The following is a 144,179-nucleotide window of genomic DNA, read 5'->3' on the forward strand; positions in this document are numbered from 1 at the left end:
ATAAAAACATGATTATGGATGTGAAAACATTGTTAAAAAAAGGAAGGTTATGGGCTACAGTGGCCATTAGATTGTGACTCAACTCTGCAAATATCAAGATTTTTAAAAACACGATTCTGATAGTTACACATAAATTAAGAAAAATATTATTTCCTGATGATAATTGGATTGGGTTTGAGCTGATGAATTACTTACGAAAAAAAGGAAAAACAGGATATCACAAAACAAGATATGAGAAGTGATAGAAAGTATACTAGGGACACTGTGGAATTAATTGACTGGAACACACAAGTTCTGATCGAAATCTTAGGACTGCAGAAAAAAGTTAATAGATAGTAAATAATACATTTACTGTTTATTATACCCCTACTCCAGCGATAATAACTGTCATCAAAGGTATATATGAATTAACAATTTTGGAGTTTGTTTTGAGACAAGCATACATATTGTTGAATTTTTTTTAAAAATATGCTAAAATTAGAGTACTCTCTCTCTCTCTCTCTCTCTCTCTCTCTCTCTCTCTCTCTCTCTCTCTCTCTCTCTCTCGTGTATATGTAGCTTATGTAAATCGTTTTACAATTAAAATTTGTAGATTACATTATAAAATACAAATTTGAGTTTTTGTAACAACTTTACTTATTTAAATCGATTTAATTGTTTTACTTGGTTAAAACAGCAATTTATTAATAACTCAACAAATCATAAATGCTTCTGAACACATGATGGATAATGATTTTATTTTTATAAGCTCATGTACATTTTAAACTTTAAATATACTTTTCTCCATAACAACCATATTGCACGAAAGTCAATGAGCAAGGATAAACCTCTTCTTGCTATTTACAACTCCAAAAATCTCGGTAACTCGTCTGTTAATTCCTATTAATTAATGAAGTTATGTGAAAACTGCAGGACAAAGGTTCGTTTCACTAAAAGGCGTAACTTTAATTTGTACCCGCCTTTGGTAAAGCTTAAAATCTACGACTGACTAGTGATGGTAGTAACATCTTAGTCTTAAACATAAAAAAGATTTTTGTGCTATTGTTTCGCAATATCGTACTTAGCTTTATGTTTAGTTTAAACTTTATTTCATTTGAATTGTACATCAGTATAAACAATAAATAATACAAACAGGATTCGGAAACAAGTTGTTACAACTTATATTAATCCGTTTCCTTAAAGCTTTATGTTTACAGGTTTGCATTATACAATGCACATAATTATTGTTTTTTAATACTTCTTGCCATCAATTTATGCACTCTTTTGATTAAAACTTTTCATTTCGATATTGGTGTAATTTAAATACGTCGTGTTCGACAAATAAACAAAATTATCTCTCTATTTATCTCTCTATTTAGCATTTTGTGGATATTTCTAAATATGTTGTTTTTCGATGTCAAAAGACAATACACTTCAATTGTTGTTTTCGTTTTAAAATCCTAGAAATAAAACATTAAGGTTCCATGATAAAATAATATGTTGTAGCATTAAATCTTGTACATGTATATAATGTTATAGTGAATACATGTTGAACGGAGTCAGGGTGTCAGTATCGCGTTTATTACTGTAATTTTGATTTAATAAGCATTTAAAGAAAAAGAATTATATTTAGGAGAACCTTCATATTTGATAATGCCCTAAAAATAATATCGGATATATATACGTATGTTTATGGTCACATACCACTATTTTTACCCCGTGCTCATTGACCACGCAATTAGTTCCATTCTAAAATATGTATGTATTATTTTAAAAATTCCTAGGGGAACTAAATGGCCGAATTTGGTTCCTTTTATGGCATGGATGGAAAGAAGAAGGTTTGAAAAAAAATACAGGCAGGAAAATTTTTAGAAAAATTATCTTTACAGGCGCAATAGAAAGGGTGTAAAGAGGCCAATGTTTACACAAATTCCAAAGTGAAAGTGAATTTTTCATGGTAGGGGTTATTTTAGGGGCCATATCTCAGTTCCCTCTTGATTGATTTTCCTGTAGTTTGGATATGTTGTTGGACTAGTGTCATTCTATAGGTATGCTGTATATGAACTCATTTGAGCCGGTGGAATTTTTTATATGATTTATTTTTGTATAAAGGAATAAGAGGGAAAAATAATTGTGGTCTGTGTCCTTATACATAATTACATGCAAGTTAGAACAGGAACGATAACTCCAAGACCATTTATTAAGCAATCGGCAACCTCGGCTGATTCCGCTACGCTCCATACAAATTGTCGAGTGCGCGAGACACCCGAGTAGTTCCGAGTGTTTATTAAGTACTTTCGTTTTAAATTCTTCGTAAAGGAAAACTACCATCATGGCGACAGCAAGTGACGAAGACAGCTGTTTGACTACTGATGTAATGCTGTGTTCTATTTGCTTAGAACAATATAAACAACCTATGAGTTTACCGTGCTCCCACTCCTTCTGTCTGACTTGTCTGTCTGCACACATTATCACATCATGTGTAAACTGTGACCCGCCCCTTGGCTTTCCGTGTCCTCTGTGTCGCAAATTCATTCCCGCACCTGGTAAAATTAAGGAATATTCTGTTGACCAGTGGGCAAAACTATTTCCAGAGAATAAATTTCTTGCCTCAGTTGCGGTTGGGACTAAGCCAATTTATTGTAAACCGTGCCAAGAAGATGAAGAAGAATCGAAAGCAAGTAGTTGGTGCAGGGATTGTTCCGAGGTACTGTGTGACGATTGTGTGAAATGTCACAAGAAATTTCGACCAACTCGAAGTCATGTTGTAGTTACTTTAACCGAGTGTTCTGCGAATTTTCCTCAACCTGTTGATCTGCATAAATGTGCGGCTCATGATGATCGAAAATTGGAGCTAATATGTAAAGAGCATATCATCCCATGTTGCTCTATTTGTGTTATTAAAGAACACGTCGGCTGTAAACAGTTTTGTCAGCTAGAGGATGTTGATGAAAACATCGTAGGACCTAACAATGTCAAGAACTTGCAAACTGGGGTGGAAACGATGTGTTTAAATCTTCAAAAAATTATCACAGACGAAAAAAATAATATGAACAGCCTTGATGATACATCCGACGCATTCGCCAAAGAACTGTCGGAAATAACCACAGCTATCATAGACAATGTTAAAATGCTGAAGGTAAAGCATTTAAATGAACTTGCAAAATTATCCAAAGAATCCAAATCTAAACTTGAGAAGTCGGTGCACTCTACTGAGCATAGACTTCTCTATCTTCAATATTGGAAAAAACAGTTATTGACCAATATGTCAACCGAGACAAATCTTAAAACAAACGATGTCTTATCATACATCAAAATGAAGGATTTTTATGAAAACATCAGAAAATTAAATTATTCAAAGTTAGAAATTTCCATTCAAACCGAAATTTTTGACAGTGTTCGGAAGCTAACAAGTTTGTCGTGTCTAGCAAAGACATTCGTTTGTGAGAATAGTAATCCACAGGCGTTCGATCTAAGGAAAATTGATTTAAAAAGCGCTGATGTAGTCAACATTTCCGAATTTAAAATTGAAAATTGTGATATCACTGACGGGGTTTTTCTAAGACTAAATAAATTGTTAGTCGCAGATCGTACAAATAAAAGATGCGTGCTGTGTAACACTGATGGTGTAGTTTTAGAGGAAATATCTTTACCGGGGAAGCCATGGGGAATGTGTGTCCACGGGGAGAATGAAGTCCTCGTAACACTACCTGATAACAAGAAGGTCGTAGTACTTGATGCCAATTCACTTGAAACAAAACAATCAGTTTCTATTGATTGTGATTGCCGTGGAATATCAACGTCTGGTAACACTGCAGTGATTGATGCACGCGACTCTGTCGTAATGTATGATAACTTTCTTGATGAAAATATTTGTAAAACATTGACAATAAACACAAGGTCTACTGATGATGTAGCACTTGGAGGAGATGGAAATATTATTTTCAGCAATTACTCTAAACATTTTTTCAAAACTGTTGACAAAAAGGGGAAGATATTATTTCAGTACAGCCACGAAGAATTAAAGGATCCGCATGGATTAACAGTGGACGGGCATGGAAATATATTTGTAAACGGAAGTGTCAGTAATAATATCCATATAGTGTCAAATGATGGAAAGACTTTAAGAATCTTAAAAGGAGTGCAGAGCCCTCGATGTATAAAATTCTTAAATGGAACTTACCGATTTCTTGTTGGTCAGGCAGGTGGCCGCGTTAAAGTTTTTGAACTTCAGAATAGTTAAATACCATCAATATTATGAAATTTTATGAAACGGTAACAATTTTGTACTATCACATAGTCTTTTCTAAATAAATGAATGAACTTAAATGGATCGGGTTTGTTATATGTTTCCAATTGTGATGGAGAATCATACATGTAGATTTGCCTTTCAGTGAAGTAAATGTACTTAATGGATGTCAAAGAATGCAGAAAAAGACTTTTTTAAATTTAAACATTTTCTATGTGGCACTAAAAACAGTCGTCAGGGGAACATGATTTTCCAATATGAAGCGAGGTACCGAGGATTCAACTGCAGTATTTAAGGTCCTTTTTGACTTATAATACTCTATTACCCAACTACCTTTTTAATGCTAACATTGTGTCAAACTTTCTTGTTAATAACTGCAAATTGGTTTTTTTTCAAAACTGTAATACATTTATGACATGAACAATTAAATCAATATATTATGTATTTAACATGTTTAAAATACTAAAAATCAATATTTTATGTATTTGAAATACAAATTTATAAATTTATATAAAGTATATATATAAGTTCTACAACTTCGATTGGTTCAATGTTTTTTTACAACAAATAACAGCAAATAAATTAACAAATCATAAATGTTTATAAACACCGAGGCTAGATAGGAGGTTTCTCTATCACCGATTCCAACATGGTGGAACTGTTGATGATTGCAGTGGTTGCTATTACAAATATGTAGCCTGAAAATGAAAGAAAACAATAAAGTCAATTTACTTAACATTTTTGAAAAGTTGTTGTTCTCAATAAAAATTTTAATAAGATAGGGTCACACTTAAAAATTAATGTAGATTTGATCTGTGTTAAAAAAAACATACATACAGTTTACAAATTAATGCATATGCAAGTTTAACTTTTTAAAAAAATCAATATTAATAGTATTCTTCATGCATTTCAATCTTATCATAAATATTCAATTACCCCTAAAGAAAGTATCACGTAAATGGATCAAGTTCTTCTAATATTTGTAAAAATGTTGTAAATCATTATAGTAATATTGATTCTAATATATTTTATAAAGTGTTTTCTCAAATATCTATGTTTCAAAGTTCTGACCTTTTTTAAAACTATTAGATTTATATAAACATATGCTAGCCTATTACATATGGTAAACTCTCAATATTTTCCAAATCAACCATTGTAAGATAAAAGCCAATGACTCATATTAAACTCGATCCATTTTCAAGCATTGAATGTTACCGATGAATAAAAAATAAAACGAATTATTACAAAATATCAAACGTGTTCTGCAATCTTTGGGATTCCCTACCTTTTAGTTTGCCCAGGAATCGTAGAGCGGTAATTTCCGAGTAGGTGCATCCTCCCAGGAAATAGACGAGTACTACTTTACTGACGGGTCGATCCTGTCGAGCCGATTTACCTGTAACAAAAAATTTAACTTTTAAGAAAATAGTTCATAATTTATCTATCGACAATACGTTATGCTTTTCATAACGGTTAATATGTGTATTATGAGTCAACATCCTTTTTCTTTGATGAGATAAAAGCATGATTATGGAGACATGTTTTTAAAAGGATAAGCGGTCAATATTAATGAAAATTTTGTTTGCTGAATGCATATATTGCTTTGTGAAAATTGGATTGGGAACATGCATTAGTTGTTAATAATGGTAATATATACATATATAGTGGTTCATGCCGAAATATGTTTGGCTCCTGGTATCAAATCATATGGAGCCCAGGAACTTAAAATGGGGTTCTTAATTGTAAAGTACTTCCTTACTTCTTTTAATGATTATACATGTAAACAGTGTTTAGACAAGAAGTTTTCATTTCTTATCAGTTTTTCGTCAGAAATATCCTATCAATGTACCATTAAGCAGAAAGCAGACATGATAGTGTGTCGTTTTAGCCTGTTATTGTCTTACCCGCTCAATTACATAAGTACATGTACAATGTAAGACAATTCAAATTAAGTACTAATGAATGCATGTTTAGTACTTTATTTAAGTGTACATTGTTATTGGTGTGCTCAAAAACGCCGAGTCTGATAAACAAACAAAATTAACTGCCTTCTCAGAATTTTGTAAAAACTTTATTTTTCGAAATATAACTTCTGAATATAGTAGTGTCAAGCTCACAAGATAATACAGTTGCATTGGTTTTTTTTTCAAATTTGTTTCTATATTTTAGAATACCATTAGGATAAAGTGTTTAAGAAGGTGAACGTATAAAATTGTTATTCATTGATTAAGATTACTAATTATGTCACGTTGTAAATTTTGAAATTACCGGGTGGCAGTAAATTCAAAATTTACCATATGACTTACTAAAGTCTTTCCAAAAAGATATCATAAAATAAAGAACATTTCAAGTACAAAACAGTGTTTTTTGTGTATTTATTGTAACGTTAAATGTTGACAGAAACAAATGTTTATAATTTCGTAAAACGAAACGAGGATCAATAAATCTTATTTTGCTATACTATTAATATTTATATCAATTAATTATACCCGTTACATACATACAGCATTGTTGTTCATTGTTGTTTTATTTTGATACCGTTCACATGAAGCCAAACACTCTTATTATTTCTTGAGTCAAATTTTGGCAATATTTGCAATTACTATTTGCAAGGTTATTTGTGATTGATCTTCTATATACATGTATATCATGATAATCTTTCAAGAAAACAAATGCAATTGCAAGTTGAGATTAATCTTACAAGTTATGAAAAATAACGCCCCCCCCCCCCCAAAAAAAAGAGAAACAAGAGGCCCATGGGCCACATCGCTCACCTGAACAGCAGTTCCTTGTAACGTTACATTTCGTAGCATATGCTTTTTCTATTTTAAACATTGAACCCCTTTCTGGGGACCCAGTTATGGTCCGAGGTTTATGGTTGGCTTGAACAACATAAATAGTAACATAGGAATGAAAATGTGTAGCACTGCGGTGGGACCGCACGTACACAACCTGAAAAACTGAACGTAGAAGAGTTCCACTTCAAGAGGAATAACTCTCAGACTGTACAGAACATCAAGAAAGATAACTCTTGGTTCCACTACATTAGAGTTTACACAATTTGAGGATCCTTGCATTGTAATCTCACAAACTGTAGCATTATAGTTCTCGAGAAAAACTTTTTAAAAACATTTTCAATATATCTTTCTATGTTAAACTTTGAACCCCTCTTGGGACAACAGTATTAGTCCAGTGCTAAAGTTTTAATTATTTGGAATCTACACTATTTAAGGATGCTTGCATAGTTATCTCACAAGCTGAAGCATTATAGTTCCCTAGAAAAAGATTTTTCAACATTTTCCCTCTATATTTCTATGCTAAACTTTGAACACCTCTTGGGGCCCCAGTATTAGATTGAGGTCACGGCTTTTATAATTTCGAATCTACACTATTTGAGGGTGCTTACATAGTTATCTGACAAATTGATGCATTGTAGTTTTCGAAAAGAAGATTTTTAAACATTTTCCATATATACCCGGTACTTCTACATTTAACTTTTAACCCATCTTGGGTCCCTAGTATTAGTCCAGGGGTCATTATTTTAAAACTGTCGAACCTTCATTATCCAAGGTTGTATGCATGATAGTAATCTCACAAATTGAAGCATTGTAGTTCTTGAGAAGAAGATTCTTTAACATGTTACCTTTATATTTCTATAATAAACTTTGACCCCATCTTGGGGCCCCAGTATTGGTCCGGGGGTCACGATTTTACCAATTAGGAATCTACATAAGCGAAAGATGCATGCATAGAAATTCCACAAACTAAAACATTGTAGTTCTTGAGAAGAAAATTTTTAAACTTTACCTTTATGTTTTTTAAAATGTTTAAAATTTGAACCCCTCTTGGTGCGCATCAATTGTCCGGGAGTTACAATTTTTTGAATCTACATTATTTAAGGATGAACATGTATGCATAATAATATCCCAAACAGTTGCACTATAGTTCTGGAGAAGAAGATTTTAAAACATTTTCCTATATATGTTAAAATCTAAACCCCTACTGGGGCCCCACTTTTTGTTCGGGGGTCACGATTTTTACAATCTTCACTATATATACAAGCTTTTGTGTAAATATTGGCATTTCTGGTGCAGTGGTTCTTGAGAAGAAGATTTTTAAAACATTTTCCTATGTATTTCTATGTTAAACTTTGAACCCCGCCTGGGGCCCCAGTTTTGGTCCGAGGGTCACAATTTTTACAATTTAGAATCTTCACTATATATACAAGCTTTTGTGTAAATATTGGCATTTCTGGTGCAGTGGTTCTTGAGAAGAAGATTTTTAAAACATTTTCCTATGTATTTCTATGTTAAACTTTGAACTCCGCTTGGGGCCCCAGTTTTGGTCCGAGGGTCACGATTTTTACAATTTAGAATCTTCACTATATATACAAGCTTTTGTGTAAATATTGGCATTTCTGGTGCAGTGGTTCTTGAGAAGAAGATTTTTAAAGACATGCACCCTATACTTACTGTTTTGCAATTATCTCCCTTTTGAAAAGGGCTGTGCCCTTTATTTTAACAATTTATAATTCCCTTTCCATAAGGATGCTTTGTACCAAATTTGGTTAAATTTGGCCCAGTGGTTTTTGAGAAGAAGTTGAAAATGTGAAAAGTTTACAGACGGACGGACAGACAGACGGACGGACGGACGGACGGACGGACGGACGGACGGACGGACGGACGACGGACAACGGGTGATCAGAAAAGCTCACTTGAACCTTCGGTTCAGGTGAGCTAAAAAAGCAATGACAATGCTGTGAACCAGACTCGACCTTTTCAAGTGTGAGTTTTGAGTACAATACATTGTCTGATTATACATGAATATCCCATCTTATAATAGACATCCATACCTGATTTGTCCTTGAGTGGTGTACTGTGGTCTGAATGAAGCAAAATTTATAAACAAAATGTATAATATATGATAAAGGATACCAAAGGACCATATCTCATTTGATGGCAAATCATTTCAAATACATGTACATGAAAGAAGCTGAACTTCTAGTTGTGGGTTGAAAACTTAATATAAGTTAGCTTTTTTTTTTTTTTTTTTTACAGCTGTTTAATATCAGTTGAGGGCAGATTTGCCTATCTACAAATCATACACATGATATTACCCATCACTTATTGTTTGTGGGGGAGGCAAACATAAAGAAATATTATAAAAAAGATAATAGGATTTTTTTTTAATTCAAAAGACTCATGCTGACCACATATTTACATTCTATTTTCAGGAACCATAGAAAATTTTTATTTGTCAACAGAAATTATGATTGTTTTGGGTATCTAATTCTGACAACATTCACATCCAAGAAAACCTAACATTAATATACTAATACATCTCAAAAACTTGTACAGTTAATCATTCTTGTTAAGAAATGTATGCAGGTACGATAAATCATAATATCTGCTATAATCTTAAGTAAATAAGATCTACAATTATTCAAAGCAGCTCTTGAATATGGCAACACCACATTCACGAATGGATTGATTTTACAACTGACAAAAAAAAGTCCAATTTGTTTCAGATCGATAATCATTTTGAAGTTGAATAACACAGATGGACGATTTTTGATCGTCACTGTTGCCATGGTTACATTTGGATGCTTTGACATGGTTCTCACTGTGCACCCCTGCAGGGAGGTATTTTGTGATCTCTTCCATTCCAGTAAAACCCCCTCTAGTTAGAACCTGGCAAAAAATAAAATAAATATTATACATGTAATAATAACACTAGACCCATTTTGTGAAATACATCATGTGGTAACATACTGTAGATTCCTTATTTTACACAAGTACTTAATTCCGCGATTCAACGGTTTTCCATAAAATCGCGAGAACATAATATCATGAATGCCGAAATTTTATCATTGTTTCATGTAGGTAATCAACATATGTCCGAATTTTAAAAGCAAGATTTTGAAATTCGTTATATGGGCTTCTTGCGATTTTACACGAATATTAATTCCTTGAGTTTAATAAGGAATTTACAGCAATAAGTACAGAATAAGTTTTCTTAATATTACAGTATTTGTTATCCCTAATCAAACTTATGAATTAAACATGCTCATGTAAAGGTGAAGTGATACCGGTAACTAAAAGTATCTTTATTTTACATCAATAAAAAAAAATGTAATAAAAAATCTTTCACTTGTAATAATCTGTCATCATTTAATTAAGAGCCCCTGCTCCTACAAGAATCCAGTTTTTCCCTACCTGTTCCACAAGCTTACAGGACAATGGGGCATAAGCACAACTGAACACATATGACATGTCAGTGGGGTTCTTCAGATCTATGTCGTCTGACTTTGGTATCTACATGTAAAATGAACAAATAATAAAAGGCATTATCAAACATTACATTAACAAGAATTGAAAACGTCTCGAGTATCTAGGAATTCAATTAAACTTTGAGTCATAGGATTTTAAACATTTATCCACAGGGTAATAACTGCTCATCAAACATAAAATTTGGGTTTTATCCTAAAAAAATTACCAGTACCAAATTTATGTGCTGAAGGTAGTGTCATGTTAAATTATTACTGTGAGTTCTAGTAACATAGGTGCTTTCCAATCTTTTCCAATCTTTCCAATCAGATCAGGCACGTAACATTCGGGGGCCGCAGCAAAGAGCAGTAAAACATTTTTTTCTTAAATTTACATACACAAAATTGAATTTTCGAATTTTGACCCCCCCCCCCATGTATTATATTGAATTGAAAATAAGGAAATAAACAGTGAAATTGAACATGGAACTGAAGTTAAGGTGGAAGGCTACATCGTCAAAACATGTCTGACTTCCGTTCGAAACGCCATTGTGTTCCGGATTGATAACATTATGTCGTGGTACAAAATAGCTATACACCGTTTAATTGAACTCTTCTAACTAAGGAGGTGAGATAGGAATGAAATCACCAAAACGCTTAGAAAATATGTCAATTTTCTTCCTGTTTAAAGCTTTTAACTAACATTGATTATCAGCTGTTTTGTACGAAAAACGTGGAATCTAAATAATATACCATTTCCCTGCTCTGCTGCTATTGGCAACACATTTTTGTCATGTCATCTGCAACAGACGATCATACATATGTGGCGGATTATCGATATAGGTAAGCAGATGTCAAATTTTCATTTAAACTATATATGTATGATGAATATAAAACGAAAGTACCGTAGTGCGATCTCTTGAATTGATCCTAACTTCCCAAATTAAAAAAAAACATTTTCAGTAAAAGACTTTCACTGAAACTTTGACATTAAACTAATGTATTTTGATTAAAATAGATACAACTAGGTAGCAATAGCAGTGGAAGCCCGGATTTGCAAGCCAAATGAGGGAAAGACATAATTCTGAAAAGGAGCATGTTTTTCATTTCCACACATGCATGTGTATCACTATGGACATCTAATGTATGTATTGATATGCGTATGGTTGTTGTTTATAATTGCTATTGTATATAAGAAAGTAAAAGTATAAAGAAATATAAATATAAGTATAATATAATTAACTACTAATATTTTGTTCTGAGGAGTTAAATATATATATAAATGCATTCATCAATAATATGATTTTTCAGCTTCAAACATTATCATAAGCACTACTTATCTTATATCTACATATTTAGCATAAACTTGTTCCTTTTTTAATTTTTTCTTCGTAATTTTTATTAATTAAAAAATTGATCCCAAGACATTTGAGACCATGTAAAATAAAGAAAGACAACTTTTAAACAGGATCTTTCATACCAAGATTTTTGCAATAATTAAGTATTTCCTTTAATTTTTCAATTTCATTCAATTTCTTTTCTTCATCCCATTCACCAACGAATATTGTTTATATTTTCAGGTTTTTGTGGGATTTTGTCCAGCAGTTTGCCTTAAAAGAATTTTTTTATATTATAGTTTCATATTTATGTGGATTCCAATAAAAATCATACAAACTTCATTCATGATTTTTTTGTTTTTCATTTCTAAACTTAATAACATTTCACTTTCATAAGAATTCTAAAACAGGAATGTTTAAAAATTTGATTAATAAGGGGTTATCTGGAACCAGACTGATATTTTAAAAATTCTCTAGAAAATAGTGTATTGTATTTTGAGGTATATTATTGTTGAATACTGTGCCTAGTATTGGTAACAAATGCATGCAACAAAAATCTCCTACACTTATTTGGTGTAGAGATCCACCTTAATTAAAGGTCAACCCCAGGATTTTGGAAAGTAACTATTTTCCTCTTTATTTTATTTTACTTTTTTTTTTGGTTTTTTGTTTGTTTGTTTGTTTGGTTTTTTTTTGGTTTAGTTTTTGCTTGTAAAAATTATTTTAATGAGTCTAATAAACATATGTAGTTACAGAACCGGAATTTTCTCAGGTTTTAAATGTTAACCGCTCCTAAACGTTTGCTAGCTTTTGAAGTTTTTTGTCTGTAAACGTACCGAAACAAAAAAGGCAGAGAAGTTCCGCAAGGGGTGTGATACGGATCCGTGATAAACTTTATCAGCCCCGGATGCCGATACGAGTTTTTGTCATCTGTACATGTAACATATAATTAGAAAAAAATAACTGTATCTATTTTTATAAAATATATGTACTATGTAATAAATGTTTATACATTTAGATATTAGTTGAAATTGGTGACAGGAACGATAACTCTTAGCCCTCATTTATAGTAGATATCTACTTTCGTTTTAAATTCTCTTTGTAAAGGAAAACTGCCATCATGGCGACTGCTGGTGACGAGGAAAGTAGTTTGACTACTGATTTAATGCTGTGTTCGATTTGCTTAGAACAATATAAACAACCTGTGAGTTTACCGTGCTCCCACTCCTTCTGTCTGACTTGTCTACCCAAACACATAATAACTTCATGTGTGAACTGTGACCCACCCCTTGGATTTCCGTGTCCTCTGTGTCGCAAATTCATTCCTGCACCTGGGAAATTTAAGGAACATTCTGCTGACAAGTGGGCAAAACTATTTCCAGAAAACAAACTCTTTGCTTTGGTGGCTTCTGTTGAAAAGTCAGTTTGTTGTAAACCATGCCAAGAAAATGACGAGGAATCGAAAGCAAGTAGTTTGTGCATGGATTGTTCCGAGGTATTGTGTGACGATTGTGTGAAATATCATAAGAAATTTCGACCGACTCGAGGTCATGTTATAGTTTCTCTTACCGGATGTTCTGCGAATTTTTGTCAACCTCTCGTTCTGGATAAATGTGAGGCTCACGATGGCCGCAAATTGGAGCTAATCTGTAAAGAGCATCTCTTCCCATGTTGCTCTGTCTGTGTAACTTAAGATCATGACGGCTGTAAGAAGTTTTGTCATCTAGAGGATATTGATGAAAATATCGTAGGGCTCACAATCTAAAGAATCTTCAAGCTAAGGTCGAAATGATGTGCTCAAATCTTGAACGAATTATCACTGAGGAAAAAAACAATATGAACCGCCTTGATGATGCATCGGACAAATTTGCCAAAGAATTGTCGGAAATAACCACATCTATCATAGCCACTATCAAAAAGCTAGAGGAAAAACACTTAGATGAAATTGCAAAATTAATCAAAGAATCGAAATCAAAACTTGAAAATTTGGTACAATCATTAGAGCATAGACTTATCTATCTTCAGTACTGGAAAGATATGTTAATGAAGAATATGTCAAACGAGACAATTCTTAAAACAAACGAAATATTGTCATACATCAAAATGAAGCATATTTACGAAAGCATGGGAAAATTGGATTATTCAAAGCTAGAAATCTCCATTCAAACTGAAGTACTCGACAGTGCTCAGAAGCTTACAAGTTTGTCATGTCTTGCAAAGACGACCTCGCGTGAACATCTTAATAAATTCGCATTAAATTTTGGTCGAAGAAGACTTGATTTAAAATGCGCCGATATGATCAAAATTTCAGAATTTAAAATTGAAAACTGCGATCCCAATGACGGTGAGTTTTTAAATCATGGTAAATTGTTACTGACAGACCATACACATAAAAGATGCGTGCTGTGTGACACTGATGGAGTAGTTCTACAGAAAATATCTTTACCGGGGAAGCCAAGGGGAATGTGTATCCACGGGGAGAAAGAAGTCCTCGTAACACTACCTGATAACAAGAAGGTCGTAGTACTTGATGCCAACTCGCTTGAAATAAAACAATCAGTGACTATTGACCGTTATTGCTTTGGAATATCAATGTCTGGCAACACTGGAGTGATCGGTGCACGCGACTCTGTCGTAAAGTTTCATAACTTTCTTGAAACAAATGTTTGTAGACCATTGGCAAAAGAGACAGGGTATACTGATAATGTAGCACTGGGAGGAGATGGGAATATTATTTACAGCAATTACTCTAAACATTTTTTCAAAAATGTAGACAAAAGTGGGAAGACATTATTCAAGTACAGCCACGAAGAATTAAAGACTCCATATGGATTAACAGTGGACGGGCATGGAAATATATTTGTAAACGGAAGTGCCAGTAATAATATCCATATAGTGTCAAATGATGGAAAGACTGTAAGAATCTTAAAAGAAGTGCAGAACCCTCTGTGTATAAAATTCTTACGTGGAACTTTCCGATTTCTTGTTGGTGAGGGAGGTGGCCGCGTTAAAGTTTTTGAACTTCAGAATAGTTAAATACCATCAATGTTATGAAGTGTTATGAAACAGTAGCAATTTCAGTACTATTATACAGTATTTCCTAAATAAATGAACAAAAATCGATCGGGTTTGTTACATGGATATGCTGACTTAAGAGTTTTTACAATTGTGATGTAGAACATTAGCGTTGCCTTTCAGTACAGTTACTATGTACATATTATGTACTTACTGGGTGTCAAAGAATGCAGAAAAAATGCATTTAAATTTATACATTTTCTATGTAGCATCAAAAACAGTCGCCAGGAGGAGATGATTTTGCAATATGAAGCGAGGTACCAAGGATTCAAAGGCGGTTTGTTAGTTCTCTTTCACTTATAATACTTTATAACCCAACTACCTAACATTGCGTCATAATTTCCTGTTAATACCTGCAAATCGGTTGTTTTCATTACTGTAATACATGTATGACATGAACAATTCAATATTTTATGTATTTAAAAATACAAATTTATATAAAGTATATATAAAGTTATAAGTTCTACAACTTCAAATGTTTCAATGTTCTTTTCTACAACAAATAACAGCAAATAAATTAACAAATCATAAAAGTTTATAAACGCCACGTCTAGATAGGAGGTTTCTCCATCACCGATTCCAACATGGTGGAACTGTTGATGATTGCAGTGGTTGCTATTACAAATATGTAGCCTGCAAATGAAAAAAAACAATAAAGTCAATCGATTTACAATTTACTTCACATTTTTGAAAAGTTATTGTTCTCAATAAAAATCTACATACGATAGGTTCACACATAAAAATTAATGTAGATTTGATCTCTGATACAAAATAGACGTACATACAGTTTACAAATTAATGCACATGCAAGTTACATTGAACTTGAAACAAAAAACGTTGACAATAGAAAGTATGGTGTTTCGAGTTTTCAATTTTTTTTTTTATAAAATCAATGTAGTATTCTCCCTGCATTTCAATCTTATCATAGACATTCAATTTTCCCTGAAGCATCACGTAAATGGAGTTCTTCTGATATATGTAAAAATGATAAATCATTTTTAGTAAGATTGATACTAATTTTTTTGTAACGTGTTTCTGAATTATTTATGTTTCAAAATTCTGATTTTTTAAAACCATTAGAAATCTATATAAACATATGCTAGCCTATTACATATGTTAAACTCTCAATATTTTCGAAATCAACCATTGTAAGATAAAAGCCTATGATTCGTGTCAAAACTCGATCCATTTTCAAGCATTGAATTTTTACCGATTAAAAAAATACAACGAATTATTACAAAATATTAAACGTGTTCTGCAATCTTTGTATTCCCTACCTTTGAGTTTGCCCAGGAATCGTAGAGCGGTAATTTCCGAGTACGTGCATCCTCCCAGGAAATAGACGAGTACTACTTTACTGACCGGTCGGTCCTGTCGAGCCGATTTACCTGTTACAAAAAATTTAACTTAAAAGAAAATAGTTCATAAATACGTTCCTAACTGTTAATATGTGTATTATGAGTCAAAATTCTTTTCTTTGATGAGATAAAGGATGATTATGGAGACATATTTAAGGATAAGCGGTCAATATTACTGAAAATTTTGCTTGCTGAATGCATGTATTGCTTTGTGAAAATTGGATTGGGAACATGCATTAGTTGTTAATAATGGCAATATATACATATATAGTGGTTCATGTCGAAATATGTTTGGCTCTGGGTATCAAATCATGTGGAGCCCAGGAACTTAAAGAATGGGGTTCTTAATGGTAAAGTAGAAATGCATACATTGTACATGCATTTAAGTGGATAGGAATATCTGATCGAAACAATGCACAAAATTATAGAAATGTTTTACTTCTCTTTACGAATATACTTTTAAACATTGTTCAGACAAGAAGTTTTCATTTCTTATCAACTTTTCGTCAGAAATATCCTATCAATGTACCATTAAGCAAACATGTTAGTATGCCGTTTTAGCCTGTAATTTCCTTGCCTGCTCAGTTACATAGGTACGGGTAGAGTGTAAGACAACTAAAATAAAGTATTAATGAATACAGGTTTAGTACTTTATTGAAGTGTACATTGTTAATGGTGTGCTCAAAAACGTCGTGTCTGATTAACAAACAAAATTAACTGCCTTCTCAGAATTTTACAAAAACTTTTTTTTGGAATATATATTTACTTCTGAATATAGTAATATCAAGGTAATAAGATAATACAGTTGCATTGTTTTTTTTCCAAATTTGTTTCAATATTTTAGAAGAACATTAGGTGTGTAAGAAAGTGAAAGTATAAAATTGTTATGCATTGATTAAGATTAATAATTATGTCATGTTGTAAATTTTGAATTTACCGGGTGGCAGTAAATACAAAATTTACAACAGTTACAAAGTCTTACCAAAAAGATATCATAAAATAAAGAACATTTCAAGTACAAAACAGTATTTTTCATAATTTTTTTGTATTTATTGAAACGTTAAACATTGACAGAAGCAAAATTTAATGTTTATATTTTCTTAAAACGAAACGTGGATCAATAAATCTTATTTTGCTACCATTTCAAATGCAATTGCAAGTTGAGATTAATCTTACAGGTTATGAAAAATACCCCCCCCCCCAAAAAAAAAAAAATAAAAAATAAAAAATAAAAATCAAAAGCAATGACAATGCTGTGAACCAGACTCGACCTTCTCAAGTGTGAGTTTTGAGTACAATACATTGTCTGATTATACATGAATATGCCATATTGCACCAGACATCCATACCTGATTTGTCTTTGAGTGGTGTACTGTGGTCTGAATGAAGCAACATTTATAAACAAAATGCATAATATATGATAAAGGCTACCATATCTCGTTTGATGGCAAATCATACATGAAAGAAGCATTAAACTTAATATTAGCCAGTTTATTTACAGCTGTTTAATATCCATTGAGGGCAGATTTGCCTACCTACAAATCATACACATGATATTACCCATCACTTATTGTTTGTGGGGGAGGCAAACATAAAGAAATGTTTTTAAAAAGATAATAGGATTTTTTTTAATTCAAAAGACTCATGCTGCCCACACATCCACATTCTATTTTCAGGAACCATAGAAAATTTTTATTTGTCAACAAAAATAATGATTGTTTTTGGTATTTAATTCTAACAACATTCACATCCAAGAAAACCTAACATAAATATACATCCCAAAAACTTGTACAGTAAATCATTGTTGTTAAGAAATGTATGCAGGTATGATAAATTAAAGTATCTAATATAATATTGAATAAATAAAACCCATATGTATGCAAAGCAGCTCTTGAATATGGTAACATTACATTCACGAATGGATTGATTTCACAACTGATAAAAAAAGTCCAATTTGTTTCAGATTGATAATCATTTATAAATTTTTGAATCGTCTTTGGCACCTGCTGAAAATTGGGTTAGTGTAATTAAAAATAAACTTTTTGAAATAGGTCTAGGACATATATGGTATGAGCAGCAATATATACATTGTGCAACCTATTTTCCTTTAATTAAGCAAAGAATCATTGATCACTTTACTCAACAACTTGTAGAACAGATTAATTCCTCATCTCGATGTTATTTTTACAAGCATATTATTGATCAGTTTTCATTACAATATTATTTAACAAAATCAATACCTTCTACATATAAGAAACACATTGCAAGAATTAGATTGTCATCTCATAGACTTGCAATTGAAAGTGGACGACACACTAATTTACCAAAGTAAAGACGCTTATGTAAATTTTGTTCAGATATTGAAGATGAACTCCATTTTGTTTTGAAATGCCAACAGAATAGAAAAATCCGAGTAAAATATATTAAGAAATATTATTGGAAAAAACCTTCTGTATACAATACAATTATTAAGTGTTCAAAATTTTAAAGAACTGTGGAATTTGGGGAAGTATCTCCATCTAGCTTTCAATATTTATGATAATTAAGAAAAATTCTCGGGGTTTTTTTTTCTCACCTGTTAGTAAAATTTTATTTTATATACATTGTCAATGTACTTTACATGTACCATACCATTAATTCAATATTGTTATTAAGCATATTAATAACTTATGCCATAAGATGTATGTCTTGTGCAAATAAAGAATATAAAAATTGAATAACACAGATGGACGATTTTTTATCGTCACTGTTGTCATGGTTACCTTTCGATGCTTTGACATGGTTCTCACTGTGCACCCCTCCTGGGAGGTATTTTGTGATCTCCTCCATTCCAGTAAATCCCCCTCTAGTTAGAACCTGGCAAAAGAAAAAATAATAATACTAGGCCCATTTTGTGAAATACATCATGTGGTAACAAACTGTAGATTCCTTATTTTTCACGAATACTTAAGTCCGCGATTCAATGGTTTTCCATCAAATCGTGAGAACATAAAATCACGAATGCCGAAATTTTATCAGAGTTTCATGTAGTTATTTAACATATGTCTGAAAATGAAAAGCGAGATTTTGAAATTTGATTGACGCAATTTTATGCGATTATTAATTCCTCGTGTTCAATTTGGAATTTACAGTAATAAGTACAGAGTAAACTTTCTTTAAATATTATTACAGTAATAAGCTTTCTTGATATTACAGTATTTGTTGTCCCTAATCAAAATTATAAATGAAACATGCTCTATATCATGTAAACAATAGGTATCTTTATTTCACATTAATAACAAAAAAGTAAAACGAAATTTTTCACTTGTAATAATCTGTGATCATTTAATTAAGAGTCCCAGTCTGCTCATACAAGAATCCAACTCTTCCCTACCTGTTCCACTAGCTTACAGGACAATGGGGTATAGGCACCACTGAACACATAGGACATGTCGGTGGGGTTCTTCAGATCAATGTCATCTGACTTGGGTATCTACATGTAAAATGAACAAATGATTATAGGCATTACTAAGTATCAAAAACTACATTGAAAACGTCTCGAGTATTTAGGAATTCAATTTAACTTTGAGTCATAGGATTTTAAACATTTATTTACAGGGAAATAAGTGCTCACCACACATGATTTTTAGGGTTTATCCTAAAAAATTACCAGTAATAAATTTATGTGCTAAAGGTAGTGTCATGTGAGTTCCAGTATCATACGAGCTTTCCGAAACGGAAATCTTTCTTGCTTAAATTGTGGAATGGTCAAAATTTTGTATAGTAGATTTTTGTACGTTACCTCTGTGATTTCCTGTCTTAAAGATGCTTACCAAAGAGAGTTTTTTACACAGACTCTGGAATGTGCTGCGGCGTGTCATGGCGGCCATACCGGACGCGACCTTATTTAGTGGTGTGCCCGCCTGACTGCCGGTCTCCTGTTCTGTGACGATCCCCAGGGACTTCAGATTGGAAAATGTGACCAGTTGCTCGAAGCCATGACTCTGTAAATTATAGAAACTTGACGGATCAATAGAAAGTGAACAAATATAAATTCAATGAACCTTAATATTAATATTTCTGCCTCTGAAACTTTTTAAGATAAAAGGAATATTATAAAATTAAAAAACATTAATTTAGCTACATGCATCCATGGGAAATTTAACAGTCTCATATAGAGTCAAATCAGATCCATACACAATCACAGGTGTGAGCCTGGATTTAATAATTGTTTAACATGTGCAATCACATACTCAATATCACTGGTTCAGGTACTATTTATATCACATTCTGCCAGATTGGTCAAGGAGTTAAACTATCATGCAGTACAAGATACCTGATCAGGTTTACTATTTACCATTTACAAACACTTACCTGTAGATATTGGGTCTTGAGAGACTTGTACGTTTGTGGAGAAATCCCATTTTGGGTTAAAGACAGAAGACATATCAATTTTAATGTCTTTAACATGTTGTCCTGTTGAATGTAAAATAAAACATATTCCCCATTATATTGCAAGGAAAAAAATCGTGTATGGATTTACAAGTACAATAAACATTCAACTTTAAAACATAACTATTTCAATGAAACATTTATATGAAACAGTACCTGCTTAAATATCAGTTCTTCTATGAAGTTTACATTATCTCCTAGACCTGACCCTTCCAAAAGACCTAATGTGAAGAAAAAAAGGCAGGAAAATAATATTACAGTATTTCTATTTTATTGATAAGAGATTTCACATTTGAGACATTCATTGCGTATCAAACAAAGTGTGGAATGAATTACCTCCCCTTACTTACTATGCTCTGTCTGCAGATAGTCCTCAAATCCTCCTTTTGTTTTCTTTCCCAAAATTTGCTCGCATACTCCTATGTCTACATAACAGACAATTAAACTGTTTTTGCTATGATGCCACATAGAATGAAATCAGAGTTATTCTAATCAAGTCATGTGTGCACATTGAACTTTAGCAGATGAGAAGTGTGTATATAGGAAATGAGATTACTTACATGAAAATGCATTTCTACTCCTTACTTTCATATATTATATCTATTTACATGTATTTTCCTTTTCATGGCCTCAGAAATAAAAAAAAAACTTTTACTCACGGTTCGCTAAAACCGATTTTTGTTCCTTAAGTCTGCGAAGTTCATTGGCTACGAAGTCTTTCATGTCACCCACAGACTTCAAACCGTGTCTTTTTTAAAACAGAGACAGGGACAAAAATATACAGTTTCTGAAGCCTTGCAATTAAATAGCCTGCAAGTTATCTTTTAGCTATTTATTTTTATTGTAAGTACATGTATATACATATATTAACTACCAAAAATAATTGGCTATAGATGGCTGGATCAGAGAGTACTTGTACAAATGAATAACCAACTTTTATCTCCTCATCCTGTTAACATAAAAGAACAAATCATTTTGATGGACAAAAATAACAATATTTTAATAATCATTTCTCCCCTATACAACTTACATCAATGTTTTGTTGTAGTGATTTAGCTTTTGAACTCAGGTAACCCAATACATTGGGAAAATGGCGGTTCGTGACATCTTCAAAGATCTGACATGTAAAAAAGAAAAATTATCAAGTTTTAAACAGTAAAATATCATAGTTACAGGGAATACATTTTTTATGAATTTATGTTAACATCATAGCTAGTTAGTTTCACTATCGCATTTATTACTGTAACTTTGCTTTACTAAGCATTTAATTAACTTAAAGAAAATCAGGAGAACCTTTATAATTAGAAATGCAATACAAATATATCGGACATATATGTACATACCCTTTTCCATATCACAGCCAGTATCAGATGATATTGGTCGAGGGGTGTTCATGATATGGAAAAGGGGTATCTAATTTATTTCATTTATTACATATTAATTAATAAAATTAAAAAAAAAACATCAACTTGAACAAATTGATTTTTAAGAATATTTGAAGGTAGTCTAGCTCAGGCACGTAACATTCGGGGGCCGCAGTAAAGAGCAGCAAAATAGATTTTTCTTAAATTTACATACAAAAAAATTGAATTTTTGAATTTTGAACCCCCTATGTATAATATTGAATTGAAAATAAGGAAATAAACAGTGAAATTGAACATTGAACTGAAGTTAAAGGTCAACCCTAGGATTTTGGAAAGTAACCATTTTCCTCTTTATTTTATTTTACTTTTTTTTTTGTTTTGTTTTTTTTTTTTGTTTTTTTTAGTTTTTGCTTGTCAAAATATTTTTCAAGTTAATGAGTCTAACAAACATATAATTACAGAACTGGAATTTCCTCAGATTTTAAATGTTAACCGCTCCTAAACATTTGCTAGCTTTTGAAGTTTTCAACTGCACTTAAAAGAATGTTTTATTTTTGTCTGTAAAGGTACCGAAACAAAAAAAGGCAGAGAAGTTCCGCAAGGGGTGTGATACGGATCCATGATAACCTTTATCAGCCCCGGATGCCGATTCGAGTTTTGTGTTGAATCTATTTCAATAAAAAATAAGTCTGTAATAAATGTTTATACATTTAGATATATATTAGTTGAAACTGGTGACAGGAACGATAACTCTTAGCCCTCATTTATAGTAGATATCTACTTTCGTTTTAAATTCTTTGTAAAGGAAAACTCCCATCATGGCGACTGCTGGTGACGAGGAAAGTAGTTTGACTACTGATTTAACGCTGTGTTCTATTTGCTTAGAGCAATATAAATTACCTGTGAGTTTACCGTGCTCCCACTCCTTCTGTCTGACTTGCCTGTCTAAACACATTATTACATCATGTGTTAAGTGTGACCCACCCCTTGGATTTCCGTGTCCTCTGTGTCGCAAATTCATTCCTGCACCTGGTAAAATTAACGAACATTCTGTTGATCGGTGGGCAAAACTGTTTCCAGAGAACAAACTCCTTGCTTTGATTGCGACTGGCACAAACTCGATTTATTGTAAATCATGCCAAGAAGACGACGAAGAATCGAAAGCAAGTAGCTGGTGCATGGATTGCTCCGAGGTGCTGTGTGACAATTGTGTGAAATGTCACAAAAAGGTTCGCCTTACCCGAAATCATGTTGTAGTTGCTATTACCGAGTGCTCTGCGAGTTTCCATCAATCTTTATCTCTGGATAAATGCGAGACACATGAAGGTCGAAAACTTGAGATAATTTGTAAAGAGCATCTCTTACCATGTTGCTCTGTTTGTGTAACTAAAGAACATGATGGGTGTAAAACGTTTTGTCAGCTAGAGGACGTTGATGCAAATATTGTAGGGCCTCATAATGTGAAAAATCTGCAAGCTAAAGTGGAAACTATGTGTTCAAATCTTGAACAGATTATCACAAATGAAAAAACTAATATGAACTGCCTCGATAATGCATCAGATAAATTTGCCAAAGAACTGTCGAGAATAACCACATCTATCATAGCCACTATCAAAAAGCTGGAGGAAAAACACTTAGATGAAATTGCAAAATTAATCAAAGAATCTAAATCGAAACTTGAAAATTCGGTACAATCATTAGGGCAAAGACTTAACTATCTTCAGTATTGGAAAGAAAAGTTATTGAAGAATGTGTCAAACGAGACAGTTCTTAAAACAAACGAGGTCTTATCATACATCAAAATGAAGCATATTTACGAAAGCATGGGAAAATTAGATTATCCAAAGTTAGAAATCTCAATTCAAACTGAAATACTCGACAGTGTTCAGAAGCTTACAAGTTTGTCATGTCTTGCAAAGACGACATCACGTGAGCATCTTAATAAATTCGCATTTGGTCAAAGAAGACTTGATTTAAAATGCGCCGTTATGATCAAAATTTCAGAATTTCAAATTGAAAACTGCGATCTCACTGACGGTGAGTTTTTAAATCATGATAAATTGTTACTGACAGACCGTACACATAAAGGATGCGTACTGTGTAACACAGATGGTGTAGTTCTACAGGAAATAGCTTTACCGGGGAACCCGTGGGGAATGTGTGTCCACGGGGAGAATGAAGTCCTCGTAACACTACCTGATAACAAGAAGGTCGTAGTACTTGATGCCTGTTCACTTAAAATAAAACAATCAGTGTCTGTCGATTGTTGTTGCCGAGGAATATCAATGTCTGGTAACACTGCAGCGATTGGTACACATGGCTCTGTCGAAATGTTTGATAACTTTTTTGAAAAAAATGTTTGTAGACAATTGGCAACAGATATAGGGTATACTGATGATGTAGCACTGGGAGGAGATGGAAATATTATTTACAGCAATTACTCTAAACATTTTTTTAAAACTGTTGACAAAAAGGGGAAGATGTTATTTCAGTACAGCCACAAAGAATTAAAGAATCCGTTTGGATTAACCGTGGACGAGCATGGAAATATATTTGTAAACGGATTTGGCAGCAATAATATCCATATTGTTTCAAATGATGGAAATACTTTAAGAATCTTAAAAGGAGTGCAGAGACCTCAGTGTATAAAATTCTTACATGGAACTTACCGATTTCTTGTTATTGAGGCAGGTGGCCGCGTTAAAGTTTTTGAACTTCAGAATAGTTAAAAACCATTAATGTTATGAAGTGTTATGAAAAAGTAGCAATTTCAGTACTATTATACAGTATTTCCTTAATAAATGAACAAAAATCGATCGGGTTTGTTACATGTATAATTATGCTGACTTAAAGAGTTTTTACAATTGTGATGTAGAACATTAGCGTTGCATTTCAGTACAGTTACTGTGTACATATTATGTACTTACTGGATGTCAAAGAATGCAGAAAAAAGGCTTTTAAATTTATACATTTTCTATGTAGCATCAAAAAAAGTCGCTATGTGGACATGATTTTGCAATATAAAGCGAGGTACCAGGAATTCAAAGGCTGTTTGTTAGTTCTCGTTCACTTATAATACTTTATATTCCAACTACCTAACATTGCGTCATAATTTCCTGTTAATACCTGCAAATCGGTTGTTCTCATAACTGTATGACATGAACAATTAAATCAATATTTTATGTATTTAACATGTTTAAAATACAAATTTATATAAAGTATATATATAAAGTTATAAATTCTACAACTTCAATTGTTTCAATGTTTTTTAAAACACAAACATTGTAACAGCAAATAAATTAACAAATCATAAATGTTTATAAACGCCACGGCTAGATAGGAGGTTTCTCCATCACCGATTCCAACATGGTGGAACTGTTGATGATTGCAGTGGTTGCTATTACAAATATGTAACCTGCAAATAAAAGAAAACAATGAAGTCTAACATATTTTACTTCACATTTTTAAAAAGTGATTGTTCTCAATAAAAATCTAAATACGATAGGACCACACATAAAAATCAATGTAGAGTTGATCTTTGTTAAAAAATAAACATACATACAGTTTACAAATTATTGCACATGCAAGTTACATTGAACATGAAACAAAAAACGTTGACCAGAGAGTATGGTATTTCGAGTTTCCTAAAAAAAATTTTATAAAAACAATATACATGTAGTATTCTCCATGCATTTCAATCTTGTAATAAATATTCAATTACCCCTGAAGAAAGCACCACGTAAATGGAGTTCTTCTGATATTTGTAAAAATGATAGATCATTTAGTAAGATTGATTCTAATTTCTTTTATAATGTGTTTTTTTCAAATATCTATGTTTCAAACTTCTGACCTTTTTTAAACCATTAGAAATTTATACAAACATATGCTAGCCTATTACATATGTTAAGCTCTCAATTTTTTCCAAATCAACCATTGTAAGATAAAAGCCTACGATTCGTGTCAAAACTCGATCCATTTTCAAGCACTGAATTTTTACCGATTAAAAAAATAAAACGAGTTATTACAAAATATTAAACGTGTTCTGCAATCTTTGGGATTCCCTACCTTTTAGTTTGCCCAGGAATCGTAGAGCGGTAATTTCCGAGTACGTGCATCCTCCCAGGAAATAGACGAGTACTACTTTACTGACGGGTCGGTCTTGTCGAGCCGATTTACCTGTTACAAAAAATTTAATTTTAAAGAAAAAAGTTCATAACTTATCTATCGAGAATACGTTATACTTTTCCAAACTGTTAATATGTGTATTATGTATTAAGTCAAAATCCTTTTTTCTTTGATGAGATAAAAGCATGATTATGGAGACATATTTAAGGGATAAGCGGTCAATATTACTGAAAATTTTGCTTGCTGAATGCATGTATTGCTTTGTGAAAATTGGATTGGGACCATGCATTAGTTGTTAATAATGGCAATATATACATATATAGTGGTTCATGTCGAAATATGTTTGGCTCTGGGTATCAAATCATGTGGAGCCCAGGAACTTAAAGAATGGGGTTCTTAATGGTAAAGTAAAAATGCATACATTGTACATGCATTTAAGTGGATAGCAATATCTGATCGAAACAATGCACAAAATTATGGACGTGTATTTACTTCTTACGTGTAAACATTGCTTAGACAAAAAGTTTTCATTTCTTATCAATTTTTCATCAGAAATATCCCATTAATGTACCGTTAAGCAGAAAGCAGACAGACATGTTAGTGTGCCGTTTTAGCCTGAGTGTAATTTCCTTGCCTGCTCAGTTACATAGGTACGGGTAGAGTGTAAGGCAACTCAAATAAAGTATTAATGAATACAGGTTTAGTACTTTATTGAAGTGTACATTGTTATTGGTGTGCTCAAAAACGCCGAGTCTGATAAACAAACAAAATTAACTGCCTTCTCAGAATTTTGAGAAAAAAACCCCGTTTATTTTCGGAATACATATTTACTTCTGAATATAGTAATGCAAGGTAATAAGATAATACAGTTGCATTGTTTTTTTTTCAAATTTGTTTCAATATTTTAGAAGAACATTAGGTGTTTAAGAAAGTGAAAGTATAAAATTGTTATGCATTGATTAAGATTAAAAATTATGTCATGTTGTAAATTTTGAATTTACCGGGTGGCAGTAAATACAAAATTTACAACATTTACAAAGTCTTACCAAAAAGATATCATAAAATAAAGAGCATTTCAAGTACAAAACAGTGTTTTTCATAATTCTTTTGTATTTATTGTAACGTTAAACATCGACAGAAGCAAAATTTAATGTTTATATTTTCTTAAAACGAAACGAGGATCAATAAATCTTATTTTGCTACCATTTTAAATGCAATTGCAAGTTGAGATTAATCTTACAGGTTATGAAAAATAACCCCCCCCCCCCCCAAAAAAAAAATCAAAAGCAATGACAATGCTGTGAACCAGACTCGACCTTCTCAAGTGTGAGTTTTGAGTACAATACATTGTCTGATTATACATGAATATGCCATATTGCACCAGACATCCATACCTGATTTGTCTTTGAGTGGTGTACTGTGGTCTGAATGAAGCAACATTTATAAACAAAATGCATAATATATGATAAAGGCTACCATATCTCGTTTGATGGCAAATCATTTCAAACTACATGTACATGAAAGAAGCATTAAACTTAATATTAGCCAGTTTATTTACAGCTGTTTAATATCAATTGAGGGCAGATTTGCCTACCTACAAATCATACACATGATATTACCCATCACTTATTGTTTGTGGGGGAGGCAAACATAAAGAAATGTTTTTAAAAAGATAATAGGATTTTTTTTAATTCAAAAGACTCATGCTGCCCACACATTCACATTCTATTTTCAGGAGCCATAGAAAATTTTTATTTGTCAACAAACATTATGATTGTTTTTGGTATTTAATTCTAACAACATTCACATCCAAGAAAACCTAACATAAATATACATCCCAAAAACTTGTGCAACCTATTTTCCTTTAATTAAGCAAAGAATCATTGATCACTTTATTCAACAACTTGTAGAACAGATTAATTCCTCATCTCGATGTTATTTTTACAAGCATATTATTGATCAGTTTTCATTACAATATTATTTAACAAAATCAATACCTTCTACATATAAGAAACAAATTGCAAGAATTAGATTGTCATCTCATAGACTTGCAATTGAAAGTGGATGACACACTAATTTACCAAAGAAAAGACGCTTATGTAAATTTTATTCAGATATTGAAGATGAACTCCATTTTGTTTTGAAATGCCGATAGTATAGAGAAATCCGAGTAAAATATATTAAGAAATATTATTGGAAAAAACCTTCTGTATACAATACAATTACTAAGTGCTCAAAATTTTAAAGAACTGTGGAATTTGGGGAAGTATCTCCATCTAGCTTTCAATATTTATGATAATTAAGAAAAATTCTCGGGTTTTTTTCTCTCACCTGTTAGTAAAATTTTATTTTATATACATTGTCAATGTACTTTACATGTACCATACCATTATTTCAATATTGTTATTAAGCATATTAATAACTTTTGCCATAAGATGTATGTCTTGTGCAAATAAAGAATATAAAAATTGAATAACACAGATGGACGATTTTTTATCGTCACTGTTGTCATGGTTACCTTTCGATGCTTTGACATGGTTCTCACTGTGCACCCCTCCTGGGAGGTATTTTGTGATCTCCTCCATTCCAGTAAATCCCCCTCTAGTTAGAACCTGGCAAAAGAAAAAATAAAAATAATAACACTAGGCCCATTTTGTGAAATACATCATGTGGTAACAAACTGTAGATTCCTTATTTTTCACGAATACTTAATTCCGCGATTCAATGGTTTTCCATCAAATCGTGAGAACATAAAATCACGAATGCCGAAATTTTATCAGAGTTTCATGTAGTTATTTAACATATGTCTGAAAATGAAAAGCGAGATTTTGAAATTTGCTAGACGCAATTTTATACGAATATTAATTCCTCGTGTTCAATTTGGAATTTACAGTAATAAGTACAGAGTAAACTTTCTTTAGATATTATTACAGTATTTGTTGTCCCTAATCAAAGTTATAAATAAAGCATGCTCTATATCATGTAAAGGTGAAGTGATAACCACAAGTATTTCACATTAATACCGAGCGCAGCGAGAGGCGGGCGAAGCCCGCCTCGCGAAGCGAGGATTAATGGTAACACGTATATATAAGAAAATCATTGAAAAATGAAAGTTGAATCAGGGGTACTAAGGCCAAAAAAATTTTCTTCCAGCCCTGGGCGCCGCCATATTGGCAGCCATTTTGTTTTTAAAAAGTTAGTTCGATCATCGATTGACTGGTACTTATCGATGTTTATTGCCCCTAAACTCGATTTAATAAGTTCCAGTGTTTCAATAGAAGGTAATTTGAATTAAAAGAAATTAAAAAGGAAACCAGATAAGTTTCAATAGTGCTTCAATCAAGAAACACGACTTGTTCTATGTATGTCTTATCAAATTATCAGATGGAAAATAAAAACATTAACGTCAAGGAACTGATCTTTAAGATTCTGAATAAAGTATTCAATTTTATTACATTGGCATTCAAATAAATTAAATTGATGAACAATGAAAAAAGAAATAAAAAAAAATTCGGAATCACGTAAGTCTCTTCGGCTATTTCCGAAGACGTTTTACGTCTGAAATATGACGTCATAATGTAGACTGAGCACGCGACGTTTTGTTTAACTTTGACGAATGGTATGAGTATGCAACCATGCAGGCGGATCCTACTGTGTGTGTTTTAAATAGATTTATTATACTCTGTCCCAAGATATTTTGGATTCACGTTTGGCTTAATTGTTTGATATTTATAAATACCTCAGGATCCAAACGATGTTCATTCAAAAGTATGAAACATTTCCAAGATTTCTCAGTCAAAACGCCCCTGTTAGCTTATCAGGTTTCTATACAATGCTAAAAAATGTGATGTCTACGGAGATTTTGCATTGCAGCAAGCCCGGATGATAACGTTGAAATATTGCGCGATGTATTCCGAGTGTATTCCGAATGGAGAAAAGATGTAAACATTCCCCATTATAAATCTCCGTAAGGAATCTGTTTTCGTTCCTGTGAATTTTTCCGAGTGAAAGATGATAATGTGTCAATGAAATTATCTTGGAAAATATCCCTTTCAACTATTTCAATTGCACTTCTTTCACAGGTAAGTGTATTTTTATCAAAAATCGTCCAAACGTGAATCCAAAATATCTTGGGACAGAGTATATACAAAAATCAAACTGCACTGTGTTAAATCTGCGCTAGGTCCAACGGTCACACCGTTTACATATTAACACAAAGTTAAAACAAAATCTTTCACTTGAAATAATCTGTGATCATTTAGTTAAGAGTCCCAGTCTGCTCATACAAGAATCCAACTCTTCCCTACCTGTTCCACTAGCTTACAGGACAATGGAGTATAGGCACCACTGAACACATAGGACATGTCGGTGGGGTTCTTCAGATCAATGTCATCTGACTTGGGTATCTACATGTAAAATGAACAAATGATTATAGGCATTACTAAGTATCAAAAACTACATTGAAAAGAATTGAAAACGTCTCGAGTATTTAGGAATTCAATTAAACTTCGAGTCATAGGATTTTAAACATTTATTTACAGGGAAATAAGTGCTCACCAAACATGATTTTTGGGGTTTATCCTAAAAAATTACCAGTAATAAATTTATGTGCTAAAGGTAGTGTCATGTGAGTTCCAGTATCATACGAGCTTTCCAAAACGGAAATCTTTCTTGCTTTACTTGTCGAATGGTCAATATTTTGTATACTAGATTTTTGTACGTTACCTCTGTGATTTCCTGTCTTAAAGATGCTTACCAAAGAGAGTTTTTTACACAGACTCTGGAATGTGCTGCGGCGTGTCATGGCGGCCATACCGGACGCGACCTTATTTAGTGGCGTGCCCGCCTGACTGCCGGTCTCCTGTTCTGTGACGATCCCCAGGGACTTCAGATTGGAAAATGTGACCAGTTGCTCGAAGCCATGACTCTGTAAATTATAGAAACTTGATGGATCAATAGAAAGTGAACAAATATAAATTCAATGAACCTTAATATTAATATTTCTGCCTCTGAAACTTTTTAAGATAAAAGGAATATTATAAAATTAAAAAACATTAATTTAGCTACATGCATCCATGGGAAATTTAACAGTCTCATATAGAGTCAGATCAGATCCACACACAATCACAGGTGTGAGCCTGGATTTAATAATTGTTACATGTGCAATCACATACTCAATATCACTGGTTCAGGTACTATTTATATCACATTCTGCCAGATTGGTCAAGGAGTTAAACTATCATGCAGTACAAGATACCTGATCAGGTTTACTATTTACCATTTACAGACACTTACCTGTAGATATTGGGTCTTAAGAGACTTGTACGTTTGTGGTGAAATCCCATTTTGGGTTAAAGACAGAAGACAGATCAATTTTAATGTCTTTAACATGTTGTCCTGTTGAATGTAAAATATGAAACATTTTTTCCCAATTATATTGCAAGGGAAAAAAATTGTGTATGAATTTGCAAGCACAATAAACATTCAACTTTAAAACATGACTATTTCAGTGAAACATTTATATAAAACAGTACCTGCTTAAATAGCAGTTCTTCTATGAAGTTTACATTTTCTCTTAGACCCGACCCCTCCAACAGACCTAAAGAGAAGAAATAAAATAAGCAGGCAAATTATATATACAGTACACCATTCATTTAATTAAATAGATCTTTAACAATAATTGTTAGTATCGAACAAAGTGTGGGATGAATTACCTCCCCTTACTTACTGTGCTCTGTCTGCAGATAGTCCTCAAATCCTCCTTTTGTTTTCTTTCCCAAAATTTGCTCACATGCTCCTATGTCTACATAACAGACAATTCAAACAATTTTTGTTATGTTGCCACAAAGAAAGAAATCAGAGTTATCCTTATCAAGTCATGTGTGCACATAATATAAATAGTGCCTGTTTTGGAGGGTAAGAGTTAAAATTGACACCCCGAGAAAACCATTGTCAACCGACGCGAAGCGGAGGTTGACAATAGTTTTTGAGGGGTGTTAACTCTTACCCTCCAAAACAGGCACTATTTAATTCATTATACTGAATGTCTTAATTTTAAAGAAAATTTTAATGCGTTGATATAGGAATGACGTGAATTCTGTGGCAAACCGTATGCGCATAATTTACGCACATGGAACAACTCATTGTGTTACCTGTTGCTTAGTGTGTTGCTAATGCTGAGGGTAATAGAACGGATTATCAACTGTGTCTAAACCAATCAGATATCAGTATTTAACATGAAAGTATAATAATGAACTTTAGCAGATGAGAAGTGTGTATATAGGAAATGAGATTACTAACATGAAAATGCATTTCTACTCCTTACTTGCATATGTTATATCTATTTATTTTCCTTTTCATGGTCTCAGAAATAAAAAACTTTTACTCACGGTTTGCTAAAACAGATTTTTGTTCCTTAAGCCTGCGCAGTTCATTGGCTACAAAGTCTTTCATGTCACCCACAGACTTCAAACCGTGCCTTTTCTAAAACAGGGACAGGGACAAAAATATACAGTTTCTGAAGCCTTTCATTTAAATAGCCTGCAAGTTATCTTTCAGCTTTTTATTTTTACTGTAAGTACATGTATTATACATATATTAACTACCAAAAATTATTGCCTGGATGGCTAGATCAGTAAGTACTTGTACAAATGAATAACCAACTTTTATCTCCTCCTTAACATAGAAGAACAAATCATTTTGATGGACAAAAACAACAAAATTTTAATTATTATTTCTCCCCTATACAACTTACATCAAAGTCTTGTTGTAGTGATTTAGCTTTTGAACTCAGGTACCCCAATACGTTGGAAAAATGGCGGTTCCTGACATCTTCAAAGATCTGACATGAAAAAAAAGAAAAAATTATCAAGTCTTAAACAGCAAAACATAGTTAAAGAGAGCACATTTTTTTTATGAAATCATGATTACAGCAAAGTCAATTTTATTTGTTTTTATCTTAAATCTTATTGCACACTTATTAGACATGGCCAATTGGCACTTTGCTTTATCTGTGTTTTACTGCACATGTCAATTTAACTTAAAGTCTACATATTATACAAGCTTATATATTCAAAACAATGTCAATGAGTTTAACAAATCCTTGAAAAAAACCTCTGAGACTCTAAGATATAATTTCTGACTCACAGCATCATCCGAATTGAGTAGTAGTTTAGCACTCTGTTGTTTTCCTGTAACTTCTGGTCCAAATTCAATTGTTCCTTTCAATGCATATAGTATCATGATACATTCATGAAAAATACAAGACAAATTAAAGTACCGGTACAATAATTCAAGAATTTTGACATTCCAAATGCATCTACCAGTATGCGAAACTGCAATACTTTTTTTTATCTTTCTTGATATACACTAAATTTTTTAATAATTTGAAACTTAGTCTGGCTGTGCGAGGCTTGGGTTTAGAGTTGTTCCTACCACATTTAATCCCAAACGTTTCATCAAGAAGTCCTTCGTAGGTCAGCTGGGAACACAGTGGTGTGACATAATCCACATCTACAAAGGAAAGACAATTTTAGAATGATCCTGCTTTTAATTACAAATAAAAGTAGCCTTATTCTCCTTTTTCCTATCAAAAAACTCTTTAAATTTGGAGTATTAATTGCCTGTGCTTTAGTCATATTTTGGTGAAATACTCCCCGCTTTTCTTGCAACCTCTATGTAATAGTTTTGGAAAGTCTGATACATGTATCAACATCTCAACTTGTAAAATGTCTCATTTGCAGTACATGCCTCTGTCGATCAAAATGAGGCTGCCTATCTCATGTCTACTGAAGTCCTGCTCTGAGGAGTTCCTTTTCATTAAAAAATTCATCAGATCATTCACCATCTACAAAACATGGAAAATGAGTGATGTTTGTAAAAACTGCATTTATACACATCAGGAACAGAAAATTTAAACTATTAAAAACTTTTTAACATTCATTGTTTAATATACATGTACATGAAGCTGGAAAAAATACATGTAAATTAAAACTCAGAAGAGTTTTAAGAAAACATACAATTATCAATGAATTTATTTGCTATTATTTATGTTAAAAATTGGTTTTCCTATGGAAAGAAAGTCCATCGTACTTTGGCTCCTCTCCCTATACAGTAGACGTGACCGATTTCACCACTCAGTGCTTGTAATCTGACTAGGGACTTTGCTACTGTGTGTATCCATGTTTGGTCATTTTCCTAGTGCAAAATAAATACAAATGCTTATTCATAATACATTTAAGAAATAAATACAACACATCCATTGCAAAATATTGTTATTATACACAAACTTTTAAAAGTATGCAACTGTACAAAACTTTTCTCCCCTATTTTTTATACACATGTACGTGCAATTTTCAATTCTTTTTTTTTTCTTTTCTCTGATAATGATTCTATAACACTGAAATTTTAAACATGTAAAATGTCTAATCTGACAGACATCAGCTTTGACAAATGATTGTTAGAGTTGATCAGCATAACTAGACTGTTGTGCTTGAGAAAATCAAATAAAAGTGTGACGTCAATTGCGAATCAAGTGTTTTCTTGATAAAACAAAACGGGTTTAACTGTCATGGATCATTTATCAATTTATGTACAAGCAAGTTTTTATCAGCACTATAATCATTTTCAAATTATAGTGAATGAGTGTATAGATGTATATGTACATGTATATTGACTTACAAGATATAAAGATTTCAGGAACTCCGGCAGCTCTAGAGAGAGGACATCTTTGTCCAACGGCACAAAATCCAGTTGGAATTCACTAACTGTAACATAGCCCATCACTCCTTCATACTCCAGAACAGAGAGACAAGTGTGTAACTGCAAATTGTTAAAATCATGGCTAAAATTGTGTAAGGTACATGCATAAAGAACACTGCAAGAAAACAAAATATGACAAATCTTATCTACCAGGTATTCATAATATCTAGCTTACTGGTTTACTTTCCTTTTTCATTTTAACGAGAGAGAGAGAGAGAGAGAGAGAGAGAGAGAGATGGAATGCATGGTTATTTTAAACTATAAACAGCAAGTTATGAAATGTACAGGATATAATAATCAAGTTTCTGAGTGTTCAAACTTTTTTAAAAATTTTAAAAATTAAAAATTTTAAAAATTCCTTGGTCTGAAAACGACTTTTAACTGTCCTGAAGCAAAGAAATATTCTGGAAGTTTCACTTCTTATCCTTTTATCAAACAACCAGAGGTACCTGTTAAACTTTTCTCTTAATGAAAAAATTATTTCATAGTAAGTACAAGGGATTATTCTTTTCATTAGTGTTGAAAATCTTCTGGATTTTCTGACAATAAGATGGTATCATCTGCATACAATAAGACAAAAAGGTTTAAATAAAGATTAAGATCTTTCTTAATGTAATCAGACAAGCGTTACAAACCTCTGACATTGTTTGTATAAAGATACTCTTCAAGATCATTTAAATATAGTGAAAATAAAAGAGGCGATAAATTTTCCCCTTGTCTTACTCCAACTATACACTCGAAAAATTCAGAACTTAATCCATTAACCAGAACTTTTGACTTAATACCTTTGTACATATTAGTAATAATTTTAAAACGTTTTGCTTGTTTATAATGGGGGTATAACAGTTTTCTGCGGTCGTTGATTTCCTTTGGGAACTGTTCATTAATTCCAAATGGTGTTCCAACAAGTTTGGATGGAGCAGCTTTCTGACTTTTTCTCTCTCTTTGAATAGAATGAATTTCGCTATAATTGGCCGGTGACGTCCCTGCACTCTTTTCCCCATTCTATGCACTCATTGGAATTGTGGCTCTTCCGTTACGTCCATTTCTGATTTTAAGAATTCTCTTAAGACCTCCTCTGTGTTTTCCTCTTGCGTTTTGACGATTCCTTCAAAGATAAGATTATCTCTCATCGAACGTGTTTGAAGGTCTAAGTGGCGTTTGTTTAAATTCTCGAACTCCGATTTCACAAAGCTCAGCTCTTTGAGGATGTTTTCGTTAACATTTGTTATTTCACAGACAGATTTTTTGACAGCCAAGACTTCTTTTGTTTGATCTTCGTACTGCTTGTTGATAAATACCACACTTTCTTTGACTCCGTTGACCTTGGCCTTCATGTCTTTCAATTCTGTGTTTACGTTTCCGACATTCCTTTCCAGTTCACTGAATCTGTGTTCAATAAGGTCCAGTTTGTTTAGCTTTGTAGAAACTTGCTCTATAATCCTTGACATGACTCTCACAGCTTCCATGATATCAGTGTGTTGCGGTTGGGGATGTTGTTGTGGTTGACTATGTTGTTGGTTTGGTATGGGGATAATATAACCAGCGAATTGACTTTGTGGTCCCTGGGGTCCAGGAGGGGTGAACAGGTTTCCTTGGCAATTGTTTACGGGGGTCACCGGTGTGGAATGCTGTGCATTTTGGGAACTTGCACGATTATGACAGATGCCATTGCTACTATTGCTGTTAATCGTTTGTGTTTCCATACCGTGTAAACTTGGAACTATTGAGAGTTGAGAATTACACACATGAACCTTTTGTGTCCTTTCCCCGCTAACATTCGATGACTTACTTTTCCTGTTACGTGTGTGTGCCATTTTACACTATTACACCAAGGAAACACATCCACGAACACATAACAAATTCCGAATAGTATTATTGGTATAAATTGAGAAAAACATAGAAAAATTCTCTCTCTTAAAAATCAAAGCTGCCACCCTTTCTCACGCATGCACACATGTCCGAAAAAAGTTTAAAACATCAGGTCCCTATGCAAACAATATTTATACACAAGTTCAGACAAAAACAATATTCTTTTTTTCTCCAAATGAAATATTTGCCTACCTTTCTCGGAACAAAAATAATGGAATATTTGCGTTTAAAGTTAATATTTCTATCTGAGTTAATGTGGTCAGCAATGGCCTTCATAGTGGTCATTCTTGGGCGCACCAAGTAAATTCTCCTGAAATGTAGATTTCGCAAAGTACATGTAGTTATTGGAAAACAACACTTTCTGTAATCATGCAGAATGTTATATTCTTCTCACTGAAAACTGTTACATGAGTTTGATTTAGATTTGAGGTTGCTGTAAAACTTACTGTTCACATCCATGCATTGATTTCAAAGAACTGTCAAACTTGAAGATTTTGTCAACCCCTCTTTGCTGGAATTCAATTGGAAAATAATTTTAAAAAGATGAATTAAATATTGGAAGTTGTTGCCAAGACACTTCTTTAAATATACTGATCCTCAGCTATTTTCTCTCCTTTTTACATGTATAAATATACATATTGGCCTCAATAAATATTTTTATGAAATATAGTACATGTACATGTAAGTAGCTGGTCTAGATATTAATTATCATTGACAAACTTGACAATTAATAATTCAAAAGAAAAATCTAATGAAAAACTTCAGCTGAAGTGACCACATTAAAAAGAGGGAAAATCATAAATGTACATGGCATTTTTAAACAAAATTTTCAAATTTGAATCAATGACCTTAATCAAGTTGATGAACTTAGGTTACACATTGTACATGTAAGGTGAATTTCATACTTTACCTTCAGTAATGAGACACTAGCAATTCTATCGAGTGGTTTCATTAATTCACCATCAATAACCAAGTCTTTTCTTCCAGGCATCTGAAAAAGAATAAAATATACATTTATGATTTTTTTTCTTTTCTCTCACTCAAAAAAAGAGAGATACACAAAAAATACGAGAGATTGCACAACAAAGGCCTAAAATTAATTTCTGCCGTGGAACACACACCTTATGAAATGGAAATGTAGGCCTACATGTATAAAAACTTGATAATTAACCACGCCCACTTTTGCTTTTTGTGATCTTGAACTAATTATTTGTTTCAAACATAAAAAGTCAACTATATATAATATATACACTTTTATAATTATATTAAAGCATTTGAGCTTAACAGTGTTTCACGTAACAGGTGCATAACATTGTTTTGAGTTTTCATCGACAAGGAACATTTCTGTAATGCAGTGGTGATCACTTGCAAGCTTGCAAGTCATACATTATCTTTACCAAACAAAATTATTTTCATTATTGTTAAATACTTACTTGATCGAGCAAGCTTGTAAACTCATCTTTGGCGAGGATTTTCAATCGTTGGAAATCTGGAAACCCCTTCACACTGGGTGCTGCCATCTTAACATTAAACTGGTCGTTTAGAAAATGAAAGTAGAACGAACCAGTTTGTAAATAGTAACACGAGGGGCGGATCAAACCAAGGATCATGACGTGATTTTAAAAACTATACTATTTCATAAATAGAAATATTTGTACGCATTCAATTTTTTGGTTCATGTATCATGAAACAAGGGAAAAAAACCAGGCACGTGGCACCGGGGGGGGGGGGGGGGGGAGGGGAGGACGGGCTTTCCCTTTTTTCTTACATCATAATTTTTCTTTGAAGTAGCCGCTTGCCATTATTTTTTTAGGGGGGGGGGCGGGTTAACAAAATAATGGTGAATTAACAAGATAACGTAATACTAGAATTTGTTATAAATTTTAAGGTTCCCCCGTCAACGCCCACCTCCCTTCCCAATTGAATTAGGATTTTAAGATCAAAATTTCCCTTTCCCTTTTTTCTTACATCATAATTTTTCTTTGAAGTAGCCGCTTGCCATTATTTTTTTAGGGGGGGGGGGGGCGGGTTAACAAAATAATGGTGAATTAACAAGATAACGTAATACTAGAATTTGTTATAAATTTTAAGGTTCCCCCGTCAACGCCCACCTCCCTTCCCAATTGAATTAGGATTTTAAGATCAAAATTTTTTTCAGATTCCATATATTATCGAAAGGAACAGTGAAATAGTAAAAGATTGTCACATACTGAAACGGTGAATAGCGAATAATACTCCAACTTCTGATTACTCGGGGCAACTCGTCTTTAACTGTTGCACATAATTTCTTAAAATTTAGGACATAATGTGCAAATATGTGTATCATAATTTTGTCCATACATTAATATTGATATGAAAATATACAGTTTGTGAGCGCATTTTCTTTTAGGGGTGGGAAGCATTTTATTAGTTTATGAGACAAAACTTCTGTGATCGACCAAATCGCCTTTTTATTTAATGGGTTTATTTAAAAAATAATACCATATTTTTTATGCAGGTTAAGCCATTAAAAGTCACAAAGTTTGCACAGAAATATTAACTAATTTAATTTATATTATTAATAAGGCAAGATAGTTTATTTCACTTCCCGTATTTAAAATCAATACCGGCAATCAGTCTAATATATTTGGTTTTTTTTATGTTATGTATATCTTTTAAATATTTACATTGAATTATATGAGCTACAAAATGCTTGTTTCAAAATTCAATATTTTGAGGTATTAAATCATTCATAATGAATTTTCTTAAAGCTGTGTATTCTGCACTTTTATAGGTTCACTTATTTTATTTCATTCCCAAATTAACTACACTTTCACATATTTTTTATATTTGTTTTGAATAAAAAAAAAATCATAGGCAAATACTCACTTTTTAAAATTTGCATTATTTTTATAGGAAATGTCATTCCACGAGCTATTTATAAATAAACTTTCCTCGACGTCTATAGTCTGTCCCAAGAAATTTATGCCGTACATTTGGACGATTTTTCGGAAAAAAATACACGTACCTGTGAAAGAGGTGCAAATGAAATCGATGAAAGGGATCGAACATATCCAAAATATCTTCATTGACACATAATCGTCTTTTACTCGGAAATATTCACGGAAACGAAAACCAATTTCTTATGGAGATGTTAAACATCACTTGAAATACCTCGCACAATTTTTCAACGTTATCATCCGGGTACCTTTATCTCTTTTGTAATGAAAACCCCCGTATACTTTATATTTTTAACTCTGTGCCGGATAATTATGCCAGTGCCAAGGTGGCATTTTTGCACCGGTCTAAGCTGCATATATCGAAAAATTCAATTATGCCATATGATAGACCATTGCTTGAAGAGTTAACAACCACCTTTGTTATCACTGTATCTCACCTGTCAGGTGAGATATTTACCTTTCAAAAATAATTCCTTTATGAAAATGAGTTTTCCCATAGGAAAAACAATATTCCTATAGATATAATTTGAAATTTCCTATCGGAATAAAAAGAACTTCCTATAGGAATTTCAATTCCGATAGGATTTGATAAGAAAGTGTGCGACATCATTTATAATATCTTGGGACAGGCTAAAGCTATTTACCTAGCTGACACTGTGATTAAAAATCGAAAGCAATAATACACATTGTGTCGAAAGCACGACAAAGTATGAAATATATATGTTCACATAAATTAATTTGTTAAGAGTTTATTTTATTTAAAGCTGCTTGGTCCAATTTTATATCAAATTTTATGCATGCTTTTAAACGATTGCTATGCTTAGTATATGTATAATAATAGACATTGCAGTAGTTTTACCCGTCAATTATGCCAAATTTCAATGAAGAAAAATACGTACAAAATTTGCTAACAAAACAAACGACATTAAAAGGTATCGCGTTATTTCGCCTCATGTTAAATTCCACCCCTGGCGACTAGACGGGTATGGTTGTATTACGAATTTGACATCGCTTTAAATAAAAGTCGAAATTATCAGACAAATTACAAATAAACATGTGTACGTTTTGTTCGCTAATATTTCTGAAGTCTGCTTTCTTTATAATCGATGCATAGCATGCGGGTTGAATAACCCCAATCATTTGGGGGACGAAACCAAGCGGTTTCATTTTCTAAACATTCCCGTGATGCATTTTGGTTTGTTTTTTCGTTTGCCCCCCCCCCCCCCAAAAAAAAATAGTTTTATTTACTTTGAATATTTCTAACTTTGAAAGGAGACTGATTCTCCTGGTGTAAATAGGAGAAAGTCCATAACTTTCTAAGATAAATGATTTGTATGGAAAAAATTTTGATACTGTAATAACAAAAAAATCGGACCAAGCAGCTTTAAGAGACACTAATTTGGAAATTCATCGATTAAATCATTCACATCTCGGTAAATGTTATTCGAGTCCGCTGGCTAGGAAGTAAAAGAATGCGAACCTGTTAATATTCTTTGCTATTATGTGTTTATGCCTTCAAAGGAACCTGCAATTTAGACACGATTTGAGATTTAAAAAAAAAAGAAAAGAAAAAAAAGACTTAGTATGAATGGAGGTCGCCATTTTCAAAATGGCGCCGGCTTTTACCTGACCCCAAAACGAAGTGAAAACGCAGTGGCGGGGGCGGGTACCAGACTAAGCGGAATCAGCCGAGGATTGCCGATTGATCAAAGGCCAGGGTAGCGCGACAATCTCTCACCAGAGGGCGCGTTCCGCAAGCTTCACTAACAGCGTAATACGCCCTCTGGTGAGAGATTGGGTAGCACGATTGGTGTGTCAGGACCGTTGATAAACCGAAAGTTGATTTTGAGTCCGTTTCTTATTTTGTTCGAGAGTGATTTTCTTTAACTTTGGAAGTTATGTTCCTGATGTGAGGTAATACTTTAAACTAGACTGGTGTACATGTATTAAGACAAAATCATGTAAAATGAAAGTTGCGATGAAAATGACCCATATATCACTGGCATACAGGTTGTGTGATATTATATTTAATAAAATTAATGTATCGCATAGCCTCCTAACTCCGTCACTACCCTAACTCCGTCACTTTCGGGAAACTCCTCGCCGTTTGAAATCAAGTACGATTAAGACGTCATTTTTTACATGTCAAAAATCTTTAATCAAATGTCAACAATTTGCAACGGTTAGATTTAATAATGTGTCAAAAAACAACAGAATTAAACTTTGTTCATTTTATGCACCATTAATTGTGTGAAATCAGCTAAAACTTTTTCACGGGTGCACTAAAATATCGATATTTCTGACATGCAGGCCCATTCGACCATTTACGGTGGTCAGCCATTTTTAGAGAGGTCAAGATGAAACAATTCACATGTAATACATTTTTGATTAAGGTAATTAATACATTTTTTTCAGTCCGCAATAGCCTATATGCACTACTCTTGATGATAACGTCAAATCGCTCATGCCGATATTTTTGCCTTATACAGGGTATAGATATCTCCGGTATATCGCTATTTAGAATATGCTACACATCTAAAAATGTAATAAATAATATAATAAGTAATATATTAATTAATGATATAAAATATTTGAAATATGTAAGGACATAAATCAAACGGCATCCATACATTCTGAAAAGGCCATTTTGATTGTTGAACACATGGACCCATTTTTTATTCTGGCGATCATTTTATTTCGATGAAATTAAATACAATTTGAATTGTATGCACCATTCTAACATATTATAACTTGGCCTAAATACAAATGGAGTTTTAACTAAATTGTTAATGTGTTTTCATTCCCTGCCATATCATCGATCATGTGGGTGACGGAGTTAGGTTCATAAGATATAATAGGCACGCGTGATAAACGTCGTATTCAGAGAGCTTATTTGAATAAAAATAAAAATGTTTTTGTTAATATTTTTATAATGATATTGTTTCAATTTATATTTAGTGATTGCAAATGATAAAAACCACAAAAAATAATTTACAGAAAAACGCGGGAGGTTTTCTGCTTATGGTGACGGAGTTTGGGTACTCGGGGATACATATAAATACGGTGTATTAAAAAATAGAAGTTTCTTTTTGAAAATGGTTAAAGATTGATTGAAACGATTTTAATACTAAATTTGTAACATGGCATGACGTGAGTTCACCTGGCCCCGAGGTTACATGTATAAAACTTTTTTCATACTCGTACTCATACTCATACTCCGTACTCCGAGTATGTGCTCCACTGAGTACGACTTTAAAACCGAGGTTATAAAAGTTTTGGAGTACGTTCTCCGCTGAGTACTATTTGGAGTATGCTCCAAAAGCCGATCGATGAAATTTTACGTCTCTGAAGAAAGACAGAGAACGGTAATTCATGTAAATAGTCCTGGCATGTAGGCAAACTGTACATGTATTCAGATTAATTATTTATCAACAAAATGTAACACATTATTTACATCTACATATTACCTTCTCCATCTGCAAGCATGGAGATGTGTCTGCATCTATAACTTATGCATTTTTGAGCAACAAAGACGATACATCCAGTGTAATTGGTAAAATTATCAACAAATTGTGTTTATGTCAAATTCTCTCTCTCTCTCTCTCTCTCTCTCTCTCTCTCATGAGACTCAGATAGTGATTCATGCATGTGATGATTAAGTATAATTATGTTGTAAGGAACGATATGAATATAAAAGAAAGAAGTAAGAATTTACACGGATATGAAGAGAGTATTTCAACATAGAATTTAGTTCGATATATCTTAAGCTTTCCTGGCTTTTATACGATTTTGATATTTTACATGCCAGGAAAAGGTCAGAAACGACGCCAATACAAAACTGGAAAGTCACTGCCCCCAAGTGGATATCTCTTAAGATATTTAGTGAGCAGTTCCTGTATTAGGGAAAACAGGGAAGAGTTTAATTCAAAAATAGAAACATATACTTGGGAAAATCACAAAAATACTGAGAAATCCGTTTATTTTTACACTCATATAGTATACACTAAGGAAATTATATGGGTATTCCAATTTAATTGCAACATACTAAGTACTATATTTGCCTTTTAAAATTCTTGTGAGAAAAAAAACATCTAATATCTTGAAGGGGTGGGGTGGGGGTGGGTGTTGGAATTGCATCAATGAACATATGCCAAAAGCCAAGGACACACGTAAAGTTTCTCATTTTAATATTTTTGGGAATGTGCACGAGAGTTTAAGAAAATTCACTAATTGAAATATTTTTGAAATTTCCAATTTGAGGACCACGTTAAACCGAAACAACGTGTTCAAGGAAATTGTGTACTAAAGTTGCTTTACCCCTTTTTGTGGGGTTTTATTTATGGTTCAAGTTTTTCTCACTTAGTCAAGGCTTGAAAATGTGTGTTTAGAATTTATATATACATACTGTGTCATTTTTTATCTTAAGTAACGTCCATTGATATTTTTGAGCAAACCTTTTCCTATTCATCTTTAAAATTCGAAATACATGTGTTAATTTTGATGCATTTGACATAGATATTTGGTTACTTTAGATAAAAAAGGAATAGCTATATGAATTATCTAAATAGTTACTTGCTAATAAAATTAAACAATTTAAGAGATGAATATACCCACAGCTAAGCTATATAGAGAAAAATCTCTCACATGAAAATGCGAAGAAGCTATTTTAAGTAGTACATGTATTTTCAATCGATTGCATAGAATAACAATAATCCCCTTGAAATCTCTCTCTCTCTCTCTCTCTCTCTCTCTCTCTCTCTCTCTCTCTCTCTCTCTCTCATAAATTCTAGCTTTTATCATGCGGGTTATGATTAATTTAAGTGTTATCTTTTTTTTCTTTTTCTTTTTCTTACATAAACAAGCTTTTAATTAACTTTAAATTACCCGAATTCTCAAGCAGAATATATACGTCGATCATACTTAATGTTTTTCCATAACTGTGTATTTAAGAATAAAATTTGATGGCATAACACCAAATTTTATTTGTAGAAAGATACTAATATAATACTTAAGACTATGGGGTCACCGGGACCCACCATCCTTATATTCGAGCGTTTATAATCAAATGTTAAACCAAACAATGCATTTCACCTTACGTATACTTAGACATGTCTATGCTCTCGATGTTTTAATTCGAAATAAATAATAAAGATCGTAAGGTAGGTGATGTTCCATGGTAAAATTTCTTTAATATTTGGAAAATAAAAATCAATTACTGGTAGATGGTTCGGAATGGATACTCTACCTTCCCGCAGTAAAATTAAAAAGAAGTTGCGGTCTATATTAGACAAAGAACACATCTGGATCTCTGCAGCTACATGTAGTATATGGTCACCTAGGAAGCCAAATATGTACGTCATAATTTTAAAAATATTGCCAATACAAAACTTAAAAATTCGAAATATTATCTTTATGTTTACATCTAACGCCCTTTAACCTGCGTTTTAATTACTTACTGCTGATTCTTGATTACTTTCTATATTTCCAAGTAAGATTGCTTTTTGTTAACTTTCAAAATAGGTTTTTATTATCGATATTTCGAGATAAAAAGAAATGAACCTTGTTCAAAATTACTCTAAATTTCACAGCGTTTTTGACACTACAGAGGAAAGGCGATTTATAAGCCAATATTTTCCACATGCAGACAGTAACTGTTTTATGAAAATAAAAAAACCCAACAACAATCGTATAGATAAACCATAGGAAGTAGGATTCGCCGCCCCCCCCCCCCCCCCCCCCACTCACACACACCAACACCAACTCCTCTTAAAAATATTTAGTTCCAGGGGTAGATCCAGAATGTGAAGTTAGAGGGGACGTCAGTATAAGACAGGGAGTCTGGAGAGGCCGCTTTGTGGCCTCCAGATGGTCCAGGGCAAAGTCCTGTTGGTGACCCAGGGGGCAAAGCCGGCCCCGGAAGCTCCAGGATTCTAGAGATTTTGTAGGGTAAAAAGGAAGTCTTAAAATAGACGTTTGAGATATTTCTTCTCGTGATTACCGGTATACTTAAAGTAATAAAATTATTTACAATTTTTAAAGGTTTGTAGATTTAAGACCTACAGTCATCAAATTCCTCTGTCTTGTAGAAATCCAAGAAACATATCCTTTTATTTTTTTTCTTTCGAATGACTGTAAATTAATCAGTTTAAAAACCAAGTTCAATGGGACAATGTAAATTAATGAAGTTTTAATAAAAGATACATGTAACTATATATACCAGCAGCAGCTTATATTATAATAACAATGGAAGAGTCGTTAAAACACTAGTTAGTATAACCAATGGGTATATGGGTGACTGGTCATATTTGAACCCAAGGACAGCGTAACCAAAATGTTTTTTCCTGGGGTTTTTTAGTTACACCATTGAACACACGCGTTTTCTTCATATTGCACCATTGAAACAGTCTAATGTAGAGAAATCCCCCAAGTTAAAAAAAAAGATAATTAAGACTCGCAAGTTGTACATTTTCTTTGCCAGAAGGAGTATGATTTAACTTTATTTGGACAATTTTTTAGGGCTGTGGGGGGGGGGGGGGGACGCTGGGTGCGACCTCCTTTACTCCGCCACTGATTTACCGCTTATTCTATAAAATGTTTCCCTTTCCAAGTTTTGTGGCATGCAACATAAATGTTAATTGATTAATAAGTAAGTAATAGAAAGCGTTAGACTTTTATGCATCCCCCATCCTTTGTAATGTTTAGAACTAACCTACATTTTCACTATAATCAAAAAATGGACCCAGCAAGTACATCTGATTGAAATTGATTAATAACGATACATGTACATTGATTTCTTTGTTTTAAATGATGGGGTGTATGGGTCGTATTTGACAAAAAACAGAATTCTTAAAAAGTCGAGCTATTCAACGGTAGTATTTTGTACGTAGTTATACATGTATATGTACATTAATTAATGAAGCAAACATGCGCATGTATAGATCTGAGTTGTAACCTTTGTCCCGCTGACACCGTTAAGGTATCTGGTGTGTTCTAAGCTATGTAAAGTACATGTATAAAATTATGATCTCTCAGATATGATCACGTGAACAGAATTTTCAATATAATTGTGTACGGAATCATGGACCCTTTAATGACAAAGCATCAATACAAAAACATAATTTGTAAACACTGTGACGTTAGACTTCAATGTAATGCAGGTACATTGTATATCCTGGCGAAGTAGTTACCGGTAATAAACCGGAGTTATCTCCCGCACACCATAAATTGCATTACTCATCACTTTCAAAATATAAAATACTCCGGCCTTTCTTGCCTTGCTTTATTAAAGATTTATACCATGCATTAATTGAGATATTGGTTGCAACCAAAACAATTTATCAAAATTATATTTGAAAAAAGCATAATTATTAAATAAATAATTGTCTCTTTTTTGGATTTTTTTCATTAAGAAAATGATATATTAAACGTATTTTCATCCACCTTAAATGATATTAAGTATTTAACAATTACTAGACCATTATGCTTTCATTATCAATCTACAGAAATGTCATATGACGGCGCTGTAAGATAATGCATGTAATTGTTGCTCTCTCTCTCTCTCTCTCTCTCTCTCTCTCTCTCTCTCTCTCTCTCTCTCTCTCTCTCTCTCTCTCTCTCTCTCTCTCTCGTTGCACCCAAAATTTGTGAAGCCTCAACCACACAGTGTAGAAACGGACTAGAGTAACGCACTTTACCCTAGTCCAAGATGGCGATAAGAAGCTCGCTTCGATTATTTTACTCTAAATTGTCGGGGTAGTATAACGAAATAAATAAGTACAATTTTGAATGATAGGAAAATCAGCAACAACAAATAAATAATGAAAAATATTCTGTTTATATTATGAGATGCAAGGAAATCATAAAACGATGATGCACTGCGGAAACTTCATTTTTATTTCTTTATGTGTATCTTCTAGTAATTTTAATTTTTTTCTGGTTTGTTGTACGGAGAATGTTCTTCAACGCGGTTAGTATGATCAAATAAAAAAATATATGTGCAGTGGTCTATGGATTTCTTAACAATAGCTGATAAAAGTCCTTAAGTCATGTATCTAATTATCAGTCCAGGTAATGACTCACAAGCGCGGCGTCCGGTGATCTGCTGGTCTGTCTCCTTAAAGACGATCAGTCCAAAGTCGTCCGATACAGCAGTACCGGTACCGTGCTCCAGGAAATCCGGTACGACTCGCAGTGTCAACCTCTGTACAAAAACGCGGTTTACATCACTGAGAATGTCAACGGGGACATCATTGTAACTGACTGGAAGAAAAAAGCAGTCATTGCTGTCGATAGATTGGGCATATTCCGGTACTCGTACTCGGATAAGGACACTAAATTTGGCGTTTCTTCAGTAACCACTGATTCTGTCGGTCATGTCGTCGTTACAGATTTTAGCGGTAACAAGATTCATATGCTGGACAGAGACGGGCGATTCCTGAGGTACATAATTCCTGAAGGAGGAATAAATAATCCACGCGCCGTGTGTATCCTTGGTCACGGTGAGATGATGGTGGGAGAGTGTCTGCCGGGAATCGCCAAAAGAATCAAATACTTAGAAGAATAAAGATACATCAGTTGTATTAATCATTGTTAAAATGGAAATGGTTATTGGATACTTACAAACAAATAGAGACAAATCGTTTAATGTTTTAAAGTGGCTTTGAAATCAACCATAATCAACTGGCTGTAAGATGTCAGAAAGTACCTACTGTCTGTACGCGGTATATCTTTTAGATTGAAATGTTGTGTGATTTAATATTCCTTTTCCTATGTTACCTTTTATTATTTTTGCATACAAATTTTGCTTACAATAACCCAATCTGAGTCAGTAAAAATGTCTTCTTAATACTATACATGTAAATCAGCATTTATTGTTATACTAATTTAAATGATTAACGCCTATCTACTTACGTTATTAAATATTGTTATACTTTCATGTTAAATACTGAAATCTGATTGGTTAAGACGCAGTTAATAATATTTACTATTACCCTCAGCGTTAGCAACGCACTTGGCAACGGGTAACATTAAAAAATATTACATGCGCGAAAATTATGCGCGTACGGTTCGCTGTAGAATTCACGTTATTCCTATATAAAAGCAGTAAAATTTTCTTAAAAATTTTAAAAAAGACATTCAGTATAACAAAATAAATAGTGCCTGTTTGGGAGGATAACAGTTGAAATTGACACCCCTCGAAAACCATTGTCAACCTCCGCTTCGCGTCGGTTGACAATGGTTTTCTCGGGGTGTCAATTTCAACTGTTACCCTCCCAAACAGGCACTATTTATATACTATCGTTTGTGCGGAAATTTTTGGTCATTTTTTAACGTATTCCAATATTTTTGTTTCAGATAGTTGCAAATGAGAAAATCTTAATTGCCTTCTTTTGTAGAGATACTTAGTAAATGGTACATGTATTTTATTTTTAAATATTTATTGAATTTTAAGTAATCTTGTATACATTATATGCACAGGTGCTCGATTATCGGATATTGTAGTTTTTAATTATTTGCTTGGGGACAAAAATTAAAATTGGTAATAATATATTATATATATGTTTCTATGTATGGCAATGCTATAGTATAATTTAGCCTTTAAAAACATAAGAGTGTCATTATACTTTAGCGACTATTTAGATTGGACTATTTATAAATAACGAGCGTCGAAGGGACCCACGGGTGATGGAGACAGGAACGACGCGTAATCAACCGTGGGTTTCTGATGATGCACATGGTATTAAAAAAGCTGTTATTGTAAACAGATATGAAGATTGTGTAATGAAAATGGTAAATCTAATGTCTTCATATAACCTCTTAGAAATTATTTTGGATAAGATACGTCATGTTTACAGATAGAAGGGATAAAACATTCTATTTCAAAATTCAATTTCAATAAATTAAATTTATAAACTATGGAATTGAATACATTCCTTTTTTTCTTTAAGCAGTAAAAACCTTTTTTGGAAAATCGTTTCAGGTCTATTAAGTCCATAACTGTACTGAGCGGTCTGATGTTGCTGCCGATTCGCCCATGTGTTAAAACCCATATAAATATTGATGGTAACCCCTTCTTTAATAAAACAAATATCATTGATAAAGTTTTGAACATTTTTATGATGTTTGTGTTAGAATATGGTTTTTTTTTTTCGAATATACATGTAATGGTATTATCCAAGCTATAAATGCCTAGAAAACAAGATGCCCTTGGACCACATCGCTCATCTAAATATAGGCCCTATAGTAGTACTTTTATCATTATATTTCGAAATGTATAGATATGAAACTCTCTCTTCAAAATATAGTAAAACTCTCATCATATTTGACAATACATTAAACAATGCATAAAAAGAAAAGACTTTTTGGACACCATATCCTAAGATCTAAGATACATCAACTGACTAATCATTATTTGACAAGACGGCATGATATCTGACAAGTCGACATCATTATATGACAAGTCGATTTATAATATGAATGATAATTTTAATTTCTTCATTTTAATTTTTTCTGTCAAATAATTATGTTAACCAGATCATTATGTCGACTTGTCAGATATTATAATGACAAGTTAATGACCAGTTAGTGGCACAAACACGCTTTGACAACAAAATATTGAGTTTCTAGTCAATATGATAATTTTTTGACAAGTCAACATAAAGATCTGACAAGTTGACATAAATATCTGACAAGTCGACATAATCATTTGACAAATCAGCATAATTATCTGACAAGTGGTGGCAGATCCATGCCACCATAATTATCGAAAGGAACAGTGAAATAGTAAAAGATTGTCACATACTTAAATGGTGAATAGTGAATAGGGAATAATACTCCAACTTCTGATTACTCAGCGAAACTCCTCTTTAACTGTTGCACAGAATTTCGTAAAATTTTGCTTGTAATTAGGACATAATGTGCAGATATGCGTATCATAATTTTGTCCATACATTAATATTGATATGAAAATATACAGTTTGTGAGCGCAACTTCTTTTAGGGGTGGGAAGCATTTTATTAGTTTATGAGACAAAACTTCTGTGATCGACCAAATCGCCTATTTATTTAATGGGTTTATTTTAAAAAATACCATATTTTTATGAAGGTTAAGCCATTAAAAGTCACACAGTTTGCACAGAAATATTATGATTTACAAGTAACTAATTTAATTTATATTATTAATAAGGCAAGAAAGTTTATTTCACTTCCCATCTTTAAAATCAATACTGGCAATCAGTTGAATATATTTGGGTTTTTTTATGTTATGTGTCTCTTTTAAATATTTACATTGTATTATATGAGCTACAAAATGGTTGTTTCAAAATTCAATATTTTGAGGTACTTAAATCAATCATAATGAATTTTCTTAAAGCTGTGTATTCTGCACTTTTATAGGTTCACTTATTTTTTTCATTCCAAATTAACTACATGCAGTTTCACACATGAACCCCCCTTTCCCATTTTTATATTTGTTTTGGATAAAAAAAAAATCATAGGCAAAATACTCACCTTTAAAAATTTGCATTCTTTTATAGAAAATGTCATTCTACAAGCTATTTATAAATAAACTTTCCTCGACGTCTATAGTCTGTCCCAAGATATTTATGTCGCACATTTGGACGATTTTTAGAAAAAAAAATACACGTACCTGTGAAAGAAGTGCAATTGAAATCGATGAAAGGGAACAAATCCAAGATATCTTCATCGACACATTATTGTTTCTCACTCGGAAAAATTCACAGAAACGAAAACCAATTTCTGATGGAGATGTTAAACATCTTTTCTCTATTCGGAAGTCACTTGCATTGAAATACATGTACTTTGCACAATTTTTCAACGTTATCATCCGGGTACCTTTATCTCTTTTGTAATGAAAACCTCCCGGCGTAGACTTTTTATTTTTAGTCGTGTATTGAAATCTGACAAGCTAGAGGGGGCGTTTCAAAGGGAAAATCTTGGGATTTTTTAATGCTATTGAATCAACATCGTTTGAACCCAATGGTATTGGTGAATATTAAAACAATTTAAGAAAGTGTGCGACATTAATATCTTGTGACAGACTATAGCTATTTACCTAGCTGACATTTAATTCCTGTGATTAAAAATCGAAAGCAATAATACACCTTGTGTCGAAACCACGGCAAGGTATGAAATATATATGTTCACATCAATTACTTTGTTAGAGTTTATTCTTTTTAAGAGACACTGATTTGGAAATGCATCGATTAAATCACTCACATCTCGGTAAATGCTATTTGAGTCAGCTGGCTAGGAAGTAAAAGAACGCTAACCTGTTAATATTCTTTGCTATGTGTTTATGCCTTCAAATGAACCTGCAATGTAGACACGATTTGAGATAATAAAAAAAAAGACTTAGTATGAATTGGTGTACTCGTTCACTTAGAATGACTGACCATTTGAACGTTAGAAGTCAATTTAAAGGGGGCAAGGTCATGCTTTTGGTTAATTTAAAAATTAGTCCAAAATTTGATTTTCAGTCGTCAATTTTAAGTTAACAAGTGGAATACAGAGCTCACAATTCTAATCTTTGTTACAAATGAATACAAATAAAGCTCAGGCCATGTTTTTTTTTCTTAATTGTTTACATTTTGAATTTCCAAGTAAGACCAAAAATAAACATTACAAACTTAGGAACAGTCACTGTTTATTTATATTTAAAGCGGATTAGCAGATAGAGAAACCAGCTAATTAAAAGGAACTTTTACTGGTATACTAAAGCAATGTGAACATAATTTAAAACATGACACGAACCTTGTTTACATAACAAAGAATTGTAAGCTCTGTATCTTGCTAAAAAACTCTTCGACTGACACTCAAATTTTAGTTGATCATTAGAAATGCATTGCTCAAACAATAAAAATAGAAAAATAAAATTTGACCAAAATCGATCGTGACCACGCCCCTTTAAGTTACAGGCGAGACCCAGAGTCAATAATTCATTGTTATGTGAACAAAGCTCAAATTCTATATTTGTTTACAGATAGTGTAAAGTAGACATACTGCCATTTCTAGGGCAAACTGACTTTCAAATGGAAAACAAAGTAAACCGACTGAATGTGTTCATAAGCATTATAATGAACAAAAAAGATTTGATTGAAAAAAACATTTGATTGACACTTATACCATTACAACACATATGTTAATTAACAATAACAAGAATCGAGCTTTGTTTACATAACAAAAAAAATCCTACTCTGTTTTCTAGCTTGTAGCTTGATATCTGACTTCCTTAAGTTCTGACAGAAGAAAAAAAACTATATAGTTTGTCCCAAGTTATTGCTTCCATCACTTTTTAAAGATTTTTATTAAAATTCATGTACCTGTGAAAGAAATACAGTTGAAATCGATAAAATGGAATATATCAAAGATATCTTCATTGAACAATTATCATTTTTCATTCAAAAAAGTTCACAGGAACGAAAACGAATTTCTCATGGAGATTTATAATGGGAAATGTTTACATCTTTTCTCCATTCGGAAGTACTCAAGATACTTCGAACAATTTTTCAGCGATATCATCCGGGGGGGGGGGGGGGGGGGGGAGTATACCTATACTTCCAAAAAAAATTTTACCTACCAATATTTTTCCCCAACTCATGAAATTCCTAATCCGGGGGAGGGGGGGGGGGTAGTAGTATGCCTATTACTCCAACTTTCTCAATCTTTCATGGTTAATTTAGGAACAATTTTATTTCCGGCTATAAAAAGTGGGGGGGGGGGGGGGGCTAAACCCTCTATGATGCTATGTGCCTAATGGTTAGGTCTCACTTTGCAAAAATAGTGGGGGGGGGGTGGCTAAGCCCCCCCCCCCCAGCCCCCCCCCCCCCCCCGGTTCTGACGCCTATGGAGATATACGCTAGACTTCATTAAAGTAAATGATATTCCCTAAAATATAATAGAGAAGCGACTTATAAGGCTGTCTAGCAGATACTTATTTTAATGGGAAGCGATATTCCCTAGTAGTATGCCTATTACTCCAACTTTCTCAATCTTTCATGGTTAATTAAGGAACAATTATATTTCCGGCTATAAAAAGTGTGTGTGTGTGGGGGGGGGGGGGGGGGGGGCTAAACCCTCTATGATGCTATGTGCCTCATGGTTAGGTCTCACTTTGCAAAAATAGATATACATACCCTTTTCCATATCACAGCTTGTATCAGCCCGAGACTCTAATATCAGCCCGAGGGCCGAAGGCCCGAGGGATGATATTGGTCGAGGGCTGATACAAGCTGTGATATGGAAAAGTGTATCTATTATTATATACAAAAAACATCAACTTGAACAAATTGATTATTCATATTATTTGAAAAAAGTCTGCACATGTATATGTATTTAATAAAAATATTAGTTCTTGATTCATGATTCTACAGAACGGAATTTCATCAGGTTTTAAAAGTTGACTGCTTTAAACATTAGCTAGCATTTTTGGAAGTTTTCAACTGCACTTAAAAATGTCGACAGTAACTGAAAATATTTTATTTTTCGTCTGTAAACATGCAAAAATGCCGTAGTGAAAAAAGGCAGAGGAGTTCCGAAAGGGGTGTGATACGGATCCGTATCAGCCCTCGAGGGCTGATAACCTGTATCAGCCCCGGAGGCCGATACGGATTTTGTGATGCCATCTGTATCACATATGCCAAAAACCTGTATTTATTACTCAGTATGTAATAAAATAGAGAAGCGACTTATAAGGCTGTCTGGCAGATACTTATTTTAATGGGAAGCGACTCCATTTTGTATCAAATTCTAACATCCGGTAATGTTAATACATTCGAGGTGTTTTTCCGAGCTTGCCGGAAAGGCCCGAGAAGTTGCGATTGAACTTCTATCAAAGGCCAGGGTAGCGCGATTGGTGTGTCAGGACCGTTGATAAACCCAAAGTTGATTTTGAGTCCGTTTCTTATTTTGTTCCAGAGGGATTTTCTTTTACTTTGGAAGTTATGTTCCTGATGTGAGGTAATACTTTAACCTAGACTGGTGTACATGTATTAAGACAAAATCTGACATGTAAAATGAAAGTTGCGATGAAAATGACTCATATATCTGGTGAATGCACCTGTGATTGCGCATGTTGTAACCTTTGTCCCACTGACACCGTGCTATAATCTGGCGTGTTCTATGTAAAGTGCATTTATATAATCTCTCAGATATGATCCTGTGGACAGAATTTTCAATATAACTAGAACTTTTTTTTGTCTTCAACAAAAAGTAAGGGCTTTTCGACAGCCCCATTATCCCCTTTTAATTAAATGTTTAAAAAAATATTCTCTAGTTTATTTCCAAGTGTTCTAAACGCCTTGGTATCCCAAGTTAAGTTGCTTAGATAGCAACTTAGGAGTAGTGCAATGTGAAAAGAAAGATAACTCTAGAACTTTACAGGTAGCTACACTTTTAATTTCCAGAAAAATATTTTCAAAAAATCATATTGAAGTAAATATTTATTCCCTGGACACCAAATTTAGTATGCCTACAGTATTAATGCTCCTTATTCTTACAACAAAGCGAGACAACTCTTTCTAAAAAAAAATTTTGAAATTTGAACAAATTCTGATCTTTAGGTCCTTCAAACCCCTATAAGGACTCAAAAAGTGGCCCCTCGGACCATAATTTTAAAATTGTACTCTTTATTCTAAACAATAAACTGAAAAGATTTTTAAAATCGGATGAAATGTAAAAAAGTTACAGCTAAAAGGCTGTTTTGCACGTTGGCCCCTGCAGATCCCTAATTTTTTCGAGTTGTCTACCCAAAACTTTTTCAGGTCTGCGGATTGTGTGTGTCATTATAAAGATGAAATATTGTAGCAATTACTTGAAAACCTTTTGAGAAAACGAACCACGCGTGATTTTTGTTTAACATTGAAACTCCCATAGGCGATTTTCATTGACCTATAAAACCGGAAGTAGTCAATATATTTTAATGAAACTTAGAATACATGTTAATTCCATCTATGTTAATAATATTTAGGCGTTAAATAATTTTTTAAAGGTCATTTAAATTGTTTTGCTTTCTCATCCCCCCTTTTCTAAAGTTTAGGACTTTATATCTCAAAAACGGTAAGATATAGAAAGATGTCTACGCTGACAATTTTGTACAAAAAGACAAGATGCATCTAATTCTAAAACTTGAACATTCAAATATAAAAACTAAACAAAGTATTGCGTTTTAATCAATTTTTACATTTTTCCTTGTATAAACCGGAAGTACCGGAACCGGAAATTAAAAACCTTACATTCCATAGATTGATAGATTTGCTGTAAGACCGTCCAAAAATTGTATCAATATACCTTCCAGTTTTCAAAAAATCGCTGACAGAAATCTGTCGAGAAAAATAATAATAACTAGAACTTTTTTTTGTCTTCAACAAAAAGTAAGGGCTTTTCGACAGCCCCATTATCCCCTTTTAATAAAATGTTTAAAAAAATATTCTCTAGTTTATTTCCAAGTGTTCTAAACGCCTTGGTATCCCAAGTTGCTTAGATAGCAACTTATGAGTAGTGCAATGTGAAAAGAAAGATGACTCCAGAACTTTACAGGTAGCTATATTTCTAATTTCCAGAAAAATATTTTCAAAAAATCATATTGAAGTAAGTATTCATTCCCCGGACACCAAATTTGGTATGCCTACAGTATTCATGCTCCTTATTCTTACAACAAAGCGAGACAACTCTTTCTAAAAAAAAATTTGAAATTTGAACAAGTTCTGATCTTTAGGAACTTCAAACCCCTATAAGAACTCAAAAAGTGGCCCCTCGGACCATAATTTTAAAATTGTACCCTTTATTCTAAGCAATAAACTGAAAAAAAATTTAAAATCGGATGAAAGGTAAAAAAGTTACAGCTAAAAGGCTGTTTTGCACGTTGGCCCCTGCAGATCCCTAATTTTTTTGAGTTGTCTACCCAGAACTTTTTCAGGTCTGCGGATTGTGTGTGTCATTATAAAGATGAAATATTGTAGCAATTACTTGAAAACCTTTTGAGAAAACGAACCACGCGTGATTTTTGTTTAACATTGCAACTCCCATAGGCGATTTCATTGACCTATAAAACCGGAAGTAGTCATAATATTTTAATGAAACTTAGAATATATGTTTATTATATCTATGTTAGTAATATTTAGGCGTTAAATAATTTTTAGAGGTCATTTGAATTTTTTTGTTTTCTCATCCCCCCTTTTTCAAAGTTTAGGACTCTATATCTCAAAAACGGTAAGATATAGAAAGTTGTGTGCGCTTACAATTTTGTACAGCAAGACAAGATGCATCTAATTCTAAAAGTTGAACATTCTAATATAAACCCTAAACAAAGCATCGCGTTTTAATCAATTTTTACATTTTTCGGTGTAAAAACCGGAAGTACCGGAACCGGAAATCAAAAACCTTACATTCCATGGAATAAGAGATTTGCTGTAAGACCGTTCCAAAATTGTATCAATATTGCTTCCAGTTTTCAAAATATCGTTGACAAAATTCTGTCGAGAAAAATAATAATAATAACTAGAACTTTTTTTGTCTTCAACAAAAAGTAAGGGCTTTTCGACAGCCCCAGTTTCCCTTTTTTATTTAAAGTGTCCAAAAAAATATCTCTATTCTATTTCCAAATTTTCTAAACGCCTCGGTATAACCAGTTGCTTAGATAGGAATCTATGAGTACTGCAGTGTGAAAAGAAAGATAACTCCAGAATTTAACAAGAAGCTACACCTGTAATATTCAGAAGAATATTTTCAAAAAGTCATTCCAAAGTAAGTATTCATTCATTGCACGAAAAACTTGGTATGCTAAGAGTATTTGTTCTCTACATTCTTAGAGCAAAGCGAGATAACTCTTCCAAGAAAAAATTTTGAAATTTAAACAAGTTGTGATCTTTAGGCCCTTCAAACCCCTATAAGGAGTCAAAAAGTGGCCCCTCGGGCCATAATTTTTAAATTGTACTCTTTATTCTGAACTGTTAACCGAAATGATTTTGAAAATCGGATGAATAATAAAAAAGATACAGCTAAAGGGCTGTTTTTAATACTGATCCCTACAGATCCCTTATTTTTCAGAAGTTCTTTTCCAGGACCTTTTCCGGTCTGCGCATTAGGTCCCTTATTGCAAATACAAAATATAAAAATATTTGCTTGATAACTGTTTGAGAAAACGTTACACGCGTGATTTCAATTTAACATAGAAACTCCCATAGACAATTTTCATCGGCTCATCAAACCGGAAGTACTCAATACTTTTCAATGAAACTCTGACTATATATTAATTACTTCTATCCTATTTACATTTAGGCGTCAAATAATTTTTTAATGGTCATTTGTATTTTTTTTGTTTTTTCATCCCCCCTTTTCTAAAATTTAGGACTTAATATCTCAAAAACGGTTAGAGATAGAAAGTTGCCTACGCTTACAATTTTGTACAACTATTTATGATAAAGGTAATTCTAAAATTTGAGTGCTCTACATTAAAGAATAAACAAAAAATTGAGTTTCAAACATTTTTTGCAATTTTCCTTGTAAAAACCGTAAGTACCGGAACCGGAAATCGAAAACCTTACATTTCATAAATTGATATATTTGCTTTAAGACCAATGTGTATCAGTATTTCTTCCAGTTTTCAAAAAATCGCTGACAGAAATTTGTCTTAAAATAATAATAATAACTAGACCTGTTTTTGTCTCCAACAAAAAAGAAGGGCTTTTCGACAGCCCTTTAAATCCCTTGTTTAAATTTTAAATATTTTTCTCAAAATCTGTATATTATAAAATGAGACTAAATATCAGGAACATATATCCAGACGTTAACATTTAAGAAATAAAATGCCCAAAGAAAGACAACTCCAGAATTTTATATCCAACTACATCGTTTGTTTCTAAAAGAAAAGTTCTAAAAATTCATATGTAAGAAAGAACTCAACTATGATTCATGACTTTTGGTAGGCCAATAGCTCTAATGCCAATCATTCGTTAAGCAAAGCGAGATAACTCTTGAAATTTCATTTTTTTTGAATTGTGATAAAGTTATCATTTTTAGGCCCTTAAAACCCTTATAAGGAGACAAAAAGTGCCCCCTCGGACCATATTTTTTAAATTGTACTCTTTATTGTAAACAATAAACTGAAAAGATTTCTAAATTCGGATGAAAGGTAAAAAAGTTACGGCTAAAGGGCTGTTTTGAACGTTGGCCCCTGCAGATCCCTTATTTTTTCGAATTTTCCACCCAAAACCTTTTCCGGTCTGCGCATTATATGTGTCATTACACAGATAAAAAATTGTAATATTTAACTGAAGACTTTTTGAGAAAACGAATGACGCGTGATTTTAGTTTAACATTAAAACTCCCATAGTCGAGTTTCATCGACCTATAAAACCGGAAGTAGTAAACAGATTTTAATGAAACTCGGAATGTATATTAATTACTTCTATCTTAATAATGTTCACGCATCAAATAAATTTTTAAAGGTCATTTGAATGTTTTCGTTTTTTCATCCCCCCTTTTTTAAATTTGTGGGCTTTATATTTCAAAAACGGTAAGATAAAGATACTTGTCAACGCTTACAATTTTGTATAGCTAGACAAGATAGATCTAATTGTAAAATTTGAACGTTCAAACTTAAAAAATATACAAAATATTGGGATTTTTTAATTTTTAGAATTGTCTCTGTAGGTTCCGGAAGTACCGGAACCGGAAGTTCAAAACCTTACATTCCATACTTTGAAAGGATGGCTTTATAACAGTTGCATTATTGATTCAATATATCTGACAGCTTTTAAAAAATCGCTGTCAGAAAACTGTCTAGTATAATAATAAAAAAAGACGAAAACAATAGGTCTTTTCGACCGAAAGTCGAAAAGCCCTAATAATAAAAAAAGACAAAAACAATAGGTCTTTTCGACCGAAAGTCGAAAAGCCCTAATTATGTAGGGAATCATAGACCCATGAATGACATAGCATCAATTCAACAAACAAAATTTGTAAACTTACATCCTGGCGAAGTAGTTACCGGTAATAAACCGGAGTTATCTCCCGTACACCATAAATTGCATATCATTAACGCTATTACACATCACTTTCAAAATAATATGTATTACGGTGCGTTGGGGCGAGCGCAGCAGGTGATCAAAAAATTAATTATGATAAATCAATAAAACTAAAAGTATAGTGACGTAAAGTAAATGAATCTGTATGCAAAATAAAATAAACATACCTATTTTTTCGAGTAAATTTTCATTATTCATAATTCATAAGATTTTTTTATTTATTTACATACTGGTCGCACGCCAGTATAGAATTTATCTCAGATAAAATGTTGTTGAATAATAAAGATTTTAACATATTGTACATTGCAGTTTATTTCCTCTTTTCTTGCAGGAGATTTTTTTCTTAAACTTACATATAAAAATTGACTTATCACAGAGTCCCCTCTCCCCCGCTTAAAAAAAAACAAATTTACGTATTAAAAAATTTCTTGATCATATATAAGGAAAATGGATCACCCGGGAGCATGTAATAAATAGTAGTGAAAATAAAGACACTTTTGAGCAGCTAAAGAGCTAAAGGCATACTACGCACTCCCCATTCCTTACCCCGATTAGAATTTTCCTGATTTTGAGAATTTATTTTTTCTTTTTGCTTGTGAAGATTTTTTGAATGATGTTGCCACGCCCCCTTTTAAAAAACGTTCCTGGAAATTACCGTAAATATACTGAATACAATAAATTTGAACATTCATCCAAATGAGAGCAAGTTACAGCTGTTTCCTATCTTCGAAGAAATTTCCCGATTCGTTAGCTCTGCAAGATTTTGAGAAGATTTTGGTATTTATACTTCAGCAGATTTACAATAACTACTTAGAGAGTAATTTCCCCTTATTGTGACGTCAAAGTTCACGTCGGTCAAGTGTCGTCTGTCTCTTTGAAAACACATCGGAAAAAAAACTACGTGAAAAATACTGTCTTGTTTACTTAAAAAGCATGATGTTCTGGAAATTACACAATTTATCTGTTTCTCAAAAGTTTTACATTGATTCTCGCGAGATGGTATCCAGTCTAGTGCAAAGTGAGATCGACCGACATTGAGGAATTGCATTGTGGGTCGAAATTTACTGACGCCGAAACATTCTGTCGGAAATGTGTAACAAATCAATTGTGACGTCACTCGAAAGGGCGATAACTCCGTTAGTCTTTGCGTTGTGTCAGCAGTAACAATGCATGTACTTGTTCTCGTGAGAGTGTGAAAATGGAAAACCATAATTACAGGGAACTACTGGGGCGATTAAAACAAGGCATTACTGGTCCGATTTACTGACGCCAAAAAAATCTGTTGAATGAATGTGCAAATAGTCCGAATTTTCTATTCACAAACGCCTTGCCGGTAGAGCTTGCTTCGCGCCGGCGCTGCACGCCGGCGAGCTGCGCTCGCTATAAAATACTCCGGCCTTTCTTGCCTTGCTTTATTATTATTAAAGATTTATACCATGCATTAATTGAGATCTTGGTTGTAGCCAAAACAATTTATCAATCTAATTAAAATTAGATCCTTCACGCTCTCGTATTTGATATGTCGCTGTGACATATCAAATACGAGAGCGTGAAGGATCTAATTTTAATTAGATTGAACAATTTATCAAAAATATATTTGAAAAAAGCATAATTATTAAATAAATAATTGTCTCTTTTTGGAATTTTTTCATTAAGAAAATGATATATTAAACGTATTTTCATCCACCTTAAATGATATGAAGTATTTAACAATTACTAGACCATTATGCTTTTATTATCAACATATGACGATGCTATAAGATAATGCATGTAATTGTGGGTCTCTCTCTCTCTCTCTCTCTCTCTCTCTCTCTCGTTGGACCCAAAATTTGTGAAGCCTCAATTAACCACACTGTGTAGAAACGGACTAGAGTAACGCACTTTACCCTAGTTCAAGGTGGCGATAAGATACTCGCTTCGATTATTTTACTCTAAATTGTCGGGGTAGTATAACGAAATAAATACAGTACAATTTTGAATGATAGGAAAATCAGCAACAACAAATAAATAATGAAAAATATTCTGTTTATATTATGAGATGCAAGGAAATCATAAAACGATGATGCACTGCGGAAACTTCATTTTTATTTCTTTATGTGTATCTTCTAGTAATTTTAATTTTTTTCTGGTTTTATGTACGGAGAATGTTCTTCAACGCGGTTAGTATGATAAAAAAAATATATATGTGCAGTGGTCTTTGGATTTCTAAACAATAGCTGATAAAAGTCCTTAAGTCATGTACTAGTATCTAATTATCAGTCCAGGTAATGTCTCATCTGTAAATTAAACTATGTATGATATTATTGATATTTCTAAAAACAAATTTCACAGGGTCCACAGCTAGAGTCTTTTCATGATGGCATCTAGAGATGAAGCCCAGCATGTGGTGGAATGTGACCTGTGTCAGCAACCAGTCTCGTTTTTCTGCAGACGATGCGGGGTCAATCTCTGCGACCCATGCGCCCTCATACATCTACGAGTGAAATCTAAGAACGGTCATGACGTTGTACATTACGCCAGCAAGGATGATGACGACACATGCCACTGTGATTCCCATCCCCAAAACGATTGTTCCGCATACTGCAAAACTTGCGAAACTCCAATATGCATGCTTTGCGTTACTATTAAACACAAATCGCACGAAATATCCGAGCTGTCCGACAAAATTGAGGAACTTTTGAAAGTGATTGCTACGGAAAATGACCGACTTCAGTCATTCAAACATGAATTTGAAAGAATTTTGGATCACACGACGAAGCTGTTGACCTCGATATCCTCGATTTACAAACTTAGGAAAGATGAAGTTACAGCCCGGGGAGAAGAGTGGCACAGACAGATAGAAAAGATTGTGAAGAAACTTCACCAGGAACTGGATGACATGCAAAAGGAACACGAGGCTCTACTACAGAAACAAAAGAGAAAGTTTGAAGAAATGATTAGAAGAGTGGATGATATGAACGGGAAAACCGTAAAATTACAGAAATCAAAGAATGTCACAGAAATGCAGAGTTTTGTACCAGTGATTGAGAAACAGGAAAGTTTAAGTGACGTCTCACAGTATTCGTTTCCGAAATTATACGAATATAAAATAGATGAATATTTGGAAAATCAATTAAAAGAAAATAATTTATCGGGTTTAAGAATATCAGAGGTACCAACTGTTAATTCTGTTATAGACACTGGGTTCCCTGCTAATAAAAATAATAACCGTCTGTTTGACATGGCCGTTACCGACGATAACAAAGTGTGGATGGGAGGAGAGAGCAGAGAACTGAAGTTATTTGATCTCCAGGGACACCTCCACCACACCGTCAGCATTACTTACAAAGGCATGTACATATGTATGTTCAACAAACAAGTGGTATACAGTGAACCATTAAATAAAGCCGTAAGAATGATATCTGACACCGACACTGTGGTGACGATGTTCACTACCGGGGACTGGAAGTCATACGGCGTCACAAGCGCTGCGTCCGGTGATCTACTGGTCTGTCTCCGTAAAGACGATCAGTCCAAAGTCGTCCGATACAGCAGTACCGGCACCGTGCTCCAGGAAATCCAGTACGACTCGCAGTGTCAACCTCTGTACAACGACGCGACTTACATCACTGAGAATGTCGACGGGGACATCATTGTAACTGACTGGGAGAAAAAAGCAGTCATTGCCGTCGATAGGTTGGGCATATTCCGGTACTCTTACTCGGGGAAGGACAGTGATTTTATGGCTATATCAGTCGCCACTGATTCTGTCGGTCATGTCATCGTTATTGACATTAACGGTGACAAGATTCACATGTTGGACAGAGACGGACGTTTCCTGAGGTACATCATTCCTGAAGGAGGAATAAGGTATCCACGCGGCGTGTGTATCCTTGGTCACGGTGAGATGATGGTGGGAGAGGAAATGACTGGAATCGCCAAAAGAATCAAATACTTAAAAGAATGAAGATACATCAGTTGTATCAATCACTGTTAAAATGGAAATGGTTATTGGATACTTACAAACAAATAGAGACAAATCGTTTAATGTTTTAAAGTGGCGCTGAAATAAACCACAATCAGCTGGCTGTAAGATGTCAGAATGTACCTACTGTCTGTACGCGGTATATCTTTTAGATTGAAATGTTTTGTGATTCAGTATTCCTTTATCTATGTTACTTTTTTTTTTTAAATTTTCTGCATACAAATTTTCCTTACAATAACCCAATCTGAGTCAGTAAAAATGTCTTCTTACTACTATACATGTAAATCAGCATTTATTAGGGTCTTCCGTCTTCAGCGGAAGACCCTTCTATTATTCTTCGGTTTCTTTTTCAATTCTATTATTATTAGGGTCTTCCGTCTTCAGCGGAAGACCCTTCTATTATTCTTCGGTTTCTTTTTCAATTCTATTATTATTAGGGTCTTCCGTTTCCAACGGAAGACCCTCTTGTTTTTCTTCGGTTTCTTTTTATTATTATTTTATTTTTTTTCTGACTCCTTCTCGGCTTTATATCTCAAAAAGTTTTCATCCGATTTCAATGAAATTTTCAGAGCTTTTGTAAAGTTACCGTGCCTCAAAGATGTTAAAGTTTCAGCATTTACGTCACTTCCGTTCAAATTTGACGGACATTTTTAAATTTTAAAAAAGTGATTTTGTCCGGAAGAAATCTCCGTAAACTTTAAAGATATCGCTTTGAAATTTTCACTGATGATAGATGTATCAATTCTATAATGTACTGGGGGGTTTAAAATTTTGTTCATCAATTTTGCTCAAAACCGTCACAATCGGACGATGCATTAAAGAGATATCGGGGTTTAAAAATTGATTTTTCCGGAAATTTTGATTCCGCGTCCTTGGTTTAAAAATTAGCGTAATGTTCAAAGTAAAATTAACTCGTAATAAAAATAATTGTTAAGTCGTACTGTAACACATTCGGATTTTTTTGTTAAGTCTTTCTTGAAATCGGAAAAGTTTTTGTTAAGTCGTACTTAAAATCATTCGTATTTTGTTAAGTCGTACCAGGAATAATTCGATTTTTTTTTTAGTTACTCCTCTTGTTGGTTTAAGAGATCTGCTTCTTACAGGAACTTCCAGCTTTACCTCGGACATTAACGGAAGACCCACTCGTTGCTTTGCAACGAGCTTTGCTCTAGTTATTATTCTTTTTTTCCTTACACATTTTGTTCAGGCGATTTCTCGGTAATGGTTGATTCGATTTCCTTCAAATTTTCACTGATGATGCCTCGCCATCTGATGTTTGTACCCCCGTGACAATTTTTCCATAATCACTTCCGGTCGGAGGTTATCGTCTAAAACGATTTTTTAAAGTCAATTTTGTCTGTCAGGTTTCTCAAAAACGAGTAAAGATATAGGGCTGAAACTTTCAGAGATGATAGATCTATCATATTTCTGGCGCACCTCGGTCAAGAGAATGTCAGCCGTCACTTCCGGTCGTCACCGGAAGGAATTTTGAAAAATTGAATTTTTCGACTTTTTTATTTTTTAATATTTTTCTTTGAAATTTTTACACCTTATAGTGACTCTCTTACTGATTCAGAATATGTATTTTGTTTTAAAATCGATCAAGGCATTCTCGAGAAATCAAGCGTCAAAGTTCTGAAGCGAGAGTCCGAGTAGCTCAGTCGATACAGTCGTGGACATGGCCAAGGCGACCCGGGTTCAAGCCTCGAGTGCCGCAAATTTTTTTTTCACTTTTTTTATCTTAGATCTACGGTTTTATCTTTGAATTGATCAGTTTGATCTAATCTATTCAGAAATCGTACGGAAGACCCACTCGTTGCTCGCAACGAGATCGTGTCTAGTTATTGTTCTTTTTTTCCTTACACATTTTGTGCAGGCGATTCCTCGGAAATGGCTGGATCGATTTCCTTCAAATTTTCACTGATAATGCCTCGTTATATGAAGTTTGTACCCCCGTGACATTTTTTTCAAAATTCACTTCCGGTCGGAAGTTATCGTCAATAAACGATTTTTAAAAGTCAATTTTGTCTGTCAGGTTTCTCAAAAACGAGTAAAGATATAGAGCTGAAATTTTCAGAGATGATAGAACTACCGTTTTTCTGGTGCACCTCGGTCAAAGGAATGTCCGTTGTCACTTCCGGTCGTCACCGGAAGCAAATTTAAAAAAAATGAAATTTTCGACTTTTTTATTTTTTAATATTTTTTTCTAAAATTTTTACACCTTATAGTGACCTATTTTCTGATTCAGAATATGTAATTTGTTTTAAAATCGATTAAGGCATTCTCGAGAAATTAAGCGTCAAAGTTCTGAAGCGAGAGTCCGAGTAGCTCAGTCGATAGAGTCGTGGACCTGGCCCAGGCGACCCGGGTTCAAGCCTCGAGTGCCGCAATTTTTTTTTTTACTATTTTTCGCTTAGATCTACGTTTTTATCTTTGAATTGATAAGCTTGATCTAATCTATTTAAAAATCGGACGGAAGACCCACTCGTTGCTCGCAACGAGATCGAATCTAGTTGTTATACTAATTGAAATGATTAGCGCCTATCTACTTACGTAATTAAATACCATCGTATATGAGGAGAGTTTTGGCCATTTTTTAACGTACTGCAATATTTTTGTTTCAGATAGTTGCAAATGAGAAAATATTGCCTTCTTTTGTAGAGATACTTAGTAAAGAGTAGATGTATTTTTTTTTAAAAATATTTTTAAATATTTATTAAATTTTGAGTAATCTTGTATACATTATATGCACAGGTGCTCGATTATAGGATATTGTAGTTTTTAATTATTTGCTTGGGGACAAAAATTAAAATTGGTAATCATATCTTATATTTATTGGCAATGCTACAGTAATGTAGCCTTTAAAAACATCAGAGTGTCATTATACTTTACCGACTAATTAGATTGGACTATATTTATAAATAACGAGCGTCGAAGGGACCCACGGTTGTTGGAGACAGGAACGACGCGTAATCAACCGTGGGTTTCTGATGCAGGCACGTAGCATCGTTTTTGAAAGTGGGGGGCCAGACCCATCCAAAAAATCTTGACAAGCAAAAAAAAAAAAAAAAAAAAAAAAAATTTAAAAGTTTCCAAAAATCTTCAAAATCCTAATCCGTGTGTGTGTGTGTGGGGGGGGGGGGTGTAGACTGAACTATACTTCCAAAAAAAAATTCTTCCCTACCAAACAATTTTTCCCTCCAAATCATAAAATTCCTAATCCGGGGGGGGGGGGGGGGGGGGGGTACCTTCAATTTGACTACTCATTTCCTAATTCTCATATCAATTTTTTACTAACTTCCAAAAAAGTGGGGGGGGGGGGCCAACTCCATTTTAATTCATTTTTTTATATGTACATTTTAAAAAATTTGTTGCTGCGAGAAAAAGTGGGGGGCCAGGCCCCCCCTGCCCCCCCCCCCCTGATGCTACGTGCCTGCGATGATGCTCATAGGATTAAAAAAGCTGTTGTTAACAAATATGAAGATTGTGGAATGAAAATGGTAAATCTAATGTCTTCATATAACCTCTTACAAATTATTTTGGATAAGAAAATAATATAAAATTAAATTCATAAACTATGGAATTGAATACATCACTTTTTTCTTAAAGCAGTAATAACCTTTTTTGGAAAATCATTTCAGGTCTATTAAATCCATAATGGTATTGAGCGGTCTGATGTTGCTGCCGATTACCCCTTGTGTTATAACCCATATAAATACTGATAGTAACCCCTTCTTTAATAAACAAATATCATTGATAAAGTTTTGAACATTTTTATGATATTTATGTTAGAATATGTTTTTTTTTCGAATATACATGTAATGGTATTATCCAAGCTGTAAATGCCTAGAAAACAAGATGCCCTTGGACCACATCGCTCATCTAAATATAGGCCCTATAGTAGTACTTTTTATCATTGTATAAAGATGAAACTCTTCAAAATATAGTAAAACTCTCATCATATTTGACAATACATTAAACAATGCATAAAAAGAAAAACTTAATTACTTTTTGGACACCATATCCTAAAATCTAAGATACATCAACTGACTAATCTTATTATTCTAGGCCTCAACGTATTTTAATTAAAGATAAAAAAAAAATTGTTAAATGAACTTTAAATAATCATAAATAGTGGAAGGAGGTCACTATGGAATCCGGATAAGGCCATGTAGTTCACTATCGCATCATCGCTACATCGACGTTTGAGTCGATGGTGCGATAGTGTGATGATGATGCGATGGCGCGATAATGCGATGACGATGGCACGATAAAGCGATAGCGCGATGACACGATGGCGATAACGCAATGGCGCAATAGCGTCATCATTAGTTCTTTATCGCGTCATCGTCATCGTATCATTGCATTATCGCTCGATCGACTTTCTTTAAGAAATAAGAGGATAACATTCCCTCCAGCCATTGCACAACATGGCGTTTGATGACGAAGAGATGCTAGAAAATATTATTAATGGATAGGAATTAAGATGAAATAAATTTATTACGGACACAGTAACGTGCAGATGTTTGTGTTTGTTGATGTATGAATATAAACCCTGCAAATATATCATAAGAAAATTAACTAATATGTAATTAACTTGTACATAATTTCCATCTAAATCTAAATTAAAGTATATAATACTATTGCAATTTATATCATAATTCATATTATGTACACAAGACATTTAAATATTTAAAGGGAGGTAACTCTGACAATTACAATGAATATAGATTACGTACTTTTCCCTTATAGTACTTGTACTTGTTTAAAATATTAAAAACACACTATTAATCAAATCTTATAGCTTACTAGTATACTGGAATTGAATCTTATTTCGCTTAATATATGGAGCATATGTGTTTGTTTTTAATTAATTTAAATCCATGCCTTGATCATGTGGTCTTCTTTAATTGCATTGTTTTCTTTGTTTATTTACCTATGATTTAAATATTTATATTGTTAGCTAGAAGGACGAGGCTTATTTGTAATACCTAATTATTAATAGAGAGTCAAGTTTATCACCCTAGTAAGATCAATTTCTCATATGAAATCCGTTCATATATTCACCGCCTGGTGCGTTTTCTCTTTTCAATGGCGCATGCGCAAAACAGTCGATAACGCGATGGCATGATGACGCGATAAAGAACTAACGAAGACGTGATAAAGCATCGCATCATCGCCATCGCACTATCGCACCATCGCACTATCGACTCAAACGACGATGGTGCGATGATGCGATAGTGAACTACATGGCCCTATCCGGATTCCATAGATCACTGTGATATCAAGCTTGATATGAGGATATGAGAATGCTTATACTGTAAAGTTACAAAGAGTAGCATTTTATTTCTTGAGAAAGAGGATTTTAAAACATTTCCTCTATAATTATATATTTCTTTGTTCAACTTTTAACCCATTTCAGAGGCCCCAGTTTTGGTCTGGGGTCACATGCACTTTGAACGATTTAGAATCTACACTATTTGAGGATGCTTGCATAGAATCTCATTTATTGTAGCACTGGAGTTATTGAGTAAAATTTATTAATCATTCTCGTTATATTTAAATTTTGAACTTTGAACCCCTCTTTGGCCACCAGTATTGGGGATCACGGTTCTAACAATTTAAAATCTACAATATTTGAGGATGATTGCATAGCAATTTTACAAATTAAAACATTGTAGTTGATTAAAAGAAGATTTTTAAACATTTTTAACAATATCTTTTTGTGTTGAACTTTGAAGCCCTATTGGTTTGGGGTTCATGGTGTAACAATTCAGAATAAATTTTTTTAAAAAATCCGTATACATTTCGATGTTAAACTCTAAACCCCTCTTGGGGCCCTAATATTGGCCCTGCGATCTGGTTTTAGCAATTTAGAATCTACACTGTTTGAGAATGCTTGAATAGTAATCACACATATTGCAGCAATGTAATTCTTGAAATGAAGATTATTTTTCACTGTAAAGAATCTGGGGGAATAAGCCGAGGCAAATGCCCACGACCTTCTCATACCTCTAATAAGAAGTAATAAACGTACGAGTTAACTGGGCATTTAAACGGTGGACAGTATTGTCCAAATGAAAATGTCCAAAAAGGCGTAACTGTGCTTAAATTTTATAGTATTTACATATACTTTAAACTGGCACATTTGAAATGACAATCACGTACTCATTTAAAGAGTTTAAATACAAAAATGTTGATTACTTTCTAAAAATATTTTATTTACTAATTTACCTCAGTCATCATATACAACCCCTAACGCATGGGAGTCGACAAAGAGTATGGGGGACTCGATTCCACCATTTGTAGTAGTCGATTTTTTCCGCTACGGAAACAGGAGGAAATTAGGTAACACCTTTTGTAGGTATTTAAAACAAGTTTTTCCAACAAAAAAAGGAGTGGCGTCGGAATCAAATTGAAAGTGGGGGGGGGGGGGGGGGCAGACTTATACAAAATATCGACAAGCAAAAAAAGGTCTTTGGAATGTATATATTTGCAAAAAAAATATAAGCCCCCCTCCTCCGGTTCCGACGCCTATGATATATACCACACGGAAGACAACGGTAGTCAAACCACTAACGTAAAACAAGGGGACTTGTTATTCGTCACTGGTCATACTTTGTGTTGGTCATTGGTCCGAGTGGTCTATGTGTCTTCTGGTACAACTACTATGCTTTTTCTTTCACAAGAAAACACGCATTTGTAATGTGATTTTCCTGCCGATACAATTAGAAGTGAAATACATGCCTAGTTAATCGTTGAATTTTCATTAGGCGCACACTGTACGTTTGACTTGGCTTGTATTCTGCATTTTGAGCACAACTACATGCTTTTGTCCAGCGTACATGTATGTCCCTGTTGTGTTAACAAGACTCTCAAGGATTCAGAGATGGAACGTTTTATCTTGCCATTTAATAGTTTCTTGCATGCACAACAACCATCTGTTTACAATATGAAATCGTGCAATCTTAAAGAGAATAAGATACATTTCATATTTTATAAAAGTAGTAGAAAACGCATATCAAATAATTTCAAGTTGTTATTAGCAAATTTTTAATTATTAAGAAAAAAAAGAAAAATACATTTTAACAATGTATATTATTAAGTGTAAAAAGAAAATTACATTTTAACAATGTAAACAAAAAGATAAAAAAAAAAAACACCAAAAGGCGTAGAATTCGAACACCCGCTTTTACAGTGACATTTGTTCAAAGAACTCCTCGCTTACCACTAAACCACCGATTCGCTTGTTTAGAGAGTATAATATAGCTGATTCTTTTGTTATCAGTATTACGCAAACAACTGGACTTAGCCATTTAAAGACCAATCTTTAAATTAAAAGAAGAAAACTTACTTGTTTAGAGAGTATAATATAGCTGATTCTATTGTTATCAGTATTACGCAAACAACTGGACTTAGCCATTTAAAGACCAATCTTTAAATTAAAAGAAGAAAACTTACTTTTTACCATAGAGTGGGTTTTCGTACCAGTTTTTGGAAAATCGAAAAAGATAGACGTTAATATGTGTTATCAATATTCGTTCTTTAAAAAATGGTACGATGACCCACTCTATGAAAAAATATAATTTGAACATCCGATTTCTGTATCATTTTGTTGCCAAATTAGCATATAACTATTTTGTTGTCTTAATAACAATTAAATGTGAAGTTACTTTTTGTGGGTTATGGCAGCACTGAATGTATATGATTACATATCTTTAATAAATGTAACAAAAGTGAAATTTGTTAGAAAAAAAATGTTAGTTTTTTTAATGGACCTATGTGGTTTTTTGCCTCGGCTTAATCCCCCAGATTCTTTTCATAACTTTTAACCCCTCCTGGGATTCTTATATTTGCCTTTGGCTCAAGGCTTTAAAAATTACATGCATAGTAATCTTACAAATAAAAGCATTCTAGTTCCTGAGAAAATGAGTTTTAATTATTTTCCCTATTATTTCTATATTAAACTTCGAACCTCTCCTAAAGACCCCAGAATTGTTCTTGGGCGTGGGGTCACATTTTGATCAATTACACTATCTGAGGATTATTGCATAGTAATATTACAAATTGTAGTATTGTAATTCAAGAGAAGATTCTTAAAAATTTCTCTATATTTTTTTGTTTAACTTTGAACCCCTTCTGGGGTCCCAATATTGGTCTTGGATACCAGTATTGATCCGGAGGTCACATTTTTTTCAATTAAGGATTTTCAATATATATGTATACAAGCTTTAATGTAAATATTGAAATGTCTGGTGCAGTCGTTCTTTAGAAGAAGATTTTTTTATGACACACACCCTATTTTCACTGTTATGTTATTATCCCCTTTTAAGAGTTTTGCCCTTCATTTTAACGATTTAAAAGATTGGTTAAATTGTCCCAGTGGTTCTAGAGAAGAAGTAAAAGATGTGAAATGAATGGACAAACGGACGGACAAACGGCTAATCAGAAAGGCTTACTTGAACCTTCGATGAAAAGTTTCAATGGTTTTAATGTTTATGTAGAATTATAAGCAAAACTTTAAATACTAATTCATATTTATATAAAAATAAAAAGAACTCATTCTAAACAAATGACACATTTTATCACCCTGAGGGGGAAACAATAGACCACGTTTCTGGGGTTAGAGTGATTTTTTTTTTCAAATATTTTTGCAAAACTTTGAGAATAACTTGGAAAACAAGACAGAGCTTTATGTAAATGTGTCATGTTGTAAATTTTGAATTTACTGCGTGAATGTAATTACAAAATTTTAACATTAGTTGTCATGTTGTGAATTTTGTATTTACATACGTACATGTATATATACACTCATCCAGGGAACTCAATATTAAAAGAGGAGAAACCGTACCCTGGAGAAATCGTAACCTGGAGAAAACGAACCTTTGAGCTGATGGGAACGTTGTTTTGTGCGGATACAGAATTTTTACAGTCATCGCACAAAACTACCTAACACATTTACATTTTTTTTTTAAATCAGGCTCTCTATGATCTATAGAGATCTGATATTAAAAAAAAATGTTTGTTTTAGGTAATTTTGTTCGATGAATGGATAATTTAGATTACAGATAAGTTGTTAAAGGAAAAAGAAGTAAAGACCCGGGGGTTCTATAGACTATACTTTGGGTATACTTTTAACGTCAATTGCACTGTTTATTCCCTATACATGTACGTCCCTGTTATTTTCAATTCAATATTTTAAATGGTCCTATAAAGGTGGGGGCACCTCCATGTTAAATGAATTCAATTCTTTGTATGTAACTTTTAGAAAAATATTTGCTGCGCAAAACAAGGCGGGATCGACCCCACCCCGCCCCCTAATGCTACGTGCCTGACCAGTAACGAATCAACGCAGAATATTTACTTCAAGTTTGTGTCGGGCTCGAGATACTTAAAATGACTCAATAGGTGGCGCAGCGTTCTTGACTTCCTACAAACAAGCATGATCGGGGGATCCTCACCTATCATCGTTCTTAGTAAGTTTCATTTCTTTTAGTGATTAAAATCGATGTGTAATTGTAAATTCTGTTTTTAAATGTTTCTTTCAATTGTAGACCAGAACACAAAGCGGGAATCTGGCCGCAAAGTCCAGATAGGAAACATTGCAGCAGGCAAGGTAGGGAAACATGTTTTCACATGGCCGTCTCCATGGTGGAATGTTCCAGATCGAAATAATAACTTTACAATAACTTTGCATAATCAAAACAATTGTTAATTCATTGTTTGCTTTTGAATACGATAAATCCTCTAAAAATTCCAAAACCGGTGTACGAAATATGTTTAAATAAAAAGAACATTTTTGTCATGCTTTGCTATATCAAGAGAAAATTCGAGTTAAGTATTTTTTTTTTTAATTTATTCACAGGCTATTGCAGATATTATTAGAACATGTCTTGGACCAAGATCCATGTTAAAGGTTCGTTGTGTGTATTCTTTATTCAAATAATGTAAAATTTCAGTGAATTGAAATGTTTATTTCTTGAAGTTAAAAAAACCCACCAACCTTTAATCAAATTAAAAAGTGCTATCAATTCATCATGCACTTTACAAATGTTGCTGAAAAAAAAGTGAACTTAAATGTGACAAGTCACTAAATTATTTACAATTACACATATATAGTTTAATATAGGAAGATTAAAAGACTACACAGTGATTTATTTTTTTATAACTTTCTATATTTATGATAATTAGATGTTGATGGATCCCATGGGAGGGATTGTGATGACCAATGATGGAAATGCTATTCTAAGAGAGGTAATGGAAACTGATATAGTACTGTTTTATTTACCCCTATTGTATTAGGAATCAATTTTTTTAAACCCAGAAGGAGCTGTGTATTTTGAGAAAGAGCAGTTACAGTTTTAAATTCACAGTTCCATTTTTTATTTTTGATGGAAAGAATTGTGAAACAAAATTAAAGCTGTAAATGATATCTTTCCTTAAGTTTATGTGCAATTACTTATCTTGTCCTTCACTCAGATAAATGTACAGCACCCAGCTGCTAAGTCTATGATTGAGGTTGCCCGCACCCAAGACGAGGAAGTTGGAGATGGAACCACCTCTGTCATTATCCTGGGTAAGAGATTCAATGTTAACAACCACCAATTATCTCTGACAGAGAATAACAACTTTCCTTTGCATTTATGGTTAGTCTACGAAAAACTGGAGAGGTGAAAAGAGAAGAGATCTTATTAGAAAGTGGATTTGTTGCTTTCAGTGAAATTCAGTCAGAGATTATATTTAAACATGGTTTAGTTAGATCATTTATACCATATCTAGAGAAAAGGGTTTAAAAGTCAAGTTTTAGTATGGTTGATTAGAATTCTCAATTCTTTGTCATACTTTTTATGACTTATATTCCTACTTTTTCACCTTGAAGCTACTTGAATGCTTATATACATGAAATGTTTGCTATCATACTAATGTCCTGACATCACTTTCTAGGTGGAGAGATGCTCGCTGTGGCTGAACCCTTCCTCCAGCAGCAGATGCACCCGACAGTGATCATCAGTGCTTTTAGACAGGCCTTAGAAGACCTTGTGGAAATCCTCAGGGATAAAATCAGGTACAAATATGGGACAGTTAGTCCATGTATGTTTGTCTTTTCAATATCCTTTCTTTTTCTCTTTTTTAAATTTCATTTTGTTAACTCTAATATCATGAATACTTTTTCTTTATAAAAAAAACTATACAGAGATGTAATGTAGTGGGCAACTTTCACAAACCTGAAAAGTAAAACCTGTAACAATTTTGTCGATGAAGATTTCTCTTACATGGCTGAATTGTTGTTTAAATTTACACAGTGTCCCAGTGGATATTACCAACCATGAAGAGATGAAGAAAATTGTCAATAGCTGTGTAGGAACAAAATTTATCAGCAAATGGTAAGTTACTGATAAATGATAATAATTTCATATATATATTATCATTCCACAAAATAATAAATTGGTCAAAGATTAGAGCTAAAACTCTATCTCTGACGTAAATAAACTTTGTCCTTATGGAAAATGGGATCTAAATTGATTACAGGGCCAATTTAGCCTGTGAGATTGCATTGAAAGCAACTTCCACTGTCTTCTTGGAGGAAAATGGAAGAAGAGAAATAGATATAAAGAGATATGCCAAAGTAGAAAAGGTATTCTTTCACGTCACTGATAGCAGAAAAATACAACACTTACATGTAAACTCTAACTGTAATGTTTTAAAGAAAAAAAAAATTTCTGGTTCTGTACTAGTTCAAAAATTAACACCTTTTGTTTTTTTCTGCAGTTTTCTAATATTTCTTGTTCTATTTAGATTCCTGGGGGCACAATGGAAGAATCCAAAGTATTGACAGGAGTAATGCTTAACAAAGACATTGTCCACCCTAAAATGAAGAGGTATGGCTTGTGTTAATTACTGTAAATCAACTTTTATTCGTGTGCGAGAAATTTTCGCGGGTTCGTGAGAGCCTTGTTGTCGCGAATATTTCTCGTCGCAAATCAGCCCTTGTCGTTTGATTCTTATCACAACATGAGTCTGGATAAGGCTTGGTTGCGAAAATTAGACGTCACAGTCCAGTTTATCTCCAGGAAATCGCGAAATAAAGTTGCCGCGAATAAAAGTTGGTTTACGGTGTTCAATCTGGCTAGATCTTTCTTCAATAGTCCAACTATAATATGAGTAATTAAAAATGTATGTGGGATGAGTTTGCTTCTTTTCAAATTGATTTTTGTGAATTTACAGGAGAATAGAAAACCCGAGAATATTATTATTGGATTGCAACTTGGAGTACAAGAAAGGAGAAAGTCAGGTAAATTTGCTTCTAGTGTTTATGAGGTGTCTAATAGCTTTTAAATTATTTTTTGAACTTTTTTTTTTGATAATTTTAAGTTCTGTTTAAGCATATCTAAGAGGCAAAAATTTTCTTTCTTTCCAGACAAACATTGAAATCACAGATGAGGCAGATTTTTCGTAAGTAGTTCTATTTGTTTTTCTTCTCAAACTGAACACTAAATATGTTTATGGAGCACGATTTACTTGATAGTAACAATATATTACCATTTAAAGAGTTTGTAAAATGTTTGTAAAGAGTAAGTTGCAATTTTGCAGCAAGATTTTGCAAATGGAGGAGGAATACGTCAAAAAGATCTGCAATGAAGTGATCGCTGTCAAACCAGACCTCGTGATCACTGAGAAAGGTGTGTCAGATCTCGCTCAACACTTCCTGGTCAAGGCTGGAATCAGCTGTATACGTCGTGTCAGGAAGTCGGACAACAATAGGATAGCAAGGCAAGTGAAGGGAATTGTTTTAGCAACATTTAACAGCTTTTGGGAGAATAAATTACGGGAATCAAGTTTTTTCATGCAAGAATTGAAAATTGCAAATTTTGATCTGACATTTATACTATGTGTCATTTAGATTCATTTTGATTTGTGGTGGTTCAATTTTTAATTTTGGATTTCATTGGTCTACTTCAAAAATTTATAGGAATGAATAAATTTTTATTTGATTATGGAATATAAAAACATTAATTCAATTATTCTATTGGAAAGTCCATGATATTATGTACCCCTGTACCTTTGAAAGTTGACAATCAATGAAAAATGGCCTTTTTGAAATACATGTATAAAGATTCCACTATATCCTAGTTGTTGAAGAAGTGAGAACCTTGTGAGCCATTTAAGTGACAGTTTTATTTTCTCTGTTTACTACAGGGCCTGTGGTGCCACTATTGTCAACAGAACCGATGAAATACGAGAGGAAGATGTAGGAACAGAATGTGGTCTCTTCTATATTGAGAAGTTCGGAGATGAGTAAGTTGCAATCTTAAAGCATTTCAAAATTATGATACCTCAGTTCATCAAACAAAAGTAGTTTCTGCCATTGTAGTCAAAGTAGACAAATGTGATATGTACTGAAAATAAGGACTTAATTTAGCAAACATATTTTCTGGAATAAAAGGGATTATTATGTTATACCTACTATTTTGTTATTTTCAGGTACTTTACATTTTTGGTAGAGTGCAAAAACCCCAAAGCTTGCACAATCCTGCTGCGCGGCGCCAGCAAGGACATTCTGAATGAAGTGGAGCGTAACCTCCAGGACGCCATGAACGTGACTAGGAATGTGATGCTGGAGCCCTACCTTGTCCCAGGGGGAGGGGCGGCCGAAATGGCACTGTCTCAGGTATAAACCTAGGGCTACCACATATAAAGATATGCATATCTGACACTAAAATTACTGGTTTTGGATTAACTTTTTCATGAAAAATTCATGTCATATTCTGATTAACTTTTTCACACTTTCTCAACAGCAAGACTATGAATGTTTTTCATCGGCTTTCTATTATGGAGATGGAGTTAAATTAATTCAAATCTTTTCTTACTTAATATATAAAAGTATGGGGAAAAAAAACATGTTGTTTAGAATTTTTTATGCAACGAAAATTTTGAAAGCATCTTACTTAGTTAAGAATATTCTTAAAAAAGTTAAGCATAAACAAAAGAAAATTCTTAGATTATTTATGCATACAACCCCAGAACTGCAACTCCTATCACAGCTTTAAAATGTAGCATGAAACAAATATTAAATGTTCTTTTTAAGGCTTTGAATGAGAAGGCCAAGAGTATTACAGGGATACACCAGTGGCCGTACCGTGCAGTCAGCAGAGCTCTAGAAGTGGTTCCTAAAACTCTGATCCAGAACTGTGGAGCCAGCACAATCAGAACTCTAACAGCCCTCAGGGTAGGTACACAGGGTAGAACCAAGTAAAGTTCAGGAGAGGGAGGGATAGGGGCCATCAAAAGATGTCCAGCTCTCCTCCAAAAAATACACATATAAAATGCTTGGTCTGTTTTGTTTGTGTAAATATTATGTATGAAATTCTCCTTCAGGCTAAGCATGCGACTGCCAATAACACCAGTTGGGGTGTGGATGGGGAGACAGGGAAAGTGGTGGATATGAAGGACTATGGAATCTGGGAACCATTTGCTGTCAAAGTTCAAACCTACAAAACAGCAATCGAGGTATGGAATTAAAAGTTGATCACTTTTATATTAACTTGGGCTAATTCTGACATGTATGTGAATATTTGAGTCATACACAGTAGTTATTTGATTTCATGACTCAGACCACTGTTAAGGGAGGATGTGGTCCATGTTAGGGTAAATGATATAGACATTGTACGTAGACTTTTACTTTAAAGAATGTTATTGCAGATAATTGTTCTTGTGTAACATGAATGAATGTAGTTCAATTTTTCTCTTCAGACTGCAGTGTTACTCCTGAGAATTGACGACATCGTGTCTGGAGTCAAGAAGCAGGGAGACTTGGCAGCAGCCTCAGGGGGTGCCCCCAGTGCCCCGCCCCAGGCATCTGAGGGACCAGAACCAGAGTAAAAATGAAAAAAATGGAACCCTCGCAGTGGCAATCTGATGTCTGTATGACACTGTGTTCATCTCGCTTGAATCAGTCCCCTCAATTCGTGAACAAATATTTTGGATGCTTGCAAATGTAAACTGTGACTTAGTTTTTGCCTATTTCATGGGGCAATTTGATGTATTTTGTATTTCATATTTATCAAATAAAACCACTTTGTGAAAATGGAAATAAAATTCCTGTAATATCTTTTTTGGAGTTTTTTTTTATCTTTGAAAATGATTTAAAATTTTTGAAAAATTTGAAAAGTTCTGATTTGAATGTTTCAAAAGAGTGGAGTAGGAAAAATTGAAGTTATCAGAAAAAATACAGCAAGAAAGATTTTCATTTGTTGTTTGGATTATTTCCGAGAAAGTTTTCAGTTATCATGAATTTTGAACTAGGGAGTCAAATTCTTCTATAAGCTTTTGTCCAAATACATAATTGGTAAGAGTTTAAAAGCACAGCTTGTTAATTGGACACCATATCTTCTTATTAACTGTTGATCCACATAAGCAGTAACGTCACTGCTTTTGATGCTAGAACATTCTTTGAAGTGGTAACAAAAATAACGTGTAGAATGTAATGTAAAAGTAAATGAATTGATTTTTAAATTTTGAAACTATCAGCATTTTTTCAGGTTCAGGTTTTCAGTAAGCTGAATGCTGGCTAGCTTTGTTCAAATCAAGCCTTATTGTGGCGATACTCTGTGCTGGTTTTAAATCAAAACGGCAAGCGACATCATTTAAAATTTGGTCAAAGTGAAATAGGGGTTGGTTTAGTCCGAGGCTGATAAAATGTCGATGGTCGGACGACAGACATAGACTGTAGTTGATCAGCCGAAAAATACAGTCAAATTACATTAAAGATGACTGACATGGAACAGTCTGTCAATTTAGTTGGTTTATAAGACCAATGACCTTTAGCAACATAAAAATGTCCATCGTCATTCGGAAAGATATTTAGCCTTAATCACATTGATTTTACGTCTGCAACTTGAATTTTCACTCCAACGTTCAAAATGTGAACAAAAACATGTACGCAAGCGTTGTTTTAACTCGGTTTTTGAAATAAATTTTTGTAATCAAACCTCATTTTGAAAGTGTTTTTATTGTGACAATTATGTCTGAATACATGTAAGATAGTATATTAACACCCACCGAGTATGACTCCCTCTGTTTCTTTCTGAAACTTCTTGTTAATTCACATTCTATAGAAATTAAAAGGACTGAAATATGCACGCTCCGCGTATCCATTGGCCAATACCCACAGCGATCTAAGAAAAATCGCGGACTGCAGGAATAATTATGATGATGTCAAACTCAGACTCCCATAGAAGTTTACATATACGTTTAGCTAATTAACGAACTGATCTACGTTAACTGTCATTCATTAAATTTTACTTACCTTTTATTAATTTGTTAAAAGAAAGATGTAAATTTAAATAATAAAACGCTCACACTTGACTAAGCCAACCGAGTAAAATTGACATCCCTAATAACAATCAATAGTTTGCACTAAGGATTTACCGGTACCAAATAATTTTAAACACAATAATTTTGCATGTGCTGTCTAGATAAGTATTAGAGAGTGAAAATAAGCGTGGATTATGTTTATTTTTGTTACAATGAGTATCTAATGGTTACAAAGACCAGGATCTGATAAATAATATAAACGCATTTGCAAATGGAACTATAAATTTTTATTTTTCAATACTTTATAAAGCTTAATAAATGGAATTTTAAAGCTTCAGGGATGCTTTCTTCATTCAGACAATGACAGGGTTTTCGTTTGGTTAACGGAACCCGAAAATTCTCTTGATACGGCTCTTCAAAGTGAGTTTTGCCTTTGTCCCTTTCTGTTAAAAAAAACAAAATGTATTAAACATAAAAATTGCAATTCAATTGTATGCACTTAAGATGATTTAAGAGAGTTTTTCTTAAACCAAATTGATATTAACCTTCGGCTGTGACTGTGGCTGGGGTTGATCTTCGTAGGAAAAACTGGCTGACGGTCCATCTTTTCTCTCATTCACATCTCTAGGTGCATCATCGAGCTTAAAAGAGGAAGAATCAATTGATGAGTACATACTAGTACAGTCACGCTAGTTTTTTTTAACTGTATCCATGAATACACACTAGTACTATTTGTTAACTCTACATTAACAAAGATTTAAAGAAACACCAGCTATATATATTGATTTATTTTACTAACTTCGCTGTGTGTGTTATTACGTTATAGGCGTGCTTGCAGTAACCATGTTTTACTGTACATGGTTTATATTGTCAATTATACTGTATATGTAATATAGACTTGTACCTCTGGGACGGTCTTGAAGGTTTCTACACCGGTCAAGAATAACTTCCGAGGAATAAAGAGCGTATCTTCTTCGACAGTTCTCTCAAAGTGGTAGCTCTAAAAATGCAGTAGTTTTTAAAATATGCAAGATTTTTCACATTTCTTCTAAAAATGCAAGATTTTCACATTTCTTCTAAAAACAGCCAAAAATATCAAGTCAATTATGTTTAATAACTTCCTTAGTGTGATTTCATACCATCAATTCCATCTGGAGCATTTTTCGTCTTTTTGTCATTTCCTCTTTCCTGTTTATTTCCATCTTAAAAATAGATATTAATTGATGCATAGATTCATTATGTAATTTTCATTAGAATGTATTTTCACATACTCATATTTTATGGAGTGTTTTCACCTACCAACAACTCTTCTTCAATGATTTTCTTTGCTTGACGAATTTTTTCTCTTTCATTTACCCTTTTCTGCAAAAACAAAAAAACCATTACATACGAGGATATTTTCTACATAGAAAAGGAATGAAAGATGTAGGTTTCATAAAATCTCGTAAATGAAGTAATAAAAGTTCAATAAATTCGATGGTTGTAAGTAAGACTACCATAAGTTCCTCCTGAAGATTTTTCAGATCTAAGTGGCGGTCTTGAAGTTTTTTCTGAAAACAGCCACAAATAAAACCATGAATATATTCTATTAAAATGCTCGAAGATAGTAGGAATATGTGTTCGATACCTTTTTAATGCACAATAGGATATTTTTTTTATATAAATAATCTCACCATCATTTTCCCTGCCATTTGTGGGCATCTTCTTGTCCTCATTTTCCTCTAAAAAACAGGTAATGTATCAGAATATCAATGCATGTAATCTTAAACAAGATATCTGTCAGTTATAAGACGTTTAGTTTTTGTTTAAAATTTGATGATTCTGTTCATAATGTATTTCTTACCACTTGGTCTACAAGAATGAAGAATACAATCTGATTTCTCTTCTCTTTGTCCTGTAAAAAATGAACGACAGATGTCATATATTATTTTTTGTAAATCATACTTGTACATCACGTATGTTATTAAAATACTTACCCATGATTTATCATATATTACGTATGTAGTTAAGATACTTACCCAGGCATCTAATGTAGCGTTCCATTTGTTTTGGTTAAGGTTCTGCAAATAATTATAAAAACAACTTGGTAAATATTAACCCAATTTTAAATTTGCTCTCATTATGACAACTTTTAGTCTTTTTTGTGACTTTGTTTCAACGCGTTTTACATAATAATAAGAATTATTTTTTAAAGAATTGACTGGCACATGAACACATAATTATAAATACCTCTAGATTCCTAAAGGAGTCCGCGAAAGAATTGTCGTCTCTTTCCTCTACTTGTTTCTAAATAAAAAAACAAAAACAAAAATCAGACTTAATTGAATAAATAAATTCACTTTTACGAATTGGAAACCGATTTAAGGAGAAATACAGTAGTAAACTGCTATCAATTTGTCAACAACCAGGATATGTTGCTTTCATCATGTGAATATATTACATGTACCGTTATGCTAAATCAGTTTTCTGACTTACGAGCAGTTCCTTTTGTACAGTCAACATCACCACGTGGTTATCTCGGATCATTCTCTGAAAACGAAATGTATGATTTTTAAAATGAAGTCATATCAATAAATAAAGGCGGTCTCTTATTTAGAGGAAGACATCGCGGAATAAATTTATCAACAACCAAAAAAAATAATAATAAATGGTTAACTTTTATCCATACCATGTATTTTATAGCCATTCTTGAAGTTCCGTCACTTGGTAGCATTGTTCTCTGCAACAGGAATAGCATAAATGATGTAAAATAATTAATCATAAAACCCAATGAACATTTTATTTTTAGCCACAACCGATATCGATGCAAATTGCAATTACTTGTATCTCGATTTCCTTTTACCTACCAACAAATCCACCTGAATGTTGTGGATTAAGATCATCCGTTTGTCTGTCATTGGCTACAAACACGACATTAAAACAGTATACATATTGTAACTTATAGTTTAACTTATTTGTTTAAAAGTTATATTTTCACTCAAGTACTTTAAACACCGACATATTCAAATGGAGATTGATAAATAACAACAATGCTGTACCTCAATTTGTTTCTCCTCTTTTTTCTTTGAAAGGGTGTTAGGTTTATTCTTATCCTTTAAGAATTAAAAAAATATCTAATGAAATAGCAAATAAAAAACCCATTAAAAAATGTTTTATACAACCTGAAGTCTTGTTTTTCAATCGAATATGCCAATCCAATGTGTGTTTTCTAATGCGTGTGTGCGTTAGTGTTCGCGTGTGTGAGTGCGTGTCCCTGTGCATTTGGATGTGTTTGCACGTGTGAGTATCATCAAAAATCTGCATAGTTAAAACATGAAAATTTGTTTGAAAATGGTGGATTTATTTAAGAATCTGTATTGGTAATTTATATAAATCGATCAGGGAAATTTAGGATATCATAACGTAGTACATGTATTAAGGTCTAGCGCTTGAAATCGTCTACTATACCTCTAGGTCTCTGGAGATTTCTTCAAAGGAATCGCTATCCTGTTGCTGGATTTTTCTCTGGAAGAATTATTTCTTTTTACTTTCAGACAATTTTGGCGTTGACAGTGAAATACTACAGACACGGCGTAATTGAATTTAAAAAACCCGGAAAATATACAAAATAAATGTGTGTTATTGGACTCACCGACAGCTCTGTATGGACATCAGCTATTTTTTTATGGTGGTCTTTAATGATTTTCTACATAGAAACACTGAATTATTATGGTATCATGAATTCAAAATACGACAATTTTGTTCTATAATTAGTTCAAGAACGAAATAACGGACATGAAACAATAATCAATTAAGGAATCATTTATAAATATAAATAATCAGTCAATCATTAAATCCAAATCAAAATACATGCAAGTTAAATCAACATACCATCCATTTAACAACCAATACGGCATTTCTGTTGCTTGGAAGAATTCTTTTCTGTAATCAAATTTTTAATGAGTTACATGAATAAAATTATACCAGAGGACAAAAAAAAAAATGACTTTCGTGCGCGCATAATTTGCACGGTAATTCGTGTATTAAAAATGCTGTACTAAATCAATCATTGATAAATTTACCAGTATCTGTGCTTCAATTTTTGCGAAGATGATGACTCGTCGGCTCTCGCTTACTACCGGCTCCTGTAATAATAATACGTCTAATGAAAGATCCCGTGCTTAAGCATCATTACAGGAGAAGAAAATGCGAGTAAATATTATGATATTTCATCCTATAAAAATGTATTTTGATATGATAATTTTCACATTAAAATTCTCTCCAAATGATAAGAACACCTCTTGTTGTCTCTCCATCTTCTCCTCTGTTCTGAACAGGCTGTCAGCAAGAACTTCGTTGCGAAGGTTCTCCTTTAAGATTGAATTTTCAAAATATAGAAGATAAAAAGGAAATACAGAGAAAAAAAATATTCGGCGGCTTTGTATCATGTATCAATCCATTTAATAATGTGAATTTAAATAAAACAACAAAAAAGACACGAGCCAACAAATCATAATCTATGTTAGGTTAATTGCTAAAATCACATAGCACATGAAACATACCAGATATTGATAGGCTCTCAGTTTCCTCTTCAACTCTGACAGTTTATCCATTCTTTCTTTCTGTGAAAGAAATAAAACAAAACAATGGTTTTAATAGTTTTTCAGTGTAATATAATACTGTTATATTTACTCAGATATTCGTTGCTACATGTACATGTACAGTTATACATGCATGTTTTGCAAGAATATGTTAATGTACATGCACATTTATTATTCGTTATCACCAATTTAAAGGTTTGAAACAATTATGACCATCACAAAATATCTCCTAAAATGTATTGCATGATTGTATAAGTATGTATAAAGCCCATTACATCTACATCAAAGCGATTTACCTGTTGACGCAAATTGTCTTCTCCGATACACATCTCCATTTTGATAATCTACAAGAGATAAACAACACATTAGTAAGCTAATTTGAATAAACTCAGAGAAATATCCTTAGATTTCAGCAAACATTGACAACATGCCTTGCAGTCGCTCTTTTCCCTCTGCCTAGTTTTCACTGTTTATAACAACGATTATTGCGTCATAGGTTTTGTTACGTCAAATGCGTCATGACGTTGATATTGTAGCATTTAGACAAACCAACGGTCAGTCATTCCGGGAAAAATTGTAGAGTTCGAGACTTAAATCATATTACTATTGTGCTCAAGGTCGGAATTCAAATTTATTATTCATATTTGAGAGTTTAGATTTTAAGGGTGATCTACAAGTGGTAAACCATTACCGCTGTAAAAAAAATATGGGTCACTTTCAGGATTATCTACTTTTATTAAAACTCTACCACTGTAAACATGGTAAAAAATGATGTTGTGGCCATCTCTTGTTTTTAAGTTAGATACCCTACTGTAGTACACTGTTCATTATAAATGGATTTTAAACATCGGGCGTGGAAACCTATCGAGGTTTCCTACCCTGAGGGACTGAATTTTCAGGGTATTCTGCAAGAAGTAAAGTTCTACCTCTGTGAAAAAATTGGGGGGGGGGGGTAATTAGCCTATTTTTAGTAATTTTACAATGTAAATTTAAGAAGCTTTAATCATCAAGAGGAGGGATTGGGGTGTCCAGGCGCCGATCCCACACCATCAATTAATCAAGTCCCAAAAAAATTGAGATACAGTACAACGTATTTGGATAATTTTGAAACATACATTTGGATGGTGTTCATATGATTTTTGTACAATTTAGCCTTATATCATTTAAAAATGCGTAACTTGTGTTCTTTTCAAAGTAAAGACCTCAAATTTGAAAACAACCACCATCAGTGTTTAGGCTTTATGTCATACAAATTTCAAGGTCATATCAACAGGTCAAAGGTCAAATATACGTCATCTAGGGTTTTTATAAATTTCTATCCCCGTTAAACATACTTAAACCTTAATTAATCTAAAACCAATGGTTAAATTTTCTTTATTTTGATATATTTTAATTACAGGGTCTTAGCAAATATATTGTTAAATTTTATTCAAATTTGAATTATACATTTTCTTTTTAGATACCGTTAAGCGCTGCAAATTTTCGTCTTAAAAGAGTATTCATAAGCGCTAGTTTTACATTATATCGCATGAGAAATTATCTTAAGTTACCAGTTAGAATCTATTTTAAGTAACAAGAAGGTCTCCTGTTTATATAGCAGCACAAATATTTGTAATATTTTGAAAAATAACTTAATAGCATAGAAAATCATAACAATGACTATTTCATTTTACACTCCACTGAAAGGAGATCCCAATGGTAGGTTTGGGGCGATTTGGGCAAAAATTGTGAGGTCGGATTTTGTAGAGGGTGTGTGTGTGAGAGAGAGAACGGTGAGGATGTGTGAGAGAGTGGTGAGGGTGTGAGAAAAAGAGAGAGTGGGGAGGGTGTGTGTGTGTGTGTGTGTGTGTGTGTGTGTGTGTGTGTGTGTGTGTGTGTGTGTGTGTGTGTGTGTGTGTGTGTGTGTGTGTGTGTGTGAGAGAGAGAGAGAGAGAGAGAGAGAGAGAGAGAGTGGGGAGGATGTAAGAGAGAGAGATTAGGGAGGGTTTGTGTGAGAGAAAGAGAGATTGGGTCGGGTGAGAGAGAATGGAGAGGGTGAGAGAGAGTGGGGATAGTGAGAGTGGGGATGGGAAAGAGAGAGGGAGATGTATATATAGCCCTATATTTAATGAATCTTGATGCATTGCAGATATATGTATTGGCCTAATACTCAGTACTTAAAAATAATTTTCATGTTTAAATTTCAATATGTAAGAGTAGAATGTTATCTGATAAATGGCCTTTCCCTGTTATTGAAGAGTTGCTCCTCTTTGTTTTTAATTTATGAAAACCAATTCTTGGAGCGGTTTCGAAAAAATCGTAAACTGTTCTAAATTATGTGATACTCGTACAACATAGGTAAAAAATAAATTCATTCCTTATAATTTAATTTTCTATTACTACAATCAGAAAATAAGGCCCATTATTTAGTTAAAAGATGTTACTTTATACAAATTCTAAACGTAACGTCAAGCGGATTAATACGTTTCGCACGCGCGTCGCACTGTGACGTATGCAAGCTATGTTATACGATATATATGAATTTATTTAGCCAATCAAATGAGGCGTTTAATACATGATGGATATTCAAGGTTAAAAAAAAATAGGCTCTAATATGGATCGGATACCTTGTTGCATTTTTCTGAAATTTTGTCCGATTTTTTTGAAAGGGATAAACCAGTTGCGGAATTTGTAACAGGTTACCATCGTTCCGATCGATTAATTGCATTGGTTGATTTTAAAGCATTTACACATCTTAAAGTTTCAATTATTCTTAATTCCTTCCTTTTAAATGAGACCTGTCCATCCAGTTGTACATACTTAAAAGCTCCTTAAAATTAATCATACGGTGATCTCATCATTGGTTAAGTATTAAACATTAATTTCCATTGATTTTCGGTTGTTGTTTTTTTCAGTCATAAAATCAAATATTCATGGACAAGCATATATCTGATAACGCATTGATAGGGCCAAATGTCCTTGAAGCTACTTAACTTTTTCTTCTTACTATGAGTTTCCTTAAGTATCCAAGTACTGATGCTTTTAAGTATTTCAATGAAACCACAGCACAATGTTTTCATTCCAGGGATTATCTGGCTTTAATCATATTCAATGCATTAATTAACACAGGAGAAGAAACCATGCATAACAATTATATGCAAATATTTTACAATACAAAACTAATCAAGAATCAGAAAAAAATGAAAATCTAAACTAAAAAGTAATCGCACACGTTTAAAGCAATATAAAATTGACCAAGTTCCATATCATTTTATCCCATTTACTCTGAGTGCATATAATTAACATACTAAACTTCTAATTAGAAAATTGATTTTGCAAATTCATGATAACTTAGCAACATAGCAATTAGCTATCTACAAGTGCAGAATGTGATTGCAGATTGTGTTCAAACAACTGAATGTTGACGATCATACCCCATACTGATATTTAAAAAGACAATGAATACCATTGAACATTAAATACCATTAATTAGATACATATTTACAGAGACAGAAAAACATGCAGTTGGTTCATTTCATCTCTGTACATGGCTGCAGGATGTGAGAGCTTTGGTGCCCAGTTATTCAGTCATTCACTGTCTTGACACTGTTGTTGTTAATTGCACCGTTTTTTCTTCTTTTACATGTTCATGTTCATGACCAAGTTTTTCACACCATATAATACATTTACATAAATTTTATTCACATCCAAAAACATTTCAAAAGTGAGCAAGTATTTTTAGAGGCCACCAATATTCCTAACTGCAAAAGATCAAAATTATTAATGCCTTTGGGTAATTTGTCTAATGTTATTCATCACAATCTTACAAACCTTATTGAAGGACTGTAACTTGGCCTATACACACTCCGCCTCAGACTGCCCTATGTAGGATCGATATCCCCATCTGATAGACACCAAATTACATTAACATGTGCGTATGGAGTCAAAATTTATATCTACTATATACAGGGTAATTTCCGCTCTGTGTAATTTTCGCTATTCTACACTTGGATACAGTATACCCCGTCTTGAATTCACTCAGACACATTTGTGTTTAAAGAGAGACAATTTGAGACACTGGAATTCCTTTGCCCAGATAACGGGGCCGAAATGGGGAAGAATAAAACGGGGGCGAATATTTCCCGATATACAGTAAGACTTCAACCTGCCTTGAATTTATCTATTTTTTAAATTCATTTCTTTTTCAAAGAAACAGACATGCAGAACAGACATTCAATCATACACACACACATACACATTTATGACTGAACACCAAATTGTATTATTTTGTGGTTACTTGCCTACATGGGAAAAAATTTTAGTAAAACCAAAAAAAAAAAGAAAAAGAAAAAGGAAATAGAAAAAATATGAATAATAATAAAATAAATTAGATATCAGCAGCAAAGATACCTTTCCAACTATCCCATAAGCCTACAAAATATTGTAATTAACAAGGCTGTATTGCAGCATATCTTTCAATATTGTATTATAGTTTTAAGTGACATTTGAAACCAATCAAGCATGGAATCTTATTTGACATAAGACAACAAAAATATATTGTTTCATATACAGAATTATAAAATTAATGACTTTGTAATGAAATGACAATGGGAGCGAAGTATAATATTAGACATATTAAATCCAATTCTTTCAAAGGTCTTTCTATAAATGTATAAACTAAGTTCACCCCACAGGGTATGTATTTTCTCACAGGAAATAAAAACATGTATGTTTGTTTCCACATTAATTTTACAAAACCCACATTTGTCAGTAGTTTTAATATTGATTTTTTAAGGTAGTATCCAACTGGAAGAATTTTGTGTAAAATTCTAAATTGAAGCCATTGTACAGAAGAATCTTTGGTAGTTTATACAGTAATATCTTCAACATTATAATCTGTTATATCTGTTTTCTATTTGGTTACAGCAATTGGGACAACCACATTTTCATTAAAAACATTTTAAATAATTTTTGTACACTTTTCATGGAGTATAATTGTTTGGGGGAAAATGGTATACATGGATTAGGATTTCTTTTAACAAAAGTCCTGTCATTGTTAGACATTTTAAAAAACTTAAAAATTGCTGATTTAACACTGTTGTTATTGCATTATACACATATTCTTGAGATAGTATTTACATTTAAATTCTTCATAACCTAAAAAATTACAATTTTCATCATAAAAATCTTGTATGACCTTTACACCATTCTTGTACCAGGTATTTATGAAAACATTTTTATTTGCTATGTGTATTTTTGAATTGTACAACACCGGAGTATTTGAAAGATAATCTTTTGCCTTTGGGTGATCACTATAGGTAATAATAAAACATAACCATGAATTTAACATATCTTACAAAATATCATTGATTAAATATTCGATTACAAAACTATCACCAAAATCAAACAATTTCTGTAAAAATTCATTTCCATAAATAAATCAACCATTTTCAACCCTCCTATTGAACAGTCCTGTGTAATGAGTGATTTCTTAACTTGGCGTCGGTAGCCGATTGGTTAAGGTGCAGGACTCAGGTTGTGGGTTCGAATCCTGGCCGCGGCAGGTCGACGTTGTGTCCTTAGGAAAGACACTTTACATGTATTTCCTCACTCCACCCAAGTGTAAAATGGGTACCTGGCTATAGACATTGAAAGATATTGTCAGAATGTGAGTGTTTGAGCGCCATAACGGCTGCCGCACTGAGAAGGCTCTGGAATGCTTTAAGGTCTGCTGGGGTAAGAATTGTAAAGCGCTTTGAGAAATGCATTGCAATTTAAAAGCGCTATATAAAAAATTGCAATTATTTATTATTTATTATTACCAATCTTAGATTTCCACAGAAATAAAAAAAATATCAAGGTATGAAATTGTTTTTTTCTTTAGATTGGGTAACAAAATGAATAAATGAATTAGTTTCGGTATGAGCAAACTTTTAATAACAGTCATTCTACTAATGGGAGCAAGAATTCGTCGTTTCCATTGCTCAACCAGAGCTATAATTTTTAGAATTTGCAAATTATAATTTATATCGGCAATATTATGAAGATTGACTGAGAACTGAGTTTCTAAAAGGTTGAATGTTGTTGACCCCCAATCCAATTTCCATCTTGTGTGATGATAAATCTGATCGGAAATTTTTTTGATCCAATCCAAATAATCTTTGTCTAAGATGTATTTATTTGAAGACCAGAAAAACTAGAAAAAATTCTATGGATTCTAGAGCTGCAAAAAGAGATTTTGGTGAAACATCAATGACTAGTGAAGTGTCATCTGCATATTGTGATATCTTATGGCCAATATCATTAATAAATACCTTTAATATCTTTGTTTTGTTTAATCATTATTGCTAAGATTTCTGCACACATGATGAATAATTATGAAGCGACAGGGTCTCCTTGCCTGCATCTTCTTTGTACAACAAACTGTTGCGATAAATAATAGCAGCATGGAAGTTTGTATTTAAAATCTTAATCCACTGAAAAACATTTTCTTCAAAGCCAAAATATATATATATATATATATATATATATATATATATATATATATATATATATATATATATATATATATATATATATATATATATATAGACAAGAAGCGCGGGAAGTAATAGCAAAAGTTTTAAATCAACGACAGAAAAAAGAAGTTGACACAAATACCATTTTACAGATGATGGATGCTGTCCTGGAAAATAACAATTTTAGTTTTAACAACAAACAATATATTCAAACAGAAGGAACTGTTATTGGATCCAAACTTTGCAGAAACTATGCGTGTATATATATATGGGGGATTGGGAACGTAATTTTTTGGAACAGTGTAACGTACAACCTCTTTTTTATGTTAGATATATCGATGTCATATTTGGAATCTGGCCCCAAGATCATGAAGCAGTCTTAGACTAAAGTCAAATTTTATACACTGTCTTATTGTCTTGCGATTGACAGCATCGAAAAATGATATGCTATTGAAAAGTGCCTCTATATTATGTTGATTGTTACAAAATTTAAGGGTAATTTTATGAAATATAATAATTTTTATAAAAGATTGCAATTTAGACTTAAGTCTAAAAATGCTTTATGATCCTGAGGCCTGGTCAGGAACAGAAGCCGATTTTCTACATTTCCATAAAATGGCAAATGGTATACACCCAAATATTCAGCTTGATCTACGCTTTTCTAAATCTAGCATAGAGTTCCTAGAAAAAGGATTTCTTTCTACCGACCTGTACAGTAAACCCACTGACAAACACATGTACCTAAATAAAAAATCCAGCCATCCTGAATCAACAAAAAAATCTATACCATTTGGACTGGGTATCCGTGCGCGCCGAATCTGCTCAACAGATGAGGGATATTTCAAACAACGGGAGAAAATTAAAACTAATTTACGCAAATGTGGATATTCCAACAAGGAGGTCGAGGATCAGCTGGCGAAGGTGGATAAATTCAACCGCTCGGATTTATTGAACTACAAACAAAATAACAAAAAGTGTAACCGTGTACCATTTGTGTTAAACTATTCCAGAGGACTACCAAATATTCATCAAATATTAAAGAAACGTCAAAAAATTCTCGAAAATTCCGACCGCCTAAAACTTACGTTTCATAACACACCTATAGTGGCATTTAGGAGAGACAAAAACTTGAAAGACATATTGGTCCATAAGAAACATAATAACCTCTTTTTTAAAAAACAACACTTATGCGAGCCGTGTGGTGCAAAAAAATGTGTTATGTTTAAATTTGTCACTGATCAGGAGAGAAACTAACGACCCTGTAGCAATGCATTTTTATACTGACGAACATACAGTTGAGGATTATTCTGTAATAGGTATCGAAAAATTATACAAAGATGAAACTTACAGAAAATTCAGAGAATTTGTAGAAGTAAAAATTAAATACTTATATGCCTTTTGGTATCAACGAAAGGGAACATTATTGTCTTTAGACTACATTATTACTAGTTCGTATAGACATTTCCTTTATTTTATGTCCCGTTATCTATACATTTTTCATATATCACTTGTTTATGTACTAATTACGGCTATCAATGTGCTTTCTATAGACTCTCAACTATATTTCATATGTTTCTGGCGCAATATTGTTGTATGACGTCACTTGCCAGACTGTATTCACATTGTGACGTCATAGTATATGTTCTACGTTGTGTTGTTATAGACAATACACACCGACTGATGAAGACCGGTAACACGGTCGAAATATTTTGAAACAGTGTTTTAAAAGTTTGTTTATTATATATATATATATATATATATAGAGAGAGAGAGAGAGAGAGAGAGAGAGAGAGAGAGAGAGAGAGAGAGAGAGGGAGAGAGAGAGAGAATAATAGATACCCTTTTCCATATCACAGCTTGTATCAGCCCGAGACTCCAATATCAGCCCGAGGGCTGAAGGCCTGAGGGTTGATATTGGTCGAGGGCTGATACAAGCTGTGATATGGAAAAGGGTATCTATTATTATATGTATTACATACTTAGTAATAAATTTAAAAAGAAAACCCATCAACTTTAACAAATTGATTATTCATATCATTTGAAAAAAGTCAGGACATGTACATGTATTTAATAAAAATATGAGTTCTTCTTGTTTTAACAAACATGAAGCTACAGAACGGAATTTCATCAGGTTTTAAAAGTTGACTGCTTTAAAACATTTGCTAGCATTTGAAGTTTTCAACTGCACTTAAAAATGTCGACTGTAACTGAAAATGTTTTATTTTTCGTCTGTAAACATGCAAAAATGTTGAAGCGAAAAAAGGCAGAGGAGTTCCGCAAGGGGTGTGATACGGATCCGTATCAGCCCTGCAGGGCTGATAACCTGTATCAGCCCCGGAGGCCGATACAGATTTTGTGATGTCATCTGTATCACATGTGCAAAAAACCTGTATTTATTACTAAGTATGTAATAAATATATATATAGTATTCTCTCCAATGTAGCTTCCCTTCATAAATCCAGACTGTGTATCGGAAATTAAGTAATATAATACTTTCTTTATTCTAAAACTAACACACCCTGATATAATCTTATACAAAACATTTAAAAAAGTAATTGGTCGCCAGTTTTTTTAAATGTCCAGGCTTATCATCTTTAGGTAGACAATGAGATAATTCCAAGTTTCTGTGAGATGGTGAGTTCCTTCTTCAAAAATATACAGTTAATCAGTTACATGTAATGGCTCGCACAACAAAATTTTTCATATCTTTCCAAAAAAAAAATCAATAAAAAATTCAGCAGTGTACCCATCACTTCCAGGAGATTTGTTGTTCTTCATATGTTTTATGACATTTGATACCTCTTTTTCTAAAAAAAAAAAATTCTTCTAGACCATTTGACAACTCATTTTCTAACTTAGGTGAATTGTATAAAAAATAATATTATCTAAATCAATCCTTACTAAATTTGTGTCCACAATTGCATATAAACTTTCATAGTACTTCTTTACATAATCTAGTATTTTTCCTTGTTCATATACCTTTCCAACACCCTCAGTTTCAATTTTATTGTTTTCTCGATATAATTTCTAGATTCCAAATTGCAAAAATATTTTAAAGATTTTTCGCCTTCCTCCATCCAATGTGCACGAGGCCTTATCATATGTCCAAGCAACTTTTCCTTGCGTAGTTTTTCAAGAGCACTCTTTTCATCCAAAATATTAATATCAACAGTAGAATCTGATTCCATATATTCTATCTCCTGTACATTATTTTTTTCTGTGTTGTTTCTTACCTTATTTCTATATGTTGAATAAGAAATACATGTAAATAGTCACCTCCCCTTATTTCCATCATTAATACCTATAAAAAAAAGACTTTCATCAATACCACTTTTATATTGAAAATCACAACTCTCTTTATTATCTAAATATTGTCTACAAACTGACTGAATAGTTTCTTTAACTTTTATTACATATTCTTTGTCTGACAAAAGAGAATTGTTAAACCAAAAGCCCACACCTTTTGGTGAGGGGATTAAATTTTATCTCAAGCAAAACAACGGAGTGATCAGACCTGTAACCCGGTTTCATAGAACAGTTTTCAACTAAATTTGAAAGACTATCAGAAATAAAAAAAAATATTAAGACGACTTTGTTTTAAAAGAATTTTCTTGCGCCATGCGTAAACTTTTTTTTATCTGAATTTAGAACTCTATAATAATCGATAAGTTGCAAATCTTCCATAATTTCTAAGACTTTACTACGAGCCTTAGGGTTATTAATTCCAGTGAAATTACAAGTATCATCCGAAGGATTTAGAGTTAGATTAAAATCACCACACAGTATGAAATAATCATTGTCAAATTCAAAAAAAAAAATATCTCTTATATTTTCATAAATTAATGGTGTCCATTTTAGGCCAATATATATTTATAAGTTTTACCTTGTTTTCTTCAATGATTAGATCCAATGCAAGTATGTTACCATCTGTGTCCTTTTTTTCTCTTAGGATTTGAATTCAAAATTGTTGTTAAAAAGTATGCAGACACCTCTTGAATTTGATAAAAAAAAATTTAAACTACGAATTAAAAACGCATTTGTATCCCCACTGGGATTCAATGAATGGTTCATTTTCATGTATAAAATGAGTGTCCTGCAAACAAATGGTAGAGAATTGCTTTTGTTTATAATAATTTAAAACATCTGGACGTTTGTTAAAAGTTGCTAGCCCCTGACAGTTCACCGTTGCTATTGTAATATTACCCGACTGGGGTATTCTAGAACGTAAATAAAAGTGATAATTTAAAAGATTAAAATTAAGCAAGTAACCACTTACCAGACTATCATTTGACAGATACGTATACACACATTTACACACACAGTCTTGAAATTTGGTTAGGTTTAATAGCCTAATACTTTAAGGTATTTTCCTTCGGCAATCCAAACAAATAAGTTGTTTTGTGTAAAATTGAGGATGTGTATCGCATGAAATGCATGGACAGGGGAGATATTTAAACGAAACAATGGATATTTTCGCCCTATCTAACCTGTGGATTTGTTAACTTGTAACTTATGGAGCATTTTAACCCTGTTATCCGTGAATATACAAGTGATGAATCTAAAATACATTCATACATGGAATGGGACCTGTCCGAAAATCCAGTTAAATACCTACGCATTCTCTGAAATCGATTGTCTGCATTAATCACTCAACATGAGCGAAGAAAGCAACGTTTATCCTTTGCTGCCCGGAACAAGGATTAGACTCGAGATGGGGGAAATTTATGACGATGGAAGCTGGAGAGAGATCCACAGGCATCAGTTTGGTAGGATCCAGTCCTACGACATTTATATAAACAGGACAGCACAACGGAGATGGAGGAGAGCATCACAGCCGTCACGCCAGCCCGTCAGAGGCGTGAGACAAAGGAGACGGGACGTTACTATCCAACACATCCAAGGTTAATAAACCACAATTTATTCTTTTTTTTAGTCATTTATATGTTGATCTAATAAAACTTTTTTTACATCTGCCTCCAATGTAAATGTTAACAAGTGATAAGCTGTCAATGTGACAGCAAACCGGGTTTTCTTTTATGTAAACTGTATCTATAATCCATGTCAACCCGTATCCAGTGAAATGGAGTACCCTACATGTTTATGCAACATTTTGCCAAAAAATGACTAAGTTCAAAAGCTAGTATTTTTTTCATAAATAATCGGAAATCAAAATCCTAGCAATATGCACACCTCTGATATATGTACAATTGATCTGCAAAAGAACAACTTCCTATCTTGAGAACTGTAGGAGGAGTTATCCGTACAATGAGGGTACCCTATATGCAATATTTTGCCAAAAAATGACTAAGTTCAAAAGTTGGTATTTTTTTCATAAATAATCAGAAATCAAAATCCTAGCAATATGCATACCTCTGATATATGTACAATTGATCTGCAAAAGAACAACTTCCTATCTTGAGAACTGTAGGAGGAGTTATCCGTACAATGAGGGTACCCTATATGCAATATTTTGCCAAAAAATGACTAAGTTCAAAAGCTGGTATTTTTTCGATAAATTATCAGAAATCAAAATCCTAGCAATATGCACACCTCTGATATATGTACAATTAATCTGCAAAAGAACAACTTCCTATCTTGAGAACTGTAGGAGGAGTTATCCGTACAATGAGGGTACCCTATATGCAACATTTTGTTAAAAAATGACTAAGTTCAAAAGCTGGTATTTTTTTGATAAATTATCGGAAATCAAAATCCTAGCAATATGCACACCTCTGATATATGTACAATAGATCCGCAAAAGAACAACTTCCTATCTTGAGAACTGTAGGAGGAGTTATCCGTACAATGAGGGTACCCTATATGCAACATTTTGCCAAAAAATGACTAAGTTCAAAAGCTGGTATTTTTTCGATAAATTATCGGAAATCAAAATCCTAGCAATATGCACACCTCTGATATATGTACAATTGATCTGCAAAAGAACAACTTCCTATCTTGAAAACTGTAGGAGGAGTTATCCGTACAATGAGGGTACCCTTTTGGCAGCCGCCCGCCCGCCCGCCAATCCGCCCGCCCGCCCGCCATTTTCACCATTTTAATAACCGGATTTTTCCGTTGGAAAACCCGGTTAAAAACCGAAGTTGAATTTCAAAAACTGGCCCGCATTCATGATATTACTTTGATTAAAACAAAACTTAGGTAGAAATGTGGTCTGGGATATGAGAAAAGCTTTCCCCCTCAATCTGATTTTTATAATCAAAGTACTCAAAGTACTGAAAAGCGCTAAGCCAGCCTCAATGCTACTTTTTTCAAACCATTGTTAATATTTTAAAGTCATAACTATACAGAAAGTAAAAGAAAAAAACAGTTTCATGAAAATGCATCATATGTATGAGATCCTGACCATACCATTTCAATCAATTTGAAGAGAGGAGTTTGTAATGTATATTAACTGATTTGTCAGCCCACTTACAACTAAGTTGGGATGAAAATTCGATTGCGCTTTTGTACATTGGAATTCTGGGAATGAATTAGATAGTCCTCGTTTAAGGAATTCGAAGTTATGAAACTGACTGTCCCTGGGTTCCGGAGTCTGCATATATACATTTCTCGAATTTGAGAGGATATGTGGTGTAAAATTCATAGAGCGATCTTTGCAATTTTAAAAGTCTATATAATTATAAATAACTAAAGTTGGTGTGAAGTCATACATTGTACCGCTGCACGCCCGCTCCTACCCTACAGTTATAAAAGTAAAGCGTGCAAACTCAATGTACACCCGCAGAATATTATTGTTCTGGTCTTAAATGCTAACCTTGTTGATTTATACAGTGTACGGCAAGTTTTGAATACACTTGCTAAGTGAGTGAAAACAAGACTAACCGTACCTTTTCACCAATTGAGACCGTAAAATATGACTAAATGTCATTGAATTTAAAATCGACAAATTACACGAAAAAATCACGACATGAATCAAAAGATCAAAGTTACACAACAAATATATTTTAAAATATCACGTTGATAAATTTGTCATCCTTTGAGGGTCTTAAATTCTTTTCTATGTAACTTTTGGTATAGCAACAAGACAAGGGAATATCTCTGATCGCATGCTTTGACACTCCGAGATCCGAACCACTGGCCATCCTTTGTTTACATCGCACAGCGGTCACCCAACATGCATCTAATAATAGCAGCATGGAATGTCGCATGGCATGTTTAGTTGTGTAATCGCCAATGCACCCTAGACTTTACTGATATTGTAAAAGTTTGCCATTTGTTGAGTTCTGATCTCGATTAAGTAAACCCACAACTCGACGTTCTTTTGCAAACCCTGGGATCTTGATAGAAACTTAAGGATAACATTATCTTGCTATTTTAAGAATTCGAGCGTCGCTCAGCATGATCACTAGGTGGCGCTTATAAAAAGATCATGAGATTTGGTGCATCCCTAATAAGCGCTAGCGCATGCGCTTAAAAATAGATATTGGTCCCCTCGTCCATGTAGCGGTGATTTTTGTACATGTATTTTTATCTTAATATCATTCACTCTTCATACCACATATACACGTATAGATTTTCCGACATAAAAAATTAACAAGTCAGATGAGAGAGAGAGAGAGAGAGAGAGAGAGAGAGAGAGGAGAGAGAGAGAGAGAGAGAGAGAGAGAGAGAGAGAGAGCAAATCCAAGATGATTGCCAACAGACTGTGCGTTTAAAGAATCAGTATTTGAAATAAAAAAAGAATACAATAAGGAAAAGAATATAATGACTGACAATGTGAAAAATATTTATTATATTTCATTTATCATATTTTATCATTTTTTTATTTATTAGGCAGACAAGAAACGGACTGCGTCGTATGCTCTGATAGAGCAACAGGGCAAAGGCGGCGATCCAGAACTCAGTGCACGAGATGTTTGAAAGGCCTTCACTTTGTCTGTATAAGCCAACATTTGTGTGTGGAGGAATAGTGTAGAGCAATTGATTGAAATTTATTTTAAAGCATTTTTTGAATGCAAAATAGAACATTCTTTAGTGAACACAATTTCTGGGAATTTACATATGTATTTGATGCGCAATTTTCACGTTTAAAGTTAATTTGTTCTAATTTTTAGCATGCTGATTTGTAAATAAGTTTGATCAAGAAGGGTGGTGCTTGTCCACCCTTTATTAGCGAATTTTCATTTTTAATATTGTGTTATAAAGCTTCATGCTAGACACAAAGCAAGAGTATATTTGGTATATTATAGATGATTGGCATGATGTTAATACCGAGCGCAGCGAGAGGCAGGCGAAGCCCGCCTCGCGAAGCGAGGATTAATGGTAACACGTATATATAAGAAAGTCGGTGAAAAATGAAAGTTGAATCAGGGGTACTAACGCCAAAAAATTTTTCGTCCAGCCCTGGGCGTCGCCATATTGGCAGCCATTTTGTTTTCAAAAAGTTAGTTCGATCATTGATTGACTGGTATTTATCGATGTTTATTGCCCCTAAACTCGATTTTATAAGTTCCAGTGTTTCAAAAGAAGGTAATTTGAATTAAAAGAAATTAAAGAGGAAACCAGATAAGTTTCAATAGTGCTTCAATCGAGAAACACGACTTGTTTTATGTATGTCTTATCAAATTATCAGATGGAAAATAAAAACATTAACGTCAAGGAACTGATCAATAAGATTCTGAATAAAGTATTCGATTTTATTACATTGGCATTCATATGAATTAAATTGATGAACAATGAAAGAAGAAATAAAAAAAAATTCGGAATCACGTAAGTCTCTTCGGCTATTTCCGAAGACGTTTTACGTCTGAAATATGACGTCATAATGTAGCCTGAACACGCGACGTTTAGTTGATGAATGATTTGAGTAGGCTATATAGGCAACCATGCAGGAGGACCCTACTGTGTGCGTTTTAAATGAATTTTATTAAACAAAAATCAAAACGCACTGTGTTAAATCTGCGCTCGGTCCAACGGTCACACCGTTTACATATTATATTATAAAATATCGGTAAGCTTTACCCATGTTTTTTTTTCTTTTATAGATGCACTAAACGATTTAGAAAATAAATCAGAAAAATTGCAACATAATTGCAACAAAAATTGCAATCCCTTCCATAATGTACATTTATTTGTTAATGCACAAAAAGGGGTTTAATTAATCTGGTGAAAAGAAAACTTGTAAATCCACATCTTTACTACACTCTGTAGAAGTTCAATATCAACTTACAAATTAAAGTTTTAATTATAATTTGTGTAATAAAATGATGAAATGGGAGAATACAAGACATATTTCAGGTGACTTTTCCATAGAATATCCATCTTGCGTAGCTTCTGCGTTTTACGCATCGAACGCGAAATTAAACTCGCAAGTAACGTCATAACTTTTTTAAAAACGTCATACCTGTGACGTTACATATTTGGCAATTCAAACTTTTACGTTGGCAGCGAAAGGGTTAACACAACCTAAACAAGAGATGTTTGTTAAACACTTATGCCCCCCTCCCTTGGGAACATTCATAAAAAAATGAACGTAAACAGCAAATATTTGGAATTTTTCTAAGTCCAAGGGGCATAACTCTGTCGAAAATTGCTCTATCATATCCAAAATCAAACTTGACCTAGATATTATCATGATAAACCTGTATACCAAATTTCATTTAATATATATGTTCATCCTCTGCGAAGAAAATGAGCAGAAACTGCAAAAAACTAGAATTTTCCTACGTCGAAGGGCCATAACTCTGTCGAAAATTGCTCGATCATACCCAATATCGAACTTGTCCTAGATATTATCATGATAAACCTGTATACCAAATTTCATTTCAATATGATCATCCTCTGCGAAGAAAATGAGCGGAAACTGCAAAAAACTAGAATTTTCTACGTCCAAGGGCCATAACTCTGTCGAAAATTGCTCTATCATACCCAAAATCAAACTTGACCTAGATATTATCATGATAAACCTGTATACCAAATTTCATTTCAATATATACATGTATGTTCATCCTCTGCGAAGAAAATGAGCAGAAACTGCAAAAAACTAGAATTTTCCTACGTCCAAGGGCCATAACTCTGTCGAAAATTGCTCGATCATACCCAATATCGAACTTGTGCTAGATATTATCATGATAAACCTGTATACCAAATTTCATTTCAATATGTTCATCCTCTGCGAAGAAAATGAACGGAAACTGTTGGTGGACCGACCGACAGACCGACCGACCGACCGACCAACAGCAGCAAAGCAATATGCCCTCCCTTCTTCGAAGGGGGGGCATTAAAATTGACGAGTTCCGTATCATTTTATCCAATATAATCTGAGTGCATATAATTCACATACTGAACTTCAAACTATATACTGTAAAAAATGAATTTGCGAAATCATGATAGTTTAGCAACACAACAATTAGCTATCTACTAAAAGCAGACATAATGATAGTGTTCAAACAAGTAAATAATGATGTTCACACTACATGTTAGTGTTTAGGAAGACGATTTATACCATTGAACATATTCACAGAGACAGAAAAAAACATGCAGTTGGTCTGTTGTAATTCTGTACATGCCTGCAGGTGAGAGCTTTGGTTTTCAGTCATCCAGGTGATCAAAGTCTTGATGCTGTTGTTGTTCATAGAACAATAATACCGTATTTGTACTTCTTCCTTCCTTTACGAAAACACTTTTCTCACACCAGAGGGAGAAATTGGGTCTTTACATGCAATCCTGGATTTGGACAGAAACAAAACCACTGACTTTGGCACTATCATATGGTAAACCTGTCATAAAAAAGGAAAGCTTATTGAATTAGGGAGATTTCACCAGGTTGTTGCTAAAACGCGGAACGGAAAACGGAAAGAAAAAAAGCATCATATATCGTTTGTAGCTTTAGTCTTCATTTAATTGGCTTTGGTTGAGAGAGGAAACAGAAAAAATCGGAAAAAATCAAATGAATACGAATTGTGAAATATCAAACGAGTAAATTAGCTATAACTTTTTACTTATTTTTCTTATATGGTATTACTGGCATATCAGCGTAACGCAGTTGGTGAAAGCGTTTTATGTGTTTTATGAATATTTCTATATTTCAAATATGACGTTTACCTTACATCAACCTTGAATTTTCGGTTTTCAATACGATCTTAAATCATACCGACGATACAGTATCATTAAGAAACCGTACGACTGACGACATTCAAAATTAAGATATATTAAACATTAAAATACCCGGTACTTCGTGAAACTAGTATTTTTAGCAATGCAATTTTGTTTACGTTTGCATTACTTGGCAGTTGGTTATACATATGATCAGAATAGAGAGCTCTAGATGTTGCCGGGTTCGATTTTCCGTTTATAAATTGGGACTATAGTCTGTTGATCCCAAAATATTCATGCTGTACGATTTAGAAAAAAATACACATACCTGTAAAAAATGCAACTGAAAATGATGAAACGGGAAATATCTAAGAAATTGACACATTATCATTTTATAATCGGAAAAATTCACAGGATCGAAAACAGATTTCTTATGCAGATATATAATGGGAAATGTTGACATCTTTTCTCCATTAAGAAGTCACTTAGAAGACCTTGCACACTTTTTCAACGTTATCAACCGTGCAAAACCCCGTAGACTTCTTTATTTTCAGTTTTTTATATAAATATCAAGTTAATCAGCAAAATGTGAATCGAGGATATTTTGGGACAGAAATTAGTGGTCAATGCATGTACTGTTAATTTTGAGGAAATAATTATTCTTGAATAAATAATCTAATATTGCTAATCTTTAAAAAAAAATTAAATCAAATATATCGTTTTTAGCATGATTAACAAATCTATCAAGTAAATAACATGAGAAAAGATTTTCCGTTCCGTTCAGCTTTCTGTTTCGTTTTCCGTTCCGCGTTTTAGCAACACCTGATTTCACCATGCATCGGACACCTTTGGGTTTTTCTCTTTGTTCATGCATCAAATATCGTTCAAATATTAATCAGACTTGTTTCAGAAGTTATAGGTTCTCCCCTTGCTTAATTATTGGAGAAATAATTGTGAAATTGTTAAAAATGTAGAAAATAAAGCAAATAATGAAGTGTTGAATTATTTCACCATGGATCGGTCAATATTTACCAAGCATCGGACAGCTATACAGAAGGGATTAAAAATAACAACATTTTCTGTTTTTAATTCTAAGGCCACAATTAAGATTGGCAGAGAGCATATAGCTTTTATTAATATGACACAAATATGTTTAAATAAAAAATTAATAAAAAATATAATTTCTGTTTTAAAACAACATGAACAAAAGGTATTAAATTTTCGGTATTATATAATTATAGGGCTGGGTCGATTCAGAGTTCATTCGATTTGGTTCGAACTTGATTCAGAATGCTATAATTTGTTATTGTTTCTATTCGTTTCAATTAAACAAAGGTCAATCTCAATATTTCTCATTTTAAATTTAAAAAAATTATTTTTACCTTGCAGATTCCATATAAATTCCATTTAGGGCCCAACTTAGAGCAAAATTTTAGGAAGATTCCCTTCTATCTTTCAGAAAAATAGGGAGAAGCTTGAAAAATTAGAGAGAATTCCATTTCTTGACAATAGCATAATGCTAAATAATAATGATATACAAAGTTTAAGTCAATAATAATTTAGATTGGATAAGAAACAATTAAGTCAATAAAAACTAAAACAACAATCTTTTTTTAAATTATCCAATTTGTTGAATTCAATTTTTTTTAATGTATTCATACATTTTATATATGAAATGTTTTGCAATTGTGTTAGCTTAATGACAAAAAAAATCAGTTTTGTATTTTGGTGTAATTTGGAGGTATTAGTCCAACCATTTGGCCCAATTACAACCGTTATGCAGAGGACCTTGAAAATAACTGTTAACATATTGTTTTATGATTATTTCAGCATTAATTTGGCAGTGTAATAAACTAATTACAAGCTACAAACTAATTGTAATAAAAACACTAAAAGAAAGAAACATCGGTTGTAATATTTTCAATCCACAGTATGTGGTTGCATCACCCGTATTTATATTGGCCCCTATAGATAAGACAGTCGCAAGTTGTTTATCACAACAGGGGTTAACTGAAGCTGTGAAAACGCCTTTTGAAATTGATAAATATCATTTTTTTGCCTATGGGTTTTATTAACTCAGAATACAGGGTGACTTCAATTAACATCTCTTTCGAAGGAAATTCCGGAGAAGTTACCGATCAAAAAGCGAGCATGTCACCCCTAGGTTGGTCCTAATTTATTTATTAAGAGGTACACAAGGTACAAACAGTTGATTTATCTTCTTTTTATTAATCAACTGATAGGAATTAAAATGTTCCCACACTAATTGGAGGCCGTCATTGCGGTATTGGAGCCGATGATGGAAAGCGGGGAAAATTCCGGAAAAATTTGAAAATTGGCGAAAAAAAAGTTTAGGGTCGGGGGTAAAAAATAGGGACGGTCGGGTGACCGGAACCACACGTATATTTTTATTTGCCTAAAATACAAAGGTTTGGAAATTTAAATTCATTCAATTGCTATTCAGATTTCTTTTAATGTAAATCCTCATAGACTGGTGTTTCTGTTTAAAGGAATATTAATCAAGAGGGGGTTCTTTATCGTGCCAGCTCCTACAGGAACTTTGGACTAAGAAGGCTGTTACGTAAAACTCGAATTTTAAATGGTCTGAAGAAAATGTTCGTATCAATTTTTTCATAAATATTTATTTGACTTCACATTTAGAGTATATCACAAGGAATGGGCACATACTCTCCTTATTATTACAGTCCGGCTGTCCGATGCAAGGTTAAATTGTGTCCCATAGTGACCCATTATGAAAAGAACATATGGAGCAAAAATGACATAAATTGTTCAAATTTCTTGGACTTATTTTAATCAAATTTTGTTTCAAAACTTTTGATTATTTTACGCAGAGAGTGCATTTTCACTAATTCACATACAAATGCGCAACATTCTAATAATGCTTTAGTGTAAAATCTTCATAACTACATTTTCAATGATGACGTATTTGACGTCATTTTACGATGCCTATATTGCTATTACTTTTACAATGTGACTGTCGAATATTTACATGTAGCCTATAACCAAAGTTATCCGATGCATGGTTAATTCACCCTACTTGTATATCACTGTGAACATTATAATTAGGCCTATACCATTTATATACCATATATTCACACCATTTATATTGAAACAACTTTGTTTTGTGGCGATTTCTCTTTGGATGTCTGTCTTTTAGTATGCAGAGTTGAAAACAGCATCATCTGGTTGACATTAATGTACCTGTAGAAACTTTCTACAGGTATAAACAATACCAATGTTGTTACTGCAACGTACATCCTAATGGGTTCAATGTACATGTATATAAATGAAGTGATACATACATATGCTGGTATCCTTCCTTTTATCTGATGTCATTGTGTTGAGATGATGCCAGTTACCGTTCTTTTAGTCAATCATTCTGGTAATTTCATTTGTCTTTCTTTATCCATGACCTTAAGACTAACTGCCCCTGTGCCATAGATTTACAACCCATTTCAGAATAATAGCTATGAATAATTGAGATTAGGGTGAAATGCTGTCATCTTTTCTGCAGTGGCCATGATAGAAAGGAGTTTGTTCTTCTTCAATATGTCAAACTATATCCTTATACATGTAAGGCTCTGACTTCATATTGAGTCAAGGGATGGTTAAGGGCATACCCTACTGACGAGGGTAGAGCTAGTGCACGTCTTATTTAAGGGGGGTATAGGATGTATCCTATCGAGGGAGGTAGAGGGCATATGATCCTGATGAGATTATAAGGTTGTATCTTTCAAAGAAACTGGTGATGTCTTTTGTCAACAGGATCCATCAAACATCGAGAAGCAATATACTTGTACAAGAAGACACACTTTATGTTATACGTACCCGTATCGCATGTACCTTAACTGTCATCTAAATGATCTTTTTTAAAAAAGGTTCTGACTTGTGGATTCCGGTACAAAATGTACATCTTGGTATACTCATTTGACATCTCCATAGTTGTCCTCACCATAGGTCAATCCATTTCTAAAAAAAAAAAGTCAGGGGCACACTTCAGGGGTGTTGCAATATATCTGGAATTCTACTGACTCACAGCCAGAATCATGGTCCCACAAATTCTTTGATTTTGCTCTGACACCACTTGGAGTCCGTCCCCACTTCTGTTTCGTATGCCACTGAGTCATAATTGTTGCAATTTGAACCCTGGGACAGCAGCAAACCATACAACAAGAAATTAATACCAATGATACTTGTTTTCTCTTTCATTATTAAAATAGTAAGTTTCTAGGGTGATCTTTTTTTTTATTTGTTTTACATCATGATCGAGTTTTGTATTAGAACATTCATAACAATGATTACCTCCGCATTCTGATCACGGCCATAATTCCAGTCATTTTGCTTACAGGGTATCAAGGGGGTCTAGGTAGGGGTCATTTATCATAACGCTGAAAATATCCATGTAGGACACACGAACTTTTACCCTCAACCTCTCCACCAGGATTAAGAAATTTGTCATTCCTGATTTTAGTCTAATTGGATGCCTTTACTTATATTTAAACAAGTCACATAGTCAATGATTTGTCAATACATTCATGGTAATTACATTTTGAGTAACATTTTAAAACGTTTATACAAATTTTGAGACTTGAATAAGAGGAAAAGGTTAGATTTTTAAAATATGTTTTCTTACGTCTCTGTGGTGGTACACTTCCAACTATGGGATGCCTGGGGATGTCTTTCTATTGGTCTGCAGAGTGGAGTATTGCATCATCTGGGTAACATTAAATTACTTGTACTTGTATTGACCTGATGTTGACCTAATGTAGCCCAGTGTCTGATTCTTGTTGGTTTAGAAGCAATACTGAGGACATCGGTAGTTTGGAGGCAATACTGAAGACATTAGTGGCTTGGGGACAATGTTGAAAACAATGGTAACTTTGAAGAAATACTGTAGACATTGATGGTTTGGAGGCAATACTGAGGAGATCAGTACTTTGGAGGCAATTCTAAAGAAATCAGGAGTATGGAGGCAAACTAAAGACATCGATGATTTGGAGGTTATACTGAGGACAACAGTGGTTTGGAGGCAATGCTGATGACATCGGTGGTTTGGAGGCAATAATAAAGACAAAGGTTCCTGGGTTGTTAGATTTTCAAAACCACATACATGTAGTTTTTTGTCAGTCAAAATCTTTGTATTTTCCGTTTCAGAAACTTAATCCAGAATTTAAAAGTTTGTAAAAACTTGAGGAATCATCTTGACTATATATAGTTTAACCCTTTGAAGTTTTCATCAATAGTTGATTTTTCAATGTTAATTTTTACCTGGTGCATGTGTGATATCTCATTGAATAGTGATGCAGGTTTTTAAATAAAATCATGCAATGACTAGTACTGGCAAAAACTGTTCCATTTGTGGTCAAAACGTTCCCATAAAGTCAAACTGAGGAATATGTTGATTCTAAATACTTTCAATCTGAAAAAGGTTCACTATTTCAATGTTGGTTCCAGAATTATGTATTTTATTATGTATTTTAGTTGATGCATCTACTTTTATGATGATCTACATTCCATCTCATTGCTGTATCAGATGATTAATGCTCTTGAACCACACTTGAAAAATTTTACTTCAAATCTTTCTAATCATCATGGACTCAGTGTTAAAGATCTTCCAGCTTGTGAAATTTTTGTCGTTTTGGTAGTGAATCTTCCATTCTTCTAAATATGAAATAATGATTTGGTTAGCTTTTCTTTGTGGCTGAATTCTCCATGGCTGTTTGAATTCTAGTTTTTTGTCAACAAAATGCACTAATATTATAAATGGATCACTATTAATTTAACCGGTCTTTTGATCAAAATGAAAGAATCCGCAAAAAAAGTAATTATTGTTTTCATAATATATCGCACATGCAACTGTCCCGTGAGTTCCATCCTGTTGATTTTATGAGGTTTTTTTAATCCCCTCGACACCTGAAATGAAAATTTTGGGAAATAATGTAAGCAACTGTTTAAACAAATTTATATAGTTACACACATCTAGGGCATTTTACCATTGATATCCTACCTCAGTCATATAGGCAAATAAATCCATGAGCAAAACAGAATACACATGTTCTTGTATTGTCGTGTTCTCCTCAACAGAATTTGAAAATCAAATATTAAACCTATCAAACCAACATTAATAAAGATTACAGTATATATATTTGTTTTGAGTCCAATCTGTACCAAATAAATTTGTGCAGCTTTAAGCATTTTAGATTAAGAGAAACTAGGCATGAAATGTGACAGTTCTTATTGAATGGACTAGGTTCAACAGCTGGTGCTAACAGGACAACCAGGAAATAATGAATTCCAAAAAAGTTACCTTGTGTTAAGAAAACTGGGCCAGGGACCAGTCTAAATGACAGAAAACGGACGAAGAAGGAAAAAAATCCAACGGTGGCTCTGATTTAAACTTATTTGTGCAGGTCCAGTCTTATAGGAGTCCCTTCAACGTCTACACATTAACAGTGTAAGCACAAAAACCCCAAAGAGATGTAACCAAAGTACTACAGGCTGAGCACAATGATATGTACCTTGCTGTGTGCTCCAAGATGAGCACTGGGATATGTATTCTATGTGCTCTAGGATGTGCACAAGATATCGATTTAGTTGTGTGCTTTAATATAAGCACATGGCAATGGATCCTACATGTATGTGCCACAGGATGAGCACGAGAAAATGAACTGTATGTGCTACCGTTGATTAGCTGGCTGGTCACATGACTCAGTATAAGAACAAGTTTTGTCTTATAAATATCTGAGAACTTTTTGCTGGAATGACATGATACTGTATAGCAGGAAATATTCACTCCTGTTTTATTTTCGCCCACTTTATCGGTTGGCGAATTTATGACCGGTCCATTTTAAACTTCCTATAGTACCTCCCTTTAAATACAAATGTGTCTGGGCAAAAAAAAAAACAACCCGAAACTGTTTGCAATTTATAAAGGCGAAAATAACACGGTGACAATGATCCTGTATGCAGTAATTCTAACTCTATCTCAAATCAATATATGTCGACTTCTTATCTTGAGACAAAAATGTGCTCTTGACTGCTAAGTACTGTATAAAATGTTAAGTTAACACATAATTGGGAATATATTTTATGCAAATCAGGTCTTCATATGGTGGCGATAATTCAGAGTTCTATGGACGCCATATCAGATATCATCTGAATCCAAATGCCTCTCTCTGGTTTCCTGTTACCAGACAAACACAGATGTAGGCGAAAAAAATGGTAAAGGCGCTATTAATCCCTCTTCAAATAAATTAGATCAACAAATTAAGATGTATACAGGTAGTATAAAATCAATGTAAACATACTGCGATCCTGCCAACAGTTTGCTGGTGTCGGAAAGAAGACCTGTGTTGATCGCCTCTTTTAGATGTGAACTTCTTTTTAAAAAACTAAACAACCCCCCCCCCCCCCCAAAAAAAAAAAAAAACTAGACAACTAAATTATAAATTTAAGACAATACTGGAATTTAATTGATTAAACTATTTAAAAAGATATATTTAAACTATAAAAAAATGACCGTTGTGATTGATACTTACGATATCCTCTTGAAGTCTGTTCTCTATATCCTCTAAGAGCTCTTTCCCAGGAGAGGTAGCTTCTTACTCCTTATTTGTATCATCTTCATTTTTAGAGTCAAAGTAGACTCTTGAAGTCATCATTGGATCATAGTCGATGTTGGGTTTTCGGGGGACTTTATCAACTTGATCTTTTTTTCCTTGGAGACAAGTGAAGAAAACCTCTTTGAGACAATGACTAAAACATACGAGCTATATAGGTGTAATACCGGAGTCATACAATATTTTGAAACTGTTCACTTGTTTGCTAAGTACCTAATAAAAAGTTAAATTGACACATAGTGGTAGTATATATATTTTTAAACATTTATAATTTCTTGAAAGTTTTGAACTTACCGGGTCTTCATCTGGTGGCGATAGATCAAAATAAGTTCAATGTACACCATATCTGACATCGTCTGAATCTAAATCATACTGTGATCCTGCCAACAGTTTGCTTGTCTGAAAGGATATGTGTTGATCGCCTCTTTTAGGAGTAAACTTGGGTAAATAAAATCCGAAAACAAATTAAATTAAAACACAACTAGACTACCAAATTATGAAAGGAAGACAACGAAGGAATTAAGTTTATTAAACTATTTGAAAATATATATTTTAAACTTTAAAAAAAATGCTGTGATCGATTTAAATTAGGATATCTTCTTGCCCTCTATATCACCAAATGCTCTCTTCCATGAGAGATAGTTTCGGGCTTCTCGTTTTTATCTTAAGTTTTAGAGAGTTAAAGCAGAATCTTGTAGTCATTAGTGGATCATAGTCGGTGTTGGGTTTTCGGGGGGCTCTTTCTTCTTTGAGTCCTTTTGATAGTTTATTAAGTGAATATACATATATTAAGAAAGTGGAGACAATTGAACAAAACCTTATTCGAGACATTTACTAAAATGTATGAACTTTATCGGTGTAATACCGGATTCATACAATATTTTAAATCCCGCGTAACATTGACACCCCCACACATAAAAATTGAATCCCGGGGCCTATATTGAGGCACCATCCTAAATTTATTTGTTATTGGAGAGGATGTTTCAAAATATTGTAACTATGAACATAGGTTCCGAATATTGCATAATATTTTGAACCTTGATTCAGCATTTTGCAGTATCAAAATACTACATGACAACGGTATTTGGCTAGCTTGATATCATTAATCAGTTTATATCTAGTCAAATTTAAGATCTTTATTAGCTATAGTTTACTCTCACAATCAATATTTGGTGTAGACTATTTTTGTGCCAAGAAGTAATCAAATCTTTTGACTAGCCTTTGTCATCATTGTGACTGTTAGAGTGTTGCATTACCTTCTCACTGACATTGAGGGTGATGTTTTTCTTCTTTGGGGTCACACCGATATTTTCAGGATGAATTTCGGGTATGGCGCTTTGTATTTTCTGTTTGGACAATTTAACCGCCAGAATTCCCTTCACCGGTATTGCCCCGCCATTAGCCCCCATTTCATTATTGTTTCCACAACTGCCATCGCTTATTATGCCACGTTCTTGACTTACTGTGACGCTAGCACTCTCATATGGTGTGATTTCATTGTCTGCTACTAAATATACATGATTATTATATGATTTTAATTCTTTTTTATAAATCTAAGAAAAAAACCTATAAATAAATTGATCAGGAGCAATCCTTTTAATGAAAGCCAATACATGTATATACATGTACCTGTTTGGCTCTCAACGCCGCTTAAAACGCCTCCTTCGTCACATGTAACATAACTATCATCTCCTTATGCGAGTTCATCTCCTATGGCTACATAAGTAATATAGGGTCAAGATCATCCAGGAAATTAGTTTTTGCACAGTTTAGAAACCCTTGATGAAAGAAAAAGGGAATTGGAAGATTTTAGAGAACAAAAATTGGCTGGTGTTTATATAAAGTCAAGGGCAAGATGGGTGGAAGAGGGTGAAAAATCTGCACATTATTTTTGTTACTTATAATCAAGAAATTGGTTTAGTTAAAAAAATACCTCGTATAAAATTTGATAATGTTGATTTTATTTGTAAACAATCGGATATCCTGAAAATAATTAAACGATACTTTGAAAATTTGTATAGAAATGTAAACAATTCCCGTGAAGAATATGATCTTCATGAGGATCTTAATCATCAAAATATTAAGAAGCTTTCTTTTGAAGAGTAAGGATCGCTAGAAGGTTATATATCTTTGTAGGAAGCAGCAGAAACACTTTATAAAATGAAATCAAATAAACAACCAGGTTCTGATAATTTCACATAAGAGTTTTTTTTAAAGTATTTTTGAAAAATATAGATGTTTTTGTTATTAGATCAATTAATTAATAACTATGCATATGAACATAACATGTTAAGTATAACTCAAAGACATGGAATAATTACATGATTGCCAAAGAGTGACAAACCCAAACGTCTCTAAAAAAAATTGGTGACCAATCTCACTTTTAAATACTGTTTATAAAATTGCATCCGGTTCAATTGCTAATAAAATTAAAAATGTTTGGATAAGATATCCCAAGATGACCAAACAGGATTTATACGAGGGGGAAATATAGCTGAAATTTAAGACTTGTATATGATATTATGCAATATACAGAAGAAGAAAATATACCTTGTCTGCTCCTCTTGTTGGATTTTGAAAAAGAATTTAATTCTGTGTCATGGTCTTTTATTAAAAAATCACTTTTTTTAATAATATTTTAATTTTGGTTAATCCATAAGGAAGTGGATGTATTTTTTATTCAAACATAACATCAGCTGTGAATCATGGAGGAAACATATCAGACACTTTTCATTTGTACCGAGGATGTCCTGATCTGTCTTTTTTGCCTGACTCTAGTTCAGTCGATGCAAGTGGCACTGCCTTTTTGAGAGGAGCATCGATTGATCACGAATCAGACAGTTCGGATGTGATTCAGTTTGGTCAAATTTCAGCAGATAGTATCGAACTAGACGAAACCCTACCACTGGTGTGTAAAATTACGGTTCACAGAGGGCGAGTGGCTCGAGATTTGATAGATTTCTTCTCGCAGGAAAATATTCCGTCGCATAGTTCGACAGTCTTCGAAATAAACATGCTGAAAGAAGATGGTACACCAGAGGCCGCTGAAGATAACGGAGGGGTGATGCGGGATTCTCTTATTGAATTTTGTGACACTTTTTATTTACAATACACAGAAGGAAATACGTACAAAGTACCCGTACTAAGGCACGATATGACAGATGCACAGTGGAAGTCAGTTGCATTCGTAATCAGAATGGGTTTCTATCAGGAGAAAGTATTTCCCATAAAACTATTTCCTATTTTTCATGCAGCAAGCAATTTTTGGTGCTTGCACTGAGTCGGATTTAATTGATTCCTTTCTCAAATTTGTTTCAGCTATGGACGTGTAATAGAGAGTGCCCTTAAAGATTTTGAAGCTGTTGACAAGGATGAAATATATAATGCATTGGAAAAATACGATGTAAAGAAAGCCATCCAGTATCCAGTAATATGTGCGTTGCCCATCCGTCTCACACATGCGGATGCGTTTTAGAAATTTCTCAAAGCTATTCCAAGGATCCATACGTCTTATTCAAATCTGATTTTTAGTCACTTCTAAGGAATAGATACTGGCAAATGGACTTTGTCTAATCAGAAAGTCTTTCCATAACATGATAATTAGAAAGTCTTTCCATAACATGATAAGAATGATCAAAAACATTCAAACAAAATGTTCTAGAAGTTGTAAGCAAAACTTAAAGAAGTCAGCAGCGTTATTGCGAATTTCGTTTTAAGCATACATGTTTTTATACTTATCGTTATATGCATACGTCATTATTTGATGACTTTGTTGTTTAAATTCAAATTATTTGTTGCTAGTTTTAGTATTTGAAGTTTCTTAAGCAAATAATTAGTATTTGATCTAATGATATCGAGTTGAATGACAACAAGCTCAAAACAATGATTCCATCTTTTTATTTGAGTCTGATAGTGTCTTTTAAATATAAATATGTTGTTTCGCTGTGTTAATTTCACAAATCTACACTTCGATGCATAATTGGTTTAGATGTCAGGTTGTTTTGATTATTTATTGTCAAATGAAATGACACTGAACCGTCCATATTGCATACGCTGTATTGATAACCTTCGAGAGTGACCTTCTATTAGAAGTTGTGTACTTGTTTTCTCACATACCAACTGATTTTTGATGCATTATTTATACCAATTTATTGATCTTAATACGTAATAAACAGTTTTCGTTTACATATTATTTATAATCAGAAGAATCAGAAACATGCACAAACATATAGTCTTCAAAAGTAGACATGTTAAGACAAAAGTTCTAACTTCTCTGCTTACAAGTTAGGATGTAAATCAGTAAGGACCTACGTCCTTAGTTTTTCATACAATCCAAGTTCTTCACGCACGGTGGAGCTAAATTGTTTTCCGTCATATATATACTCTCCCAAAAAAGAAACGCAACATGTATTATTTTACAAGCTTTTGTCAGGTGAAAAAATAAATTTTAAATACTTAATACATTGCGTGAACCGTTTAATAATTAGCATAATGATAGCCGTTGTGTTAGTTGTAATCATCTAAACGACAAAATTCAAAACAAAAGGTTTTACGAATGTTTATTTGCACAAATACATAAGTATCTTGTGTGGCCACCGTTTGCTTGCAAAACTGTTGTAACTTGTCTCCGCATTGATTGAATCAAACGTTGAATTTGGACCTGGGGTATTCTTTACCATTCCTCGTGTAGTGCCCGCTGTGATTGCAGAAGAGTTTTCGGGGCTTGTTGACGCATGCGCACACGTTTATCCAACTGATCCCAGAGGGGCTCAATAGGATTCAAATCCGGGGATCTCGCCCTGGGGCCATAAAACTTAGACGAGCTCACTTATGACCCCAGTCTCACTTTTCCACAATATGTTCCTTTTGTAAAAGTGAGACTGAGATCAAAAGTGAGCTAATCTTAATTTTATGGCCCCAGGGCCTGGATGGCCAGGGTAACACAGTGACGTTGTGGTCAGCAAGAAAGTCGACAGTAGCACGTGCTGTGTGCGGTCTGGCGTTGTCTTGTTGAAAAACCTCTCTCTGTGTGTTGATGACTGGAAGAAGGTGAGGCTGGAGGATCTTGTCGCGATACCTTTGCACCGTTAAATTGCCAGGAACAAGAACCAGTGGCGTCCGTTGATTGTAAGAAATAGCGCCCACATCATAAAACTGGCCCCATCGAATCTGTAAACTTCTACCACACAGTTGTTTGCAAAACGTTAATTTTTTCGCCTGTAAACACGGACTCTGCCATATCGGTACTGTAGCATAAATCTACTTTCATCACTAAACCAGATTCTTCTCTAATTCCTTAGAGCCCAGTTCCTAACTGTGTTGCACCATCCGACCCGTGCACGCCGATGTTGTCTCCCCAAGATGGGACCAAAAAAAGGTCGTCTGGCTCGCAGTCCAACTTCTCGCAGGCGATTGCCCACTGTTTGTGCGGATATTCTGCGAAGGCCAGTCGGCTTGAAGCGGTTTGAGTTGCTGTAACTATCCTGTTGCTTAGATGGAGAATACATATATAGCGATCCTGTTGCGCAGTTGTAATATGCTATCAACCAGTTCGCGGCCTATCATTTGACGTCCCAATCTGTAAATATCTCTGCCAGAGACAAGCGATTGTACTCCTGTGGACATTATAATGTTGAGCAACAACATATTGTGACTCCCCAGCTTCGAAACTCCCTATTGCGATATTGCGCGAAATAATGTCTAATCTAGGCATACGTAAAATCGTCCTACAGCGAACAAGGGCAAACATTTAATTCATGCGATAGTCTTTTTTTTTTGGTTAACACACATCACACATAAAAATTAACAAAAATTGGGGGTGCAAAGCGCTTTCCACTTTGTTGAAACACCATTCGAACAATGTTCCTATTTTTAATTTCGCAACAGTTACGGCTGATCGCACATCTAAATTTTTCCATTTAAATTCATCCCTGGTAATATGGAAACCTAAGTCATTACAAAACTTGCTTTCAGTTATTTTTTATACAAAAATTTCTTTTGCAAAAATGATACTACAAGTTGCGTTTCTTTTTTGGGAGAGTATATTAGCAGCAGTTCAAACATTTCTGGATCACATGTAGATCTTCCTCTAAAACACACTCTGACGTGCAAATATTAACAATATATTAATAATCTCTCTTGTAAACAGTCTTCATGAAATTAACTCTGGCATTTAGAACATAACAGTAGGTCGTCTTTGTGGTACATTTTCGTTTATGATTGGACGAATTCCATTCGATGGGAATTCCAAATTGCTCTAACTGCATCCAATTTTCTCTAAAATGAATTTTGGGTGAATTAGGAGGTTGATATTATGGTTGCTTATTGTCAAATTCACCATCAAACACAAATAGTTCCCTTAACATGACAATCAGTATACTAGTATCAGTTTATTCTTAAATTTGATATAAATATGTATTAAAACAACTTTAAATATTAAACATTACTTCTACGATTATCAATTATCACTACAAATTATTATTATTATTATTTATATATCAATACAAGTTCACACATCAAATCGGGAGGTTATCGAGTTGAAGTGATTACAGTTCGTCCGTCCGGCCAATTGGTGGTTCGGTTTTCAATAGGTTGACGGGTTGATAAATAACATGTACATGTATATAGGGTAGCTGATGTCCAGGTAGAGAGGATAAACGTTTAAATAATTTTACAACTATCGATCTGTCAACTCGACTACTAGTAACTTTCGACTGGGAACTATTTTGGAGGGGGATCACTTTATTTAAACCACACCTCCGCCCCGGTTGGAGCTTGAACTTACATACTATGGAACCCACTTTCCTAGAAGTGAGCGGCCACTGCGCTAACCCCTCGGCCATCTAAGCAAGACAAAAATTTTGCTTTCGATGACGAACGGAGCCTAGTGCGCTCGTCGCTAAATACTCGGTCGATTGAGATACAGGTGTAATACAGTTAAGGTGGAATGCTACACCAAAATTTTATTTTATTTATCGTTCGAGTACCATTTTTGAAGGAAGATTGCGTTGTAAAAAGAAAGATATATGCCTTTAAATTTTTATACGAATTTTTTTGTATTTTTTACGAAAAGGTGGAAAATCTGTTTTGGTTGCAAGCAACGCACTGCATAGTTTAAAATTTGATGTGAATAAATGCATAATATAAATATCTAATAAACAAAAAAAATTCGGATAAAAGAATAAAGGGCATATATCTTTTAAAAAACATTTTTACTGCCAACCTTAAATCACATTTTTTGCATCACTTCCTAACCCTTCTGATTCACAGCTGAAAGATTTAGATTGTGAATTCTACGCGTTTATAATTTTAAAAAAAATTGTTTAAGAAAATCATTGTTTCTATTAATGGTGTTTTGAGAGAAGTAGTTTCCTTAATGAATCTGCATCACTTTAGTTTGATATATGGCATTGATGTAAATTTTCATTAATACAATGGGCTGATGCAGCTATAAGAGAATGGCTAAAAAATAAAAATCTGGTTCCTCTTTCAAAAGTGTGTACGCTATGTATTACTCAAAAAATATGTTCACTGCTAAGTGCAAAAACATTCTAGAGATCTACACAAAATTCTTAAAGAAAATTCAATCGAACCATTATGCAAAACAAGTTGGAGCCGTCTTCTGAATTATGATTTAGGTGATTTGAAATGGGAGACCATTTTTTCCTTTTGAAACCATTAAGCACTGGCCATGGGTCCGCCGCCATAAAACATTCTTAAGTCTGAGAATGTTCTCAAGTCTGAGAATATTCTCAACTCCCCAATTCTCAGACTCAGCCGCCGCCATAAAAAAGTTGAGCAAAATAAAAATTCTCAAATTCTGTTTTATTCTCAAATATTTGAGTATACAAAAAAGTAGACTTAAGAATTTTCTCAAGCAAACAAAATGGCTGCCATTGTCAGACGTCGGCGTCGCAGAAGACAGAACGCGGTTCCAGTGAGGCGACCTCATGTTTTTCGAGACCTAAGTAATCCTCTGGAAAGTCTTGATGAGAAAGAAGTGTTATCAAAGATACAGATTTTCTACAGAAACCATTCTGTTTATCGTGGATGGAGTCAACAACATCCTAGAGACAGGCACTGCCAGGAATCGGCCCATTCCCCCGCTTATCCAGGTGCTCCTTTTCCTACGATTCGTTGCCACCGGGGCACACCTGCGACTTGTTGGGGACTGTTTGAATGTGTCAGAATCCTCTGCAGGAAGAGTAGTAAAATCTGTGGAAAGGGCAATTATTGAGGTGTTCACACACAAGATTAAATATCCGGTGGGTGACATGGCCAGTAAGGTCAGGGAAGGATTCCGCCGAATTGCAGGTAATCATCGTACACACTGTTTAGAGTTGTATGCGCCGTAAAGTGAAAGTTGCCGATTCTGCTTTAAAAGCACAATAAACATTGTAAAAGTAAACAATTCTGAGAGTTCAACCTCTTAACATTCGGTAATAAATGGTGTTTTTAAAAGCTAAGACATAAATGTTTCTGATTAAAGCTTGTACAGACATCGAACATAATTCACACATCTCCAAAGATGATTGACTTTTTGGGTTTTTTCACTCAAAAGAGTTCCGCAAAGGGCAGTTACCGAATAATGGGTGGTGGATCCAAGAGAGGTGTATTACAATATAAAATACTAAAAGTCTGTTGCTCTTGTCAGTGTGATTATCAAGGATGTTCATTGTCAATTGGTTTACAAATTATTACATGTATGTCCAACACACTAAAATCAGAGTACTCATACCACTACCACCCTGTGATAAAATGACTGAACATCATAAAACAACCCACTCTCAAACACCCCACCCCCCAACCCCTTTTCGAAATATGTATGGACATGTGTAAGATTAAAGTACCTTGTTCATCTTTTCACAGCAATTATTCACTTCATTTTTAAATAAACTAGATTTTACACTTTAAAGTGAATTTGCGAAATAAATAAATTCATTTGAGTCTATATGTGGTGGAGGGGGTGCTAGGTCAATGCAGATATTACAAATGGATGCCATAGTATTTAAATAAAATTTTGTACTTACATGTAGTATATAAGAGGGAATATCTTTTTCAAAGTTTATGGTTTTTTCTATATCTATCCCGCTGGGGTCTTAGTATTCTATTTGTTTGTTTGTTTTTGTTGGGTTTTTTTTTTTTGGGGGGGGGGCAAGTTGGTGGGTTAATGCTGGGGTTGGGTCAGCGTCTTTATAGATATACATCTGTAGCATTGAGAATCTTACAACATATTGAAATACATCTTGCAATATATTTATGGAAACAAATCTCGAATCTTAACCTGGATCACTACACCAGGTTTATAATATAAACATTTCTTTTTTCTTAGGATTTCCTTAAGTTCTAGGTTGTGTTGATAAGAACAAATAAGAATTTCCACACCGACTGCAAATGAAGCTGACTTTGTAAACAGAAAAGGATTTCATAGTCTAAATGTTCAGGTACTTTTTTTTTTAAATGTATGTTTAAACATGTCCCTGAGGACCTTGATTGATAAAAATCATAAACTTATATTGGTAAATTTAAAGCTGATACCTTATCTTTTATTTTAGAATAATATAAGGACTAGAAGATGTCCACAAATGGCGGGGAAAATGATGGTACGATTATTTATCAAAAATGTCCTTATTGTGCATTAAAAACGGTATCTAACATATCACTATGTCTATACATTTTAGTAGAATAAATTCATTAAATTTACAAATTTTTTTTTAGAAGGAACTTCAAGACTGCCATTTAGTTCTAAAAAATCTTCATGGAAGAACTGATGGTAAGTCTTACTATCAACCAAACAATATCATTGAAACTTGAACTTCTTGATTAATTTCATTCTTTTTCTTTATAGAAAACATTCTCGTAAGTATATAAAGAGGTTTTATTTTGTACAGGAAATGGTAAAGGAAATCATTTTATTTCTTCTGTCTTGCATTTACATGTATAAGAAACAAAATATGTTGGTTATTTTTTATTCCAGAGCTATCATCGTGAGAGAGCTGACGAAGAAGATACGCACTTTATTCCAAGGAAGTTATTCCTGACCGGTGTAGAAACATTCAAGACCGTCCCAAAGGTAAAAGTCTATATTACATACATATATACAGTATATGTTAAAACAGATACATTGATACTTTAAATATGTTAAATCATCGCAATAATCTAGTTTAAATTTTCAAGAAATCGTTTTCACAATATTTACTATAAACAGTAAAACTTGGTTACGCCGAGGTCGCCTACAACGAAATCACGCATACAGAAAAGTTAGTTTGTAAATTCATTAGACATAACAAATTACGTTTATAACGAATCAATATCTTTCGTCCCTGGTGCTGTGTTTCGACTTTGTTATACTGTACATTTGACAAAAAGTACTAGTAGGTACTCATCAAGTGATTCTTCCTCCTTAAAGCTCGAGATTGCACCCAGAGTCATTTATGAAATGAAAGATGGACCGTGTGGCAGCCTTTCCTACGTAGACCAACCCAACCACTGCTGAAGGTTAATATCAATCTTAGTTTTTGAAATAATATATCTATTATATTGATTGCATTTATTTTAGTTGCATTTTTATTACACGTATTTGTATTTTTTTAACAGAGAGAGACTAAGCCCATACTCAAGAGTCGCATTAAGAAAATTTTCGGGTTCCGCTGAACTAAAACTAATGGAGGCCATGATGATGAAAGAAATCGGTCATTGCACAAAAATTCCATTTGTTCAGCTTAAATATTTTAAATTAATTTATCTTCGTTGTTTCATTTGCAAATGTATTTATATTATTTATCATATCATGGTCCGAGACCTACATGTATAGAATGTTGGAGAAAAAATATAATCCACAAATAATTGTTTCCCCCTTGAATATCAACTATTGGTAGCTGGTGCAAACTGTGTTTTAAACATGCATGTGTAATCAAAGATTACAAAGCCGGGGGCGAGTGCACTGTTTATCAATCCCCTGACTACTTTTTAGGCATGGCATTTGCACGGAATAAGGACAACTCGCCCCCAAGACAAGTCAACCCCAGTAAAACAGAAGACAAATCGCCCCCAATTTAGGACAACTCGCCACCACTCAAGACAGCTCGCCCCCAAAATAAAGACAACTTGCTCCCAGTATTTTTGTTTATAACGACAAAATCTATAACGAAATTTTTTTTCCCTTTTATACCACCACGCAATTAATGTTCTTTAGGTTTTATTTCAATTTTTGATATATTTTAATTTTGAATTTAACAGACTTTGAAAACTTTCAATCACAGTTTTACTTGAACAGTTTTATTCAAATGCATCTATAATCAGCAAAGCAGTGGCGTAGCGTCCTTTACGCAAAAACGCAAATGAATACACAAAATTTTGCAAAGCATAGGTCTTATGATTTGAGTTTCCTATTATTTGCACGTAAACAAATCGTATTGAGACTCCACTGAATTATAATCTGCATATTTAGTATTCGGTTCTCATCGTAAACCATACAATTACTACGATTTCGGAACATACCGTCATTCCATACTTTACATTAAAATTAATTCGAAGTTCGTTTGAATCCTAAATTAATATGGACGAGCTATACCTTTGACTTTCATGTTATTGGCTTAAAGAATGATCTACAATAAACTTATTAAAATGAGATGAACAACTTTTAACTCCTTTCAAGTTTAAATCTGAAAACACATCAAGTTTTGAGTGTTTGTCCGTAATTGTATTCTGTCAGTCTATACTTACATGTAATTTAAAGTCGGCGGTCGGGTGATTAAAATTTTGACAAAGTCACAATACATTGTGATAAACTTGATCAAAAATTTGTCATTTAGGTAAGTATGTTACGGTTTGAATATTAGACCTGTTTCAAAACGCCTATTATCTTTAGTCATATGCAGTTGGTTTCCGCTGGGGTATCAGTGTTTCAAATATAATTACACATTCTTTTAAAATTCAACATTTCCCTTACACATACAGTATGTAAAATTGTACCATTTTGAGACAATATCTCATCATCAAAAGCCTGTAAATCTAAAAGCTAAAACCTAAAATCCAAGAGCATCGGTGGTCTTGAAATTTTAAAGAAAATATTCGAAGAGTACCAGGTAAATAATGTTTGTCTCGGAATTCAGCAACTTTTGTTCATATTTATTGGAATCATAATACTTAAAAAATGTCATATTTTTTAGGCTGTTTTGTCATTCAAATAACATAAAATCCAGGAGCTTCCGGGGGCTTCGCCCCCTGGGCCCCCAGACCCCCTACCTTTTACCTACAGTAAATTGAAAGGTAGCTACGCCACTGCAAAGGTTGTATGTATTCTGATTAAAAAAAATATGTTTTCTTTTATTATTTATAAATTCTCTTTCCCGATATAAACTCAGGCAAATACATTTAAACGTACTTAAACAATTATGAGTTTAGAAATCGGAGCAATTTATTATAGATTGAGCACATTATGTTAAGTTTTAAAATAACTTAATTATGACCAACGTAATGATGAAATCAGCGATCAAACAATCGCGTTATATTATTCGTGTGATAATGATAATTAGTTAAAACTATTATGAAAACCACACTGTAAATAATTAGAGTGACATGTACACGTCTAATTTTGATTCTTCAAAGTGACGACTTATTAACGTTATGTATTAAATATATCATTTGGGGCGAGTTGTTTTGACTGAGGGCGAGTTGTCCTAATTTGGGGGCGAGTTGTCTAGAGCTGGTGGCGAGTTGTCTTGAGGGCGAGATATCTTGAGGGCGAGTTGTCCAGCATTCATTTGCACAACACAACACTCTTGTTATTATCATGTTGACTGTTGTATACTGTTTTGCCATGCTATACGTTACAGTGATGTTTGAGGCTCTGTAGTCCATTAATAATATCACCGAAAAATCAAGCGTTTGTCCTTTTAAATTAATCGGTTGATTTGTCTGATTATTCAATCAACAAGTCGCTGTACAATTAAAAAAAAATCAACAAACGTTTTTAATTACGTTCTTTTCAAGAAATGAGACACGATTGACCTTTAGTTACCGAGAAAATTCGAATTGTTTTGAAAACGAAATCTCATTGGTTTTTTCTCTTAATCATTTTTTATCAAGCGTCATTTTATAAAAGCGTAATTATTGTGGCGTAATTAAAAAGTTCACAGGATTCAAAGTTTTCGCTATTCCATAAGTTCATATAAGGAAGCATGTTTGCCAATCCAATATGAAATTACATGCAAGTAAAACAGCAAAGATTGCAACTTTATACAAAACGACAGAATCAGTTTTGGTCATGGTTATGTCTTACTTTACTAAAAAGTAGGGGTGTCTTAGTCGATTAGGTTGGTAATATAGACGGGGGGGGGGGGGGGGGGGGGCTATAGTCTTTATTGCCGTTTGTCAGTATCTCTACCGTTTTCCATACTTCCAATTCAGTGTATATTGCTTTGCTGCTATCAACCTGTCGGTCGGTCTGTCCATCAACATTTTCCATTCACTCTCTTCGAAGAGGTTACACTTATTGAAAGATATATCATGGAGTGGAATTTGAGTTACTGTTATCTATTCATAAATGTACCTTTCCTTTTGTTCAAGACAATAATTCACTCCAGTTATAATTGCTTAATTATTATTTTATTAAGTCTTACACCTTACCTTTAATTTAATTGACTCACTCATATTGAAGTTTTACTCTATGACATATGTCACTCGTGCTTAAGTGCTTATTTATATTGTTTTCAATTCTTATTTATACCGGTATTGTGTTATACACCATTGTCGAGAGAGAGGAATTGGGTTTCGGATTGTTCGGATGCAGTTTTTTGGATTCCCAGAAATCACCCATACCGACCTAAAGTTCAAATAAAGTGCTTTTTAACATCTAAAGCATTTTAGTTTTATTGTCGCCGGATACTGAGTATATAGAAACACCTTATTTTCCCAGGTGATAGATATAATACTTGGTATTAAGATTTACCATACGAATATCTAGGTCAATTTCGGTTTGTGGTACGATTGAGCAATTTTTGAAAGCGTTGTGCCCCTTAGACCTAGATTGAATTCCTATAATTTTCAGTTTCCTGTTTATTTATTTTTTTCCGAGGTTTATAAGTTCCATTTCTTTGTACATCTGCCCATAATAAAGGCTTGTGCACCCTTTCATGTACGTTAAGTTTTTCCAAGGTGGTATTGAACACTCATGTTGTGACGTACTTCCGATCGAAATAAACAGTAAAATACTAGTAAAATTCGAGATTCAATATCTAAATTCATTAATCAAGGATCTGAAAACCTGTATTCTAGCGATATCAACTGTTTTAATTAAATTAACGTCTGCCGTACATGTTCTTACCTACATATAAATGTCATATTGTCTCTTATATATAACGGTTATATAATGTTTAATTTAAGTTAGGAGAGAGAGAGAGGGAGAGATTCTTAGTTTCAAATTTTCTAATTCTAAATAAAATAATTAAAATATAGGAATACATAAACAATATTAAAATTTTCAACTAGGGTAGGGTAACAAGCTTCAATGCGGCTATCCTACATTTCATCGTTCGTACACGTAGCGCACGTGTGATTTACATCAGCTTCGTCCCCTGTGCTCTCTCTGTCTCTCTCTCTCTCTCTCTCTCTCTCTCTCTCTCTCTCTCTCTCTCTCTCCCCCACTCTCGATAACTGACGAATTTGACAATATTATCACGTGGACCGTGACCAGAGATTGGTTTTCCTACTCGATGAGATCGGGAGATGCTCTCAGTGCTATTTTGTCCTGCATTTGTTTGAACATAATGTTGTTAAATAAATTCAGCACAAGCGTATATCGATGTTTTCATTTTTTTCTTCGGGAATTCCGGAAATTTTTAAATAATTTCTTCTGGAGTATTGCTCCATTTCTAGTTGAGAGTTCCTGAATCTTCAAACGTAGACCAGCAATCTCTGGGACCAATATACGAGCGAGAGCTGTTTTAAAGTTATCTTTCTGAAGCATCAAGGCTATCATAATGCTTGTTTCATTGAATTTTCATCAGAGGACAGCGAGCCGAGGATATCGCATAAATAACTTACTTAGATCACTAGGGAGAACGAGACTACTGTCCTCTCTCAATCTTTTGTGTGGATTGATTTCTTCTTCTACAGATACTGAAAATGACAGTGGTTGGTCAGACATTTGTTTATTATTTGACATAGTTTGTGTCAGTATTGTCAAGGAGAACACAACAAAGCGAAACAAAACTTTATATGTGAAAACACTGGGCCGTACATGTACCGTGTATGTAGTTTACTTTACGTTTATTTTCTTATTAGGAGAGTCCTTTAATTGCTTGAAAATTGACAGAAAGGCCTTGAATATTGTTATTTTTATGTCATATAACATATATAATGAAAACTGTTTTCATTTCACCGACAAGCTTGAAAAAATTAAATAATATTAATGAAAACAATAAACATGAACGTCATAAATCCCATTTCAAACGACTTATCACCACTTGAATCTGCGCGTTTTTTAATAAATTTATGAACAGCGGCAAATTCTAAAATGTATTTTTAAAGGTGTTAGCTGTCTGTAGCCCCTAGATTGGAAAATTTCGGATGGTAGTCACTCTAAACTTTTTTATAAGACCGAGAGCTACATATACGCAGCTGTAATACATGCTTCCGATGAAATACTTTGTTTAGTCATGCAAGTTTTTAAATAAAGAGTAACTGAGTTTTGCGGGATACTAAACTGAGTTTGAGATATTAATAAAAGAACTTAATTACGAACTTCTAAGAACAATTTAACAACGCAAAAATAATAATTCCGCCTGTATATGTACAAGATTTGATCAATTATTTCCTGATTCGTTTGAGTATCAAAAATCACTTTAAAACATCACTTACAATATGAAAATTATAAAAACTACAAAACTAAAATTCTAACTCACTTATGAACAATTAAAATAATTAAAAACTATACTCAACTAATGAGTATCAATCAGCACTCAACAAATGAATATCAACCAACACAAAGGAATGCGTACTTAACTTATCAGTAAACCTAATTCAATGCGTACTCAACAAATGAGTTCTCGACGAAACGATGTGAGTGCTCAACAAATGAGTACTAAGTTACTCAATCTCAGTGTAGCTAAGAAAGTATGCTCGGCATAACCCGCGAGAGTAAGGAAAGTTCCACGTTCTCTTATGTGATTCAAATACCCCAAACGGAAAATGGTAAAGAATTCATTCAATGAGTCTACATTTTATAGAATTTGTAAAACAACAAAGGAGGTCTGAAAGTTTTCTCAATCTATCCGTAAACAGTTTGTTAATTTTCTTCGACAGCTAAGGCGACAGCGTATTTGATAAACATTAAACAACATTTGTTCCATGTAAATTTATTCCACGGAAGATTTCGAGTACATTTATAAATCACAATTTGTTCAATTAATTGCTGATGAAGGCTGTTTGATATTTCCGTTTGTAGATTTTTGAAAATTATTTTTAAAAAACGCCAAATTCAAATGCGGGGCAATTCATATTTAATATCCCTGATAATTAGCGGCTCTGAGTTCAGATACTATTATAGTCGAATATTAAGTTCCCTTTTTGAAACCATCTCAACAATGATGATATTATCTTTAGAGTAATTCATTTTTTTTTGTAATGCTTTAAAAGAAAGCGTTCTATCGGTATCAATTCCGTGCTTGTTTAAATTGCCAGCGTACATTTGTCATGTCATTAATATACATTATGCTTTATATGACGGCCGTGTATTGTAGAAAAATTGAGTTTAATTACCATGCATTAGAACCATTTAATTAACACATATCCAAGTAGTGAATCAATTCAAGATGTCTTCGTAACAGTGGGGCGTTAAACATGTGTACAGCCAGCTCTACAAACACATGCATTGTCGTCTTGGCGACGGCCTATACTAGTATACAGCTAGCGGTTTACCCGAGTCTCGGAATGCATCTAAATACAGAGAAGGGCAGAGTTTTGAAAGAAGCAACTAAAATAAATGCAAAGAGCTTCATATTTATTAAATAAAAATTTACATATCAATAAAAACAATATTTACAATAAAAAAAATAGATGGGAATTAAAAAATTAAAAAATGAATTATCTATACGCGTTGCATGCATCAATTAGTGCATAACAAGAAGCCATTTCATAACTTCTTAACGTGCACACCATCACGAAAATAGACCGAACTGGCAAAAATAAAGTATGCAAATACTGTCTATATTTTACACAAACATCAAATTCAATACTGCGGATGGAATTGAAATTAATTTTTTTTACAATTTTGCCCCAATAATGCATTAGAAATTTTTATTCCTTTACAAGTTATTGACAAAAAACTTTTGATTTAAGCCTCTAGCCCCCTAATTATAGGAACCAGTCCTTTTTTGTATACTGAATGAAAGGTTTCAGAAAGGCCCACAATTTTTTAAATACATCTTTTAACAATTTTATTATCAGGTAGAAAACGAGCGAAATATTAAGGATCAAGGTTGGCGTCTAGAAGAAAAAGTAAGTAATTTGAAAAATTTTCAGAATAATAGTAAGCTCTTCCGCTCGGAAGCGAAAGATCTTAATAAAACCGGAATTTGACTTACTCAGATTGGGTTATTGTAAACAAAATGTGTATGCAGAAAATAAAAAAAAAAGCTAACATAGAAATAGGAATATTGAATCACACAATACAATTTAATAGATTTACCACGTTCAGACAGTAGGTACTTCAGTCAGTTTATTATATCATGGTTTACTTCAGAGCCACTTTGAAACAATAAATGATTTTTCTCTATTTGTTCATAAATAACCATCACATTTCTATTTTGACATTGATTAAAACTGATGAATCCTCATTCTTCTACGTATTTGATTATTTTAGCAATTCCGGTCAGACTCTCTCCCACCATCATCTCACCGTGACCAAGGATACACACGCCGCGTGATTGTTTTATTCCTCCTTCAGGAATTATGTACCTCAGTAATCGTCCGTCTCTGTCCAACATGTGAATCTTGTCACCCATATAATCTGTAAAGATGACATGACCGACAGAATCGGTGGCGACTGAACAAACGTATTTAGTGTCCTTCCCTGAGTACGAGTACCGGAATATGCCCAATCTATCGACAGCAATGACTGCGTTTTTCTCCCAGTCAGTTACAATGATGTCCCCGTTGACATTCTCAGCGATGTAAGAGGCCGATTTGTACAGAGGTTGACACTGCGAGTCGTACTGGATTTCCTGGAGAACGGTACCGGTACTGCTGTATCGGACGACTTTGGATTGATCGTCTTTACGGAGACAGACCAGTAGATCACCGGATGCGGTGCTTGTGACGCCGTATGGCCTCCAGTCCCCGGTAGTGAACATCGTCACCACAGAGTCGGTGTCAGATATCATTCTCACGGCTTTATCATCTGCATCACTGTACACTACTTGTTTGTTGTACATACATAAGTACATGCCATAGTAAGTAATGCTAACGGTGTGGTGGAGGTGTCCCTGGAGATCAAACAACTTCAGTTCTCTGCTCGCTCCTCCCATCCACACTTTGTTATCGTCGGTAACGGCCATGTCATACAGACGAGTATTATACTTTTCATCAGCAGGGAACCCAGTGTCTATAACAGAAGTAACTGTTGGTATCTCTGATATAATTCTACCCGATAACTCATTTTCTTTTAATTTATTTTCCAAATATTCATCTATTTTATATTCATATAACATCGGAAACGAATACTGGGAGACCTCACTTAAACTCTCCTGTGTCTGAATCACTGGTACAAAAGTCTGCATTTCTGTGACGTTCTTTGATTTCTGTAATTTTCTTGTTTTTCCATTTATTTTATTCACTTTCCAAACCATTTCTTCAAACTTTTCCTTTTGTTTCTGTAGTACAGCCTCGTGTTCCTTTTGCATGTCATCCAGTTCCTGGTGAAGTTTCTTCACGGTCTTCTCGATCTGTTTGTGCCACTCTTCTCCCCGTGCTGTAACTTCGTCTTTCCTCAGTTTATAAATCGAGGATATCGAGGACAACAGTTTCGTCGTATGTTCCAAAATTCTCTCCAATTCATGTTTGAATGACTGAAGTCGATCATTTTCCGTAGCAATCACTTTCAAAAGTTCTTCAATTTTATCGGACAGCTCGGATATTTCGTGCGATTTGTGTTTAATAGTAACGCAAAGGATGCATATTGGAGTTTCGCAAGTTTTGCAGTATGCGGAACAATCGTTTTGGGGATGGGAATCACAGTGGCATGTGTCGTCATCATCCTTGCTTTTGTAATCTACAATGTCATGGCCGTTCTTAGATTTCACGCGCAGATGTATAAGGACACATGGGTCACAAAGATTGACCCCGCATCGTCTGCAGAAAAACGAGACTGGTTGCTGACACAGGTCACATTCCACCACATGCTGGGCTTCATCTCTAGATGCCATCATGGAAGACTTTGTGGACCCTGTGAAAATTGTTTTAAGAAATCATAATCTATATCATACATTTTTTAATTTTACAAATGAGTCAATATCTGGGCTGATAATTAAATACATGACTTAAGGACTTTTATCAGCTATAGTTTAGGAATCCAAAGACCATTGCATTCATATCAAATATTAATATATCTATTACACATTTAAACGACGAGGATTAGTAATTTTCTAATGCACAGTCTCTTGAAGTCTGCTACCAAAGGGCAACAAAAATATATCCGTCACGTACATTTTCATTTATTCAAAATCTACATGCATTCTTATCTTATTATCAAAATGGTAATTTTGAGTTGCTGATGTACATAAGACATGAAAAGGAATACCTTCCACTCAGTAACATACTTTTAGACCCTCAATAGCACTGAATGTGGCTCAACACAACAATTCATTATTTGATGGATCAATAAATATCTTCTTAAATATTTGTTTTAAATATTGGTTTTAATTTTTTAAATATGACAAATATTTCCTCATTAAATGCAATGCCAAAAGTACATGTAGCTATCATTAATATTTCGTCCTCTGTATGTGGGGCCATGATTAGCAAATAATCTTGACGGTGTACGATTCTTCCATTTTGTAACTGAAGAGACTAGTGAAATTTAATTTTTCGGACTTTTTGTAATAAATGTATACATTTACTGTAGCAATGTGCCTGTACTTCTCCAGACATTATGTTAAGATTTTCGACAACTTTGTTTAACTTTCTAAATTCTGCAGAGCTTTTTTTTTATTCATATCAGCTGAGGCACGGTCAGATATGGATAGTACAGTAACTCTTTAATTTACTTTTGTGTATGTTGGCTGACAATTATTCCTTCATCTGAAATTTACCCTTTTATGTACATGTTACTTAATAATATATGACTTAAATAATAGCTGTTCGATAAATGAATAACTTCTTTATATTTTTGTTGATCCTTTACTTTCTTTTTTCATTGTTCACTATGCATGATTTTGAATTGTAAGACCATCATCAGTTGGAATCAAACCTTCGGTATTGATACATCTCAAAGTCATCTAAATTAAATTTTAGTTCATGCAAAGTCTACAAAAAAGTATAAAATCTATATCGTGTGTCGACCGACTTGATTGAGGTTTCACTGCATGTATTATTAATTATCCTACAGCGCCGCCATATGATATTTTCGGCAGATTGGTAACTAAATATTGTATACTTGTTAAATATTTGTTGAATACTTGTTAAATGCTATAAGCATTTATGGTGGCCCGAAATACGGATAGATTATTTGATTATTCAATGAAATTTTTTTTTTGAATGAAAAAATTCCAAAATAAGAGACAAAAACTATCAAATAAATAATCTACATGTTTTATTAATTTTATATGTTTTTTGGGATGTATTTATGATAAAATGTTTTTGCTGCAGCAAAATATCTTATAGCTTACATGTAACATTTAATCTCAATTATCATGGTAATGTATGGTATAAATCTTCGATAAAGCAAGTCAAGAAAGGTCGGATTATTTTATATTTAATATAGCGTTAATGATATGCAATTCATGGTGTAAGGGAGATAATTCCCGTTTATTACTGTTCTTTGCTAGGATACCTGCTGCTGCATTACATTGAATTGAACAATATGTCACAGACTGTTTACAAATTACGTTTGTTGTATTGTTGCTATGTCATTCATGGGTCCATGATTCCTAACATAATTACATTGAAAATTCCGTTCACATGATCATATCTGTATGTACTTGTACTTTACATAGAGCACGCCAGATACCTTGAACAAGATATATAGCACGGTGTCAGTGGGACAAAAGTTACTACTTATACATGCGCAATCAGGTGCATACACGTCAGGTCATGTTAAAAACTTTGCTAATAAAATCGTTATAATCAATCTTGAACTATTGTCAAAAAGAGGCCTTTATATTTTTTAAACACCATATTTATGTATACAATTATTAAATTTGATATCACACAAGTATGCTTGAACAGTTGAATGTCTGAATGCATGTGCCATGGATCATTATCATCACAACTTTCATTTTACATAAATTTGTCTGAATATACCAGTCAAGGTTAAAGTATTACCTCACATTAGGAACATAACTTCCAAAATAAAAGAAAATCACTCTCGAACAAAATAATAATCGTGCAAAATATCAACTTTCGGTTTATCAACGGTCCTAACACGCAAATCGCGCTATCCTGGCCTTTTAATCAATCGCAGCTCTCGGGCCTTCCGGAAATGCCCGAGAAGATGCGATTGGCCTTTTCATAGAAGTTATGTATGGAGGGTAATCGTGTTCAAAAATCCAGACTGAGACATGCAAACTTGTAAATCTGAATATGCAATCGTGTTGATGTGTGAGCCTAAGTATGAATGAGTGTAATTTTGATCGAAAAGACCTAAAAACTCAGGAATAAAGTAAAACACTTTGGAGTTGACCTTCAATCTAATTTTCCCTACAGATGCTTTATTGCAGCTGTATAATACTGTTTGTTATTTATATGTAACCAGCTACTATAATACACACTTTCCATCTGTAATCTCTGCATTTGTATTTCCGTTTTCTGAAATATCACGGCTGACATGTTACAAATTGACAAATGTAAAGTCTTCAAGTTTGTCGAATTTTGACAGTAAATATGCATGCGGTATAGAAGACGGAACCCTGTAACACGTACATTGCAAGGTATATATTTATGAACCATAAGTGATAAATAATTTTAATGTAATCATTAAATTCATTTAATGGAGAAATTTGTAATTTTAATTCTGAAAGTTTATACATTTATGAGTAGTACAAAAATACCGAACCCGATCGGACAATTTTTTCCAAGTCGATTTTTAATAAGTAATGTATCCAATTGATGATACTACAGTTTTTCTTCCACCACTTTTCACAAGTTATTTCGATAATCATAAATACCTTTGTGCTCAAACTACATTCATCCACTAATATGAAAAATGTCCAGATTATCTGTTTTGAAACACCCCCTCTACCGCTTCAGGTTTCAATACACAACACAAAGTAGAGAGTCTACGAGGGTTTTGCATTGCATCAGCCATGAAAAGCCCGGCCCCGAGGTTATAAAACTTTTTTCATACTCGTACTCATACTCATACTCCGTACTCCGAGTATGTGCTCCACTGAGTACGACCTTAAAAACCGAGGTTATAAAAGTTTTGGAGTACGTTCTCCGCTGAGTACTATTTGGAGTATGCTCCAAAAGCCGATCGACGAAATTTTACGTCTCTGAAGAAAGACAGAGAACGGTAATTCATGGAAATAGTCATGGCATGTAGGCAAACTGTACATGTATTCAGATTAATTATTTATTAACAAAATGTAACACATTATTTACATGTACATATTACCTTCTCCATCTGCAAGCATGGAGATGTGTCTGCATCTATAACTTATGAATTTTTGAGCAACAGAGACGATAAATCCAGTGTAATTGGTAAAATTATCAACAAATTGTGTTTATGTCAAATCTCTCTCTCTCTCTCTCTCTCTCTCTCTCTCTCTCATGAGACTCAGATAGTGATTCATGCATGTGATGATTAAGTATAATTATGTTGTAAGGAACGATATGAATATAAAAGAAAGAAGTAAGAATTTACACGGATATGAAGAGAGTATTTCAACATAGAATTTAGTTCGATATATCTAAAGTTTTCCTGGCTTTTATACGATTTTGATATTTCACATGCCAGGAAAAGGTCAGAAACGACGCCAATATAAAACTGGAAAGTCACTGCCCCCAAGTGGATATCTCTTAAGATATTTAGTGAGCAGTTCCTGTATTAGGGAAAACAGGGAAGAGTTTAATTCAAAAATAGAAACATATACTTGGGAAAATCACAAAAATACTGAGAAATCCGTTTATTTTTACACTCATATAGTATACACTAAGGAAATTATATGGGTATTCCAATTTAATTGCAACATACTTAGTACTATATTTGCCTTTAAAAATTCTTGTGAGAAAAAAACATCTAATATCTTGAAGGGGTGGGGTGGGGGTGGGTGTTGGAATTGCATCAATGAACATATGCCAAAAGCCAAGGACACACGTAAAGTTTCTCATTTTAATATTTTTGGGAATGTGCACGAGAGTTTAAGAAGATTCACTAATTGAAATATTTTTGAAATTTTCAATTTGAGGACCACGTTAAACCGAAACAACGTGTTCAAGGAAACTGTGTACTAAAGTTGCTGTAACCCTTTTTGTGGGGTTTTATTTATGGTTCAAGTTTTTCTCACTTAGTCAAGGCTTGAAAATGTGTGTTTAGAATTTATATATACATACTGTGTCATTTTTAATCTTAAGTAACGTCCATTGATATTTTTGAGCAAGCCTTTTCCTATTCATCTTTAAAATTCGAAATACATGTGTTAATTTTGATGCATTTGACATAGATATTTGGTTACTTTAGATAAAAAAGGAATAGCTATATGAATTATCTAAATAGTTACTTGCTAATAAAATTAAACAATTTAAGAGATGAATATTCCCACAGCTAAGCTATATAGAGAAAAATCTCTCACATGAAAATGCGAAGAAGCTATTTTAAGTAGTACATGTACATGTATTTTCAATCGATTGCATAGAATAACAATAATCCCCTTCAAATCTCTCTCTCTTTCTCTCTCTCTCTCTCTCTCTCTCTCTCTCTCTCTCTCTCTCTCATAAATTCTAGCTTTTATCTTGCGGGTTATGATTAATTTAAGTGTTATCTTTTTTTTCTTTTTCTTTTTTTTTTACATAAACAAGCTTTTAATTAACTGTAAATTACCCGAATTCTCAAGCAGAATATATATAAGAATAAAATTTGATGTCATAACACCAAATTTTATTTGTAGAAAGATACTAATATAATACTTAAGACTATGGGGTCACCGGGACCCACCATCCTTATATTCGAGGGTTTATAATCAAATGTTAAACCAAACAATGCATTTCACCTTACGTATACTTAGACATGTCTATGCTCTCGATGTTTTAATTCGAAATAAATAATAAAGATCGTAAGGTAGGTGATGTTCCATGGTAAAATTTCTTTAATATTTGGAAAATAAAAATCAATTACTGGTAGATGGTTCGGAATGGATACTCTACCTTCCCGCAGTAAAATTAAAAAGAAGTTGCGGCCTATATTAGACAAAGAACACATCTAGATCTCTGCAGCTACATGTAGTATATGGTCACCTAGGAAGCCAAATATGTATGTCATAATTTTAAAATTATTGCCAATACAAAACTTAAAAATTCGAAATCTTATCTTTATGTTTACATCTAATGCCCTTTAACCTGCGTTTTAATTACTTACTGCTGATTCTTGATTACTTTCTATATTTCCAAGTAAGATTGCTTTTTGTTAACTTTCAAAATAGGTTTTTATTATCGATATTTCGAGATAAAAAGAAATGAACCTTGTCCAAAATTACTCTAAATTTCACAGCGTTTTTGACACTACAGAGGAAAGGCGATTTATAAGCCAATATTTTCCACATGCAGACAGTAACTGTTTTATGAAAATAAAAAAACCCAACAACAATCGTATAGATAAACCATAGGAAGTAGGATTCGCCCCCCCCCCCCCACACTCACACACACCAACACCAACTCCTCTTAAAAATATTTAGTTCCAGGGGTAGATCCAGGATGTGAAGTTAGAGGGGACGTCAGTATAAGACAGGGAGTCTGGAGAGGCCGCTTTGTGGCCTCCAGATGGTCCAGGGCTAAGTCCTGCTGGTGACCCAGGGGGCAAAGCCGGCCCCGGAAGCTCCAGGATTCTAGAGATTTTGTAGGGTAAAAAGGAAGTCTTTAAATAGACGTTTGAGATATTTCTTCTCGTGATTACCGGTATACTTAAAGTAATAAAATTATTTACAATTTTTAAAGGTTTGTAGATTTAAGACCTACAGTCATCAAATTCCTCTGTCTTGTAGAAATCCAAGAAACATATCCTTTTATTTTTTTTCTTTCGAATGACTGTAAATTAATCAGTTTAAAAACCAAGTTCAATGGGACAATGTAAATTAATGAAGTTTTAATAAAAGATACATGTAACTATATATACCAGCTTATATTATAATAACAATGGAAGAGTCGTTAAAACACTTGTTAGTATAAACAATTACTTAAAGGTGGGTATATGGGTGACTGGTCATATTTGAACCCAAGGACAGCGTAACCAAAATGTTTTTTCCTGGGTTTTTTTAGTTACATCATTGAACACACGCGTTTTCTTCATATTGCACCATTGAAACAGTCTAATGTAGAGAAATCCCCCAAGTTAAAAAAAAAAAGATAATTAAGACTCGCAAGTTGTACATTTTCTTTGCCAGAAGGAGTATGATTTAACTTTATTTGGACAATTTTTTCAGGGCTGTGGGGGGGGGGGGGGGGGGGGGGGGACGCCGGGTGCGACCTCCTTTACTCCGCCACTGATTTACCGCTTATTCTATAAAATGTTTCCCTTTCCAAGTTTTGTGGCATGCAACATAAATGATAATTGATTAATAAGTAAGTAATAGAAAATAGTCATTCATTAAATTTTACTTACCTTTTATTGATTTGTTAAAAGAAAGATGTAAATTTAAATAATAAAACGCTCACAATTGACTAAGCCAACCGAGTGAAATTGACATCCCTAATATAATAACCATCGATAGTTTGCACTAAGGATTTACCGGTACCAGATAATTTTAAACACAATAATTTTGCATGTGCTGTCTAGATAAGTATTAGAGAGTGAAAATAAGCGTGGATTATGTTTAATTTTGTTACAATGAGTATCTAATGGTTACAAAGACCAGGATCTGATAATAATATAAACGCATTTGCAAATGGAACTATAAATTTTTATTTTTCAATACTTTATTAAGCTTAATAAATGGAATTTTAAAGCTTCAGGAATGCTTTCTTCATTCAGACAATCACAGGGTTTTCGTTTGCATGGTTAACGGAACCCGAAAATCCTCTTGATACGGCTCTTCAATGTTAGTTTTGCCTTTGTCTCTGTCTGTTAAAAAAACAAAATGTATTAAAAATTTTAAAAAAATGCAATTCAATTGTATGCATTTAAGATAACTTAAAAAGAGTTTTTCTTAACTCAAATTGATATTAACCTTCGGCTGTGACTGTGGCTGGGGTTGATCTTCGTAGGAAAAACTGGCTGACGGTCCATCTTTTCTCTCATTCACATCTCTAGGTGCATCATCGAGCTTAAAAGAGGAAGGATCAATTGATGAGAACATACTAGTACAGTCACGCTAGCTTTTTGGGAGCTGATTTTAATCAACTCTCCTATGCAGTTACTCAGACAAACCGAAAGTGAAACAGTGTTTGGACCTCAGCACAAATCATTGCTGCTGACAAGAATTAGTTCTTGAAAATAATTGATAAATTCGATGTAATGCATGCTAAAGCATTGTTTTTCAAGGAAACTTATTTATGAATACCTTGAAAATAGTCAGATTTTAAATGGTACGAACAATTTAAATATTTTTTGAAGTCGTATGTATTCCTACGCCAGAGTTCAATATAGTCTCGTTCAACTCGACTCTCGGCTGTCTCCGTAAATCCTTGTCGGAAATTTACGGTGTCAGCCGAACGTTTGGTTGAACGAGACTAGAGTTCAGTATTGATTGGATCAATACAATTTTCGAGAAATATTTCTATTACTGATACATAGTTTGATTGAGTTAATTTTATCTTTAAATATTATTTGACATGATTTTTATGGGGATTTCTCGACATTCTTGTCGAAAAAGTCCAAAAATTCATATTATAAAAATGTGCGTAATTCAAATTAGAAAGTACATGTACTTGTCATGCAAAATAACATATCATTGATTTTAAAATAAATAAACATTGATAAAATCAACTCCCGTCAGTTCTTCAGTACTTTGATTCGTTAACTGTATTCATGAATACACACTAGTACTACTGTAAACCAACTTAAATTCGCGTGCGAGAAATTTTTGCAAGGTTAGCGAGAGCCTTATGGTCGCGAATATTTCTCGCCGCGAACCAATCCTTTGTCTATAGTTTTTAAAACAATACAGTTAATCGCGAAATAAAGTCGCCGCGAATAAAAATTGGTTTACAGTATTTTTTAACCCTACAGTAAAACAAAGATTTAACGAAACACCAGCGATGAGTGACATTGATTCATTTTACTAACTTCGCTGTATGTGTGATTTTATTATAGGCGTGCTTGCAGTAACCATGTTTTACTGTACATGGTTTATATTGTCAACTATACTGTATATGTAATATAGACTTGTACCTTTGGGACGGTCTTGAAGGTTTCTACACCGGTCAAGAATAACTTCCGAGGAATAAAGAGCGTATCTTCTTCGACAGTTCTCTCAAAGTGGTAGCTCTAAAAATGCAGTAGTTTTAAAAATATGCAAGATTTTCACATTTCTTCTAAAGACAGACAAAAATATCAAGTCAATTATGTTTAATAACTTCCTTAGTGTGATTTCATACCATCAATTCCTTATGGACCATTTTTCGTCTTGTTGTCATTTCCTCTTTCCTGTTTATTTCCATCTTAAAAATAGAAATTTATTGATGCATAAATTCATTATGTAAATCATAAGAATGTATTTTCACATTCTCATATTTTATGTCGTTTTTTTTTCACTTACCAACAACTCTTCCTCAATGGCTTTCTTTGCTTGACGATTTTTTTCTCTTTCATTTACACTTTTCTGCAAAAAAACAAAACAAAACATTACATACGAGGATATTTTCTACATAGAAAAGGAATGAGAGATGTAGGTTTCATAAAATCTCGTAAATGAAGTAAAGTTCAATAAATTGTATGGTTGAAAGAAAGACTACCATCAGTTCCTCCTGAAGATTTTTCAGATCTAAGTGGCGGTCTTGAAGTTTTTTCTGAAAACAGCCACAAATAAAACCATGAATATATTCTATTAAAATGCTTGAAGATAGGAATATGTGTTCGATACCATTTTAATGCACAATAGGATATTTTTTATAAATAATCTCACCATCATTTTCCCTGCCATTTGTGGGCATCTTCTTGTCCTCATTTTCCTCTTAAAAAAAGGTAATGTATCAGAATATCAATGCATGTAATCTTAAACAAGATATCTGTCAGTTAAGACGTTTAGTTGTTGTCTAAAATTTGATGATTCTGTTCAAAATGTATTTCTTACCACTTGGTCTACAAGAATGGAGAATAGAATCTGATTTCTCTTCTCCTTGTCCTGTAAAAAATAAGCGACGGGTGTCATTTGTTTTAAAATAAGGAATATAGAATCATTCTTTGAGTATTATGAGGTGATAATTTTGGTCGGGGAGTGATCAAATCCAATAAAGCCCGAAGGGCTTTATGATAGATTTGATCACGCCCCGACCGAACTTATCACCTCATAATATTCAAAGAATGATTTCTTATTACTTATATTTATATAATTTTAGGCCATCGTATGATTAAATATTCAAATATAAATAAACAAACCCCGCTGGCGCCTCAATTTGGCGTCATTTGTATTATGAGTTATATAGTACAAAATCGATACGTAGTGTTATCACAGGCAAAGACACTGGATAATGTAAATATATAAAGATATGCATATCATACTTTTACGTACATCACGTATGTTATTAAAATACTTACCCAGGCATCTAATGTGGCGTTCCATTTGTTTTGGTTAAGGTTCTGCAAATAATAATAAAAACAACTTGGTAAATAATTTCCCAATTTTAATTTGTAATCAATATGACAACTTTTAGTCCTGATTGTGAATTTGTTTTAACGCGTTTTACAGAATAAGAAGAAATGTTTTTTACATATAGAATTGACTGGTATATGAACACATAATAAATACCTCTAGATTCCTGAAGGAGTCCGCGAAAAAATTGTCGTCTCTTTTCTCTAATTTTTTCTAATTAAAAAAAAACAAACAAATATCAGACTTAATTGAATTACTAAATTCAATTTTTCGAATTAGAAAACCGATTTAAGGAGAAATACAGGAGTAAACTGCTATCAATTTGTCAACAACCAGGATATGTTGCTTTCATCATGTGAATATATTACATGTACCGTTATGCTTAATCAGTTTTCTGACTTACGAGCATTTCCTTTTGTATGGTCAACATCACCACGTGGTTATCTCGGATCATTCTCTGAAAACGAAATGTATGAATCTAAAATGAAGTCATATCAAAAAATAAAACCGTTCTCTTTTTTAGAGGAAGACATCGCGGAATAAATTTATCCCCCCCCCCAAAAAAAAAATAATAAATGGTTAACTTTTATCCATACCATGTATTTTATAGCCATTTTTGAAGTTCCGTCACTTGGTAGCATTGTTCTCTGCAACAGGAATAGAATAAATGATGTAAAATAATTAATTATAAAACCCAATAAACATTTTATTTTTAGCCACAACCGATATCGATGCAAATTGCAATTACTTGTATCTTGATTTCCTTTTACCTACCAACAAATCCACCTGAATCTTGTGGATCAAGATCATCCGTTTGTCTGTCATTGGCTACAAACACGACATTTAAACAGTATACATATTGTAACTTATAGTTTAACTTATTTGTTTAGTCATATTTTCACTCAAGTACTTTAAACACCGACATATTCAAATGGAGATTGATAATAAAATAATAACAATACTGTACCTCAAATTGTTTCTCCTCTTTTTTCTTTGAAAGGGTGTTAGGTTTATTCTTATCCTTTAAGAATTAAAAAAATATCTAATGAAATAGCAAATAAAAAAAAATTTAAAAATGTTTTATACAACTTGAAGTCTTGTTTTTCAATCGAATATGCCATTCCAATGTGTGTATTCTAATGCGTGTGTGCGTTAGTGTTCGCACGTGTGAGTGCGTGTGCCTGTGCATTCGGATGTGTTTGCACGTGTGAGTATCATCAAAAATCTGCATAGTTAAAACATGAAAATTTGTTTGAAAATGGTGGATTTATTTAAGAATCTGTATTGGTAATTTATATAAATCGATCAGGGAAATTTAGGATATCATAACGTAGTACATGTATTAAGGTCTAGCGCTTGAAATCGTCTACTATACCTCTAGGTCTCTGGAGATTTCTTCAAAGGAATCGCTATCCTGTTGCTGGATTTTTCTCTGGAAGAATTATTTCTTTTTACTTTCAGACAATTTTGGCGTTGACAGTGAAATACTATAGACACGGCGTAATTGAATTTAAAAAACCCGGAAAATATACAAAATAAATGTGTGTTATTGGACTGACCGACAGCTCTGTGTGGACATCAGCTATTTTCTGGTGGTGTTCTATGATGATTTTCTACAAAGAGGCACTGAATTATTATGGTATCATGAATTCAGGACAATTGTGTTCTATAATTAGTTCAAGAACGAAAGAAAGGACATGAAACAATAATCAATTAAGGAATCATGCAGTTATATAAATAATCAGTCAATCATTAGATAAAAATCCAAGTACATGCAACTTAAATCAACATACCATCCATTTAACAGTCATTACGGCATTTCTGTTGCTTGGAATTATTCTTTTCTGTAATCAAATTTTTAATGAGTTACATGAATAAAATTATACCAGCGGACAAGAAAAAAATGACTTTCGTGCGCGCATAATTTGCACGGTAATTCGTATATTATAAATGTTGTACTAAATCAATCATTGATAAATTTACCAGTATCTGTGCTTCAATTTTTGCGAAGATGATGACTCGTCGGCTCTCGCTTACTACCGGCTCCTGTAATAATATTACGTCTAATGAAAGATCCCGTGCTAAAGCATCATTACAGGAGAAGAGAAGTCAATTAAATATTATGATATTTCATCCTATAAAAATGTATTTTGATATGATAATTTTCACATTAAAAATCTCTCCAAATGATAAGAACACCTCTTGTTGTCTCTCCATCTTCTCCTCTGTTCTGAACAGGCTGTCAGCAAGGACTTCAATGCGAAGGTTCTCCTTTTTAAAGATTGAATTGTCAAAATATAGAAGATAAAGAGAAATATAGAAAAAAAATATTCGGCCGCTTTGTATCATGTATCAATCCATTTAATAACGTGAATTTAAAAAAAACACAAAAAAAGACACGAGCCAACAAATCATAATCTATGTTAGGTTAATTGCTAAAATCACATAGCACATGAAACATACCAGATATTGATAGGCTCTCAGTTTCCTCTTCAACTCTGACAGTTTATCCATTCTTTCTTTCTGTGAAAGAAATAAAACAAAACAATGGTTTTAATCGTTTTGCAGCGTAATATAATACTGTTATATTTACTCAGATATTCGTTGCTACAAGTACATGTATAGTTTATGTAAGAATATGTTGATGTACATGTACATTTATCATTCGTTATCACCAATTTAAAGGTTTGAAACAATCATGACCATCTCAAAATATCTCCTAAAATGTATTGCATGATTGTATAAGAATGTACAAAGGCCATTACATCTACATCAAAGCGATTTACCTGTTGACGCAAATTGTCTTCTCCGATACACATCTCCATTTTGATAATCTACAAGAGAAGGACACGTTAGTAAGCTAATTTGAATAAACTCAGAGAAATATCCTTATTTTTCAACAAACATTGACAACATGCCTTGCAGTCGCTCTTTTCCCTCTGCCTAGTTTTCACTGTTTATAACAACGATTGTTGCGTCATGGGTTTTGTTACGTCAAATACGTCATGACGTTGATATTGTAGCATTTAGACAAATCAACGGTCAGTCATTCCGGGAAAAATTGTAGAGCTCGAGACTTTAAGATCATATTACTATTGTGCTCAAGGTCGGAATTCTACGAAAGCCGAGAAGGATCATTCGAGATTCGAGATTCGAAATACGAGATTCGAAATACGAGATTCGAGATTCGAAATTCGAGATTCAATATCTAAATTAACCAATCAAATCAAGGATCTGAAAATATGTATCCTAGCGACATCAAACTGTTCTAAATAAAAATCATACGTACATGCTCTTATATACAAATAAATGCTATGTTCACTTCTCCCTACCTAACTAAATAATTATTTGTATTTACTTTTACACAGAATATCTAAGTAGACTAGTAATAATGCAGTGTGCTTCGCGGATCTAAGTGATTTTGTTTGCCCTGGTGCATTTCCACCTGATGCGTTTGAACCCTAAGGTATTTCACCACCAGTAATAGTTTAAAACCCGGGTTTATTCACCCCTTTTGTGTAAAAATGCGGTTATGGTAGAGAACTTCATAAGCGTAGCTAATTTTTTCTGTAGGGGGTCCTAGGCCAATTTTAAAAAATTTTACTATGTAAATTTAATAAGCTCCAATTTTCCCGAGGAGGGGGTCCAGATCCCCTGATCCCCTCCTTTCTAGATCCCCGCATGAAGATTAGTACATGTATCTAAATAATCTAAATATAAATAATCTGTCCTGTTTCACTAATAAATATAAGCATTACTTATCGTTTTTATGTATGCATACAGTGATACACTAGTACTATGATTATAAACAAATCATTGAGATATTATCACATCATACGGAATTATTAATAAATACAATTGTTTTCCTTTTCCTCAGTAAACAACTTATTGCGAGTCTTACTTTTGGAATTGCTTTCAATATAGAAGGATACCTACTCTCAACAATTAAAGGTAGGGATGATAGAGTGCCAATTTGTTCACATTGCCGATTTCTTGTGCAGAGAACAGTAAAACCTTTTATTTGATTGTGCATGAATATTTCAAAATTAATTGTTGTACATATATTTTGTTATAATTCATTCATTGATATATCAACAAGAAAGAATAAAAGCATATGTTTCACAGCCAAGTTAATTTTCTCTGTAGTTTCCTACCCCCTACCCCCCACCGCACCAAAATTGACAATAATTACATATAAGTCATACAAATGTTTACTTTTTTTGTAAGTAAATCTCTAAAGATGTAAATAAGCACTGCAAACAAAGATGTGTGTATTTAATATACTACTACATTACAGTTAGCCAGATAAAATGTAATCAGGATGAAGCTACAAGGGGTGAGTGGTGCAAATTAACCAATTTGTCGCCATACACACAGAACACCAAATAAATAAACTGTGAGTGGTGTGTGGAATGCATAAAAGATGGCGGCAAATTATCTCAAATAATCAGTGCAAAAACCCACAAATAGGCTGTTATTTGTTACATATCCTGCAAAAACATTGATAAAAAATAATCAGAATAACTGACAAATTAATTAGGTCTATATAGCCCCCCCCCCTCTTGAAATGTATATACTGAAAACAGATTATTGGCGTACAACATCCGCACACAATTTACAGAAAATTTCATGTTTTTTTATCATTTTTGCTAGCTAATGTAAGACAACAAGAGAGAGAGAGAGAGAGAGAGAGAGAGAGAGAGAGAGAGAGAGAGAGAGAGAGAGAGAGAGAGTCGATGTAAATCACAGGTGCGCTAACACCGTTAAAATCATAGCTTGCTAGTTGGTCTGCCCTACCCTAGCTACCTCCTCTCTTGTCTATATATGCTTGTAACAAATCAAAACAATTTCAAATTCTAAATCAAACTGAATTTGACACTACAAAACTCTCTCTGTGTCTGTCTGTCTGTCTGTCTGTTTGTCTCTCTCTCTCTCTCTCTCTCTCTCTCTCTCTCTCTCTCTCTCTCTCTCTCTCTCTCTCTCTTATTCTCTTTTGAGAAGTGGACAGGCATAGCCTACATGGATGTAGGCATAGCCTACATCCATGGATGTAGGCTATGCCTGTCCACTTCTCAAAAGAGAATCTCTCTCTCTCTCTCTCTCTCTCTCTCTCTCTCATCGACAATGGCATTGCCATACCCTCAATACACTATTCGT

General features: G+C 33.4%; 7 protein-coding genes and 1 long non-coding RNA gene across 9 annotated transcripts; 4 read left to right on the forward strand and 4 right to left on the reverse strand.

The window, feature by feature from the left end:
- Positions 1-2,248: 2,248 nt before the first annotated feature.
- LOC136276658 (tripartite motif-containing protein 2-like) lies at positions 2,249-4,303 on the forward strand. Its single transcript, XM_066089259.1, has one exon. The coding sequence runs from the start codon at positions 2,312-2,314 to the stop codon at positions 4,220-4,222; it is 1,911 nt and encodes a 636-aa protein (XP_065945331.1). The 5' UTR covers positions 2,249-2,311; the 3' UTR covers positions 4,223-4,303.
- Positions 4,304-10,994: 6,691 nt separating this feature from the next.
- On the forward strand, positions 10,995-12,172 carry LOC136276659 (uncharacterized). Its single transcript, XR_010715212.1, has 3 exons — positions 10,995-11,336; positions 11,512-11,637; positions 12,074-12,172. It is a non-coding gene; the product is annotated as an uncharacterized lncRNA (long non-coding RNA).
- Positions 12,173-15,295: 3,123 nt separating this feature from the next.
- On the reverse strand, positions 15,296-38,410 carry LOC105342580 (vacuolar protein sorting-associated protein 33B). The gene is made up of 30 exons (XM_066088223.1): positions 38,249-38,410; positions 37,726-37,806; positions 37,262-37,326; positions 37,008-37,125; positions 34,863-35,003; positions 34,275-34,379; positions 33,933-34,029; positions 33,618-33,695; positions 33,330-33,403; positions 32,938-33,024; positions 32,573-32,666; positions 31,912-31,986; positions 31,718-31,782; positions 31,479-31,580; positions 30,940-31,110; positions 30,491-30,589; positions 28,702-28,795; positions 27,578-27,607; positions 26,124-26,234; positions 25,392-25,473; positions 25,185-25,207; positions 22,959-23,183; positions 20,851-20,915; positions 20,617-20,718; positions 20,076-20,246; positions 19,637-19,735; positions 19,026-19,119; positions 17,613-17,642; positions 16,183-16,293; positions 15,296-15,538 (listed from the first exon to the last, which is right to left on the reverse strand). The coding sequence occupies exons 1-30, from the start codon at positions 38,333-38,335 to the stop codon at positions 15,456-15,458; spliced, it is 2,859 nt and encodes a 952-aa protein (XP_065944295.1). The 5' UTR covers positions 38,336-38,410; the 3' UTR covers positions 15,296-15,455.
- A 3,049-nt stretch (positions 38,411-41,459) lies between these two features.
- On the forward strand, positions 41,460-66,744 carry LOC105319327 (protein wech-like). Of its 2 annotated transcripts, none has more exons than XM_066089262.1 (2): positions 41,460-41,668; positions 62,127-66,744. In XM_066089262.1, exon 2 carries the CDS (start codon positions 62,149-62,151, stop codon positions 63,739-63,741), a length of 1,593 nt encoding a protein of 530 aa, XP_065945334.1. In that variant the 5' UTR covers positions 41,460-41,668; positions 62,127-62,148; the 3' UTR covers positions 63,742-66,744. The 2 variants fall into 2 exon arrangements, with proteins under 2 accessions (XP_065945334.1, XP_065945333.1); XM_066089261.1 differs by lacking the exon at positions 41,460-41,668 and adding an exon at positions 54,507-54,729.
- Positions 66,745-73,094: 6,350 nt separating this feature from the next.
- Positions 73,095-78,868, forward strand: LOC105342582 (T-complex protein 1 subunit gamma). The gene is made up of 17 exons (XM_011449577.4): positions 73,095-73,235; positions 73,314-73,375; positions 73,625-73,675; positions 73,951-74,013; positions 74,239-74,335; positions 74,704-74,824; positions 75,063-75,143; positions 75,289-75,394; positions 75,556-75,638; positions 75,985-76,051; positions 76,178-76,212; positions 76,351-76,530; positions 76,957-77,055; positions 77,242-77,428; positions 77,846-77,986; positions 78,136-78,267; positions 78,511-78,868. The coding sequence occupies exons 1-17, from the start codon at positions 73,202-73,204 to the stop codon at positions 78,637-78,639; spliced, it is 1,668 nt and encodes a 555-aa protein (XP_011447879.1). The 5' UTR covers positions 73,095-73,201; the 3' UTR covers positions 78,640-78,868.
- A 1,477-nt stretch (positions 78,869-80,345) lies between these two features.
- LOC136276434 (meiosis-specific nuclear structural protein 1-like) lies at positions 80,346-84,993 on the reverse strand. Its single transcript, XM_066088383.1, has 21 exons — positions 84,950-84,993; positions 84,615-84,674; positions 84,351-84,422; positions 84,135-84,197; positions 83,944-83,994; positions 83,705-83,758; positions 83,521-83,577; positions 83,112-83,165; positions 82,920-82,973; positions 82,742-82,792; positions 82,549-82,602; positions 82,303-82,359; positions 82,092-82,133; positions 81,917-81,967; positions 81,747-81,794; positions 81,570-81,623; positions 81,373-81,435; positions 81,213-81,275; positions 80,978-81,073; positions 80,619-80,714; positions 80,346-80,516 (listed from the first exon to the last, which is right to left on the reverse strand). The coding sequence occupies exons 1-21, from the start codon at positions 84,986-84,988 to the stop codon at positions 80,454-80,456; spliced, it is 1,242 nt and encodes a 413-aa protein (XP_065944455.1). The 5' UTR covers positions 84,989-84,993; the 3' UTR covers positions 80,346-80,453.
- Positions 84,994-127,548: 42,555 nt separating this feature from the next.
- Positions 127,549-131,525, reverse strand: LOC105342581 (E3 ubiquitin-protein ligase TRIM71). The gene is made up of 2 exons (XM_066088486.1): positions 131,386-131,525; positions 127,549-129,289 (listed from the first exon to the last, which is right to left on the reverse strand). The coding sequence occupies exon 2, from the start codon at positions 129,270-129,272 to the stop codon at positions 127,680-127,682; it is 1,593 nt and encodes a 530-aa protein (XP_065944558.1). The 5' UTR covers positions 129,273-129,289; positions 131,386-131,525; the 3' UTR covers positions 127,549-127,679.
- Positions 131,526-136,190: 4,665 nt separating this feature from the next.
- On the reverse strand, positions 136,191-142,024 carry LOC117689258 (chromosome partition protein Smc-like). The gene is made up of 22 exons (XM_066088224.1): positions 141,941-142,024; positions 141,809-141,856; positions 141,486-141,545; positions 141,222-141,293; positions 141,006-141,068; positions 140,816-140,866; positions 140,582-140,635; positions 140,398-140,454; positions 139,990-140,043; positions 139,797-139,850; positions 139,619-139,669; positions 139,426-139,479; positions 139,179-139,235; positions 138,968-139,009; positions 138,504-138,554; positions 138,336-138,383; positions 138,166-138,219; positions 137,970-138,032; positions 137,809-137,871; positions 137,603-137,698; positions 136,440-136,535; positions 136,191-136,333 (listed from the first exon to the last, which is right to left on the reverse strand). The coding sequence occupies exons 2-22, from the start codon at positions 141,845-141,847 to the stop codon at positions 136,271-136,273; spliced, it is 1,242 nt and encodes a 413-aa protein (XP_065944296.1). The 5' UTR covers positions 141,848-141,856; positions 141,941-142,024; the 3' UTR covers positions 136,191-136,270.
- Between the last annotated feature and the right edge of the window lie 2,155 nt (positions 142,025-144,179).

The sequence above is a fragment of the Magallana gigas genome, chromosome 6, assembly GCF_963853765.1.
Source record: "Magallana gigas chromosome 6, xbMagGiga1.1, whole genome shotgun sequence".
NCBI classification, from domain to species: domain Eukaryota; kingdom Metazoa; phylum Mollusca; class Bivalvia; order Ostreida; family Ostreidae; genus Magallana; species Magallana gigas.

Excerpts from the sequence above, each read along its gene's own strand:
- LOC136276658 (XM_066089259.1), top strand. The coding sequence starts at position 2,312 with ATGGCGACAGCAAGTGACGAAGACAGCTGTTTGACTACTGATGTAATG.
- LOC105319327 (XM_066089262.1), top strand. The coding sequence starts at position 62,149 with ATGATGGCATCTAGAGATGAAGCCCAGCATGTGGTGGAATGTGACCTG.
- LOC105342582 (XM_011449577.4), top strand. The coding sequence starts at position 73,202 with ATGATCGGGGGATCCTCACCTATCATCGTTCTTA. Across the intron at positions 74,336-74,703 it reads CACCTCTGTCATTATCCTGG|GTGGAGAGATGCTCGCTGTG; the intron begins GTAAGAGATTCA and ends ATCACTTTCTAG. Across the intron at positions 76,213-76,350 it reads ACAGATGAGGCAGATTTTTC|CAAGATTTTGCAAATGGAGG; the intron begins GTAAGTAGTTCT and ends GCAATTTTGCAG.
- LOC105342580 (XM_066088223.1), bottom strand. The coding sequence starts at position 38,335 with ATGGCAGCACCCAGTGTGAAGGGGTTTCCAGATTTCCAACGATTGAAA. Across the intron at positions 26,235-27,577 it reads ACCACTCAAAGACAAATCAG|GTAAATCGGCTCGACAAGAC; the intron begins GTATGGATGTCT and ends TTTTTGTAACAG. Across the intron at positions 25,474-26,123 it reads ATTCCTGGGCAAACTAAAAG|GTTACATATTTGTAATAGCA; the intron begins GTAGGGAATCCC and ends TTTTATTTGCAG.
- LOC105342581 (XM_066088486.1), bottom strand. The coding sequence starts at position 129,272 with ATGATGGCATCTAGAGATGAAGCCCAGCATGTGGTGGAATGTGACCTG.
- LOC136276434 (XM_066088383.1), bottom strand. The coding sequence starts at position 84,988 with ATGGAGATGTGTATCGGAGAAGACAATTTGCGTCAACAG. Across the intron at positions 84,675-84,949 it reads AAGACAATTTGCGTCAACAG|AAAGAAAGAATGGATAAACT; the intron begins GTAAATCGCTTT and ends TTTCTTTCACAG. Across the intron at positions 83,578-83,704 it reads ATGTCCATACAGAGCTGTCG|AGAAAAATCCAGCAACAGGA; the intron begins GTGAGTCCAATA and ends TAATTCTTCCAG.
- LOC117689258 (XM_066088224.1), bottom strand. The coding sequence starts at position 141,847 with ATGGAGATGTGTATCGGAGAAGACAATTTGCGTCAACAG. Across the intron at positions 138,555-138,967 it reads ACGCCACATTAGATGCCTGG|GACAAGGAGAAGAGAAATCA; the intron begins GTAAGTATTTTA and ends TATTTTTTACAG. Across the intron at positions 137,699-137,808 it reads TGGTCCATAAGGAATTGATG|AGCTACCACTTTGAGAGAAC; the intron begins GTATGAAATCAC and ends CTGCATTTTTAG.